Genomic DNA, 144179 nt, shown 5'->3' with positions numbered 1-144179 from the left:
CGAGCCCTCAGTTGGACAATTCTGAACAGTACATTTTTATAATATTTCCATCATATTCATTTTCTGGCTGGGCCAATCCATGCTAATTAATAAAATAAGGATTCATGCAGGATAGCAGGACGCTATTCTCTAACATCAGGTGGTATGTGTTTGTAATGTTTGACATTTTTATTTCTTATTTTTGTATTTATTATGGTCTTCTTGGATTGCCAGCAAATTCTATACTGAATGAATTATCAACTTTTTGTGAAAGCTGCGGCCTGCTACGTGGGACCTTACCTTACAGGAGTTATACAGTGACTCATATAGCGATTGGGAGACATATTCTCTGGTGCTAAGTTATATGTACAATTGATATATACTGTTACATACACTGTAACTATACACTATTTTTCATATGATTATCATGTAGTTACTAAAGGCTGAAGCGATGTTTGTAATTCTAGAATTCAGCCATAAAACACAATATACATACATATACGGAGCCACACGGTGGCTCAGTGGTTAGCACTGCAGCGCTGGTGTTCGAATCCCGCCAAGGGCAAAGAACCATCTGCAAGGAGTTTGTATGTTCTCCCCGTGTTTGCATGGATCTTCATCCCATATTCCAAAAAGACATACTGATAGGGGAAAAATGTACATTGTGAGCTCTATGTGGGGCTCACAATCTACATTTAAAGAAAAAAAAAAATAAAATTAAATAAATATATACATACATAACATGGGCTGCTATGTAACAATAAGCTTTTAAAAGATGTGAACTAAAGATATTATTTTAACCATAATTATTTTAACCATAATGGCGTTGGATTGATGAAGCTTCCGAATTATGCTAAATGCTTTTTTCCCATGTAAATTGCTTGTTCAGATCCTGATGCTACTTAATAGGATGGATTTGCAATTCATACTGGAGAATGAAAGAAAGTGTCTGATAGAAGGGGCTGATACCTTTTATGCCTTTATCTGAGCATAAAGATAAGTGACAGATAATTCTGGATCTGATATTTACAGGATAAAAATGCAAAGCAACTTTAGGGTGCATTCACACTGAGTAAACGCTAGCTTATTTTGTAGAGTAAAATTACACTTGTAAATTTTGCTATCCCATTGACTTCAATGACATTTTACAGGCGTATTTTTACAGGCGTATTTTTTACAGGCGTATTTTTACACTTGTAAAAAAATATCATTGAAGTCAATGGGATAGCAAAATTTACAAGTGTAATTTTACTCTACAAAATAAGCTAGCGTTTACTCAGTGTGAATGCACCCTTAGAATTTCCATTTTATGAATTGTTAACATATAAAATACATGATTGTTTACCGGTACATCTGTAAATGTTGATATGTGGTATGTTTTTCTCTAATTTGTGAAGGAGTGTAGAAAATCTTATTTTGCCCTCTAGATGCATAAGGATCCATTCACACCGAGTAAACACACGCTCATTTTGGCAAAATACACATGTAAAAAATACACGTGTAAAAATAAGACTCCCATTGACTTCGGGCCCGTGCACACGGAGTTAACGTGAGCGCATTTTAGCACAATACACTTGTATAGAATACACGTGTAAAAATAACATCCCCATTGACTTCAATGAAATTTTTTACACGTGTAAAAAAAACCGCCTCAAAATACGTTTTTTTTTTGGCGTGTATTTTGATGAGTTTTTTACACGTGTAAAAAATTTAATTGAGGGTCCATTCTCATTGAGTAAACGCACGCTCATTTTGGCACAATACACATGTAAAGGATATGTGTGTAAAAATAAGACTCCCTTTGACTTCAATTTTACACGTGTATTTTGATATGGTTTTTGACGTGTATTTTGAAGTGTTTTTTTTCAAGTGTAAAAAATGTTGAGGTCAATGGGAGTCTTATTTTTACATGTGTATTTTTTACACGTGTATTTTGCCAAAATCAGCACGCGTTTACTCCATATGAATGGACCCTAAAGTCAATGGGAGTGTTATTTTTACACGTGTATTCTATACACGTGTATTATGCTAAAATGCGCTTGCGTTAACTCCGTGTGCACGGGCACTTCAATCAAAAACACATCAAAAACACGTCAAAATACACGTGTAAAATGTCATTGAAGTCAATGGGAGTCTTATTTTTACACGTGTATTTTTTACACAATAAGCGCGCGTTTAGGGTGCATGCACACTACGTAACGCCGGGCGTGTATGAGAGCCGTACACGCCGGCATTACGGCAGACTGCCGAACACTTCCCATTCACTTCAATGGGAGCGCTCGTAACAGCGGCGTTTACGAGCACTCCCATTGAAGTGAATGGGAAGTGTTCGGCAGCCCTGCTGTAATGCCGGCGTGTACGGCTCTCATACACGCCCGGCGTTACGTAGTGTGCATGCACCCTTACTCCGTGTGATTGGACCCTAAGGTTGTAAGAAAGTCAGTAAAACTGGTCTCCCGCTGGTATCGCACACCTGAGTTACTCTACAACAAAGGCCTTAGCAACACAAATAGATGTTGGAGATGCTTCCAATCCTCAGGCAGCTACCTTCCTCTATGGTGGTCCTGCCCAATCATCCAACCATATTGGACAGAAGTACGAGATACCATCAGATCTCTAGGCTACCCGCAGTTTGAACTCACGCCAGCCATGATCTTCTTATCAACACCAACACGTACATACAATCGAAACACATTCTCATTTCACATCTGCTAGCAGCTGCCAAAACGCTTATCCCCTTTATTGGCTTCAGACGATCACCCCTTCAATTTCTTGCTGGAAGGAAAAAGTGAACCAATCAACAAGATTCGAAGAACTCCTAAGTTGGTCCACCAGGTCCCACGACAAGTATCTTAAGATATGGTCACCGTGGCTGAAACGCTTGAGATGAACCCATGAAAGCCTCTTACCTTCTGATTTCCACTCCAGGCACTTGACTCCCAAAACTCATCTTTTAGACTCTATCCATTTATTCTTGAACTCGCCATGGACAGATCTCATGTTCACTCTTCTACAATCTGTCACGACTCTCTTCATTTCTTTTCATTTCTTTCTCTCTTGCTACACCCCCCCCCCCCACGTTTCTTTCTTCCCACCTTAAACTTACCTTTACTAACAGCCACGGTTCCCCCCCCCCCAATGGTTTCCCACGGTGCCCCCAAAAGAATGCACAGCAATTCCTTTTTTGTATGGTTACTTAAAATGCCGTATTTACAAAAACTTCAATAAAACTTGTTGAATAAAAATATATATATATATTTTGGTTTTGGGACACAGATCCACAGATGGATGGATGCCAGACTGGAGTTTCAATATTTTTCTGTTTTCTATGGATTAACATTGTAGGATAACACACTGAACTGGATAGACATAGCCTTATATACTACGTTAGGCTAAGGCGCCACACAGTAAATCGCATCTAAAAAACACACTGGAAAAAAATGCAGTGAAAACACTTTTTTTAGCAAAATTTTTCATTGCGTTTCATTGCTAAATTTTTCTTCCATGTTTTTTTCTTGATTCATAGCATACTAAGTTTGTTTTAAATTTTCCAAAAATTTTGGAAATCCAGTGAGCACAAAATTTTTGAAGTTCACAACTGCAGTACTTGGTGTTCGTTCCTTGGCATTCACGGTGTCTTCCAGCTCTCTCCCTGATGTCATCAGACCCAGGTCCATGGGGGCAACCGGTGTTGGCATCATTATATTTTTACGCTGTATCATTAATGTGCTATGACATTGACATTCCTACATGTCAATCCTAATCACAGGCCTCAGAGGTGACCTGGGGCGATAACTTTAGAGAGAGAGCAGGAACACACTACGGGTGGCGGTAAGGTTACTATAAGTGTATTTTTTATTTTTTTGCATACTACATGGCCTCCAATTTTTATACTCTGGGGCTGAATGAGACCTTAGACTATAATCGTATCACTCCCAGTATGGATTGACTAAACAAATCCACCCAGGAATCCTCTAGAACAGTGGTTCTCAACCTTTCTAATGCCGTGACCCCGCAATACAGTTCCTCATGTTGCGGTGACCCCAAACCAAAAAATAATTTTGGTGGCTACTTCATAACTGTAAGGGCTAGTTCACACGGGGCGGTATAGCGGATCTATAGCGGATTTAGGCACTGAGAGTGACGCAGGGAGCCGCGTCACTCTCGGGTCAAAACACGCTTGCCACGACTGGTTGCTACCGCCAGGCGGACGCCACGGGTCACCGAGCTGTGGAATCCACCTGAAGAAAGGGCAGCCCACTTTTTTTTTCCGTGAGCGTCAGCATGCCGCTCACACAAAAATCAAGCCTGGCGGTCTAAATAGACCTCCATTGTGAGAGGGCGGATTATGACATGGATTTCGCACCATAATCTGCCCCCTCTGTGCATGTGTGAACGGGCCTTAATTTTGCTACAACCCATACCTCCCAACTTTTGAAAAGTAGAAAGAGGGATGAAATGTGCGGCGCGCAGAGCGCGCTGCGACAATTTGGCTCCGCCCACTTTTATGTTGACTCCGCCCATTCTCATTCATTTTTCCCGTTCTCCCACACAGTATAATCCTCCTACAGTCACCCGTAAATTATATGTCCCCCCTCTATCTCTCCCCCAGTTTCATATAACCTCTTCATCTGCCCCGTTTCATGTCCCCCCTCCATCTCTGCCCCCAGATTCATGTCCCCCATCTCTGCCCCCAGATTAATGTCCTCCATCTCTGCCCCCAGATTAATGTCCCCCCATCTCTGCCCCCAGATTCATGTCCCCCCATCTCTTCCCCCAGATTCATGTCCCCCATCTCTGCCCCCAGATTCATGTCCCCCCATCTCTGCCCCCAGATTAATGTCCCCCCCATCTCTGCCCCCAGATTCATGTCCCCCCCATCTCTGCCCCCAGATTCATGTCCCCCATCTCTGCCCTCAGAATCATGTCCCCCCATCTCTGCCCCCAGATTAATGTCCCCCCCATCTCTGCCCCCAGATTAATGTCCCCCCCATCTCTGTCCCCAGATTCATGTCCCCCATCTCTGCCCTCAGAATCATGTCCCCCCATCTCTGCCCTCAGAATCATGTCCCCCCATCTCTGCCCCCAGATTAATGTCCCCCCCATCTCTGCCCCCAGATTAATGTCCCCCCCATCTCTGTCCCCAGATTCATGTCCCCCATCTCTGCCCTCAGAATCATGTCCCCCCATCTCTGCCCCCAGATTAATGTCCCCCCCATCTCTGCCCCCAGATTAATGTCCCTCCATCTCTGCCCCCAGATTCATGTCCCTCATCTCTTCCCTCAGAATCATGTCCCCCCATCTCTGCCCCCAGATTCATGTCCCTCCATCTCTGCCCCCAGATTCATGTCCCCCCCATCTCTGCCCCCAGATTCATGTCCCCCCCATCTCTGCCCCCAGATTCATGTCCCCCCCATCTCTGCCCCCAGATTAATGTCCCCCCCATCTCTGCCCCCAGATTCATGTCCCCCCCATCTCTGCCCCCAGATTCATGTCCCCCCCATCTCTGCCCCCAGATTCATGTCCCCCATCTCTGCCCTCAGAATCATGTCCCCCCATCTCTGCCCCCAGATTAATGTCCCCCCATCTCTGCCCCCAGATTAATGTCCCCCCCATCTCTGCCCCCAGATTAATGTCCCCCCATTTCTGCCCCCAGATTCATGCCCCTCCATCTCTGCCCCCAGATTCATGTCCCCCATCTCTTCCCTCAGATTCATGTCCCCCATCTCTGCCCTCAGAATCATGTCCCCCCATCTCTGCCCCCAGATTAATGTCCCCCATCTCTTCCCTCAGATTCATGTCCCCCATCTCTGCCCTCAGAATCATGTCCCCCCATCTCTGCCCCCAGATTAATGTCCCCCCCATCTCTGTCCCCAGATTCATGTCCCCCATCTCTGCCCTCAGAATCATGTCCCCCCATCTCTGCCCCCAGATTAATGTCCCCCCCATCTCTGCCCCCAGATTAATGTCCCCCCATCTCTGCCCCCAGATTAATGTCCCCCCCATCACTGCCCCCAGATTCATGTCCCCCATCTTGCTGACACACAGCCTGAACCTCCTATCATGCTCACACACAGCCTGCATCCTCTCCTATCATACTCACACACTGCTTGCATCCACGTCCCACCCCTTGCTTACACTTGCTGTCTCCTCCCTCCATCTTACCTTCCAGTCTCCACTCACTGCAGCCTTCCCTTCCTGTGTAACTCGCACTGTACTGAATAGCTCCGCCCACACCAGAGTCCGATCACATGGTCATGACGTCATCACAGGTCCTTTACCCCACTAGGATCTACCCTGCTGCAAAGGCAGCGCGGCTTCTCAGCGGCTAAAGCCATCGGAAATATGTATTTTCCGATGGCTTTAGGCGACCCCTGTGTTTTGGTCGTTCAACCCCCGCTGGGGTCGCGACCCACAGGTTGAGAACCGCTGCTCTAGAATATTCACATATTCATCTCGTAAGGTTCTCTCACCACTGATGAACACCAAGTCAGAAACAAGGACTTCTTTCAGAGCCTAATCTGGACTATTGAATAATATAATTATTTGTCATAGTATTAGAAGTTATATTAGGTTAAAAACAAACACAACATTTTACAGTAGAGCATGGTGATAGGAATGCTATTATTCACTTACATATTCTTATTGCACTTGATCTTTATATCTATATCAGAGGGAAGGTAATAGCACAACTAGCTTTGCTTTTCAATATAAGTTTTATTTATTTTTTTCACAATAAATTTGTCAGCAAAATTTATCTAAAATGACATGCAATGAGGGGGCCACACGGTGGCTCAGTGGTTAGCACTGCAGCCTTGCAGCACTGGAGTCCTGATGTTCAAATCCCGCCAAGGGCAAAAGACCATCTGCAAGAGTTTGTATGTTCTCCCCGTGTTTGCATGGATTTCCATCCCATATTCCAAAAAAAAAAAAAAAAAAAAAAAGACATACTGATAGGGGAAAAAAAAAAAAAAAGTACATTGTGAGCTCTATGTGGGGCTCACAATCTACATTAAAAAAAAAAAAAAAATGACATGCGATGTACTTTTGGGTCATAAGACCATTGATTTTAATTTACAGCTATACTGTATAGCTTGTCGGCTATACTCATCCATTAGGAACAGCTGATATAGATGATGGTATCTACACTTGTACTAGGATCACGGGGCATCTGTCCTCCACAGCAAACTTTCCATTTCATATTTTATGTATTGCTAGCTTTAACTATTTGCTATATCTGTTCAGTAGAAGAAAAATCTGTAATTGTAATTGTTTTGTAACCTCCGTGTTTAATTCTTTACAGCTTCAGATAATGTTCCCACTTCTAACTGTCTACATCTATTTGGATTGAATTTACACAGGGCAAATTGCATTTAACAGATATCCCCTGCAGCAGTTATAAACCAGGTGGCAAAACATCTGCCTTCAGAGGTCAAGTGTAACTATTCATCATCTTTCTGCAAGCTGTACTAGACATACACATTATTAATGGGATTCATTATTACCTACATACAGTCTACATGGTTCATAGAGACACTGAACAACATGACATGTAGAGAAAATTAACCCCCCGCAGGCCTGGTATTTAGAGCCACTTATGTGGACATAGGTGATTAAAGATGCTGCATAGAACCATTGCAGATTGTTGTGTATGTTTTCTATGTAACCTGACAATTTCATGAAAACAAGAGTATAATATTTAAGGTTAAACAAAGAAATTGGAATTTGCATGTTATACATTTACAAGTATGAAAAATTTGAGATTTGGCAAAATGACTGCAGCTGTAAAATTTTCATTTGTAATGGCTGATTCTAGCCGGCTATGTAATAAGGCTTACAGATCAGAATTGCTGTGCTCAATTCTTTTCTTACATATTCAAAGCTCATTTGCACACTATGACAATGTAGGATACAGTCTTACAAAATCCATGCATAATAAATTGCATAGAACCTGAAATGATCCAAACTAGTAACTGCTATTATGTGATATTTTGGTTATGTAATTGCTAGAGATGAGCGAACACTGAAATGTTCGAGGTTCGAAATTCGATTCGAACAGCCGCTCACTGTTCGAATGGGTTTCGAACCCCATTATAGTCTATGGGGGAACATATACTCGTTAAGGGGGAAACCCAAATTCGTGTCTGGAGGGTCACCAAGTCCACTATGACACCCCAGGAAATGATACCAACACCCTGGAATGACACTGGGACAGCAGGGGAAGCATGTCTGGGGGCATAAAAGTCACTTTATTTCATGGAAATCCCTGTCAGCTTGCGATTTTCCCCATAGAAATGCATTGGCCAGTGCTGATTGGCCAGAGTACGGAACTCGACCAATCAAGGCTGGCTCTGCTGGAGGAGGCGGAGTCTAGGTCGCTCCACACCAGTCTCCATTCAGGTCCGACCTTAGACTCCGCCTCCTCCGGCAGAGCCAGCGCTGATTGGCCGAAGGCTGGCCAATGCATTCCTATGCGAATGCAGAGACTTAGCAGTGCTGAGCCAGTTCTGCTCAACTACACATCTGATGCACACTCGGCACTGCTACATCAGATGTAGCAATCTGATGTAGCAGAGCCGAGGGTGCACTAGAACCCCTGTGCAAACTCAGTTCACGCTAATAGAATGCATTGGCCAGCACTGATTGGCCAGAGTACGGAACTCGACCAATCAGCGCTGGCTCTGCTGGAGGAGGCGGAGTCTAAGATCGCTCCACACCAGTCTCCATTCAGGTCCGACCTTAGACTCCGCCTCCTCCAGCAGAGCCAGCGCTGATTGGCCGAATTCCGTACTCTGGCCAATCAGTGCTGGCCAATGCATTCTGTTGGCGTGATGAAGCAGTGCTGAATGTGTGTGTTTAGCTCAACTACACCGGTGGAGTAGTTGAGCTAAGCCCACAGATTCAGCTCTGCTTCAATCAGCGCTGGCCAATGCATTCTATTAGCTTGATGAAGCAGAGTGTGCACAAGGGTTCAAGCGCACCCTCGGCTCTGATGTAGCAGAGCCGAGGCTGCACAAGGGTTCAAGCGCACCCTCGGCTCTGATGTAGCAGAGCCGAGGCTGCACAAGGGTTCAAGCGCACCCTCGGCTCTGATGTAGCAGAGCCGAGGCTGCACAAGGGTTCAAGCGCACCCTCGGCTCTGATGTAGCAGAGCCGAGGCTGCACAAGGGTTCAAGCGCACCCTCGGCTCTGATGTAGCAGAGCCGAGGGTGCACAAGGGTTCAAGCGCACCCTCGGCTCTGATGTAGCAGAGCCGAGGCTGCACAAGGGTTCAAGCGCACCCTCGGCTCTGATGTAGCAGAGCCGAGGGTGCACAAGGGTTCAAGCGCACCCTCGGCTTTGATGTAGCAGAGCCGAGGCTGCACAAGGGTTCAAGCGCACCCTCGGCTCTGATGTAGCAGAGCCGAGGGTGCACAAGGGTTCAAGCGCACCCTCGGCTCTGATGTAGCAGAGCCGAGGCTGCACAAGGGTTCAAGCGCACCCTCGGCTCTGATGTAGCAGAGCCGAGGCTGCACAAGGGTTCAAGCGCACCCTCGGCTCTGATGTAGCAGAGCCGAGGCTGCACAAGGGTTCAAGCACACCCTCGGCTCTGATGTAGCAGAGCTGAGGGTGCACAAGGGTTCAAGTGCACCCTCGGCTCTGCTACATCAGAACCGAGGGTGCGCTTGAACCCTTGTGCAGCCTTGGCTCTGCTACATCAGAGCCGAGGGTGCGCTTGAACCCTTGTGCACACTCTGCTTCATCAAGCTAATAGAATGCATTGGCCAGCGCTGATTGAAGCAGAGCTGAATCTGTGTGCTTAGCTCAACTACTCCACCGGTGTAGTTGAGCTAAACACACACATTCAGCACTGCTTCATCACGCCAATAGAATGCATTGGCCAGCACTGATTGGCCAGAGTACGGAATTCGGCCAATCAGCGCTGGCCAATGCATCCCTATGGGAAAAAGTTTATCTCACAAAAATCACAATTACACACCCGATAGAGCCCCAAAAAGTTATTTTTAATAACTTTCCCCCCTAAATAAAGGTTATCCCTAGCTATCCCTGCCTGTACAGCTATCCCTGTCTCATAGTCACAAAGTTCACATTCTCATATGACCCGGATTTGAAATCCACTATTCGTCTAAAATGGAGGTCACCTGATTTCGGCAACCAATGACTTTTTCCAATTTTTTTCAATGCCCCCGGTGTCGTAGTTCCTGTCCCACCTCCCCTGCGCTGTTATTGGTGCAAAAAAGGCGCCAGGGAAGGTGGGAGGGGAATCGAATTTTGGCGCACTTTACCATGCGGTGTTCGATTCGATTCGAACATGGCGAACACCCTGATATCCGATCGAACATGTGTTCGATAGAACACTGTTCGCTCATCTCTAGTAATTGCATATACGACATATGGACAAAAGTATTGGGTCTCCTGGGGCAACATGGTGGTTCAGTGGTTACCATTTCAGCACTAGAGTCCTGGGTTCAAATCCCGCCAAGAACAACATCTGCAAGGAGTTTGTATGTTTTCCCTGTGTTTGCGTGGAATTCCTCCCATTCTACAAAGACATACATAAATGGAAAAAAAAAAAACTGTACATTGTGATCCCTATATGGGGCTCAGAATCTACATTTAAAAAAAAAGTATTATGTCACCTACACATTACACCAGAAGGAGCTTGTATGACATCCCATTCTCAATCCAACAGTTTCAACTAGGAAGGATTTCTACAAGATTTTATATTGTGTCTGGGGAAATATTTCCAAGTCACAGATGGGAAGTCATGCTTAAAAGTTATATGTTTTCAATTCACAAAATTAAAAATATACAATGGTACAAAATGTCTGGGGGCAGAGACTGACCATTGAATTGGATGGTGGTCTAAGCTGGAAACTCCAGCTAAAGAGACTCTAAGAGAGATTATAACTTTCCAGACTTAGTTTGCACTCCAAAATGATTAAGATCATTCCAGAGAACCCCCACAATGACCCCAAATCCTTCAATCAGTAATCAGATCTGCCAAAGTTTCAAGGATGGCACCGAATGGCGTGAGCACAGCGGAGTTCATTGCGGAATTTGATAAAGACAGCTTCACAGACAGCTGGACCCTTATAAGAATCCATCTCTAGAGGTTTTCTGTGGAAAATGCTTCTCCAGTCCTACAGCGAGCACCAGACACATTACATAGAATTGCTAGTGAGTTATTGACTAGAGATGAGCGAACAGTAAAATGTTCGAGATTCAATATTCGTTTCGAGTAGCCCCTCAATATTCAACTACTCGAATCGAATATCGAATCCTATTATAGTCTATGGGGGGAAAATGCTCGTTTCAGGGGTAGGCAACATTCGATCAAATTATACTTACCAAGTCCACGAGTGAGGGTCGGGCTGGATCCTCCGAGAAGTCTTCTCCGTGCAGCGTCCCCGCAGCATCTTCCGGCTCTTCATTCACTCTGCCAGGCATCGGGCCTGGACAGAGCCGACTGCTCATGTCCGCACTACAAGTGGGCATGCACAGTCGGCTCTGCCCAGGCCCGATGCCTGGCAGAGTGAATTCAGAGCCAAAGACGCCGCAGGGAAGCTGCACGGAGAAGACTTCTAAAGGTAGGAGAAGAACCAGCGTTGATTGGCCGACTGTATAGCATTCGGCCAATCAATGCTGGTTCTGCATCGAACTTTTCCATTCGAATAGCAAGTGGTACTTGATCGAGTACGAGTATTTCGAATACTGTAGTATTCGATCGAATACCTACTCGATCGAATACTACTCGCTCATCTCTATTATTTACCGCTCTTGTGGGACCCGATCATGCTGCCTCTGTGGTGAAAGAGTGTATTATTTGTACAAAACTTAAGTCTAACAATTATACAAGTTGTCTTACCCCTCATTCACATCTTTGTTGGTATTCTGTACAGGGAAGTCCGCATGGGGACCTCCAAACAGAATACCAAACGCAATTGGGATTCTGACCCCTGAGAACCCCACTGATCTTGAGACCCCAATTGTGAATACAGCCAAACTCCTGGAGGCAGACACATCCCCTTTTGTATTCACTTCAATGTGAGCTGTGGAAATAGCTGCTATTTATGGCATTCGCAGTGAAGGGAATGGGAGCAATGATGCATTTGCATTTTCCAGGGGATTGGCTGCATTCACCCAGCAGCTGCATTCACAATAGGGGTAAAGCACCCTCATTCTCAGAATTGTTGTGGGTCTCAGCAATCAGACCCTCTACTAAACGGCAATGTATCCTCTTTCTTATGGATAGAATATAATATTGTTTATGGCATAAGACATCTCTGCCTCATGTGATCCCGTCTTAGGATAACATGAAACATATACTGTATAGCATATACAGCTATAATATTCGATATTGATATTAAAACATCATTAAACAGTAAAAAATAGACTTAGGGGATAACAGGATATTGTCCTGTACAGAAACCTGTTTACATGACGCTATTATCCTTCTGCTCTGAAGCATTTGCGACAATAATTATGTAACAGAACAAGAAAGAAAGAACCATAAAAATGTCTTTCATCATTAACTAAACTGATCATTGATTCCTTGCAAGTTCTATAATCGCTCATTATACATGTAAGCTTGTGGTTATTGTAGTAACTTGGAAGAATAAAAACTTATAAAAGTGATATTTAATGTGCCTTACTGAATAATACAATGGTCCACCATCTTGACATAATCGTCAGTATGTACGCTGAGTATGGATGGTTATGGATTTGTTAGTCAAAAATGTTATTATTATATTACTTTTTTCCTTTTTGATTTGTTTTGCTATTTCAAAGGTGCAATAAAGCACCGAGTCTAAAATACCATGACTTAGCTATGGTGAAAATTGAGCTTCTCCGACGCAGAATAAAGCAATCTAACCAAGAAGCAGAGTCTGGCTATAAAAGACAGCAGATGTGTGGATGATTGTGCGTCTTTCTATGCATCTCTTTGGATAAGAAAACTAATTTGATTACAGTGGAAACAAGTGATATAATGGCAGAATGCTGTATATACTCCAAAGCTACGAGCTAATGAGCCTTCGTGAACACTGGATCAAAAAGTTCATTTTTTTGCCACACACCCAGCATGCAAAATAAATTTGAAAGCCTATTTTTAGAAATTGATTTTTACTTAATTAAATTACTTAATTAAATTAAATGTCATGCTTATTATTTTATTATTGAAAATGCTCTAGGAATTGTAAATGATGCACTTCAACTTTACTGAAGTCAGACTGAAATATGTAATGGATTGTTTTTTCATAGGATTAAAAATGAAACATTCTTGAACAGTTACAATATATTTAGTGTCATAGTTTGTATTCACCATTTCAGGACCAGAGACATTTTAGGGTTTTTGCGTACATGAGGTTTGAAGCACTATAACAGTTTTTCGTTCAGACTTTGTTTATGGTATATTTATTTATTAATTTTAATTAATTTTCACATATTCATGCTTTTTTATCCAAACTATCTCTCCAGACAGCTGGGAAATCTCTCTCCAAAAATCCTCTAATTTACAATGGAAAAGAGAGATGGATTTTACCAAATAGACCTTTAAGTGTGTGACACACTATGAGCTAACTACTAGAATCCTCCTTCACTGGTACCACATTTCATAGAAGCTCCATCGCATCTTCCCTCAATTCCTCAGCACTTTGTAGAGAGGTAGTATAGATAGCGGTTCCCTCTATAATCTCTGTTGCCCTCACCTGCATACCTACTGTTCTGATATCTTCCACTGGCTGTTAACCTTAGAGGGCCTCCCTATTCCTCCCTCTCTGGAATTAGTTCTACTGTTTCTAAATCTACATGTTTAAATGTTTGCCCTCTGGACATGTATTGGCTACTCTGTACTCTTAGCTACAATGGCTCTTCTCAGAAAGTGGAAATCTTCATCCATCCTGACAATTTGGGACTTATCCAATATGCTTCACCAAACTTTCCACTATGAAAAGACACTATCTCATGACATATTTGGAGATACTCAATTCAACAAGAACTGGTTGTCCTGGGTGTCCTACAGACAAACACTTTCATTGCCGCCATAGTTTTGACCACACTTGGAGATGGTCTGAGTTTAGATCTGGTTTCTTGACCTTCCCCCACTTTACCACCCACCATTCCAGAATAGAATGAGCCTCACTCAGGTATCACTTATGAGTTGTATCATTCTCAGATGTTATGTAACATTTTCTCTGTTTTACTGTTTTGATGCCCTTTCCCTTTCTTTTCTCTCTAGCATTATTAGTGACTATGTTCCTACTGACCACCATTCATGGCCATCCATGCTATTTATGAGCAATCCACACTATATTTGGACTCCCCATGATGCCTTATTTTATTTGTTTTATTTTATTGCTGCTTTCTCTTTTGTATGTTTGTCTGAAAAAATTAATAAACAATTATTGAATAGAAATTTTTTAGGGGACTATACCATACCAGATACATAAATGGTTATTTAAAATAAATTTCATTGAAAGACATTTACAACAATGTAGATTTATGGTTTTCTTTAAAATGCAGCTGAAACCATTGGTCTTTCACCCCAATACTTTTATCGGAATTGGTTATTATACATTTGGAAAGAATTTACCTGACAAAGCTTACCACTTGTAAGGTGTTGAATTTATTAAGCATGGCATGTTAGAATTTTGCTTCATCTTGTCTTGTTTAGCTCCTAGTCTACGAGGATACTGTGATTAGATGACAAATCAATAATGCAATCCCAGCTTCTATTTAAGCTAATGACTTTCAATAAGTTACTGATTAATTTTCTTACTTTGCTCTAGAAATAAAAGTACAAATTGAACGATTTTAAACTAAAACAATCATAAGAAGCCATATTCCTAGAATCTAGATAGATAACTCTATCTGAAACTGGGGCTATAGAAGAAGTAGATTTTATTCACTAGAAGAGTATTTTTTTCTGATTGCCCAAAGTGTTAAATTGCTACATCAATAATTATTCTTCCTTAGGTAACAGCTGAAGAAATAAAAGGTGTTTTCCAGGACTTACTTAGATAGGTCTTCAATATGTGATCAGCAGGGATCCAAAACCTGGGATTCCCACTGATCAGCTGGTTTAAGAAATAGCAGTGCTCATGGTTGCTGCAGTCTTTTTCTTCTGCTGATGACATCACATTCATCAGTCACATGGTACAGCAGCAACACGAAGTCCAGCTCCTACTATATGTACATCACTGTGCTTAGTAGTTATTGAAGAAGCTCCAGTGTTCACCTAAACACTGCAGGCTCCTTATCCAACTGATCTGTGGGAGTTTTTGGTGTCCCATATTTTATTAGAGATGAGCGAACAGCGTTCGATCGAGTACATGTTCGATCATATATCAGGCTGTTCAAGATGTTCAATTCCAGTCGAACACCAGGTGGCAAGCTCACAAAAAATTTGATTCCCCTCCCACCTTCCCTGGTGCTTTTTTTGCACCAATAACTACGCAGGGGAGGTGGGACAGAAACTACGACAACGGAGGCATCGAAAAAAGTAATTGGCTGGCTAAATCAGGTGACCTCCAAATTATACGAACAGTTGATTTAATATTCGGTTCATATGAGATGTGAACTATATGACTGTGAGACAGGGATAGATGTACTGGCAGGGTTAGCTAGGGATTACCTTTATTTAGGTTGGAATGTTAATCACACAGTTCTTTGGGCTCTATCTGGTTGGGATCCCTGTCAGCTTGCGATATGCGCGAGCTGACTTTTTCCCATAGGAATGCATTGACCAGCGTTGATTGGCCGAATGCCATAGAGAGTACAGCATTCGGCCAATCAATGTTGGTTCTGCCGGAGGTTCGTCTGTGAGGAGGCAGAGTCTAAGATCGGACCAGAATGGAGACTGCTGTGGACCGATCTTAGACTCTGCCTCCTCCGGCAGAACCAGCGTTGATTGGCCGAATGCTGTACTCTGTATGGCATTCAGCCAATCAACACTGGTCAGTGCATTCCTATGCCGAAATGTAGCAGTGCTGGCCGTGCGCTCAACTCGGCTACACCGGAAATGCAGCCAAGCTGAGCGCATGGCCAACACTGCTACAACGGAGATGAAGCAGAGCTGGCTGTGCACTGAGCTCTGCTACACTGGAGATGTAGCAGACCTGAGTGTGCGCTGAAGCCTGCTGCACACTTTGCTCTGCTGAGATGCAGCAGAGCTGAGTGTGCAGCAGGGTTCAGCGCATCTCTGATGCAGCAGAGCTGAGTGTGCAGCAGGGTTCAGCGCATCTCTGATGCAGCAGAGCTGAGTGTGCAGCAGGGTTCACATCACCGGTGTAGCAGTGCTGGCCGTGTGCTCAGCTCGGCTGCATCTCCGATGTTTCAAGCTGAGTGCACGGCCAGCACTGCTACAACTCGGCATAGGAATTCATTGACCAGCGTTGATTGGCCGAATGCCATACAGAGTACAGCATTCGGCCAATAAATGCTGGTTGTGCCGGAGGAGGCGGAGTCTAAGATCAGTCCACAGAAGTCTCCATTCTAGTCCGATCTTAGACTCCTCACAGACCAGTCTCCAGCAGAACCAGCGTTGATTGGCCGAATGCTGTACTCTGTATGGTCAATGCATTCCTATGTGAAAAAGACAACTCCCGCATATTGCAAGCTGACAGGGATCCTGACGTAATACAGTGACTTGGGCATGTTGGATGCCCCCAGGCATGCTTTCCCTGCTGTCCCAGTTGCATTCCAGGGTGTTGGCATCATTTCCTGGGGTGTCATAGTGGAGTTGGTGACTCTCCTGAGTCAAAGAGTGGGATCCCCCTGAAATGAGCATTTTTTCCCCATAGACTATAATGGGGTTCAATATTCGTGTGAATAGTCGAATATTGAGGGGCTATTCAAAATGAATATCAATTATTTTACTGTTCGCTCACCTCTAGACATAACATATGGAGAGTGGGGGCCCAATTACAGATTTTGTATTGGAGCCCAGGAGCCTCTAGTTATGCCTCTGAACCCACAATTGAACAACCAGTTTAATCACAGATGGTTTTATCTAATGTGTATGTCTCGACCGCACCTGAGCATTGTCTGGTCTGCGGGCCACATCTGGCCCTCAAACTGTCTCTGAAAGTGCCGCATAGGGTGTAGGATAAAGGTAGATGCTGAATGGCAAGTCAGCTGACATGACATGACATCATCAAAGGTTGTTTAGTTCACTAGGATATGAGAAGACTCGTTAGTGGGTGGAGCCACACAGGACAGTTTGATTATGTTACACAGAAAGAGCAAGTTGCCAAGAATGGAGACTGATGGAAGGTAAGGAGCAGAGAAGAGACAGTATCTTTGAGCAAGAGAAGGGAACTGCGGAAAGATGTAGGGAGCAGTTAAACTGAAGGCAGATGGAGGGTAACATTAAACTAGGGGGCAGATTGAGGGTGACATTAAACTGGGGCAGCTGGAGGGGGACATTAAACTGGGGTCAACTGGAGGAGGAATACTAAACCATGAGAGTAGCTGGAGGGGGACATATCTGCTTCTATTTGCCCCCAGTTTAATGTCCCCCTCCAACTACCCCCACTGTTTAATGTCCCCCTCCAGCTGCCCCATTTTAATGTCACCCTCCAGCTGCCCCTAGTTTCATGTCCCCCTCTAGTTTCTGACTGTTTAAACCGGGGCACAAGGAGAGGGACGTAATACTGTGGGACATTTGGAGAGGAACATTATAATGTTGGGGCATATAATGTTAGGGTGACTGTAGGAGCATTATACTTTGTGGGGGCACATGGAAAATGGATGAGAATGGGCGGAGTCAATGTAGAAGTGGGTGGAGCAAAAATTGCCATGGCACGCATGTCCCTCTAGAACCGTTTCTATTTTTCATGAGGCCCCAGGGGAAAATTAATTGCCCACCCCTGGTCTAGACTAAGAGTTTATTTATTGGCAGCCCACAATAACACATTGTGTATGTTCACAACTAGTAACCCAGTACAACAGATGTTACACATCTTGCATCTATGAAACACCTGAAAATCAGCTTTTGCTGCTAACAGACTATTGGCTGCTGAGATACTCAAAACATGAATTTTTAGTTATGCAATTGAACGCTAATGTAAAAAACTTCAGAAACAATACACATTTTCAAAACAATTATATCATAAGTGAATAGCTTTATAAAACAATTGTATTATCATTCTCATCATAGATTTATTGGTTTAATGCGCAGACTATAAAAAATAATGGAAATTTCCCTTTTGGGACTCAGCAGAAAACATTCAGGTTCCATTGTTTTATTGTGTTAAATTTCCTTTGTGGTCAGTTTAATAACTTCTTGAGAGCTGGGGCACAGGGAGTGATCATTTTCTAAGGAAAAAAACTGCTATCAAAGGGAAAGAAAAGATTGTATTTATTAACTTATTTTGTCCCTAGTTAAACTAAAACAAACGTAAGAAAACTATTACAGTGTATAACAGCAAGCATCAGTGATATAGGTGTCTTGTAATGGTGATTGCAATATTTAAGGCTGCATTCACACAGAGTAACGCCAGGCGTCATTTGTGTGTAATTTGTGTGTCTTTTACGGCCGTCATAAAACGTTTACATAGAGTTCTATAGGCCGTAATGACGGCCGTAAATGACGGCAGTAAATTACGGCCGTCTTTTCCTATAGAACTCTAGGTAAACGTTTTATGACGGCCGTAAAAGACACACAAATTACACACAAATGACGCCTGGCGTTACTCTGTGTGAATGCAGCCTTACTCTGTACAATAAAATAAATTGGTAAAATAGACTTTATTACACTCCAATTTATAAACACACCAACACTTATATTATATATAAACAACTGTGCATAAATTACATAGCTACATAGCAGATGAGGTTGGATAAAGACATCGGTCCATCAAGTCCAACCTATAACCTTACAATCCCTACAGTGTTGATCTAGGGGAAGGCAAAAAAAACCATGAGGCTCATGCCAATTGCCCCATTTCAGGGGAAAAAATTCCTTCCCGACTCCAAATTTGGCAGTCAGTATAAAAACCCTGGATCAACATGTCCTTAAAATCTAGAGTCCATAACCTGTTATATGTTTCTCTTCAAGAAAGGCATCCAGACCCTCTTTGAACTTGTTCAGTGAATCCGCCATCACCACTTCCTGGGGCAGAGAGTTCCAGAGCCTCGCTGTTCTTACTGTGAAGAATCCCCTTCTATGTTTCTGGTGAAACCTTCTCTCCTCCAGACGTAGAGGATGTCCTCTTGTCACTGTCACTTGCCTAGGAGTAAAAATATCCTTAGAAAGTTCTTTGTATTGTCCCTTCATGTATTTGTACATTGTTATTAGATCTCCCCATAGATGTCTTTTCTCTAAACCGAATAACCCCATTTTGTTACTCTATCGTTGTACTCCAGTCCACCCATTCCCCTAATCATTTTGGTTGCCCGTCTTTGCACTTTTTCAAGTTCACTTATGACTTTCTTGTATTTTGGGGCCCAAAATTGCGTCCAATTTTCTAAGTGTGGCCGTACCAGTGATTTGTATAGAGGCATAACTATGTCCTTGTCACGAGAATTTATACCTCTTTTGATGCATCCCATAATTTTATTTGCCTGAATAAATCATACATGTTAATATATGAAACTTCGTAATACATGTTATTAAAGAAATATGCTTCGTTCACTTTTCAGGTAGTTACTTTTTACATTTTAGTCTATGAAGAGAGGAGGGAAGAAAGGTGGCTGCTAGAAAAGACAATCAGACCCACAGATCAGAAACTGAAAAATCCTTTTGGAGCCAGAAAACCCCTTTAGGCTGGGGGCCCATGTGGCGTAAATGCCGCAATTTCCTGTGGGAAAAATCGCGGTGTTTTACAGCCAGGGCAAAGTGGATGGGATTCTAGTGAGTCCCATGCCCTCTTTGCAGTAAAAACGCAGTGCAGACACGCTGAAATTTCCAAAACTGGCACGGTTTTGGAAACTGCAGGATGTCAATTATACCCACAGAAATGCCGGTGGTTTCCCCATAGGTATAATTGAAACAGAAAGTCCGCAGAGGAAACTGCAAACTTTCCCTCTAAAGCACTGCAGGAAGAACCTCAATGCGTTGCCACCACGTTTTACCTGCAGTGCTTTTTTGCTGCGGCAAGCCCTTTATTTTTTTAAAATGTAGATTGTGAGCCCCATTCCCCCTACCCGTATGTCTTTGTAGTATGAGACGAAATCCACACAAACACGGGGAAAACATACAAACTCCTTGCAGATGTTGCTCCTGGTGAGATTTGAACCCAGGACTCCAGCACAGCAAGGCTGCAGTGCTAACCACTGAGCCACTATGTTGCCCCTTCTATGGGAAACCCTTTAGACTAAGGTCCTGTGTTGAAAAGTGACTGTGTAAAAAAGCCACTTTTTTGTTGTTGCAGATTTTGCTGATTTTTTTTTTTAATCAAAAGTTGATTAAAAAGCAAAAAGTAATTATAAAGGATGCAATTTTCCCTTCTGGTAAATCAATTCTTGGCTTTGACTGAAAAAACCTCAGCAAAATGATCAACAAAATAAAAAAATGAAAAAAAAAAAGTCCTGTCCTCTTCTGGTCTAATGTCATGGAACAAGATAAGACCTACCCTATAATCAATGGAATGGAGTATATGACTCCCAATCGGTGGAGCTTTGGCTTACACTCTCCGTTGTGTGCATAAGACCTTGATTACTGATATTTGTGAATATTCTCTATTATGTCCTCCTCGGGCTATAAGCACGACACAAGATATCAATGGGCATATCACATGCATCAATGTGCCTTGGGTGCCACAACACAAATGGGACTTACATACTAGATACACCTAACCAAAGGCAACTTCAAGAGACAAAAAAATGTAGACAAATAAGTATTCTAATAGTTATGCCCTTTTATGCAAATATGTATCTGGCGCTGTAGGGTGTTTGGTTTTTAAAGACACTGTTTTTATTTCTTTCTGTATTATTCTTTACTCTTAAACAACTAGTGATATGAGTTCATGGGGGAAAATGATAATATAGAGCTGAAGATTGCATTTTTCGTAGTCTCTTTAAAAGAACCACCTGGTACTGTTACTTTTCAGGGCTGTCAAAGCTGAATTACTGTAAATTCTTGATGCATCTTGCAACCCGTGTGAGAGATGAATTCTGAGAGATCTCAGATGCCATCTGTTTTGAAAACAATCACGATGCACTTTGAACTGTATTACAATATTATGATAATAAGCTTTTGATGGCAAAAATTTACAGTAGCTAAAGCAGCATTATTACTGCAAAATAAAATGTCTCCTGCTATATTATTTGCTAACCATTATGTAGCTCATAGCCTACAAACTCGGGGAAGCTTGAATGTGGATACTTATCTATCTGTCCCTGGCACCTCCATCTCTCTTTCCCTCCCCTGGGAGCGCTGCTGTGATATATGTGCACCTGGAGAAGGGGAAGACAGTGTGCTTTGGGGTAAGAGACATTTTAAAGAAATAGCAGCGATGAGTGAACAGTGAAATATTCGAGATTCAATATTCGTTTTGAGTAGAGCCTCAATATTCGACTACTCGATCGAATATAGAATCCCATTATAGTCTATGGAAAAAAAATGCTCGTTTCAGGGGAAACCACTATTCGACTAAAGGAGAGTCACCAAGTCCACGAGTAGCAGGAGAGTGTTTAGTAGGAGCGCTGTGCAGTTAAAGCGCATGGAGCCCATTATAGTCTATGGGGACCATGCACATTAACTCCACAGCGCTTGCTGTCAGTTAATGCTGTCAGTTAAAGTCAGCTCCCTCGTAACTGTAAGCTGCCAGCTCTCCTGACTAGCAAAGACAAGCCTGCAGCAAATCAATGCTGGTTCTGCAGCAGGCTCATCCTTGCTAGTCGGGAGAGCTGGCAGCTTGCTGTTATGAGAGAGCTGACTTTTTTGTGATAGGAATGCATTGACCAGCGTTGATTGGCCAGTGTACAGCATTCGGCCAATCAACGCTGGTTCTGCCGGAGGCTCATCTGTGAGGAGGCGGAGTCTAATCCCAGACCACAATGGAGACTGCTGTGGTCCGATCTTAGACTCCGCCTCCTCACAAATGAGCCTCCGGCAGAACCAGTGTTGATTGGCTTAATGCTGTACACTGGCCAATGAACGCTGGTCAATGTATTCCTATGAGAGCTGGGAGCTTGCGGTTACGTGGGAGCTTACTTTTTCTCATAGGAATGCATTGACCAGTGTTGATTGGCCAGTGTACAGCATTCGGCCAATCAATGCTGGCTCTGCCGGAGGATTGTCTGTGAGGAGGTGGAGTCTAAGATCGGACTACAATGGAGACTGCTGAAGGGGGCCCATGAAACTGGGGGCAAATGAAGGGGGGGGGGAGAACGGTATGACACTGGGGCAGATGAAGGGGGGGAGAGTGGCATGACACTGGAGCAGATGAAGGGGGGGAGAACAGCATGACACTGGGGCAGATGAAGGGGGGGAGAACAGCATGACACTGGGGAAGATGAAGGGGGGAGAACGGCATGACACTGGGGCAGATGAAGGGGGTAGAACGGCATGAGACTGGGGCAGATGAAGTGGGGGAGAATGGTATGAAACTGGGGACAGAGATGGAGGGGAGGACATGAAACTGGGGGCAGAGGAAGGGTGTATATGAAACTGGGGGAGAGATGGAGGGGGGCATATAATTTACGGGTGACTATAGGAGGATTATACTGTGTGGGAGCACATGAAAAATAAATGAGAATGGGTAGAGTCAACATAAAAGTGGGTGGAGCTTAAATTGCCACAGCACGCGGAAATGCACATTTTGTCCCTCTTTCTACTCTTCAAAAGTTGGGAGGTATGGTGTAGGTCATGCCGCACTCCTGTGTGACATCACTCGCTTCGTCCTGACTCCCGCATCCTCCACAAGGGGGCCCACTGAGGCTCTGTCGCCCAAGGGCCCATAAAAACCTGCCAGCCCTGCCCACACAAGTAGCTTAATAGAGCACACCTATTGCTGAAATACCTTGGAAGTTGAAACCTCAGGAGAAATTTAAGAGTCAAAGGTCTCCCAGAGTCATGGGTAGCAGACTCCTTGAGAAAAGTTTAGCCAAACTAATCTGGTGGGGAGGAGAGGGAAACCTCTATAGTTATAGAAAGAATTTATTGAGCCTAAACTAAAACCAAGGGTGATTGACCCTCCCCCCCTCTCTTCCCAGAGATGTGTCTGCAGCCTTCTAAATACTGTGGATGCAATGGCAGTACTTACTGTGGCCAGAGAAAGAACCAAGGTCACATACGACTGCAGATCTTTCAGAGTATAGCACCATCTATATTGCTTAAGAGAAGTACTTAAAAAACCACTGCTAGACATTCTTTTTGGGGAAATAACCTCATGTATGCCTGGCTCTTTCTGTTGAGATTTTTCATACTGAAAAATAGCAGGATAATTAATATCCTAAGGGATATCAGCATCAGCACGGCTACATCTCCGGATGGAGTGTGCGCTTGAACCCTTGTGCACACTCGGCTCTGCTACATCAGAGCCGAGGGTGCACTTGAATCCTTCTGCACCCTCGGCTCTGCTACACCACTGGAGCGCACGGCCAACTCTGCTCAATCTCCGGCATAGCAGAGCTGGCCGTGCACTGAACTCTCGGCTACGCCACTGGCGTAGTTGAGAGTTCAATCTCCGGCATAGCAGAGCTGGCTGTGCACTGAACTCTCGGCTACGCCACCGGCGTAGTTGAGCTCAGCACACACATTCAGCTCTGCTTCATCACGCCAATAGAATGCATTGGCCAGCGCTGATTGGCAAAGAATACATAATTCGGCCAATCAGCGCTGGCTCTGCTGGAGGAGGCGGAGTCTAAGGTCGGACCAGAATGGAGACTGGTGTGGAGCGATCTTAGACTCCACCTCCTCCAGCAGAGCCAGCACTTTATCTCACAAAAAACACAATTACACACCCGATAGAGCCCCAAAAAGTTATTTTTAATAACATTCCCACATAAATAAAGGTTATCCCTAGCTATCCCTGCCTGTACAGCTATCTCTGTCTCATAGTCACAAAGTTCACAGTCTCATATGACCCGGATCTGAAATCCACTATTCGTCTAAAATGGGGGTCACCTGATTTCGGCAGCCAATGACTTTTTTTCCGATTTTTTTCAATGCCTCCTGTCCCACCTCCCCTGCGCTATTATTGGTGCAAAAAAAGCACCAGGGAAGGTGGGAGGAGAATCAAATTTTTTTGGAATTTGCCACGTGATGTTCGATTCAAATCGAACACATTGAACAGCCTGATATCTGATCAAACATGTGTTCGATAGAACACTGTTCGCTCATCTCTAATCAGGACCGCTCCACTAAAAACAGAACATAGGATTATCCAAAGTTCACTACAATGCCAGTATGTTACTTTAGAGGGTACTTGAATTAGCCTATAAGATCCCATTAGTTATCATCAAGACCAGTTATTTGTTTGCTCATAGATCTATATAGCTCTACTGATAGTGTTCATGGATCGTAAAGTCCAGTTTATATGTTTAATTTATTTTTACTGGAACCTGTGTAAGTCAGTTTGTGCCCATTAGCTGATAGTGCCCCCCCCCCCCCACCTCCCCATCTGGCAGGTTTACTAGCTTATGCTAGGAGGCACTCTATACAGTTTATAATAATATTTGATAGTAGCAGCCTGTTACATGTTTTTTATGTATTATTACTACATGCAGGATTATAACCCATCTAACCAGGACTTACTCCTTACCCCACTCACCCTGCTTATTGCCTGTTTTCTCTATTGTATCAGTCTCACCTCTACTTGTTGGTTATACAGGTTTTACACACTAAATGTGCTATCTAGCAGTTTTTGCTAACTCTATCTCATCCTTTACTAACACTTTTATAATCTTTCCCATCCTGATCCTGATCCAGCTTTCTTCCTCCTCCCTCTCTATACCTCCAACAACTGTCTCCCTCTCTGTTCACTTTGTTTTTATGAGAAGAATATGCAAATCTGTTTTCCAAGATGTAAATAGGAAGACAGTGCCTCTGTTTGCTGCCCTCTAGAGGAAGCCCTCTTAACCACTTCCGGACCGCCCATAGACTATATACGTCCGGATAGTGGTTGTCTAGTTCTGCCAGGATGTACCTGTACGTCCAAGTCAGAACACAGCAGCTGCACAAGATCGTGCAGCTGCTTTCACTAGGAGCCGGCTGTAACTTCAGCCGTAGCTCCCAGAGAGATAGCAGGGCAGATTTATTACCTGCTCTGCTATCTCGATCGCGGTGTATGCAGCGCTCAATGAGCTCTGTATACACGGCTATGGACGCAGCCATAAATCAGCTGCCCTCTGACCCGGCAGACACGTGATCTGCCGGGAGCAGTGTCGTGCCAGAGCTGCTGGGTCCTACAGGACTCAGATCAGCTCTGCATACTGTGTATACAGTGTGCAGGAGTCTATATTTCTCCTGTAACTGAGGTTAAATGTAGCAGCCCCAGTTATAGGAGAAATCAGCCTCAAGTACAAAAAAAAAAGTGATCAGATGTCCCCAAAGGTCTCTTATCACCTTATGGGGACACAATCTGGGAAAAAAATAAAATAAAAATATAATAAAAAAGTTTTAAAAAAATGTAAATAAAATAATAATAAAAATAAATAAATAATACGCTAATAAAACGCCGTTATTAAAGGTTATAGCCCCACCCCCGACGACACCATACAAAATAAAAATTACCGTAACGGAGAGGAAAAAACTATATTATAAAGTTTTTCAGTGACACTTTGTGTTATTAAATAAAAAAAAAAAAATTATAAATTGAAAACCAGACACAATTTCCCTCCTATTTTGTCTATATTTTCCTGGATCTAAAAAAAATTAAAACACATTTGAAAATAAAAAATAACAAAAATAAAGCCCTATGTGTCCCCGAAAAAAGACGCAAAAATTAGTTGACTAAGACATACGAGAAAAATTTTACAGACCTCAAAACCGCACATACAAAATAAACCTAAAATGTGTCTGGTCCTGGACCACAAATTGGCCCGGTACTGAAGTGGTTAAACATCATGCATGGCTTTTTCAAGTCTATTGCATGATGCGAGGATATGCCAAACCAATTTACTCTTTTCCAAAAGGAACAGAATCCCAGCTATGGACAGCGCTGTTTCGATCTGGTTGGATCTCTCTCTTATGAGAGAGTAAGCATTGAAAACCATATTCCACTCTGTTCTTGAACCTACAGAGGGCATACATGTTAAAAATTATTTGCACATCCTTTAATGTGAAGAGACGAAATTACCCCTATAACAGACAGTATATCTTCCTTCTACTTTGTAAATTGAAAACAGGTGTTGCTTTCTTACAAGAAACCCATTTTAGGCTAAAGCCCCAGGTTGCAGAAACGCAGCTTTTTTGTTGTTGCAGATTTTGTTGCATTTTTTTGAGCCAAAGTCAGGAGTGGATTGAGCAAAAGAGAGAAGTATAAGAACTTTTTATAGAGTTACCATTCCTTTTGTAGCCACTCTTGGCTTTAGCTCAAAAAACTGCAACAAAATCTGCAACAAAAAAAGCTGCGTTTCCGCAACATGGGGCCTTAGCCTTAGGTGGGGTCTCACATAGTGTAAATGCCATGATTTCGTCGCAGTGGAAACACAGCAGAAAAAAAAAACACTACCTGCAAAGTGGATGGGATTCTGGATAATTCCATCCACTCTTTGCGTTTTGTAAATCCCACCATGTCAATTATACCTACAGAAACGATGGCATTTTCATATAGATATATGTGAAAAGTACTGAGGGAAAAACCATGATGCGGGTCCACCACAGTTTTTCCAATACCGCTTTTTGGCTGTGGCTACATGGGACGTTAGTCTCATTTGATCCAGAATACCCAAATTACCTCACAAACAGTTTTCCTGTGGTTTCACAACTCACATCCGACTTCTTCCTCCAAAGGAGTCTCCACTCTTTTTATAACTCTATCTCATTTCAGTGTCATCAACAATATTCACATCCTAGGTAGACCCCTTTTTCTTAAAAAATCAATTTTTCAAATATACCTTCACAAACATCTACTCCCCAACAGGTGCCAAAATGGTTGACTCATAGAAACATTGAAAGCCCTGAAATTCTTCACAGAAGGACATATTGACCTGGGTGGGAATTGTAATCTAGCCACTAATTCCTTCTTAGATTCTTTCTCATCAGTTACACCATTCTCTCAATGGTCTCTTAGCAGATTTCTAGGCATTATTCAAGATCTGGGGTTGTCTGATGTATGGAGGACTCAACACCAGACCTCTAGAGATTATTCCCTCTATTCTCTCATTGGGATATCACACCACAGATTAGATTATCTGTTCCTGTGAAACAAACTCTTGCAGTACTCCTCACCAGAGGTGAACCTGCTCCTTTTGCCGCCCGAGCGAAGTACAGAAAGCCGCCCCCCCCTGCCGGGGGGAGGGGGCAGAGCGGGGGCGTGGCTTAGCTGAGGGGGTGTGGTGCCTCGAAAGGGGGCGGGGCTTAGCGCCGTTCGCCGGCAGAGAGCAGGCCCGGAGACTGCCTGCGCTCTGCCTGAGCGTGAGGGGAGGGACAGTAGGGACAGTGTTCTTTTTAAGATATGCTTCATTTTGCGGTCTGTGAATATAGAGCTGATGTGCCTTGCCAAAAGTTGGATTTTTGTCTCATCTGCCTATAGTGTTACGTTTGCATCTATGACCAGACACAGAATACGGACTGCAGAATGCACCGCTAAGGGAACAGGGGTGGGAGACTTTCCCTGACGCTACGGCAGCTAGCTAGGCCCTGCCTGCGGGTAGCGGTCAGCTATTCCCAAGATAGCCTTGGCCCCGACAACTCCTGACTCTCTAACACGAAGACCTAGCCGAAAGATAGGTTAAGAGCTAAAGAGAGCTAGGGACTGGGGATGCTAAGGTGGTCACCCCTAAAGAAACCAAGGTGCAGCTGCAGACAAAACAAACAGGATGGGATGTGCTGGACAAAAGACACGCAGCACAACACAATACGCAACAAGAGAATGAGGAGAGGGATAGTGGAAGGGTGAGGAAAGGGTTAACAGGACTGGGGCAAAATAAACTGGAACCCAAACAACCTCACAAATACCAAGACTGTGTCAGGCAACCAGAGCTGAAGGACAGGGTAGAGTAGAAGTATGGAGGGGAAAAACCAAACTCACACACAAGGCAACACTCACACCACTTCCAAGACAGCTGAATCTTCCACAAACAATTCTCCTCCCTGAGCCACAAATTCTAGTTGGATACAACGAAAACCACCAACTAGTGGAGCCAGCCCTCTTCATTATAAAGGCCCCAGAACCGTCCGATAGGATGATGGTAATGACCAACACCTGTGGTTCAATCCAAAGAACCTCAAGTATATTTTGAAGGCCAAAACTCAATGCACAAACAGATGGCTCAACGACAAGGAAACCACCAAAGAACACCGGATCAAATCCCCACCAGAAACACACCCAAATTTTATACAAGTATTCAGGTCGTGACACACAGGACATTCTCCCAGAAGCTTTGTGGCTTGTCAACATGTAGTTTGGCAAATTCCAGTCTAGCTTTTTTATGATTTGTTTTCAACATTTGTGTCCTCCTTGGTTGTCTCACATGAAGTCCACTTTGGCTCAAATAACAACGGATGGTGCAATCTGACACTGATGTTCCTTGAGTTTGAAGTTCAATCTTAATCTCTTTAGAAGTTTCTCTGGGCTCTTTTGTTACCATTTGTATTATCCGTCTCTGATTTGTCATTAATTTTCCTCCTGCAGCCACGTCCAAGGAGGTTGGCTACAGTCCTATAGATCTTAAATTTCTGAATAATATGGGCAACTGTAGTCACAGGAACATCAAGCTGCTTGGAGATATGCTTATAAACTTTACCTTTGACATGCTTGTCTTTAATTTTCTTTCTAAGCTCCTGAGTAGGGTTGAGCGATCGTGTTCGGAAAAAATCGGATTCCGATCAGCGATCTAGAAAATTTTATGATCGCGATCGGAATTCCGAATACGATCTTTTTAGGTGGGATCAGGATCGGTAGTATTTCCCACAATGCCTTCACACTGAGTATATAGTGTATACTCAGTGTGAAGGCTCCGTTGCGGTTCCATAGGAATGAATGGAAGCAGCCGACACACAGCCTTAACCCCCTGCGCACCGGCTGCCTCCATTCATTCTAATGGGAGGCTAAAGTAACATGTCTCGTAGCTACTTACCTCTAGAGATGGCTGCTCCTCCTTCACGTCACGTCTCCCCTCCCAGTACCCGCCCACACTCTCCTAACCCGCCCACATTCTCCTAACCTGGCAGGGTGGGGGCCGCGAGGCGAAGAAGACTGCAGCTGGACCGGCAGCGAAGACATGAAGAAGGAGGAGCAGCCATCTCTAGAGGTGGGGATCGGAATTGGGATCAAGATCGGGTTCGAATGAAAAATGATCGAAAATCAGATTTTAAAATCGATCCTGAAAAGTCAGGATCGGCTCAACCCTACTCCTGAGACAACTCTATCCTTCGCTTCCTCTGGTCCATGTTGAGTGTGGTACTCACCATGTCACCAAACAGCACAGTGAGTATCTGTAGCCCTATATACAGGCCCACTGACTCATTACAAGATTGTAGAGACCTGTGGTGGACACATCTTGATCTAACATGTCCCTTTGGTCACATTATTTTCAGGGGTACCATCATTTCTGCCCAGGCTTGTTTCATGAGTTTTATTTTTTTTAATTCTGTTGAAGCATGGTTGAAAAGCAATGTGTCACTTTCATTTGTTCATTTTCATAGAATTTTATTTATTTTTACTTTTGCCAGATTCAATTTATTTCTTTGACCATTGTGGGTTTTTCTTTCATTAAACGAGAGGTACCAACAATTTTGGCCACGTGTATATACAGTCCTATGAAAAAGTTTGGGCACCCCTATTAATCTTAATCATTTTTAGTTCTAAATATTTTGGTATTTGCAACAGCCATTTCAGTTTGATATATCTAATAACTGATGGACACAGTAATATTTCAGGATTGAAATTAGGTTTATTGTACTAACAGAAAATGTGCAATATGCATTAAACCAAAATTTGACCGGTGCAAAAGTATGGGCACCTCAACAGAAAAGTGACATTAATATTTAGTAGATCCTCCTTTTGCAAAGATAACAGCCTCTAGTCGCTTCCTGTAGCTTTTAATCAGTTCCTGGATCCTGGATAAAGGTATTTTGGACAAACAATTCAAGTTCAGTTAAGTTAGATGGTCGCCGAGCATGGACAGCCCGCTTCAAATCATCCCATAGATGTTCAATGATATTCAGGTCTGGGGACTGGGATGGCCATTCCAGAACATTGTAATTGTTCCTCTGCATGAATGCCTGAGGATTTGGAGCGGTGTTTTGGATCATTGTCTTGCTGAAATATCCATCCCCGGCGTAACTTCAACTTCGTCACTGATTCTTGAACATTATTCTCAAGAATCTGCTGATACTGAGTGGAATCCATGCGACCCTCAACTTTAACAAGATTCCCGATGCCGGCATTGGCCACACAGCCCCAAAGCATGATGGAACCTCCACCAAATTTTACAGTGGGTAGCATGTGTTTTTCTTGGAATGCTGTTTCTTTTTGGACGCCATGCATAACGCCTTTTTTTATAACCAAACAACTCAATTTTTGTTTCCAAAATGAAGCTGCCTTGTCCAAATGTGCTTTTTCATACCTCAGGCAACTCTATTTGTGGCGTACGTGCAGAAACGGCTTCTTTCTCATCACTCTCCTATACAGCTTCTATTTGTGCAAAGTGCGCTGTATAGTTGACCGATGCACAGTGACACCATCTGCAGCAAGATGATGCTGCAGCTCTTTGGAGGTGGTCTGTGGATTGTCCTTGACTGTTCTCACCATTCTTCTTCTCTGCCTTTCTGATATTTTTCTTGGCCTGCCACTTCTGGGCTTAACAAGAACTGTCCCTGTGGTCTTCCATTTCCTTACTATGTTCCTCACAGTGGAAACTGACAGGTTAAATCTCTGAGACAACGTTTTGTATCCTTCCCCTGAACAACTATGTTGAACAATCTTTGTTTTCAGATCATTTGAGAGCGGGCTGTCCATGTTCGGCGACCATCAAACTTAACTGAACTTGAATTGTTTTGTAGAAAGAAATGGTCCAAAATACCTTCATCCAGGATCCAGGAACTGATTAAAAGCTACAGGAAGCGACTAGAGGCTGTTATCTTTGCAAAAGGAGGATGTACTAAATATCAATGTCACTTTTCTGTTGAGGTGCCCATATTTTTGCACCGGTCAAATTTTGGTTTAATGCATATTGCGCATTTTCTGTTAGTACAATAAACCTCATTTCAATCCTGAAATATTACTGTGTCCATCAGTTATTAGATATATCAAACTGAAATGGCTGTTGCAAACACCAAAATATTTAGAACTAAAAATGATTAAGATTAATAGGGGTGCCCAAACTTTTTCATAGGACTGTATTATGCTGTAAACTGCAATACCCAATCAAGATGATCTTTTCTATGGGTTTATATAAAACTGTGCATAGAGCCCCCTATTGGTATAAAGCCTAAGATTTCTGTCAAGATTTAAAAAAAACTCTCGCTATAAAAATCCAATAGATAATTGTCATAATATAAATCTGGAATGTGTATAAATCTAGGTTATAATCTGGTTGTGTAAATGAGAATTTATTGCACATCGCAAGGAGATTTGCAGAAAATATATAAAACATACATGCAATGAAATAGAAGATACTAGACTGTATGTAATATAAAGGACAGTTTATTGGATTGATGTAGTGAGGTTCAATGTACAATACAAATGGGAAATTTATAAGCGATGTACAGTAAAGTCAAGCATAAAATTGTACTTGCTGTCCATTCATGGTTCTGGCAACTATGCTGATTTTTAAGTATGTGTGCAGATTGCAGTGTGACATTTAGTAATAACTGGAAGATTAAGAAAATCTGTGCTGAACGCTCCCTGCTTTATAGTTTCATTTTATCAAACTCTGGGCTGGCTTAAAAAAACTATATGTGATTTCAGGTTGACACGCCACAGTGAATTACAGTAGGGACTGAAATATTTTTGCAAGATTGGTTATATAAAAGGTTATGAAGCCTATAACTAGCGATTAATCCTTTATAATATATGAGACAACAGTTGCTGAACTGTGCCTGAACTTCCAAATGCTGTCACCATGGGACCAGAACTAGAACCTTAGCTCATAATGAGATATAAGTAAATGCTTGCAGTTTGTACTAAAAAATATCAGCTTTATACTTATATCTGATTGTATAGGTTTGATTTTATCCAAGGTCAAATATATATACATTAAGCTATGTTCACACTACCTTTGTTAATGTCTGTTGCTGTCATCCTTCATAGCATGACAGCAATGGACATTAACTGTAGTAGAGTAAAGGACACACAGAGTCCCCGCTGTCTTCCTCGGTTGCTGTTGCCTCAAATGTGAACAACTGCACAGACGCTATTTTCATTCATTTTTGTTTACTTCTGTAACGGAAGAAAAAATCCTGCATTCAGGACATTATCCTCCATCAGAAAAGTTAAAAAAAAATATGATGAAAAAAAGTTTCTGATGTGTTTAAAATAAGAAACACTTATACTCACCTTACTTCTGTGTATCCGGCAGTCTGCAGCGTCCTCCTCGCTTCTCTTCTTCCTTGCGACTGAGGTCCTGCTCCCCAGACATCACTGCTGGGGCCTGTGATTAGGCCTCGGTGGTCAAGTGGGGAGCGATGACTCTACGCACTCTACGTAACCGCTGCGGAACAGGACCTCAGTCACTGGCTGGAAGTGCTCTGGAGTGGTTGCTGAGCCCAGAACAGGTGAGTATTAGAGATGAGCAAGTAGTATTCGATCGAGTAGGTATTCGATCAAATACTACGGTATTCAAAATACTCGTACTCGATCGAATACTACTAGCTGTTCGAAGTTAAGATTCGATGCAGAACCAGCGTTGATTGGCAGAATGCTATACATTGCCAATCAACGCTGATTCTTCTTTTACCTTTAGAAGTCTTCTCCCTGTGCAGCGTTCCAGCGTCCTCTTCCGGCTCTGAATTCACTCTGCCAGTCATCGGGCCTGGGCAGAGCCGACTACGCATGCCCGCGCTACATGAAAATGGCCGCTTACACTGTAAGCGGCCATTTTCTTGTAGCGCGGGCATGCGCAGTCGCCTCTGCCTAGGCCCGATGCCTAGCAGAGTGAATTCAAGGCCGGAAGAGGACGCGGGGACGCTGCGCAGGGAGAAGAATCCAGCCCGACCCTCACTCATGGATTTGGCAAGTAGAATTTGATTGAATGTTGCGCACCCCTGAACTGAGCATTTCCCCCATAGACTATAATGGGGTTCGTAACCCGTTCAAACAGTCGAACAGTGTGCGGCTGTTCGAAACGGATTTCGAACCTGGAGCATTTTAGTGTTCGCTCATCTCTAGTGAGTATCACAATTTTTTTTTTAATAATGACAGCACTCCCCAATCACGCCGCGGGGTTGCCAAAGGGTAGCATGGCTGAACTCCTTGGATGCCGCAGTTATGTTTGACCACAGCTTCCAAGGGGTTATTACCCCCAAACTGAGCTGTGCGATTCGTTACCCTGAAATGTGAAGAAATCTGGATTCAATATGAATAGAATATTTACTGAAATTCAGATCTAATACCACTTTATCAGCTTCAATTCACTCATCTTCTAGTAATGAGGCTATGATATGAAAAAATGGGCATAAATTTGGGCTATGAACTCCTGTTTTTGGCAAAGAGCCACACTCTCTGTTTTCTTAAAAGAAGTCTCTTAGGGTATGTATTTCTTTTTTCTTTTGCGTCATTATTTCCCCAATTTACTTATATGTATACAGAAACCTCCCATACAGCACAGCCTGCACATGTACTGTATACGTATAAGATGACTTTTTAACCTCGGAAAATTTTCTCCAAAGTCAGGGGTCATCTTATACGCTAGGTTTAGTCTCCAAGACAATCAGAGTGCATCACTCTGGCCCTTGTATCCTATTACGGGTACTCTAACCTCCTTTTCTGCCTCTCAGATCTTGCTGAGGAGTGCAGTGAGGAGGTGAGAGAGCGCCTCACTGGGAAAGTGTACCGGTAAGCTGCAGGTGCCCAGAATGCCCCGGGTATGGCAAAAAGAAAGCAGCGCTGTGCCAAGAAAAACATGCCTCCTTCATCCGTCTGGCCCCGCCCCTCCATCTCTGCCTCCAGGCCTTGCTCCTAAAGTGTAGTGGTGCAGGCAGAGAAGGAGGGGCGGGCCAGATGTGTTTTTCTCAGGATAATTAAAAACACACCTCCTTCACCCATTTGGCCCATCTCTCCCTCTCTGACAATACATTTTCCTACCTGCTCCCACCAGACCAGTGCACACTCACAATGAAAACAAGCTCGGCCCAGCAGAGGAAATGTATTTGCTATAGAGTGAAGGAAAATAAAGTGGAGTTTTAACTCTACAATTGCATTGATGGGAAAAGAGAAAGGTCAGACATCTGAGTGTGGTTTTTCTCGGCAAACTTAAAAAACATGCCTTCTTCATCTGTCTGACCCGCCCCTCCTTCTCTGCCTGTGCCGTTTCACTGCAGGAGCAAGATCTGAGAGGCAGAGGAGGAGGGGCGGGCCAGACAGATGAAGGAGGCATGTTTTTAAGTTTGCCAAGAAAAACACGCTCTGATTTGAAATCAAATCTTATGTTTGTTTTTTTTATATTTTTAATGTATGTGCGTTGGAAGTTGGGTATAGTCTTATACGGCGAGTATAACCCAAAGTCTATATTTTAACAGTAAAAGTTGGGGGGTCGTCATATACGCCCAGTCGTCTTATACCCCGGAAAATACGGTACATGCATCCTCTGATCTCCTTTAAGTCTTTAATAATCCTTTAATCCTTTAATAGTCCCATCATGGGGAAATTCCAGTCGATGGGCCTCCAGATGGGTTTCAGAAATGTCCAAGTGCGGTGGCTCAGTGTACGGGTCATGAAGTGGGAACAAGTCTTGCCAGAAGTCATCAATGCCAGCAGAACCAGCCAGGCCCCGGTGGTGTTAGTAATCCATGCAGGCAGTAATGACATGGCCTCTGTTCAGCAGCCAGAGCTGATTACCAGGATATCATAGGATTTCGACAGGTTTCCAACATTTTTTCCAGCCTTTTTTCACAGTGGCATGGCGCGCGTGATTGACCCGCACTCGAGAGAACAAGAAAAGCACTCAACAGAGTGGTGTCGTGCCACATACAAACGCTAGGCAGAGTAGCGGTCAGGCACTACCAGCTAGAGAGGGACAATCAGATGCTGCTGCGAAAGGATGGTGTACACCTAAATTATATTGGGCTGGACATTTTTCTAGCTGGGATCCAAGATGGAATAGAAAGGGCTCTGTTCCGGCTTAGGATAGGGGGCTCGGACCTTGTTGTAGGCTTACACCAAGATCCAGGGACGTATAGCAGGACCTTGGCCCCCTTTGTCAGCGATGAAGAGGACCAATGACATGCCCCACCGGAGACAAATCCAATGCGTGCCCACCAGGAGGTGGGGCACTCGGGGGGCACACACCATAACGTTCTTTGCGGATGAGGGTAACAGGGTTACTGCATATGTGTTAGATATATATGTGCTATATATGTAATAAAGCTGTGGTCGACCCCACCCACTCAAAGGTAACCTTTGTCTGTAATTATGTTAAAGGTCACAAACAAAGGGGTTTTTGGTGTAGTGGAAGGGGTTTTGGTCCAGGGGAGAATGTTCAATACGGCCGGTCTGCAAGCCGGCTGGCTGCATAAGCTAGCTGGATATTGAGCGACCGTGTGTGTATGGGAATCCCTTCCCTCTTCGCCTCTGCTGGCTTACCATTCATTGGTTGACTCGGGGAGGGGTGGGGCCTCCCACAGGCTTATACAGTGCAGCGCTGGGCGGGGAAGTCCTCTTGGATCCCTGCCAGTGCCAATGAAGCAACTCACAATTTCTACAGCTTCAAGCGCAAACTAAAGGCACATCTTTTCAGACAGGCCTATCACAATTCCTAATGTCAACCCTTCCGTACCGTAATTCGAATCTCTAAAATGTAACCCTCCTCTCTTCACACTCCCACATTTCCCCACCCGATATGATGCAGTTTCAGGCTAACTTAATATGTCCAAGCACCATCCACATGTTAAAGGACACGACTGGTGACGGCTCATAAAGTTTTATGTTTGTGTAATGACAGTCACCTCTATTACAAAATTGTCTGACCACTGTATAAGCAATGCCGCCCCTGCTACCTCTTGTGTCACCCCTTCTACCTCATAGATTGTAAGCTCTTGTGAGCAGGGCCCTCAGTCCCATTGTGTGAAATGACTATTTCTTTGTAATGTATCTTTCTGTCTGTACTTGAACCCTACTATTTGTATAGTACTGCGGAATATGTTGGTGCTATATAAATAAAAGTTGTTGTTGTTATTATTATTATTATTATTATTATTATTATTATTACTTTGGAAGCTACTTTTTGTATTTTATAGAGTTCTCCTATATTTAAGTAACAAAGCAATTGGAGAATTGAAAGACTATGTAAGACAAAATGACAAGATAATCTATCCTCTAAGAAGTGTTTTATAAAAATGTCTGCTTAAGTATATTATTCAATCCATTACACATAATATTAGGTATTGAGACCATGAAGGTAAAAGATGACTTAGCTGAAATTTATCCTAGTATGCAAACTGCACAGCGAAAGAAGCATTCATCCATGTAACACAGTATGTACTATTTTAAACATTCATGATTCATTACCACAGTGGGTATTTAATGATATCCATACAATATGTATCTCATTCAAGTGTTCCTCTGTGCGGTATATTATTACTGCTGTATAGAGGGTAGAACAACTGCTGCGGATTATCATTTTTCACACAACAGAGCATCAATTTTACTAACCAAAGACATAATGCCAGAAATATGTAACATATATTTTATCAGTCATTGTCACACTATGTATATTATATATATATATATATATATATATTACTGTATATTTTTTCTTTTTTAAAACTATGGTTTTAATGTGCCCAGTATTTTCTGCAATTTTCATGAAATGGTAGGGTGTCATAGTAAAAGTATTCATTGTTATCTAAAGGGGTGGACTGGTCACCGGGGTATACTGTATAGGCAGTGTCTGAGGGCTTGGCATGGTAGAGGCCTTCCTCTCCTCTTATAGTGAATAGGATGACTTAAAGGGCTCGTCCATGCTTATTTTACTTACATAAATATATGATCAATAGGGAGTCAACAACAAGCCCACAGACCAATCATCTGTAGAAAACTCCATCTGCTGTCTAGCAGCCTTCTCTGCAGCTCTGATTCCATTTATTTACAGTTTAAATGATAGCATAATGTTTGTTTAATCATTGGGAAAAGTCATTTTTAACTAAGCACATACTTGCATAGCCTTTAGAAATGCTATTCCACATCTACCTTTTGTATGTAGATTGCTTCAGTGGTTTTTGAATGAGCCCGTTTTTATTCATATGCTAATTAGTCTCATGGTACACCCCTGAAGTCTCATCGTGCACCTTCTGTACTATTCTTTCCTATGTATGTCCTTGTAAGCAAATGCTGAGTCTGCCAGGAGCTCCCACAGACAACCAGATTCACTCAAAACACTGCTAAAGGTATATGGGTGTACTTATTAACCCATTACTAGCACTAAGACTTTTTTTTAAAAAAAAGATGTTTTGCCTGGAAAACCTCCTTAATGTCGGAGACTGGTAAGTGCTATGCTATATATCAGCCCAAAGGTAGAACATGGTACTAGTGACAGACTGTTCAGAATGCACACCCCCACTGATGGTCCCTGTAGTTCAGCACGATAACTATGGGACTGACATTCATTTAGTTGCTCTCTGTCACCTCACCTCAAAAATCCCAAGTGTGTATAATGACCAGCGCTGTTTCCTATGATTTACAGCAACACTTTCACTGAGGGCACAGCTTCTCATAATAGTCTGGCGCTGTGCATGTACTTTCACCTGCTAGAGCTGTACAATTGCCAGAGTGGTACAGATACAATATACCGGATATAAAGCTGCCAACTACATCTGCTGTTTGCTTCTGTAAATCAGCAGAATGCAGGTTTATAAGAGCAAAAACTGTAATGAAGAATTGTACCTGGAATTACAGTACAAAGGACATGAATGAGTACCTTGGTCTGTTACAGAAGAAAACATAGCACTAGTATATTACTGCTTATAGGAGAACCAATCTACTTTAACCCCTTAAGGACCAGGCCATTTTTTGGTTTCGCATTTTCGTTTTTCCCTCCTCACATTTCAAGAGCCATAACTTTTTCATTTTTCAGTTCACAGAGTCACATGATAGCTTATTGTTTGCGGGACAAATTGTACTTTGTAATGGCACCATTCAATATGCTGTGCAATGTACTGGGAAGCTGGAAAAAAATTCAGAATGAGGCGCAATTGGAGAAAAAATGCATTTGCGCCATTTTCTTATGGGTTTAATTTTTACAGCATTCACTGTTTGGTACAAATGACATGTTACCTGTGTTCTACGTGTCAGTACAAACGCGGTGATACCAAATTTATATAGTATTTGAAATTTTCTGATACTTTTAAAAAAATGATAAACTTTGCAAAATAGAAAAAAAAATTTGTGTCATCATGTTCTAACACCTGTAACTTTTTCATATTTCCATGTATGGAGCTGGTTGTGGTGTCTTTTTATGCGGGACAAGATGACGTTTCTATTGATACCATTTGGAGAAAGATCCGATGGTTTGATCACTTTTTATTAAATTTTTTATAGGAGGCAAAGTGTTGAAAAAAACGCTTTTTGGCTGTTTTTATTTTTTTTGCCGCTACGCCGTTCGCAGTACGGGATAAATGTTTTAATATTCTAATAGTTCAGGCATTTTGGAGCGCAGGGATACCTAATATGTTTATGTTTAATGTTCTTTAATTACTTTTATAGCTGATCTAGGGAAAGGGGGGTGATTTGAACTTTTATATTTTTTTTATTTTTTTAATACTTTTAAAAACTTTTTTTTTTCTTCTGTTACATTTATGATCAGACCCCTTAGGTACCTTGAAACCTAGGGAGTCTGATCGCTCATACTATTCACTGCAATACTACAGTATTGCAGTGAATAGGAAAATCGCAGCACTTCTATTAGACGATGCCTCTGGCATCGTCTAATAGATCTAGTGCAGAGACAAGCCTGGAAGCCTTCAATAGGCTTCCGGCTGTCATAGCAACCGATCACCGCCCTCATGTGACGTTCAGGAGGGCGGCGATTGGGGAAACATGGCGGCGCCCGTGCCGCCGGCGCCGTTTACACACTGCGGTCACGTTTGACCGCAGTGTGTAAAGGGTTAACAGCAGCGATCGGCTCGGGCACCGACCGCTGCTGTTAGTGGCAGGTCCTGGCTGTATTATACAGACGGCATCTGCCGTGTATGGAGCGAGCTCAGCGTGTGAGCTCGCTCCATACATCCCCATGCGACCCATGACGTACAGTTACGTCAAGGGTCGCTAAGGGGTTAAGAAATATACTGTATATATTATTATGCTTTGAATACAAAAATAATTTGGGCACAGTAAATATGTGGTAACCCAGCAGGAATTTGGCTTTTTTTTTAAACAATATAAAGCAGTCTTATACCATTCATATGTTATGGTCCATGTGGCAAAAAAACAAATGTGTTTATTTATATTATGTTTTATGATTCATTTAGACTCCCTAAGTGCTGAAAAGATTGTAGAGCTGCCTACATTTATATAATTCAAAACATAAAAAATATGAGTTTCGAGTACAATTCAATTCTTCAAAACAAATCTTACTGTAAAATGTAAAATAATGTTTATTTTTGTACCCTGGTGGCCCATGGCTCAGCTTCATCATTTCCAGCGTTACACCAAACTAAATACACAATGGCAATTTTCTACGTTGCCCCCCTTCTCTTGGTGCCCCAAGAGCATGGTTATTTTACTTAATGGTTACTCCAAAACTTATAGATGCCAATTTTAAGTAAACTTCTATAAAGTCTAGAAGATACGCTTATTGAAAATGAGTAATAAATACCAGTGCAGGGACAATACAGGCTATATTTTCTGTATGTTATATTAAAGAGATTGTTCAGGATAAATCTATATTTTAAACGTAAACCCCTATATCATCTTCTACTTTCTAAGTAATATTTATTTATTAATACTTTTTCTTAGTTTTACTTAAATACACAAAGGTAATGTGACCTACTTATATTACGTTTTTTGGCTTTTCGCTGATGTTCCCGATGTCTTGGTCTATTCGATATCCACACCCTAGAACAACAGTGGAAAGAAGTACAACCCCCAACCCCATTATACTCACCATGTCTCCTGTGGATATCTGGACCCTGGGACATCATCACCGGAAAGTCGGCTCTTCATTGCCTGAGCTGGCCGTTCATGCGTGCGCAATGGGCGGCTAACACACGTCACAAAAAGAAAGTGCTGGTCAGCGATGATGTCCTAGGTCTAGAGCTGAAAGGAAACAAAGGTAAGTGTAATGGGGTTGGGGGGCTGGTACATGTGACAAAGAGGATGTGCCAGCTGCTCTCTGTTGGGGGAACACCCCTGGGAGCACATGCTGTCGGTTCCAAATTAAAAACAAAATGGTTGCCCGTACGGGGAGAACACAAAGCGACACATAGCCAGATGTATATCTAAGTGCTCTAAAGTTTATTACATGTTACTTAGCTTTTATAGAGGAATAATGGCTGTATGCTAATTTAGGCATAACAAACTACATCACATAGAAATATGACTTATCATTGGTCAGAGTACAAAATGGGCGTTTACAAATGATTAATACGTGCATAAGCAATACATGAGTTAACACATGCTTTTCTGTGTCATCTATTTTAGTTTGTAATCAGACTAGCACAGTCTGCCAAAATGGATGCTATGACCTTCCAGGTTTCATGCTAGTGGATGCTACACAAAACAAGAGATTAAAACTGACTTCATATCTTGTGAACATGATGCGTCTTGTTATGGAACATGATATACTTAGGAACATTCCAACCTTTTCTTCTAAATATGATAAGAAAGCACAATTGTAAGTCTCTCACAGTATCTGTGTGACATACACAAGACGTTAGTAAAAGCAATCTGAAATATACGCAGACAAGATGGCAGAAAAACTAATCTCTCTCTATACACAGATATTTTTCCCCTCACACCTCTATAGAGTGGAATCCTGCTGGCATGTTTTTCCATGTACTGTGGACTACACAATCCATCAATCCATATTATACTGTGCAGGGGTCATTGTGGAACATTACACAGTGCAAGGGCCACTATAGAGCATATTATATCATGCAAAATGCACTGTGGAACATATTATTGTGTGCAGTGTCAACTATGAAGCATTATACCATGCAGCTGCCATTGTGGAGCATATTATATTGTGAAGGGACCACTGTGTAGCATATTATACTGTGCAGGGACTACGGTGAAGCATTATACTGTTTATGTATGTACTATATACCAAATGTCAAAAAAGCATTAAGAATTCATTGTTGTCCTGAAGCTTTCTCTGTGTGACTGCAATGATGATATACAAGATGATTACAGTATTGCATTCAAAGGAGCAGCACTTAGTGGCATAAGTACTGCAATAGCAGCTGTAGAGGCCTTAGTCCCCCTGCTACTTAGGCCCTATTTACTTACCAAACCCCGTTCCTGCTCACTGCCACCTCCACTTCCCCTTCTGCCCTGCAAGAGAGGCATCCCATATTACGTTGCTGGAGCCCCAGGGAGTTAAGAAGCAGAAGCAGTGGTGGCCATGAGGAGGAGCGGGGATCGGTAAGTAACCCTGCCGGGTATTTATTGGTCAAGCTCCATATTGCTATTATTAAAAAATACTGCTATCATTATATGCTGGGGCTTCAGACCACAGAGTATAATGATCGGAGGCTAAGGGGAGTTGAGCGAGCATAAAAGCCAGACTCTGTCTCCGGGCCTCCTTAGTGACATCACAGATGAAATGTGGTCAGGCTGGAATTGCAACATTCGTGACGTCATTAAGAAGGCCGAAAACATCAGAGTGTCTCACTGAAGCACAGCAGAGGTGAGTACCACTGGTTTTTCTGTTTTCCACCTCCCTTGGGCCTCTGATATACTATGGGGTCTGAAAAGACCTCAAAGTATAAAAATAGTTCATTGGTGGTGTACCCCATTAGCGCTCCACTGAACGCAAAATGGCTGCAGTATTTGCAATAACAATAGGGCTGTTATACTGTCTGAGGGCTAGGAAAAGGGGCCTTATGCTATGGGGGGTCCCAAGTCAAAAGTTTGCTATGGAGCCCAGTCTTTGCGAGTTACCCCCCCTGCAGAATGTTATTGAGTGAGTGAGAACTAGGAGTCTAAAGATGACTGCTGATGGTGTAGTGGGTGGCCTTAAGTAGGGCAACATGAAGGGGGAGTGAGTGAGAGTGGGGAGTAAGTCAGAAAGGGAGAGGGAGTGCAGACCAAGGAATCATGGGAGTTGTAGGAAAAGCCCAGAACAAATGCCAATGTAAACAAATGCAGAGGATGCCAGGAGCTCCTAGAGAACCAAGAAATTACTCTAAAACAGTGCTAAAGGTATTTGGGTGTACTTATTAATCTATTAATAGCAATAACAGACATTTTATTGAAAATTCATTTTTTTGCCCGAAAAACTCCTTTAATGCAGAATAGTGTCATTACATGCCTGAGTACCCAAAGTGACGATTAAGAAGAGGAGGATGCCTTCATATTAAGGGGCATGTAAGAAAGCAGGATGAGGCAGAATATTGGGGATGACGGTGCTTGTGCTCAGAGCAAAGGGGAAAGGTCCCCTATGCTCCATTCACAAAATTTACATATAAGAATAAAGTGTCTTATTAAAAAATGGCATTGAACAGTTGAAGAAAGGTAGGGCTAGAATAGCCTTTCTAACAGCTATTGCAACTCGTCGTTAGGGAAATTTCCCTAAATCTAACGATAGACACCCTTTATGAGGGTTGTTCAAGAGTAAATAAAAACTGTGGAAACTGTGTCCAAGAAGGGAATGTAAAAAAAAAAAACCCTGAAATTATATTCACCTTATAAATCCCTTGCAACCCGAGTGTTGTAGCTCTGGATTACTCACCAGTATTAATCTACTGACCAAGCTCATGCGACTGCTGCAGACTATCCTTAATGGTCTAATTCTGTATATGTACTGTAGGTATCATCACTAAGCACAATGTCTGACTGCAAAAGGCACATACACATGGTTGTCATCTTATCACATCTGGATAGTTAACAAAGACTTTTTGGACCACTGAAGCCATTGCATGTTTTATAGATATTACTTGAAGCTTCAGGGCCCCACAGAAGAATCTGTAGTAGGTTCCTTATCCACCTTTACAATACCACATTTAGAATAGTGGTATAATTTATATGGCACAGGAATCTCAGGGTTCAGGATTCTGTAATGACTGCTACCAATGAACCCCCTACAGCTACAAATCTGTGTAGATATTTCAATATTATGCAATTGATGTCTATGGTGAGATAATCTCTTTGAGTTATTTAATAAGGAAAATATAGTGACAGATCCACTATGATCGCTTTATTAAGTCGACTTGAAAATGAATGTGTATGTGCGTGTAGTGTGAGAACACAATTAAGTCTTCATGAAGATTTATATATAAAACACAACTGTACAGCCATTAATAACAAGCAACTCCTGCCAAGAACACCAATATGAATGCTAGCGTTTGATAGATAATGTAATATTGTTTAATTACTTGTGCTTGAAAAACTACTTTTATTTGAGTGTAATTCCATAATCAGATTTAAAACAAAGGCGCATTGGATTTTTTTATTTTATTTTTTTATTAAATTCTATCTATTTTTTTTTTCACTCTTCCGACAAAATCCTGAGTTGTTAAATAGAGAACTGCATATAAAACCTTTGTTATAATAAATTCACAGCTAATTATTTAATTCAGTAAGTTCAGACAAAGCTAATGTGCTGCTTGACATATGTAAATGAACAGAGTTTATTCTGCTGTCATTTATTTGTTGCTTTTAGATCCAATGGAACATTGTTTATCTTGGCTCTTAACAATAATCTTGTCACATCGTACTTCTCATACACAGACTTTATATTAAAAATGCACTAAACAGTGTTGGCTAAGTCATTAGGAATTCTGGCTGTGGCTCCTTCCAAAACTTTGCTGTATGACGCTGTGGTTTAGAGCTCCAGAGGTTTCTCCGTGTTTATGTACGGAAATACAAAGTAGGGTTCAGCTAGCACATTTGCATATTATTTTCACAAGGTTACCTGAAAAGTAACCAGTATTTGACATGAAAGCACAAACACTACTATTGAGAATACATTTCTCATTATGGGGATATTTCCAACTCAGTTACTATTCGTACTAGCACTATTAGTTCTGTTTACAAACAGTCATAACAACTATGCAGTAAAATACCGAATCCTTACAGAGGCCATCAAAAACAGGAATTTTCACAGAACTCCAGTCCTATTAACTCTATCAGGACCAAGGGTCATTGATGCCCAAATGCACAGGCCAAATTTAGCCCCTTTAGCAAGCATTATTGCTTTACATACCAATATCTTTTTGGAACATTCTTTTATTAGGGATTTTAAAAATTAAAGAGATATAAAAGAAAAACAATGAAATACAAATATCTCAATATCAGAATCATAATAAGGTCTGTCGCAGAAGGACGTGGAGGCACCAAAATTCTACTGTAATTCAGCAATTAGAAAATAAGACATTAAGAGAGTCCTACTGTAGGTCCCTAGGGGATTAGCAGGTTGTCTAGAGCAGAGGTCTCTAATGACCAGGCCTTCGACCAATACCAAGCCATGGATCACTTGATACCAGGCCGACTTGGTTATCATGGACCTCTGTAGGCTACTAGGTTTTGGCTGATTCTCTTATCTTGCATGTATTCCATGTAATCCATAGCATATGAACATAGGCACACACCTGGTACAGGACCTGTTTTAGAGAGTGATCTGTTGGCGTCACCTACACCAGCAGATCACTTTCCGCTGAACTGATTACTAATGCAGCTCCTGGGATCTCTTCTGACTAGGGTTGAGCGATTGGGATCGGGAAAGATTGGATCCCGATTGGCGATCAAGCAAATTTCACGATAGCAATCGGGATCGGCTGGAAAATGATCGAAAATCGGATTTTAAAAACGATCCTGAAATCTCAAAATCGGCTCAACCTTACTTCTGACATACAGGATATGTGCATCTTCTATTCTCCCACTGGAACCTTTGCTATGGTGCTGCTGGGGTGGGGGAGCAGAATAAAAGATGCACAGATCTTATGTTCAAGAACAGGTCCTAGCAGCAGCATTAGTGACCAGGTAAGTATAATGCAATGTAATTGTAGTTACAGTGTGTGGGGGCATGGGGGACTATTACATTTATTAACTGGGGGGGGGGGGCAATAATAGTGTCCTATTACAGCTATAGTGCCCCTTCCCCTAGCTAATAGCAGTCCTTCTACACACAAGTAATGTTATGAACTGAGGGAGCACCTTAACTGTAGTATTACCCTCCCACACACAAGTAATACTTGTACTACTAGCGTACTATTACAATAATAGTGCCTCCCCAAATTAATTATTATTATTATTATTATTATTATTAATTGTGAGGAACGGGCACTATTAGGACACTATTACAGTTATAGTGCCTCCCTACAGTTAATAACAGTCCACCTACACACAGGTAATGTTATTTACTGGGGCGCAGTATTACTATAATAGCGCCCTATTAGTGGCCCCCCCACAGGTAATAGTCCCCCACACAGGTAATATTAAACTCCAGTGCCTCACAGCACAGTCCAGTCCTTCCAGTCCATACTTGCATATTCAGAAGAAGGGATCCAGGAAGTCACACTTTGAGAAGACAGCCCAGGAGATTGATCGGACTATGCTGGGAAGGTTATGGAGCCATGGGGACAGTTGAGTATGATTTTTTTTTCCTCCTCCCTTGTGCTACAAATGTAAATATAGTCATTAAATATGTACTTCATTGTGTTTTTTTTTATGAGCCACCCTATCGCCCCAACCCACACCGTTGAAAATGTCTCACATGGGAGGAGTTTGTCTTGAGAAAGAAACTGCGAAAAGCGGTGTGGCACATTCTTAGGATGAGCCATCAAAAACAAGGGAGACAAACCTGGAGAAAGACTGAGTTATATGAGAGTGCAACCAATGGACCTCGTGTGTATGAGGTAACTTTTACATGACACTTATTACCCAGTTAACCATGTATGGGAGTTTAGACAAATCCTCAGGGGTCCACTAGCGGTGTGAGAGCCAAGGAAGGGCAATTAATCTTGATTCCATGCAGGCCCAGAGCTTGGAGTCACCACTGAGGAACTAGTCCAGTATTCTGAAGGAGGTCTCTGACATATAAAAGAAGAGGGCTTGAGGGATCTGTATCATAGGATTTTTCCTAATGGTAACTAAGACATGTTCCATAACTATAGCATATAATGTGGGGAAAAGGGGGCATCCCTCGTGTATATCATTTTCTATTGTTAAAGGAGAGAATATGGTATCATTGACCCTGATTTGGGCCTGAGGATGATCATAAAGAGAGCATAATGGGGCTTATGACAATTTGTGAAAGAATGGCCTCCAGGAAGTTCCAGTCCACCCAATTGAGGAGCATGAGAGACGTCTGATGCTAGCAAGCTTAATGTAGTATGGAATAGGTTTCCAAGGTATTATCATGCGACCCTCAGAATGGGATAAAGCCCGCCTGATAAAGGTGAACCAGATCCCCCAGAAGAACGCTCAATCGCTTATTTGCTATCAGTTTTGCATATAGCTTCATGTAAGTGTTAATGAGCAATTTAGGATTTTAGCTGGGGCATAAATGTGGGTCCTTGCCCTCTTTAGGGATTACAGTTATATAGACCTGAGGAAGGAGGGAGGAAAGTGTAATCCATCAGAAATGGAATTAAAAGTTATAAAAAGCAGGGGTGTGATATCCTCGCTTAGCACTTTATCGAATCTAGCCATATAATCATCAGGGCCCAGACTCTTGCCTGTGGGAAATGCACCTATAGCTCGGGTAATTGGAGTGTTGGAAACGTAGTATCCCTTATGTATTGCATCAGGGAGATCTATGGGAAGGTTACCAGGATGGAAATGTTTGACGGCGGAAGATTATAGAATGATATAATGAATATGTTTTTTTTCTTTTATCTAGCACATAATTGTTTTATATATAATATTGCACATAAACATTTTAAAATATGCATTTCTATTGATTATAAGGGCTATACATTAATACAGTTCTTAACAAAAAAAATGATATTATATGGTTTTATAATCAACATGGCTTATTTTATGGCTCCATAGTTTCTTTGCAAATTGACCAGTAGCTTAGCATAAGGAGGACTATAAACTGGAAAGACTCCCTGCTGGCAGATCACAGTTCTAAGATGAAGGTGAAGGGAGGAACTGGCAGGGGGAGCAGCTTCTGATAGCACAATGTCATACAGAAGTTACTTTCACTTTACTGTGTAGCTAAATTTTGTTAATTACAGTGATGATAAAAGCTTCCCTTATCAAAGAAGAATTCCTGACTGTAATGCAAGCAAGGAGAAAGCGGCTCTTATGAGGAGTTATCACACTTGTTCCAAGGCCGTTTTAACACATTGGAAGGCCCTGTGACAAGGTTTCATAATTGGGCCCCCCATCACCGCAACTTACTTGACCTGAATAAATTATAATGCCCCCTCAATGATGCCCACATAGTGTAATGCCCCTTAGTGGCTCTCACTATGCCTCTCTTGTGGCCCCATATAATATAATGCCCCTCATAATGTCCCCTTCCGTGTTGCCCCCACATTTTCATGTCCTCCTCCAAGTTACCCACCAGATTCATGACCCCAACCCCCTGGTTGCCTCCACAGTGTCATGTGCCCCCCAAGTTGCCGCCACACTGTTCCCCTCAGGTTGCCCCCACAGTATCATGCCCCGCACCCCTCAGGTTGCCCCCACATTATTATGTCTTACCACACTGTCATGTCCACTTCAAGTTGCCCCCACAGTTTTAATGTCCCCAACTGTATATATCAAAGAGAAAAACAAACCTTAATACTCACCTTTCCTTGTTCCCATGTTCACTCCTTTCTGGTCCCGGAGTCTTTAAGGAGTAACAGGCAGAGATGAGCGAACACTGTTCGGATCAGCCGATCTGAACAGCACGCTCCCATAGAAATGAATGGAAGCACCTGTGACGCTGACTTTGCCGGCGGCCAGCCGGCTTCACAGGTGCTTTCATTCATTTCTATGGGAGCGTGCTGTTCGGATCGGCTGATCTGAACAGTGTTCGCTCATCTCTAGTAACAGGCTGCAGCAAAGACAGTGGCCAGATGGTGAAGAAGGGAGTGGACGGCTCCCTACTTCATCACTGGCTTCAATTCATCCTCTAGATGCCGATGAGATGGTGTAGCAAGGATCCACTGCACTGGACAGCACTGCAGAACTGTGCCACTGACCAAAAGGGGCTCCCTGCTCCCATAGGGCCCAGTGCAAGTGCATTGTTGACCCTATAGTTAAAGAGGCACTGACTTGTTTGCAGCATGAGATATTAGCTAGACTGACGAAAATAGCCATATTAGTGATGTCTAGGGGTTAAAGTCATTGAAGTCTGTTGGGAGCTTATTTGGAGTTCCTGCATTTGGGCATGAACAGCACAGTATGCTGTCCTATGATAATTTAAAAAAAAAAAAAAAATCACCTTTACGATCACAAATGTAGAAGCAGGCATAATTTGTTACTGAAAAGTAGTTAATATGAATTTTACAAACACCTCTCCCCCATTTATGAATGACTGTTTCATGCACTGTCTATCAATGTGCCATTATATACCAGTTCCTATAAGCTTACTTTTAGTGTTTTAACGCATGAAAATATTTTAACCGGAATTAGAAGAATACATTTTTAGAAGGTCCAGTGAGATTTTAGGTTTTCAAATTCAAAAACAAAAATGACAAGTCAGCAACCCTTTTCCCTTTCTATTTCTACATGTAAATGGTGTACATCAATTTATATATATATATATATATATATATATATATATATATATATATATATATATATAAAATACCTCCTAGTCTACATTTTTCATCAGTCTGGTAAATATAAGATTAGGACTATGGCGACTTGCATTTTCTTATCTTATAGCTTCAGAACTTATACTGCTGTTAGTTATCATGTATGGAGCAATACAGCACAAAAAAAGATTCAGTGCAGGTGAAATCATCGGAGAAGTTGATGGCTACGGCTTGGTAAGTGACTTGTTAATTAAACTGAGAATATGCCGGGCTGCCAGGACAGGAAGTTATGCTCAAATAAAGCTCCTTAATCACCAAGAAAATTTTAATTATTGCAGTTTCCTAATATGCGAGAACAAAAGTTCTAATTCAGCCGTAGTAATGAAGTTGTTAATCACTTTCAGCGCGGATTACACATTCAGTGAAAGTTGGAGAAAAATGGAGAACACTTTACTGCAAGTCATTACCTTAAATGTGAGCATGTTTCCAGTTCACGCAGACCTTTACCCGAACGATGATCTCTTTTATATGAAGACATTGAATGGCAGGAGGGCAAACTATACAGTTGTCACATCAGATATGCAGCTGTCATTCTGTGCTTCAGGGCAGTGCTTGACCTGCATTGTATAGGTGAGGCATTATTCTTCACAGAAAATACAAGTACAAGTACAAGTACCCAGTGTACCCAGTGTACAGTAATATTACAGTATATAAAGGCCATATCACACTCGGCAAGCGAACTCTACTGACTACCGACTCTAAAGATATATCAACATTAACATTTAGTCAAGTTTTAGGATCAAACACATTTTCGAGTTTTTTTTTTTGTGGTTTTGAGGTCTATAACAGTTTATTAATTTGGATTATTCAAATCATTTTTGCATCTTTTTCGGTGTTGAATAGGACATATTTGTACGTTGTTTTTATTCATGCATGCTTTTTTTTTTCAAGAAAAAATGGAAACAACAAAGTAGAGAAAACTTTGTCTTCCTTATGGTACTTTTTACATGGGTGACACATACACTGTTTACCAATAAGTATTTGGACATCCATACAAATAAAGATATCTGTAGCCGTGATGTACGCCACGCCTTCTGCCATTTAATAGGAAACAGCATTGGCATTAGTAGCGTGCAAGATGCCATGAAGTGCAGGGTTGTCCAATTTTGAGAAAGAGGTAATTGTGGGGTACCACAGAAATGGTCGATCCTTAAGGAACATAGAAAGTGAACTGAATTACCCAAAATCAACAGTGGCCTATGTGAACGGTGATTGTCGAAATGTGCTCCAAGTCAGCAGACCCCTGAAACTGGGAGATAGAGACCGACGAGTGCTGGCCAGAGAAACCGCACCCAACCGATGGCTCAAATACACCAGGAGTTTCTACAGGCATCCGGGAGTATTGTGTTGACCAATACCATCCGTAAGGAAGCATCTGCTGGGTTCTACCAACTATTGAGTATGAAAAAATGTTGTTTTACTATTCTATCACAGGTGTCCAAATACTTATTGGAAGACAGTGTATTGTTGTGTCGCCTTGGAGAAGGGTATGGCAATGACAATTTTTTTTGGTTTATTTTTTATATATTTTTTTCTCCTTAAACATTACGCACCCCCATAACTTTTAAGAGGCATTTTAACATGACCTTTTTGCTGCTGATTTTAACTGTATTTGGAGCTAATACATTAGCACCAGTTACAAGACAAATGCATCCTCCTGTACTACAATTGAGAGCTGATATGGGTCCTTTAGGCATAAGCTCATACAGTTCCCAAACACTGACAATCATGTGACTGCTAGGCTGGAATGGGATCTGCATCATGGCAGCCCCTATAATTGTGTACACAGTGTTCATTGAAGGCTCTATGGGAGCACTACCAACTCATCATTCTTGGTTTGGTCTGCCTTGCAAGTTGTGGTGATTAGAGATGAGCGAGTACTGTTCGGATCAGCCGATCCGAACAGCACGCTCGCATAGAAATGAATGGACGTAGCCGGCACGCGGGGAGTTAAGCGGCCGGCCGCCGTCAAAGCGGAAGTACCAGGTGCATCCATTCATTTCTATGGAGCGTGCTGTTCAGCTTATCTGAACAGTACTCACTCATCTCTAGTGGCGATAATTTAGGCATCAAATTCAGCACAAGCCTATCTGGGTTCACAGTTGGTGAAGGTGTTTGGGTGCCTTGGGGCTATCTCTCAGCACTGTATGAGATTTCAACAGCTATTTTCACTGTTCTCTGTTGTCAGCCAGTTCCTGCAATTTCTGATCTATGCTCCAGGGACAATATCACAGCAATAGGGCCACGAAAAAATAAACAGCTAATAACATAAATATATAAAGTGTGTCAGTTCTGTCAGTCCATAGACTTAAATTGCAATATACAAATAGTGTAGAGTGCTATGAAAATAACTGTACATTGTATTAAGCAGCACAGTGGCTCAGTGGTTAGCACTGCAGCGCTGGAGTCCTGGGTTCAAATCCTGCCGAGGATAACATCTGCAAGGAGTTTGTATGTTCTCCCCGTGTTTGCGTGGGTTTCCTCCGGGTGCTCCGGTTTCCTCCTGGTGCTCCGGTTTACTCCCACACTCCAAAAGACATACTGACAGGGAATGTAGATTGTGAGCCCTATATGGGACAGTGACTGTCAATATCTGTAAAGCGCTGTGGAATATGATGGAGCTATATAAGTAAGCATAATAAATAAATAAATAATAAATGTTCATTTGGCACTTGATCCATTTGTATATGATTATTCTTCACTCACTAGTCAACTATAGGGTTCATTCAGATCACATTTTTTAAGTCTGATTAATGAATGCATAATTTGGATGAAAATAGATGACCAATCAGTAATAATAATAATAATAATAATAATAATAATAATAATTATTATTATTATTATTATTATTATTATTATTATTATTATTATTATTATTATTATTAAGATCCTTTTCTGTCCATTCTTTCAGTAGGTACAAAACCATAATATTCCAAAAAAAAAAATTGTCTTTTAAAAAAATTAATAACATAAACTGAAATTTTTTAAACATTAATTTCTATGTTTATGGAGCACTATACATTTGTTATCATTTGTATCCTTTTGCTTGGCATCTATTAAATGGATCTGTTAAATTGATTTAAAACATGTGATTTGACATCCAGTACATGGGGATAGATATAACAACATTTGTCATAGACTTATATTAATAGAAGAAGATGCCACTTTTGCAGTCTATACAAAAAGAAGCCCAGTAATTCAAATAATTTGGAATCTCCTGGATGTTCAGGATCGCAACCTTCAAAATGCTTCTATATTTAAAAATCTTATACTACTTATATTAGGTTATTGCCAGTTAAGCAATTCCAAAGTAACTGCTGCTGGAACCTGGGAGGAAGGGAAACGACAGAGACAGTGAATCCTCATGCTTGACCGACCTGCAGTCCCTATCTATTTACCTCAACTACCCTAGGCAGTTAACGGGGCGACAGTCCCTTCCTATAATACAAGTGAATACACAAAACACAGGCAAGGCAGACAAACATACATAAGTAATCAAGAGAGCCAAAGGGTCAGAACCAGTGGGCCAGTACAAAATCAGAACCAGAAAAATAGTCAAAGGGAAAGCGAAGGTCAGAAATAGGTAATCAAAGGAAAAGTAGCAACCGAGAGTGTTGGAAAACTATATAAGGATATCAAAAATCCACCCCAGGCTTGTCATGGAAGGATGTCAATCAAAGTGCAACTAACATTAACTCTTTAGTAACCAGAGGAACTCAGAGTACTGGTTGGATTGGTACACTACGACAAATACTCAGCGGTCCATGGAAACCTTTTATTGTTGGCTATAAGCACGCTTAGTTAAGTTATACACACTTTACTTTCTTAAGCATATTGAAAAAATATGTCATGAAAACGAATTAAACTTAAAAATATGATCTGAGTGGAGCCTTAGGGCTATAAAATCCTGACATTTATATCTGCCTCCATTGTTTTCCTAAATAATGTAAGATACCATAAGTATACAAACAGAAGAGCTACACTGTTATTTCCGTTATTATAACTGAGTTACACTTCTGTATTTTGATAATGCGGACAGAATTCCACCCTGCTTATTTGTAGGTCATGTGCTGTCTGTGGTTGATCATATGCATGAAAAACAGGCCAACTTTTTTAACATATCCTGTACTTTGTAATAAAATTAATGCATAATAGAATAAAAAAAATGACCATTATGTCAATATAACTTTCTGAATAAAAGGACACAATGTATTTTGAACGTTCTGGCAATAAAACAGAGCTGCTATTAAAAAAAATTAAAAAAAAGAAAAGAATGAGCACAGCATTAAATGATGTTCATAGTCAAACATTCACTTTACTTTATGAAGATTAAAATTTACCTTTTTCCTGTTGCAACACAATAATTTAGTCCCATTCATATTTTGCCAACTGATTTTTTTAGCAGGTAGAAAACATTAAGTTCACAAACCACGTTTGTATCCTTCAATTCTTATTTTAGTAAAGAAAACAAAATTACATGTTATGTCGAACAATAATCCCAACAAGGACAGACATAGCCTTAAAAGTTATTACAGTATTTCAGGATTATTATGTATTTCACTAAAAAATGTGACAAAATAAACTATGAATGAAAAATAAACAAACTCTTATGGTTCCAAAAACGATAAATTATTGGAATCTATCTGCGATACTAAATTGAAAAAATATTCAAGACGAACCGCGCTTCTTATAGATCTTTGTAGGAGTCAGATGGTGTTTTCGTCATAAGAGTATATACACTCTAATTTGTATGCCGAGTTTCTTGGCAGCGTATCAGCTATTCTGACCAACCATCGGTGGGATGTACAGGAAGATTTTTTTGCATTATACCAAACAATTGCTGATCGCGCTCACTCAGGAAGGACACTAGTGGTTTCATATAAGGTGAGTATTTATTAGAATAATGACGCGTTTCGGGGTATCGGAACTATACAATTATTCCACCCCTTCTTCAGATCTAAAAATATATACAAAAATCATTTTCACTAAAAACTATATTTTTGATATAATTTTTGAAACGATATAAAAATTCTAATTCAAATTAATAAATATATATGCATATTTGTTAAATATATCTATAAATTGGCACAAATTGTATCTTTCATTTTTTTAAAAAAACAAATAAAACAACCATGGGTGTAATGTAATAACCTCCTATTTTGTTAAAAGGAAGAAGGATACATTTTATACTAAAATCATATCCAAACATTCATCTGTCTACACGATAAATACAATCCATCTAAAGATGATAAAAAGTGGTTATTACCTTAATTTCTTAGCTGAGCAGCATGCAGTGATGACTGCACGCTGCAAAGCATCTTTTTAAATGTTAAAAACCCCGCAAAATTACCGTGGGCTTCGTGCTGGCCCTCGCTTCCATTGCGAGGCCGGCAGTTAGCGCATGCGTTCTTTGTTGGTGAGTAAAGAGCAGCGTGAGGATAATAGTTAGCCATCACAATGTAATTTCCGTACCCAAAGAAACGTCCATCGGTGTTCCGAATGGTTTACGGAACTTCCCGATGTGGCTTCTTGGCTGAGCGCTGTTATTTGAAACTTCTCGCACCCGTCATGCGTCTCCTGCGCACGCGCACCTGTGTTTTTAAACGTGCATGCACTTCAGGAGCACAGGGCGCCCTTGCGATGCGCTTCGGAGACCCGACAGACTCCCAGAGCTGCCGGAAACCTCTGAAGACATCGCAGCTCTATTTAGTGGGCTCTGCTAAGAAGCATGTTACATTGCTGTTACATTGCGATGCGCTTCGGGGATCCAACAAACTCCAAGAGTTGCCGAAAACAACTGAAGACATCGCACCTCTATTTAGTTGACAATGCTGGAATTTATCTGCAGTACCTATTCATTACATATACTAGAACTAAAATTAAAATATAAAAGTCTAAAATAAAATAAAATAAAGCTCTAATTATAGTGCTGTTCATGTTAAGTGGTTCAAAATATGAGATGGCACGTTCCTGGAGACATTGATGGATTTATTGTAGGATTGATTTAGCATAGAAAACACAGCTTTCAGCTTTACATCAAAGTCTACCTTTTTACCTCTAAATCTGTTTCTGAGCTGCAAGTGCAGATTTAAAATCTAGTATTTAACAGTTATGTAGTCAAATCTATGAAATAATGTGATCTTAGGCATGTGATTCTGAAAATCAAAGCAACATCAAAGTTTTTGTACTGCCTGAAAATAATAGCAGGTTATTAAAAAGTTGACCACTTTGAAACATTGCTATCCACACTTTGCGGGAAAATACGCTTGCGGTTTTGGAAATTGTAACATGTCAATTATACCTGCAGAAATTTTCCCTATAGGTATAATTGAAGCAGAAAGTCCGCAGTCGAAACCCCTGTGAACTCTCTGTAAAAAAGCACTGGGATGTGTTTCTGCTGCGGTTTTTCCACAGTACTTTTTTGCATCAGGACACTACGTGATGCCTTAGCCTAAATAAGACACAGGCTATGAATTTTGCAGTATTTGAAAAATATATTAAATATATATTATTTAAAAATAGCTCCCCTCCAAAAAAAAAACAAAAAAAACAAATAAAATCAATAGTGAGTTCTAGTTATTTCCTTAATACTTCAGTTATTAGTGTGAAGTAATTTCCCAATAGCTGCTGCTGGATTCTGGGAGGAAGGGGAACGACAGAGACAGTGAGTCCTAATGCTTGACCCACCCCCAGTCCCTACCTACTTGTCTCACCTACCCTAGGCAGTAGAGGACAAATGGGCAACAGCCCCTTCCTATAATACAAGTGAATACACAAAATGCGGAAAAGACAAACAAACAGACGCAGGTAATCAAGATAGCCAGGGGTCAGAACCAGCAAAGGGCAGCAAAGTACAGAATCAGAACAAGCAAAATAGTCAAAGGAAAAAAAATGAGGTCAGAAATAGATAATAAGCAAACAGAATTCCACTAGTATACTTTAATAGACTAATAGCAAGCAACCAAGAGAGGGTTGGAAAACTATATTAAGGGTATGAAGAATCCACCCCAACTCTTTAGAAACTAGAGGAACTCAGAGACCTGGCTGGGCTGGTACACTGCAATAAATACTCAGTTGTGCTAAAATAGCAGGAGGAGCAGGAGCAGAGGATCACAAGTGGACAAGTGTCCTGCACCGTAGCAAGTGACCAGAAGATGACGCAGAAGTCCGAACCGGGCAAGGATGCTAATATATATATATATATATATATATATATATATATATATGAGCAAAAGGGTAACAAAGCTTTGAGCTTTTGGCTCATGCTCCATATTTTGCCATCCACTAAAGTTCTGAACGTGAGACTACCATCATTTTACATCATCTTGGCTATCTCATATATAAATTTGACTTGCAACTATATAGCATATGATTGGTTATGCAGATTCTTGTCATGTACCTGCATTGTTACTGTTTTGCTCCTGGTGGTGAAAAAAACCTTTTTCTTCTTGTCTACTACAAATTGCAATGTGTTCTCACATTCCCTAATTAGCTAAGTGTGATATTAGGTCAATTCCCAAGTGCCAAACTGCATCATGAGAGCTGTGACATTTGGAAGCGTGAAAAATGAAGTCCGTCCATTCAATACCAAGAAGTGGACGTCCAGGCAAAATATCGGAGTCAACAAGTCGACTCATCACAAGGTCTATCTGTTCTGAAGTGAAAAACATAGTAGTGGAGGTTGCTCGTATGCTTTGTGTAGTTAGATAACAAATGTCCATTTGTACACAAGTGAGTCAACCAGTATGCATCAACAGTAGGATCATGCAGAAGAGGACTGGGATCAGATTTCAGTTGAGAAATGCTTGACTCTGATCAAGAGTATGCCCAGAAGGATTCAAACAGTGTTAACAGTTAAAAGAGGATTAATAAAAATTTAAATTTAGATTTTGAGTATCAAAACAGTAACAATGCAGTTACATGACAAGAATCTGCAGAACTAATCAAATGCTAAATGCTAAATGATTGTCTATAAAATGTCGGTAGTCTCACAACAATGCTTGCTATAGAGGGCAGCATAACAGAGGCACTGTCTCCCTGTTTACATCTTGGGAGACAGATTTGCATATTCTTCCCATGTTCCTTTGCAGTGGAGCAACTATGGCTGTATAAGTCTCCACACACCTGAGAAGGTGGTCTCTCCCTAAGGATAGACGTTATCCCCATAATCTGGTCTCTCAGCCTCTCACTTAAACCAAATCAATTCTCTCTAGGCTGCGCTGATGAAGTCCAAAGAGACAGAAACGGTGCAGTCCGTAGCTGAGAAATTGATTTGGTTATAACCTTGCATCATGCAGTAAAGACTTCTGGGAAGTCGGGCATGATGTTCAGGGTGCTTGCTATAGAGGGCAGCATAACAGAGGCACTGTCTCCCTGTTTACATTTTGAGAGACAGATTTGCATATTCTTCCAACAATCATATACTAAATAATTGCAAGTCAAATTTACGTATGAGATAGCCAAGATGATTGTCTATAAAATAATGGTAGTTTCATGTTCAAAGCTGTAATGGATGGTGATAGTTTATATGAACCCCTTACTGTCATCCACTGTACATATAAAGAATGTTGGGTCTTTAAACATGATGCACTCACTCAAGATCTGAGCTGGCACCATAACTGAGGGGTCTTTGCTGTTTTACACTGTGTAGACCTGGCGGTAAGAACCACAGTGACACATTTTGCTCTTTAAATACCTCTGTCAGTCACCATATTTACTGGGATCACTAATCCTCCTCCCATGAATGTAATCTAGGAGCATTGATCTATTATCATGACAGCTGGGGCTTATTGAAGGCTCCCAGGCCTGTCATTATTGAGCTTGTATTACATGCAGTAATAGATGTGAATTGATTTTTCCATATCTTTTACAATATAGTAAAGAACTAAATATACTTTATATATATACTAAATTTCAACCCACCCTCTGTAAGGATAAAGGTAGAAGATTTCATCATACTAATTTAACTAGTTCTGAGAATGAAGCCAAATATGAATTGGTCAAATACTATGACTTCCCCTTAAAGTGGCTGATAAAGGGGCTGGGGTCATGCACACTAAATTATTAAATATATGAGGGAAACTTATATACAATTGTGTAGCAAAACATGTATATAAAGCAAGTAATGGGAAATTGAGAATGAACTGAAAATGGTATCACATTATGCTCATGATCAGGGTTTCATTGATTAGTATTTACTGGCGTTCCTGGTTGTGAGGCATCCAGTAACACCAATGGTAAACCTGTTGCCTCAAATCAAAATCTAGGAATTTCAATTGTTTTGGAAAAGGACTGATATTGAGTTATGTTTCTACGTTTGTTGATAGGACGATATGAAACACAATTTTATGCATATATAGGATACTTTCATAGAGATCTTTGGCTGTACAGCATGTTTGGAAACAATCACTTTATACATTACTATGTTGGGAATTGCTTTTGGCTTTCTTACAGGTGATAATTACTTTTTGTTTTACGATGGATTTTACATACAATGCTAAGGGATCTATTTAGATATGAGCGAGTAGTGAAATATTCGATATTCGTTTTGAGTAGCCCTCAATATTCGACTATTCGACAGAATATCGAATCCCATTATAGTCTATGGGGAAAAATACTTGTTTCAGGGGAAACCACAAATCAACTGAGGAGAGTCACCAAGTCCACAATGACACCCCAGGAAAAGATTCCAACACCTCTGGAATGCAACTGGGACATCAGGGGAAGCATGTCTGGGGGTATCTAACACGTCCAAGTCCCAGGATTACCCCACTATCACAGCCTATCAAATACACACATTCCACACTCAATAGAACCTCTATGAAAGTCGAAACCTTCTTTCCTCCACAATAGTATGGACAGAAACACAAATTTAAAGCTAAAGAAACATTAGCATGCACCCCTTTAAATCACGTTGCCCATGACAACCACAGATGGAATAGGCAATGGGAAATCCAACAGTACCCACCCTTAACTGTCATTGTGTGTGTATGTGTGTATGTGTGAGGAGTTTATCACAAGGCTGACAGACCCAACTCCAAATGCTGCAGCACAAGCAACCAGCAGTCAGACTAAGATTGTCTCTTCTTCAAGTAAGACACAAAATTCTTTGGAACCAGAACAGGAAAAGCCATTGCCATTGCAGCAGTGCCTAGGCCATCTGTCAGAGCAGTTCATTCAGAGATTGAATTGGAGAAAAATAAGAACATTTACTGTGATCGAGTCTTCATGCATATTAGTGGGCATGGACAACCTAACGTACAAGATCCTCATGCTGAGCCGGCTTCATTACTGAACAAGATCAACCAGGATAATCAGGGCGGGAAACAGCCATCAGATCTTATCGAAAGGAATCACCCTCGGTTTGGAAAGAAGCCATCTAAGCGTTGCACCTTTAATTGAGTTGAGCATTGCACCAGCAGAATGTTAGGCCCTTTGGGTGGATTGAGCCTCTACCAGCATAGTTTTTGACCCTTTGGGTGAGTTGAGTCTCTAACCAGCTTAGTTTTTGGCCCTTTGGGTGGACTGAGCATCTAACCAGCTTAGTTTTGGCCCTTTGGATGCATTAAGCCTCTAACCAGCATATTTTTTGGCCCTTGGGTGGACTAAGCCTCTAACCAGCATAGTTTTTGGCCCTTTGGGTGAGTTGAGCCTTTAACCAGCAGAGTTTTTGGCCCGTTGGGTGAGTTGAGCCTTTAACCAGCAGAGATTTAATTTTTGGCCCGTTGGGTGAATTGAGTCTTGCACCAGCAGCGTTTTTGGCATTTGAGGTGAGTTGAGCCATTAATCAGCAGATATTTCGTTTTTGGCCTTTTGGGTGAGTTAAGCCTTGCACCAGCAGAGTTTTTGGCCCTTTGGGTGAGTTGAGCCTTGCACCAGCAGTGCTTTTGGCCCTTGGGGTGAGTTGAGCCTTGCACCTGCAGAGTTTTTGGCCCTTTGGGTGAGTTGAGCCTTTTAAACACTAGTGTTTTTGGCCCTTGAGGTGAGTTGAGCTTTTTACCAGCTGAGTTTTAGTTTTTGGCCCTTTGGGTGAGTTGAGCCTTTAACCAGCAGATTTTTTTGTCCCTTTGGGTGAGCTGAGCCTTGCACCAGCAGTGTTTTTGGCCCTTGGGGTGAGCTGAGCCTTGCACCAGCAGTGGATTTGGCCCTTGGGGTGGGATTAGCCCTTAACCAACAGTTTTAGTTTTTGGCCCTTTGGGTGAGTTGAGCCTTGCACCAGCAGAGTTTTTGGCCCTTGGGGTGAGTTGAACCTTGCACCAGCAGTGTTTTTGGCCCTTGGGGTGGGATTAGCCCTTAACCAGCAGAGATTTAGTTTTTGGCCCTTTGGGTGAGTTGAGCCTTTAACCAGCAGAGATTTAGTTTTTGGCCCTTTGGGTGATTTGATCCTTGCACCAGCAGTGTTTTTGGTCCTTGGGGTAAGTTGAGCCTTTAACCAGCAGAGAGTTAGTTTTTGGCCCTTTGGGTGAGTTGAGCCTTTATCCAGCAGAGTTTTTCCTTTCGGTTAGTTCAGCCTATAACCAGCAGAGATTTTGGTTTTGGCCCTTTGGGTGAGTTGAGCCTTGTACCAGCAGAGTTTTTGGCCCTTTGGGTGAGTTGAGCCTTGCACCAGCAGTGTTTTTGGCCTTTGGGGTGAGTTGAGCCTTGCACCAGCAGTGTTTTTGGCCCTTTGGTTGGATTGAGCCTCTAACCAGCATAGTTTTTGGCCCTTTGGGTGAGTAGAGCCTTTAACCAACAGAGATTTAGTTTTTGGCCCTTTGGTTGAGTTGAGCCTTGCACCAGCAGTGTTTTTGGCCCTTGGGGTGAGTTGAGCCTTTTACCAGCAGAGTTTTAGTTTTTGGCCCTTTAGGTGAATTGAAGCTTTAAACAGCAGAGTTTTAGTTTTTGGCCCTTTGGGTGAATTGATCCTTTAAACAGCAGAGTTTTAGTTTTTGGCTCTTGGGATAAATTGAGCCTTTCAGGAGCATAATACTATGCTCTTAGTATGAATTGAGCCTTGTAGGAGCCTAATATTAAGATCTATGGATGAATAGAGCCTTGTCATAGTTACATAGTTACAGAGCCTCGCTGTTCTTCCTGTGAAGAATCCCCTTCTATGTTTCTGGTGAAACTTTTTCTCCTCCAGCTGTAGAGGATGTCCTCTTGTCACTGTCACTGGCCTAGGAGTAAAAAGATCCTTAGAAAGTTGTTGGAGCATAATATTAGGCCCTTAAGGTGAGCCTTAATGGTGTGATTTTGAATTTTGTTTTTCAACTCTGATGGTGGAGGAGGAGGAGGAACTGAAGAGCTGGAGTACATACATGCAACTTCATGTTTGGGTGCTTGACACTGGTGGACATGCAAATGATGGGTCAAGAGAGCAAGAGAGCAGCACCATGTATACCTGGATGGTCTCTGACTTCCTTGGGGCAGTAGAACACTGTGGTAAGGAGGAGGAGGAGGGCTTGTGATGAAGGACATTTGGGGCATTTTTTGTGGTTAAAAGGACAATAGTGCTGATGCAAGATACCGAACTATCAGCTGTGAGTAGGAGATCTCACCACCTACCAAAGGAACTGCCACATGTTATCATGATAGCTGCATATGTCCCCCACCTCTGCAAAAATTTCTGCTTGTTATATCCACATGCTGTGACCCCCCTCCTCGTGTCCTACAACCAAGTTGGCTGTATTATTATTATTATTATTATAATTATTATTATTAACATCAATCTGCACAGAGAACTAAATGATCCTGCAGTATGTCTGTGTTTCTTTCTTTTTTAGTTGCTATGATTCCTAGGATTTCTCTATCTGCCATGAGCTTCTATGTGTTTCTCTCTTGTTATATACTACTGTACCATCTATGAAACTGTATCACTGAAATTTCCCCATTGTGGGACTATTAAAGGAATATCTTATCTTATTCCAGTGGCAGTTCATTTTGATCAGCATCAGCCGGTCAGCACTGTCAGCTGACAGACGGCTGCGCTTATCTGTGATGATGCCACCAGCTGTGCTGAAGACCCTTTCTGATAGAACGCTGGCGGCAGGGCAGGACAGCACCACCAAGGCGTAAAGCGCAAGTTCCAGTCACAAGTCCAACTATGACACCCGATAAGTGTAGGGCTCAGAGGGATCGGAGAGGACAGGGCTGTGGTCGGCCAGGTATTCCCGCAATGGTGGTAGTTTGGCAAGGGGGTGCCATTAAGGTATCCCAGACCTTGGAGAGTGTGCCCTTGCTGGGTGTGGACCGGTTAGTCTCTTGGAGGAACTGTCCTCTCTGCCGCTAATGAGAGTTGATGAAAACATTTCCATCATATTTTGCACAAGTTGCTTGTGGCAATCATGAATGCGATTGGCTCTCCCCTCTACCAGAATGAAAGACGATATATTATTGCAAAAATCCAGTATTGGTTGCTCTCCAGGATTTTGACAATGCATTTGTCACTGGAAAAGCAGCCCAACATGAAGTCAGCCATGTGTGCCAGAGTGTTAATCGACATGACTTCGCTGTCCCCACCGGAAGGGTCACTCTCCATTTCCTCCACTTCCTCCTCTCCTTTGCCCCATCTGCGCTGAAGCAATGGGACGCACTGAACTTCACCGCTAGCCTCGTGTGTGACAATGATCTCATCTGCCACTTCATCCTTCTTTTCCTCTTCCTCTTCCTCCATCATTACAGGCTGAGAAGCTGACAGGAGTGTGCACTGACTATTCTGCTGGGACGGGTCTGCTCCTATCCCCGACTCCTCAGCGTGCATTGCGTTATCCCTGATGGCGATGAGGGATTCTCGCATCACACACAGGAGCGGGATGGTTACACTCACCAGTGCATCATCACAGCTGACTCTCTTGGTGGACTCCTCAAAGACACGTAGTATTTCTCATAAGTCTGCCATACATGGCCACTCATGGTACAGAAACTGCAGGAGTTGACTTTGAGGAACCCTTGGGTTTTGGAGATGGTACTCCATCAAGGTATTGGAATCAAATATGTCAAATAGACTGATATTCGATCGAATACCTACTCGATCGAACGGTATTCGCTCATCTCGAGATCTATTGTGGCATCCATATATGAGATTATATATGTTGACATATGATGATGCAGAGCAGTGAGGAATGCCCCCCTGTACTAGTCTATGGACGAGTACTGTCAGGGGGGGGGGGCGTTCTTCACCGCTGGGTGGTAAGGAATGCACCCTCTGACAGTATAACGCTATGGACTCTACTGTTAAGAAGGGTGTTCATCACAAACTGTCAGAAATGCCCTTCTGACAGTGAAGAGTTAAGATAATGGCACCGATAGCTCTTCACCAGGGGCATATAATGGGAAGTGCATTGAATTCAGCACCCTGTTGGCTTTCTAGCCAGACACTTGACGGATGCCATTACAGACAATGGGACCATCGGGCACTCTTGTTGTCCACTGTTTTAGCGGTCTGTGTCTCCATTTTTTTTTTTGTCCTTTGACAGACTAGAACAACAAGCACCCAGGCTCAGATATGAACATTTTTTAAAGCATTCTTACTTTGCAGCATATATATAGACACAGGTGAATCTGCCAACATGTTGCTAACTCATTGACAACGAATGTCAATGAATGTAACTGAAAAAGGTCAAGTTAAAGCGGACTGTAGGTGTGAACTGTGTAGGGGTGGTGGTCTCCAAGAGGTGGTCTTTAGGAGAGGTTTCAGACACACACAGACACACACATACACACACACACACACACACACACACACACACACACACACACACAGATATATCTAAAGAGAGAGAGAGAAACACATAAGCCTTTTAAAATAGCTGTGTTTTTACGGGGTTGTGTAGTGCTGAACCTTTAAGCATTTCCATGCCACTTTTGTACCTGAGCTGCCCAGGCACTTCACCTATTTGCTCTCTGAAGTTGGCAGTGAACTGATCCAGCGTAATTGTTACATCTGTGCCATATTCTGATTTGCTTCCAAACCTGTACAGACATAATGTACTTTATAGCAACATATAATTAGGTATTCAGAGATGCTTATGGGGTAAAGCAGATAGATTAGAGCCTTAAAGACTTGATGTTACCGGAATGAATAGAAGCAATAATCCATCATACTCCCTGGGGACTGTGACATCAAAGCTACCTTCATATTTTATATTGACATTTGCTTTCTTAAATCAGTGCTAGTTGTTCATAATGTATTTGGATTGTACTACAGACAAATACACCGTAAAACATCTACATTTCCAATAACACAGCTATAGTGAACAATGGAGAGTGAACCAATAACTCAGAAGGCATCCAGTTATAAAAGTATTTAAATGAGCATTTAATTTGCACCCCCCTCCCTAGATATAAGTGTGGCAATTATTCCAAATTTATTGAAATACATATTAACCTGGATAAAAAGCTTCTATTGACACACAGGACATGACTGTTCAGCCAAGCACTGACTGCAGTAATAATCCACTTTAGCTAGCCATTTTTTTTTCTTCATAAGATGGTTCTGCTGCTTCTGGCAGTAGATAACGTTGGATGAAGACACAGGCCCATCACAGGCCCTATAATCTTACAGTGTTGATCCAGAGAAAGGCAAAAAAAAAAAACACCATAAGACTGATGCTAGTTGCTCTATTTCTAGTGAAAAATACATTCTATTGGGCCTCTTTGTGGCATCTCCACCTCCTTGTAACATCAGCAGTGATATAGGCATGTGAACGTCATGGCAGTATTATGTTGTGGTCACTATGACCCAGGTGAGTTCCGACATCCACTTTTGATATTGTGTTTGGTCTTCTGTCTGGTTAAAATTATGGCTAGAAGTGCCCCTTCTTGTGTTGGATCCTGCACTAGTTGGGAAAGGTAATTGTCTTTAATTATTGCCAAAAACCTTGTTCAACTATCTGCCCCTATTATACCTATATGGAAAATGCTAGCGTTTCCGCATGTATAATTGACATGCTATAATTGTCAAAAACGCAGAAATTTTTGAAAATGCAGTTTTTCCACTGCAGATTTGTTTATGCAATGGATGGATGGGATAAGCCAGAATACTCACCTTTCCCTGCTGCTCCAATGCCTCCCAGCCCGGTTTGGTCTATCTGTGTTCCCATCACACGTGACGTCACTGAGGTCACTGAAACAACAAAAAAATATCACCACTGATATAGTTAAGGGCTTTTAACTAGATAGCCACAACTAATCTGTTAACACAGCTGAGCAAACCTCTCAGGATTCATTATGTTTTGGGTGCACTCAACTCCAAGATTCATTTTGGAGTCGAACAAGTTCGGAATGAGCCACACCTTAAAGTGTCTTAAAACATAGTGTAAAACACTCTCAAGACTACTATAATGCTATCCAATGTCTAGCTCTCCAAGGCTCTCTTGCCTGTGCCAATTGAGCTACACCATAGCTCTTCTTGTGTTTTCTTTTCTGTCCTACAACCATGTCAAGATCACAGTTTGGATTCATTTGTATCATTTTACCTTCTTATAGATGCAATGAGGACAGACTTTCCTATGTTCAGAGTTTGGTTCTCAAATGCAAAATGGGATTGATCATAAGACGTCCGCTCAGAGTGTCCACATTTACTAGAATAAATCTTTGCTAATGCTAACGCTGTGTTCTGGATCTTAATTAATGTAGTAAATATTCTGTTCACAACTTTAATGCTTTCAACACGTTGTACAAAGAGTAATGTAAAGCCCTTTTGGCTGTAAAGTGATAAATGTGAAATTTATGAATTGTAAATCTTAAGTCTAAATTTATGTAGCGTGTTCATTGCTCCCAGCAACTGTGAACTAAACTATACAACTGCAATTATATGGAAGAACATCCAGTTTATGAACATGAAGATAACTAACATTATGTAGTTTGGGTGGCCTCTAAATATATTTTATTAAAAGGAAGTCTGTCATCAGAATCCAACCCAGCCAATAGTTAGGTTAGGGTATCCATTAGTTCGTCCGTTGATGAAATATCACAGTTTTTTCAATATGCCAATGCAATAAGGGTATCTCGGCTTACCATTTTGTATGAAAAGCAATAACCTTGTTGCTCCAAATGGATAATTTGCATATTGACAAAACAAGGTTAATTCTAAGCAATGGAGGAACAGATTTCCAAAGGAAAAAAGTTTGATTTAAGAACTGTGACAGACTCCCTTTACCCCCTCCAGCCGCAGCCATTTTCCTATTTTCATTTTTTTACTCTTTGCCTTCCAAAATAATTATTAAAAAATTTTCTGTTCGGAGAACCGCATGAGGGCTTAATTTTTGCAAAACACTTTGTATTTCGTAGTGGTATCATTTAATATTCCATGCAATGTAATGGGCAGATGGAAAAAAATCAGACGAGGGTGGAACTGTGGTGTGATTAGAATGTTAGGTTTTTGGATTTTTTTTTTTTTACTGTTTTATTAGCCCCCCGTGGGGCTTGCACCTGAAATCACTAGAACACTTGTTCCATAGACTACAATATATCTGTTTGCAGAACTTGCACAATGCCATGAATTTTTATTTGGTAAGAGTCTTGGACTGGCCCACAGGTGAACAAGTGAATCTCATGATGGGCCCCCTGCCTACCTTGTCATGGTACAAGTACACGCATTGTACTTCATGCAGTTGCTTATAGTACAGCATTTCAACCAGCCTGTGCTTTAGTGTAATATCTTGAGTAGATTATTTAATAAACTACCTAGTTTTATATACTGTGGACACATGGGACAGCTCAGATGACATCTAGGTACATACTCAGCCCAACCAGTATACTTCCACCCTGGACCCATCCACACATTCCAGGAATCTAAATCATTTCAATTAGTCTTGGTGCTAAGGCCTGCTGTGCGGGCACATATGCCAGCTCACAGAGCTAAGAGGGCAGGTGTTCAAGACAAGATCCAGGCAGAAGTCTATTGGCAGAATCCAAGGATAGATACAATGGCTAAGCAGCAAGGTACTACTGAAAGAAAAATACTACAAGATATGATTAAATGCATCATTGCTGTTTGATACATTTGTTAATATATATGGTTTAAAACTGGTGCTATACCAAGGGATCTAGTACAGAATGGGCGGCACTGTGGGCACTGAGGGCAGGTAAGGGAGGACACATCTATATAAGAAAAATGAGTGTTTAAAATAAAATCTTGAAATAAAAAGTCAAAACGCTTGCAAAAATTGTTTGGATTGTAAAATGCAAACAAGCATACATACTGTAACTGAGTAGTGCAATTGAATAAAATACATTTAATACATCTTATTTTTTAAAAAGTGCCACGATCTTCACTTATTAAGCTATCACTATAAAGTACTCCAACTTTAAGCTATCCCAAGATAGACTGTCAGCTTAAAGAACTATTAAAGGGATTCTACCATTAAAACACATTTTTTTCTTGTTGACACATAGGAATAGCCTTAAGAAAGGCTATTCTTCTCCTACCTTTAGATGTCTTCTCTGTTTTCATCAGTATGTAAACAAGTTCTCTTGCAGCAATGGGGACGGGCCCCAGCGCTCAAACAGCAATGGGGGCTTCCCCAATGCTTCCAGAGAACTCTCCAGCGCCACCTCTATCTTCTTCAGGAACGTCGTCTTCATGCGTCTTCTTCCAGCACAGGTGGTCAAACTTGTAGGCCTCGGACAGAGCCGACTGCCACAAGAAAAATGGCCACTTGCACAGTAAGTAAGCAGACATTTTCTTGTGGCCTGTTCTGACAGTCAGTCAGGAATGCCCTTCCTCACAGTAGTGTCTATTGCGCTATATTGTGAGAGGGGGCGTTCCTTACCGTCCAGTGATAATACTGAGCGGTGAGGAATGCTCCCTCTCCCTGTACTTGTTTATGGACAAGTACTATCAGCAGGGGAGGGAGGTGCTCCTCACTGGTCAAACAGTACAGCACAATAGATGCTACTGTGAGGAAGGGCGTTCCTGACTGACTGTCAGAAACGCCTTTCTGACAGTAAAGAGCTATGGTACCAGCACCGATAGCTCTTCACCAGGGCCAATACTGTCGGCTTTCTAGCAGTGTATTACATGGCATGTGACCCAGGAGGTGAAAGGTCCTCTTTAATACAATGCTCCCAAACTACTGAATAGATACAGTATTGAACTGTTTTATGTCAGTTCAGTACCGTAGTTACTAGAGATGAGTGAGTAGTATTCGATCGAGTAGGTATTTGATTGAATACTACGGTATTCGAAATATTCGTACTTGATCGAATACTACTAGCTATTTGTAGTAAATATTCAATACAGTGTATAGCATTCGGCAAATCAACGCTGGTTCTGCAGCAGGCTCGTCCTTGCTAGTTGGGAGAGCTGGCAGCTTGCTGTTACGAGGGAGCTGACTTTTTCTCACAGGAATGCATTGACCAGCATTGATTGGCCAGTGTACAGCATTCGGCCAATCAACGCTGGTTCTGCCGGAGGCTCGTCTGTGAGGAGGTGGAGTCCAAGATCAGACCACAGCAGTCTCCATTGTGGTCCGATACTAGACTCCGCCTTCTCACAGACGAGCCTCCAGCAGAAAAAGTGTTGATTGGCCGAATGCTGTACACTGGCCAATCAACGCTGGTCAATGCATGCCTATAAAAAAAGTCAGCTCCCTCGTAACAGCAAGCTGCCAGCTCTCCCACCTAGCAAGGATGAGCCTGCTGCAGAACCAGCGTTAATTTTCCGCAGGCTTGTCTTTGCTAGTTGGGAGAGCTGGCAGATTGCGGTTACGAGGGAGCTTACTTTTTATCAGCGCAACTGCAAGCGCTGTGCAGTTAAAGTGCACGGACCCGGGGGGCGGAGCTTGACTGCCGAGCGTAGCGGACGCATGAGCCTGTAGCTCCGCTACATTTAGGTGCTTTGCCGGTTCCCACTTAGCTGAACCACGACCGAAATGGTGAAGATCGGGAGAGACAGAGGGGGTGACCCGCCTAGTACCCCCAAACTGGCCCGCCAGCAATCAGACCTTCAGAAATTCCTCCGAAAACGGAGTCCACATAGCCGCGGCCTGCTTTCCAAGATGGCGCCGGGAGGCGCGAACAAGACGATTCCCACTCCAGACGCTGATGAGGGAGGTGAGAGTGGACGGGAGGAGGAGGATAGCGGAGGTGCAGGAGTGTCGGCCACGGTGTCTGAACGATTATTTAGGAATGTCATCATGCAGGCCCTGGAACCGGTAAGGGCTGACTTAGCTGATATTAAGGCCAAGCTGACGTCCCTGAGCCAGAAAGTGGAGGTGGTAGAAGACACTTGTGTCGCATTAACTGATCATGCCACCATTGTGGCGGCCACGCTGGCGTCTCAGAAAGCCCAGATAGATAGAGCACTGATTCTCCTGGAGGACCAGGAGAACCGGTCCAGACGCAAAAACATAAGGATTAAGGGGATTAGTGAAGACTGTGCCCCAGGAGACCTGAAGGACAGAGCCTCTGCCATATTTGCTTTACTGCTGGGCCCTGATAGAGCTTCGTCTGTTGTGATTGAACGTGTGCACAGGGCCCTGAGGCCTAAACCTAGAGAGGGAGATCCACCTCGTGATGTCATTTGCGGCTTATTATCCTTCCTAGACACGCAAGATATTTTGTCGGCTGCTCGGGCTAAGAAGGACCTTACTTATGATTCTGACACCTTGTCCTTATACCAGGACCTCGCCCCTTCCACTCTTTTTAAACGGCGACAACTCAAACCTCTGCTAGAGACGCTTAGAGAACTAAATGTGGCCTACTCCTGGCTTTATCCATTTGGCCTCTCCATACAGCATAAAGGAAAACGTATTATTGTTCAGACCCCTTCTGATTTGCCCAACGTCTGGAACCAGCTTAACATTACTCCTCTGGACATACCTTCATGGCTCCCCACGCCAGACTTGGCATCTCTACCTGATTTATCCTCCTGCCTGGCAGGGTCCAGAATACACCGTGCTAAATCTCCTAAAGCCCGGCGTTCACTTCAACAATCTCGTTTGCTGACACCATGATTTTATGTTTCTAATGGCGGTATTGGGACTTTTTGGACCCCCTCCATTCTTGGGTCTCTCTATGTGCTTAACCCGCCAATTACTGGTTCATGTGATTTTTCCTTTTCAGGACTTATTTGATTTCTTTTTATTGATGGTACCTGCTATAGCCGGGGAGCGGATACAACTATCTGCAGTATATTTCTTTCATGTTTTCCTTGTAGGTTTACAACTGTTGGAGGGTTATTGTCATATGGGGGCTTACATTACATTACGTTATGTTATGTGGATTTCCTGTACCCAGCTTGTGGCATTCTCACTTGTTATGTGCTCTCATACTGGAAATCTTTAGCTTTCCTCCCCTCTTCTCTCCCCCATTCTTGTTGTATATGTATTAACGATTGTTTTTGACCGTTGGCACTTGGTTCTTTATTGCTGTTCATACTTATTCTACTGTGGGCCGGCAGGGTGCCGGTTGCACCAAGCTCTATATACTCCCTATACAGACTTTCCCGGAAGTCAGTGGCCTCCCGGAACGTCTGCACCTCCATAGAGTTGGGGGTAATATCCTCATAGCTGTGCTCTTCAGGCTAGAGCACCCTTAGCAATTAGCTGCCTATTATAAGAGAGGTTTTTCAGCTCACTTTTGTAGTTTTCTTGTTTTATTGTCTGTGTTTGTCTACTGTCTACCCCTCTCCTCTTTATCTTTGTCTTCCCTTTTGGCTCTTCCTTTTGTTTTCCTCCTCTAACCCACCCTTCCACCCCTTCCCTTTCCCTTAGTAGTGGTATTCCGGTGCTCCTTTTGCTTGTCTTCCCACCAGGTCATGGCTCAGGTGACAGTCACGTCGCTTAATGCACATGGGTTGAATTCTCTGGCTAAGAGACACGGGGTCCTGCTCCTTCTGCGGAAGTTGCAGACTAAGATTCTTTTCCTGCAGGAGACTCACTTCAGGAGGGGTAGGATACCTAAGCTTCCGATTAATTATTTTTCCCAATGGTTTCATAATGGTAGCGACTCAGGGGCTTCGAGAGGGGTGTCTATAGCCGTGCATCACTCTGTTCCCTTCACGTGTCTTAAGCAATATACTGACCTAGATGGTAGAGCCCTCTTTGTGAAGGGGAAAATCGCATCGGACACCTACACACTGGTGAACCTATATGTCCCTACATGGGGTCAGGTAGATTGGCTGGTTAAGACGTTTGAAACACTCCACTTGTTTGCTGAAGGCGAGATTATCTTGGGGGCTGATCTTAACTTGACGCAAAACCCTCTGTTAGATTCGTCCTCTGGTAGATCTCAGCTGTCACAAAGGGCTTTGAGCAGGGTCTGTAAACTCTTCCAGGATTTGTCTTTGGTAGATATCTGGCGAACTCATCATCCCACCACCAAGGACTTCACCTTTTATTCTATTCCATGTTCCTCCTATCAAAGGTTGGATTACCTATTACTTTCTAAGAATCTTTTGCACTGTTCCAGGAAGTCGCGTATTGGCCAGATTTCAATTTCAGATCACGCCCCGATTACCTGTGACATTAAATTAGACCCTATCCCTAAACCAGAACTCACGTGGAAACTTAATAAGAGCCTGCTTGACTCCCCGGATACGGTGGAGCACGTTTCCAAGCACATTAAAGAGTTCTTTGAAATTAATACTACTCCTGACACTAGTCCCACTATTGTTTGGGAAACTCATAAGCATTATATCCGTGGGATATTGATCTCCCAGGGTGCTAGGTGGAAGAAGCTGCAACAGCAGCAAATAGACTCCCTACTTACCCGTATTTCTGCTCTGGAGAGAGCACATAAACTCAAGTCAATTCTGGATCTGGACAAGCTAAGTGCGCTCAGAACTGAGCTCAGAGATCTACTTTCTGCTAAAGCTACCAAACATTTCCTCAATTACAAACAAAATTTGTATGCACACGGAAACAAAGGTGGTCGGATGATGAGTTCGTTGATTAAGAAGGCTCAATCTAGGACCTACATCACCTCTATCAAACCTGACTTAGGCCCACTTCTTACATCCACCCCTGATATAGCTGAAGCTTTTAGACACTACTATTTAAATCTGTACAACTTGGAGACCCCTGACTCGCCCCCGGTGATTGACAGGACAGATGCGATCTCTGCTTTCCTCGCACCCCTCAATCTCCCTAGACTAAGTGAAGAACAGGCAGAGACTTTGCTGGATCCTATTTCTGAAGACGAGGTCTGCACAGTGGTAAATTCCTTCCCTGCCCATAAGAGTCCGGGCCCAGACGGATATTCCCTGATTTATTACAAAACTTTCCTGAATTTGTTGTTATCTCCTCTTACCAAGTCCCTAAATGCAGCTTTGTCTGGGACACGTTTACCCAGCCAGGCATTGGAGGCACATATTACACTAATTGCGAAGGAGGGCAGAGATCCGCAGTTGTGCTCTAATTATCGCCCCATATCCTTGCTAAATTTAGATCTCAAATTTTGGGCGAAACTATTGGCCCTGCGGCTTCGGCCGCTTCTCCCACATCTACTTAGTGATGAGCAGGTTGGCTTCATTAAGAACCGAGAGGGGAGACTTAACACTCTCCGCCTTCTTCATGTCCTGAACCTGTCTAAGTCTTACCCAGATCCCCTTGTCCTTCTCGGTCTAGATGCCGAGAAGGCTTTCGATAGGGTCAGTTGGCTATTTATGCGTCTCTCCCTGGAGAAATTTGGCATTCCCCTGCCCTTCATTACAGCAGTTATGTCTCTATACAATGGTCCATCGGCTAGGCTAAAGGTGAATAGCACACTGTCCAAGTCGTTCCCAATAAGTAACGGGACGAGACAGGGGTGTCCATTATCCCCCTCCCTGTTTATTTTATCCTTGGAACCTTTCTTGCAGAAGGTTAGGGAGCACCCGGGTATTGGAGGGGTGAACTTTAACGGGGGTTCTCTCCAATCCTTGGCCTTTGCGGATGACGTCCTCTTTTTGGTGTCAAACCCCGACACGGGCTTACAGGTGCTTCTGGACACTATTGAGGAGTTTGGCAGGTTTTCAAACTATAAAATAAACTTAGATAAATGTGACGTCTTGAATATTTCATTACCCTCTTCTAGACAGGCGCTTTTGGCTAGATCTCTTCCCCTCCGGTGGGCGAGCTCCTCGATCAAGTATTTGGGAGTGAGGATCCCCCGCTCTGTATCTGAGTTGTATAGCTTAAATTTTGCTGCACTGTTACAGGATATCCAGTCCCAACTGAAGTCCTATGATATCCCTCTCATATCCTGGCTGGGTAGACGTAACTTGTTGCAAACATATATTACTCCTAAAATTTCATATGTTCTCAGAATGCTGCCTATTTTACTGCCCTCGTCCTTTTTTGTAACTTTACGCTCTTTCTTTACGAAATTCTTATGGAAAGGTAAAAGACCCCGGTTGTCTTATTCTGCTCTATGTAGGCGCAAACAGGAAGGAGGCTTAAATGTCCCAGATTTACAACACACCTACGAAGCCATTCAATTGCACTTCTGGACTGAACTTGCTACAACCCCGCCTGAGTCCTCTCTGGGTAGACTCTTGACGACTACGTATGGTCCCTATTTCCTGGCAGACTTGTGGTCTTCGACTTCTTCTAAGCGGAAAAGTAGAAAAGTTTCTGTGCGTGATGCTGTTCTGGGAGGTGCTTTACAGACATGGGAAAAGTTTAGACACAGGATTGCTCCAGCTCCTTCCCTTTGTCTCCCGGCAGCACTGATACCTGAATGCCTTCCGGAGATTGCTCGACCCTTGGAGGATTTTTGGATGCAGCTTCTTAAGGTTCCTCTAGCGTCCTTTTGTGAGCTGGGAGGCTTGCCTCCTCCGGAAGAACTCCCACAAACGCCTGCTTTTGCTGACAGACGGAAAGTCCTCACCTTTCTTCATGTCTCTCATTACGCCACCTGCAAACGTCTCTTTGATTCAATTCCGGACTGGAAGAGAGGCCCCACGCCTTTTGAGCAGATGTACTTTTTAGCGAGCACTAAGAAGTTTAAGGTCGCTACCTTTTTCCATAAAATAATTAGGCCTCCGACTACTACTAAACCCTTCTTTATCAATAGCTGGGAATTGGACTTAGGTGTTACGCTTACAGATGACTTGGTGAAATTGGTTCTTGCCAGATCTCACGGGATCTCCACATGTGTTAGGCTCCAAGAAAACCACTATAAATTGCTATCACGGTGGTATCGCTCTCCCTCCTGGTTGCACTCTCATGGCCTAGTAGACTCGGATCTCTGTTGGCGGTGCGGCGGGGCTAGTGGAACTTTGTTACATATCTGGTGGACTTGCCCGTCCATTCGGCAGTATTGGTCTGCTGTGGAGTCGAAGATCAAGTCGCTTGGATTCGACACCTTTGAACTTACTCCTTCCATGCTTATTTTGTTTACGCCAGTGCCACGACTCCAGCCACATGCTCAAACTCTGGTATACCACTTACTTTCAGCCGCAAAACTGCAAATCCCATTACTATGGAAATCTTCGCAGGTGCCTGTTTTTGCCCACTGGCTTGCAAAAGCCAATCAAATTGCGAGATTTGAGGAAATGATGAGTAGGACCAAGAGAAATCATAAGGTCTTTGTGAAGGTTTGGTCTCCCTGGTTAGAAAATCGTTAATACATCACAAGCAATAGATGTGGCGGTCCTTCCTGTTTGTGCCTATTACAATCTGGGGTATTATATTATATTATGGTCTGGTATAATGTAAAATGTGAAATTTTCGGTTTATCGCTACCATTTCCATTTCCCCCCTCCTCCCCTCTTCCTTTTGTCTCTCCCTCTTGTCTCTTTCCTCCCTCCTTTTCTCTTCTTCTCTTTCTTCTTGTCGATATGTGTCTGTTGTTGTTCAAAAATTTTTATAAATGTTTATTGAACTCCAGATTCCTTTGCTACTTGCTGCTCGGGATGTTGGTGTGAACTGCGCCTCCACCCCTCCCCCCAGTTTGATTTCAATATTATCTGTTGTTATCTTTGCTCTTGTTCAATAAACTTTGAATTTAAAAAAAAGTGCACGGACCCCATAGACTATAATGGAGTCTGTGCGCTTTAACTGTACAGCGCTCCTCCTAAACACTCTCCTCCTGCTACTCGTGTACTTGGTGACTTTCCTTTAGTCGAATAGTGGTTATCCCCGAAATAAGCATTTTTCCCTTAGACTATAATGGGATTCGATATTTGATCGAGTAATCAAATATTGAGGCTCTACTCAAAACAAATATTGAATCTCGAATATTTCACTGTTTGCTCATCTCTAGTAGTTACCCAACCATTTGGGAATTCACTAAAATGCAGTGAGTACCATTCACAGAACCATGTTCAGTCCGATGAGTCTGGCACAGACCAAGTTTTGCAGGCAGAACATGTTCAAAATTGGAGACCTTATTGGTTTACAAGGTGATAGTAGGCCTCAAAAGTTAGATGAAACGCACTCAGTTACCGTGAATGCTTTACTGTTTTTGCATAATATCGTACTAATTAGTTGGTGTATTGTCTCTTGTCATATCTTTCTTTACACAATAAGTAAGTAGAAGTAAAATGTAAGAAGGGAATCTTTATTATTTTACTAAAAACTATTCATGACAGAAAGAAAACAAACTCTAAGTCCCCCCATGTATTGTATCACTATACAGTTTCCACTGAGTGCTAATCCCCATAGCTACTTCCCAAGAACTCCCACAAAAGTAAGCAATCTGCTTGTATTAGTGGCTGTGTGCTTTCAGATTACCAGTGACAGCTTGGTGACCCAAGAGATGGATAGTGAAGAACATACCGGCTCATATTCTGTGTAGCCTGGGGCTTAGCGAACAAGTGATTTTCTCAAGAAAGGAAATTTAAAGTTAGCTAAAATATAAGAACTTTCTTTTTATAAGTAATCATTCTGAATGGGTAGGAAATAATTCTGAGATTGTAAATATATATATATATATATGAGAAATCTTACCAGTTAATGACCTGCAGTCATCCTTGTGGACCTACTGTATGTAGCAATCTGCCTTTAGAAGAGAATGTGCTTTACTGTTACAGCATGGGGATAGGAAAATGGCTGGATCACTAGAATTAGCTGTTGCTTCTAGGATTTTACAAAATAGTGCATTTGCAGCAACCCAATAGAATGTGTTGTGGTTGGGAGTTACCGCAGATAGCATTCACTTCTTTCAAACCTTTGCTCAATTTCCAGAGCTGGCACAGTGATGACGGGTTGCCCTAGGGATGGTGATGGCCAGATTTGGATTGACCTACAGGTGAACAAGTGAATCCTCGGATGGTCCCATGAGCTATGTGAGCCCCAGCTCACGTTGTTATGGCACAGTGCACTCACCGTACTTCATACAGATGCACATTGTACAGCATTTCAACAAGATTATGTCAATATAATATCCTGGGTAGATTATTTAACAAACAAACTACCTAGTATTTTTAAATACTATACATACATCGGAAGGTGCAGAGTTAGGCCAACCAGTATCCTTCCTCCTTGGGCCCCATCTTCTCAATCACACTGCAGGGGCCCCAATTACCAATAATCTAAAAGGGACATAGTTAGCCAGTCAGCAGGGATAGGACCCCAGGACAGAAATTTGCGAGTGAATGCCTGGCAATATTTGCATGTAGCTGTATAAGGAAATCCCAGAATAAATCTTACTGGTGGGCCCTTACTGGTGAGCCTTCATAAGGGTCACAGTTGTCATAGGAAGAGGTTGACTCCCACTATCTTTTCAAAGGTACGGGAACAGTGAACTCTGATCACGCCATTAGCTCCAAGTCTCCGCTGTACATTACAGCGGAGACCCAGTAACTATGGCGAATGCTCTGCAGCAGAGCGACTACCATCTTTAAAGACCCGGCATCTGTCGTACTATTATGGGAAGGGGTTAATTGCTTTATTGCGTAGCAAATTTTACTATGCATCCCAACTGAATAGCAAATTTTTACTATGTCAGCTAGATGCAGAGTAACCTGTGTTACTCATTGATACAGTTTTAAAAAGTATGTGTAACATCTCTGCCTGTTTGGGTTACTGCACTACCCTCTGCTCGTGTGCTGCGGCGCAGGAGGTGGGTGCAGTTAGGGTCTTGGCTTAAAGTTTTTGGTCGCACTGTGTGAACTCTGCTCTAGTTCTGTGATTGCACCACACCCGTCTTCTGCCCTTGTTGCCTCTGTCCATTAAGTGGTTAATTTTGTCTTGCCAGTGATTGACAGCCTGCCTTCCTGTCAACTCTATGGGCGGGTTCTTCCTCCCTATATAGCCTTGGTTCCCATTCACACCAGTGCTTGCTATTGCCGTGCGCATACCTGCTCTTACTGTCCCTGTTTTGCTTATACTATTATCCTTGACCTTTGGCTTTCCTCATTGACTATTCTCTTGACTCCAATTCGGCACTTCATCGCTCTACTGTTACTGACCCCTGGCTAGCTGACCTTCCATTGTTGTTGTTCGTCTTGTCTGCGTTTTGTGTTTCACATATTCAGGGAGGGACTGTCTTCGTGGTTGTTGCCTATTATGTAGGATAGGGCCTGGCAATAGGAAAGGAAAGTGGGGGGCTTCAGCTTAGGGCTCACTGTCTCTTGTACCCCTCCCAGGGTTTAACAGTTCTGGGAATTGCTGTCTTAGCAATTCCCTTACATAATAGCAAGCCCAAAAACCTACATCCATTGCTTCCCTACAGACAGCATGGATCCTATTCAGTGCTTTGCAGCCAAGTTGGAGGGATTGACAGGCCTGGTAGCTGAGCTAGCTAAACAGGTTCAGACCCTAACTGACGCTGCTGCATCATCCCCAGCTGTTTTGGCACCTTATAAGGTCAAGATGTTACTCCCGGATCGTTTCTCAGGGGACCGTGAAAAATTTGAGACTTTCAGGGAGTCTTGTCGCTTGTATTTTTGGATTAATCCATATGTGACTCAGGCCCAAATGGTGGGAGTGGTTATATCTCTTTTACAGGGGGACCCACAAGCTTGGGCCCTTAAACTCCCTCCTGATGCTGATGAGTGGTCTGATGTGGAAAAAATTTTTAAGTCCCTGGGCTCTATCTATGCTGAGCCAGACCACATTGTGCTTGCGGAATCGCAACTCCTCACCATGTGGCAGGGAAAACGCTCTGCAGAGGAGTATTGCTCTGAGTTCCATAAGTACAGTGTAACTGCAAGTTGGTGTGAGTCAGCTCTAAAGGCTCATTTTAAGCAAGGCTTGTGTGACCGTGTTAAGGAGCTCTGGGTTGGTCACCCAGATCCCCCTACTCTTCAGCAGGCCATGACTTTGGCAGTCCGTATTGACCGTAAAACCCGAGAAAATTTGAAAGAGAGAGTAGGACTTGTTTCCTCCAAATTTTCTGTCTCTTCCTCTCTCTCTCCTGAAAAACTCAACTTCCCTCCCATCACTTCGGGTGAAGGACCCATGCAACTGGGAGCTGTGGACACCAAGACACGACGAGAGCATCGTCTTAGGAATAACCTGTGCCTGTACTGTGGTTCTCCAGATCATATCATCCGAGACTGCTCGATCAGACCCCTGACACCAGTGAAAAAACTTCAGTGCCTGAGTGGTAATCAGAAGAACCACTCAGGCAACCAGGTATTTGGGGGGAATAAGATGATGTTATCTGTGTCTCTGTCCTCTGGGGACAGGTCTGTTTCTGGCCAGGTGTTAGTTGATTCTGGGTCTGCAGCTAACTTTATTAAATATTCAGTTGTTGAATCTTTGGGCATTGAGCTTTTGCCACTTGATACACCTATGTCTGTTACTGGAGCGGATTTTACTCCACTGGCCAGGGGTAAAGTCCGTTTTAAAACCCCCTTAATCTCTTTGCAAGTGGGATCGACTAATTCAGAGGTCATAAGCCTTTTTGTTATGGAGCATCTGTCTGCTGATGTTATGTTGGGGTTCCCCTGGCTGAACCTCCATAACCCTATTTTTGATTGGGGTAAAAAGGAGTTGGTAAAGTGGGGAGATCAGTGTTCATCTCACTGTATTGAGTTGCATTCCTTAGATTGTATCAGTGAGGAGAAGGTCTCAGCTACTAAAAGTTGGGAACGCCCCTCCGGTATAAAAAATGTCAGGTTAATAAACATTTGCCTGGTCCGCAAGTGTCCGTTGTTCAAACAGATGTTAAATACAAGGCAGAGAAAATGCTGAATTCCTCCAGAACTGGGTTATCTAGTGAGGGTCCGGTGGCCCCATATAAAAGGGGGGGTACTTTAACATCTCTGCCTGTTCGGGTCACTGCACTACCCTCTGCTCGTGTGCTGCGGCGCAGGAGGCGGGTGCAGTTTGGGTCTTGGCTTAAAGTTTTTGGTCGCACTGTGTGAACTCTGCTCTAGTTCTGTGATTGCACCACACCCGTCTTCTGCCCTTGTTGCCTCTGTCCATTAAGTGGTTAATTTTGTCTTGCCAGCGATTGACAGCCTGCCTTCCTGTCAACTCTATGGGCGATTTCTTCCTCCCTATATAGCCTTGGTTCCCATTCACACCAGTGCTTGCTATTGCCGTGTGCATACCTGCTCTTACTGTCCCTGTTTTGCTTATACTATTATCCTTGACCTTTGGCTTTCCTCATTGACTATTCTCTTGACTCCGATTCGGCACTTCATCGCTCTACTGTTACTGACCCCTGGCTAGCTGACCTTCCGTTGTTGTTGTTCGTCTTGTCTGCGTTTTGTGTGTCACATATTCAGGGAGGGACTGTCTTCGTGGTTGTCGCCTATTACCTAGGATAGGGTCTGGCAATAGGAAGAGAAAGTGGGGGGCTTCAGCTTAGGGCTCACTGTCTCTTGTGCCCCTCCCAGGGTTTAACAGTTCTGGGAATTGCTGTCATTGTGTGAACCTAGAAACCTACAAATATTTACTCAAAGATGGCTTGTTCCAAAAAGCTCACTGAATTTCAGCATGGTACTGCAATAGAACGTCACTGTTGCATTAAAGCAATTCATGAAATATCTTCCCTTTTCGATTTTTCCACACTCAACAACAATGAGTGATTTTATTGAAAAGTGAAAGCATCTAGAGACAGGTCACCAAGTCCTGAAGTTCACTGTGGATAAAAGCTGTCAAAAGTTGTTCTTGCTAACTACTGAATTCCAAATCTGCTCAGCATTAATATCAGCACAAAAACGTATTCCTGGGAGCTACTCGGCATTGGTTCTCATGACCAGTAGCTGTATACAACCCTTACATCACCAAGCCCCATGCAAAGCAGTGGATTGTGCAGTGTAAAGCATGGCACCACTGGGCCCTGCAACAGGGGAAAGGTGTTTTGCACCAAAGTTGAATCGTAACCACTATAGTAAATCTGCCCTATTGTGCTTGTGTTACTAGCTGGTAGACCGTGCCAGTAATTGAGGGGAACTGTACATTTTACCCTTTGTTCACATATGCATTCGGTATTCCGTTCGGTGAGACCGCATGGGGACCCCCTGAACGGAATACTGAACACAACTGCAAGTGTTATGCAGTAAAAGCACACGGATCCCATAGCCTATAATGGGATTCATGTGCTTGATGCGTGCTGCCCGCATAAATCAGAAAGCAGATTGTGAACTACTTTCCTGTCCGCATGATCCTTGCGGAGATCTGGTGGCAAGCACACAGACCCCATTATAGTCTATGGGGATCCTTGTGCTTTTATTGCACAGCGCTTGCAATTGCGTTTGGCATTCCGTTCGTGGGGGTCCCCATGCGGACTTCCCCATATGGAATACCAGATGTGAATGAGGCCTTAGTTAGTGGACAGGCAGCCCTATATATTCAGGCTTGACAGCCGCTTTATATGCCAACACTCCAGGCTGTGCCTACTAGTCCGTATCCATTTCATATTTCCCACATGAGGCTTCACCCATACAAGTTTCAAATAGATCGTTTCTGAGGAAGGTCTAAGGACCGAAACGTCAAAAGATTTATTTATGGATCTAGTTTATTGTCAATACTACTTTGCAATGTGTCAATGGCGCTAACATTCATGTTAAAATAAAATCACAAAAAATTTTTTTCACTTTAACCCCTAAGTGTGTGCAGCAAAATTACTTCTTGTATAGGAGGCAAGTGTAACAGAGAGGAATGTAGGATTTGGGGGTAAATGATAATAAATTTGTTGGACCTTGGTGACCCACCCAAGACCCAAGACCCAACCTCTGGTTAGAAAATCACTGTTAGCAAAATTTAGTTTGTAAACCAGCTAAAAAAAATACAAGAAGCTACTTTGCGCATCACAGATACAAAGAACAGCAAAGTGAAATGTGTTTTCTTTCTGTTACATCAAGCTTAGAATTCACTAGTACAGTATTTGCACAGGAATCATATAAAGAATAGAGATGAGCGAGTAGTGTTCGATCGAGTAGGTGTTCGATCGAATACTACGGTATTCGAAATACTCGTACTCGATCGAACATTACTAGCTATTCGAAGTTTAATGTTCGATGCTATACATTCTGCCAATCAACGCTGGTTCTTCTCATACCTTTCCGAAGTCTTCTCCGTGCTGCGTCCCCACGTCTTCTTCCGGGTGGAATTCACTCTGCCTAGGCATCCAGCCTAGGCAGAGCCGACTGCGCATGCGCGGGCATGCACGCGCATACACGCGCATGCGCAGTCGGCTCTGCCTAGGCCGGATGCCTAGGCAGAGTGAATTCCACCCGGAAGAGGACGCGGGGACCCTGCGACGGGAGAAGACTTCAAGGGTAATGCAGACCGACCCTCACTCATGGACACATGAACAGTGTGTGGCTGTTCAAATCGGATTTCGAACCTCGGACACTTTAGTGTTCGCTCATCTCTAATAAAGAAATAACTATCCAATGTAAGTGCTGCTAAAGCTTTGGTATATAGTGAACACAATAGTCACCAGCTCTTATGCATCACCAGCGCTGTATAACAGAGTAATGTCTTAACTTTAATTGGCTGTAAAAGAAAATTATTAGCACTCAATGCTACAACAATGCTTTAAAGTGATGTAACATAGCAATTAAAATTTTTATGTGCTTAACTTGATAAAGTAATAACAATAGCAGTAACACTGGAGCTTGGGTAAAGGATGAGATGTAGAAAACACTTTACATTTGATGAACACTTGAAGAATTCAGTTCAGTTAGCTGGATGTAATGAAAATGAGTTTGAATGAAACTGGGTAAATTTTCATAATTGACAGAATGAATTACTAGTCTTATATGATATTCCATGGCCATTCATTCCTTCTCTCTGGTCAACTGCAAGTTTCCAAGATCTGTACATCAAAGGTTTTCAGAACCACAGGAGTTGCCAAAAGTCTAACCTGTTCTTTTACCTCACTTCCTCCTCAGCAGAGGATAATCGTACACATCAGGGAGAGTGTGTGCCTACATAGGCAGTACGGAGACTTACAAATCATTCCTGCCCCGCTAGGGATTCTGGGTAAAAAATATGCAAATCTATTCTCCAGGATGTAATTAGGAGAACAGTGCACTCTGTATGCTGCCCTCTAGAGGGCAGCATCCTTAGCATCATGCATGACTCAGTTAAAAAGTCTACTGTCATGATGCAGATTTCCTCCTCTGCAGTCATTGTCTGAAGCTGTACTACATGGACATTCTGACATATATTCACTCTGCACTAGTAATACTGAGAACTCTTGAATAATTTTCTCTGCTACAAAAGCTCTCAGTATTACAGGTATTACTTGAAATGTGCCTGCTGAGCGTAAATAGAGCCGGAAGGCTACTTTATAGCTGGTGTTAATAGATATGTGACAATAGGCATCACTAAGTTTCCTCCATAGTAGTACACTCTATGATTCAAACAAGAGTGGAGGAGACTAAGTAATATGTATGGTCACATTCCCCTCCATCACCAATGCATCTTATGGATGGAAGTGCCATCTAGACATAACCTACAACTGTCCGAACTAAGGTTTGTGACTTCATTAATGGAGCAGAATGGCACACAACTTTAATAAAGACTTAATTAGATAATAAATGTACTTAATTAGTAAGTTGAATATATATACCGTTTACACACATTGCTTAATAGTAGCTGGAAAATAGATAAACCCAGTAAGGATTAGAGATGAGCGAGTAGTATTCAATTGAGTAGGTATTTGAACGAATACTACGGTATTCGAAATACTCGTACTTGTTCGAATACTATCGCTATTCGCAGTAAAGATTAGATTCAGAACCAGCATTGATTTGCTGAATGCTATACTCTGTATAGCATTTAGCAAATCAACGCTGGTTCTGCAGCAGGTTCATACTTGCTAGTTGGGAGAGCTGGCAGCTTGCGTTTATGCGTGAGCCGACTTTTTCTCATAGGAATACATTGAAAAGCGTTGATTGGCCAGTGTACAGCATTCGGCCAATCAACGCTGATTCTGCCGGAGGCTCGTATATGAGGAGGCAGAGTCTAAGATCGGACCACAGCAGTCTCCATTGTAGTCCGATCTTAGACTCTGCCTCCTCACAAACGAGCCTCCGGCAGAACCAGCATTGATTGGCTAAATGCTGTACACTGTATAGCATTCGGCCAATCAATGCTGGTCAATGCCTTCCTATGAGAAAAAGTCAGGTCCGGCACAGGTGTGAACCTACTTTTTTTGCCGCCAGAGGTGGACAACAGGAGGAGGGGGCGGAGGGGGCGTGGTGGAGCAAAGGGGGGCGTGGCGGAGCAGCGTTAGCAGGCAGAGAGCAGGCAGGGAGCGGACCTGCTCTCTGCCTGAGCATGAGGGGAGGCCGCTGGAGCAGCGCTGCATCCACAGAGCCTCCCCAATCCACAGCTTGCTTCCCGTGCCGGGCTGCTGAGACTGTGACACTAAGCCAGTCCATGACAGCTTGTCCTGGACTGGCTTAGGTAAGCAAAAATCCCGCCTCCCCCCCCCCCCCCGGGGCCCTGGCATAGCGCCGCCATAGCGGTCGCTTCAGGTCGCCTCATGGGAGCTGCCAGCTCTCCCAACTAGCAAGGACGAACACTGTATAGCATTCGGCAAATAAACACTGGTTCTGCAGCAGGCTTGTCCTTGCTAGTCGGGAGAGCTGGCAGCTTGTGTTTATGTTGGAGCTGACTTTTTCTCATAGGAATGCATTGACCAGTGTTGATTGTGTACAGCATTCGGTCAATCAACGCTGGTTCTGCTAGAGGCTCGTCTGTGATGAGGCAGAGTCTAAGATCGGACCACAATGGAGACTGCTTGCCTCCTGTCTGGAAGGAGTCCGCAGGAGGACCCCCCGAATGGAATATCAGCGCAACTGCAAGCGCTGTGCAGTTAATGCGGATGGACCCCATAGACTATAATGGGGTCCATGCACTTTAACTGCACAGCACTCCTCCTAAACACTCTCCTCCTGCTACTCGTGGACTTGGTGACTCTCCTTTATTCGAATAGTGGTTTCCCCTGAAATGAGCATTTTTTTTCCCATAGACTATAATGGGATTCGATATTCGATCGAGTAGTCAAATATTGAGGCTCTACTTGAAACGAATATCGAATCTCGAATATTTCACTACTTGCTCATCTCTAGTAAGGATGTATATTTAAAGGGGTATTCCCTCGTCGCATACTCACCAGTCTTTGTTGCTGTAAAATCTTCTGTCTTCCTGCTTTGTTGTGTCATTGGTGGGCGGGGTTACATATGCAAAGCCAGCGGCGAGATGCCGCTGGCCCTGCGCGCACGCTCATAGATGGTGAGGCCCTTTCTGTGCAGCGCCTCCAGGTGATCAGCCCAGTCTAGTTTATTATTGAGGAGCACACCCAGATACTTATAGGTCCTGACTATCTCAATACATGTTCCTTGGATCTCCACCGGGGTCGGAGCACTCCTCCGTTTCCCAAAGTCCACCACCATCTCCTTGGTCTTCCCAGCATTAATCCTGAGCTGGTTCCGCTGGCACCATTCAACAAAATCTCGGTTTAAGTCTCTGTATTCCCTATTGTTGCCAACAGTGATAAGGCTGACTATAGCAGAGTCATCAGAGTACTTCTGTAAGTAACAGCTGGAGGAGTTGTGCCTAAAGTCAGCAGTGTACAGTGTGAAGAGAAATGGGGCAAGAACTGTACCTTGTGGTGCCCCCGTACTACAGATCACAGTGTCAGACACACAGTCCCGGGCTCTCACATACTGAGGACGGTTTGTCAGGTAGTCTAGGATCCAGTTGGACAGGTGATGGTCCACTCCACCAAGGTTCAGCTTCTCCCTCAGTAGCTCTGGCTGAATGGTGTTGAACGCACTGGAGAAATCAAAGAACATTATTCTCACAGTGTTCCCGGGTTTCTCCAGGTGAGAGAGAGCTCTATGAAGAAGGTGGATGATGGCGTCATCTACCCCAATGCCCGGCCGGTAGGCAAACTGGAGGGGGTCCAGAGCGGAGCTCACTAGGGGGCGTAAGTGTGTCAGGACCAGTCTCTCTAGGACCTTCATCAGGTGGGATGTCAGTGCTACAGGTCGGTAGTCATTGTAGTCCATCGGGTTGGGTTTCTTTGGGACTGGTACTACATAAGATGTTTTCCACAGTTGAGGTACCACTCCCAGCTTTAGACTCATATTGTACATGTGCGTAATAATACCACGCAGCTGGTCACTGCACATTTTAAGAACTCTTGCGCTTATCCCATCGGGCCCTCCAGCCTTGTCTGCCTTAATCGTCTTGATTTCCCGAAACACCAGAGACTCTTTGAGGATCAGACATTCGGATTGCAATTTACTGCCAGTCGGTGGGGGTTGGGTCTTGGTGTGTGAGGGGAGGGGGGTTGCTTGTGAGGGGGGAGTTGGTTTGGAGTCGAATCTATTGAAGAATAGATTAAGCTCATTAAGCCACTTCCTGTCACCTTCTATCTGATGAGCTGCCATTTGTTTATGTCCGGATATCACCTTCAGACTGTCCCAGACCTTTGAGACTCTACCCTCCCCCATCTGTAGTTCCATCTTCCGCCTGTAGATGGCTTTCCCTTCTCTGATCAGTTGTCTTAGCTGTTTCTGCACCGCCCCCAGGCCATTTTTGTCCCCAGACCTAAAAATTCGCTTTTTCTCCTTAAGAAGAGTTTTAATCTCAGAGTTGATCCATGGTTTGTTATTGGAGAAAAACCTCACCTTTCTAGTTGGTACCATGCTGTCCACGCAGAAATTAATGTAGTCCGTTATGCAGTGTGTGAGTCCTTCAATGTCCTCTGGAAATGAGTCTTGAAATACTTCCCATAGAGTTATATTAAAACAGTCCTTTAGAGACTAGACACTTCCCTGTGACCAAATCTTCACTGTACGGGTAACCGCCGGTTCTCTGCGCACCAGTGGAGTGTAAGTGGGTCACAGATGTACCAGGTTGTGATCTGATCTGCCTAGGGGTGGTAGGGCAGATGAGTTATATGCATCCCTTACATTGGCAAAGAGCAAGTCCAGCGTTTTGCTGTCTCTTGTATGGCAGGTTACATACTGGGTGAAGCCTGGTAGAGTGGATGCTGGGGAGACGTGGTTGAAGTCTCCAGACACTAGGAGCAGGGCATGGGGGTGAGATGATTGCAGCTCGCTCACAGCAGCATGGAGGACCTCACAGGCAGTGTTGGCTTTAGCAGAGGGGGGGGGACATATGCAGCTAGTACGATAACATGTGATAGTTCCCTTGGCAGGTAATAAGGTGTAATGCTCACGGCTAGCAGTTCAATATCCTTTCCACACATTTGTTTCTTAACTACAACAATAGAGAGGCGGATGCCGGGGAGGGTTAGACGCCGGCACAGATGCCTGCAACATCGCTATGTGCCTGCCCTGCATGAAGCCAGCAGCGGCAGGAGCTCCTGTTATTCCGCTACTCTGCCCCCTCCCCTCTGGAATAGCAGCATCGCTCCTGCCGCTGCTGGCTTCATGCAGGGCAGGCACATAGCGATGTTGCAGGCATCTGTGCCGGCGTCTACACTCCCTGGCATCCGCTGTAATAGAGAGGTGGATGCCGGGGAGTGTAGACGCCGGCACAGTCTGTATTGGCGGTCCCTTCCCCCCAAAGTGTAAACTACCCCCCTCCAGGCTTGCACTTAGCCCCTCCTCCCTCCCCCCTCAGAGCAGCAGATAAGTCAAGGGTTGTGTCAAAAAAATAAAAATAAAGTAAGATAGTGGACAAACAAAGCAGTTTTGCTGAAGCAATATATTTAGGAAAAGTCTTACATTCACATTAACAAGCAGTATAGATAGGATCCTTGTGATGGGACAACCCCTTTAACAGAACATCTTGAAAGTTGCATTTGGTGGACTGTAATTAAAGAATGAATGGCCCCAGCATACTCAAATTTACTCAGATTTATAAAAATCATCCTCATTTTAAGGAGAAGAATGTTTTCATTTTACTTTTTTTATTGTACTAAATAATTATAAATACATTCTCCCCATAAGTCAATGACATTTCTATAGACGTGTACTTCCAACAGGAGCAAGTCCAGATCTCACAATGTGACACTCCCCAATTTCTACATACAGAGGATCCCCTTTGTGTTCTCTTTAGAAAAACTCTGTGCGGATATTTCTTATTCATGCCTTTGATAATCTAAACAGAAGGGCTACTTACAGTTTCCAAGATTGCTGCTGCTGATTGAATGCAGTTAGTAGACAATATAGAAGGCAGAAATTAATTGGAATATAACTGAAATTGCTCTTCTAATTTCCTCAGCATGCAATTCACATATTTCAAATGCATTCAAAGTTAATTGAACTTGTATATTAATACATTTTCAATAGCAGCTCGCAGCATGTCCACTGTGGTGAGAAATTTAGCTGCAGGGATTCACGGATGTAAATGCCAACTACCTACACAAGTATATTTATGTATGAAAGAAAAGTCCTAAAAGTAGATATTGCCAAGATTAGGAAAATATTAGCAGGACATTGTAACAGTCAGTCTACTTTCTACATTCTATTTCTGGACAAAAAGAAATTAGTGACAAGTAAGAAGGTGATGGCCAGATCCTGTTCAATCGCTGAAAGGTTTTTAGCACATATTCTTCTGCAAATGCAATTTTTCTCCTAAATAAACATATTTATTTGTAAAAGACAGATGTAACATCCTCTTTGCCGAAAATCAAATTGTGTTTTTATACCTAGTCACAGACTTGAGTGTTCTTCTGTCCTTATGGGTGTATCTCCTGGAATCAGGAGACAGATATAGGTATATGGGTCTGTTCATATGTACAGGCTTCCTTCCAGCCAGAGCCACTATAAATCATGCACTATAACACCCGCCCACATTTATTAATAGTTAGACAGGCAGTGTGAAAATGTGTCTGATTTACCACATTGGATTATATTAGATGATAATCCTGCATCTTTTCATACCACCTATAAATTGACGCAGCCTGAGCCAGAATTTGATGCAAAAATTTTGCATTTTGATGCCTTTTACACTGCACTCTCCTTTTTGAGAAACCACATGCACCAATGCCAGAGTGTAGTAGTGACCAAGTATATTGATAAAGCACTTTGCCTTCAAAGAAAAACTGTTGTTTTACTAATGATATAGGGGGCGTTCACACTTGCGCCTGTGTCTGACCGCCGGGTCTCCTTCCTATTCCCTGTGGAAGGCTGCATATGGACACCTGTGGTTTGCTTTTAAAACCCATTCAAAATAAAGAAATTTTCTACCTTGATTTTAACATTACAGAGAATGGTGATGGATGCAGATAGAGTGCGCTCTGTCTGCATTTGTCACTCTATTACTGCTCAGTAGAGATGAGCGAACAGCGTTCGATCGAGTACATTTTCGATCTGATATCAGGCTGTTCGAGATGATCGATTCGAATCGAACACCAGGTGGCAAACTCACTAAAAATTTGATTCCCCTCCCACCTTCCCTGGCACTTTTTTTGCACCAATAACTGTGCAAGGGAGGTGGGACAGGAGCTACGACAACGGAGGCATTGGAAAAAAATCGGAAAAAGTAATTGGCTGGCTAATTCAGGTCAATTTATACGAACAGTGGATTTAATATCCGGTTTATATGAGACTGTGAACTATGTGACTGTGAGACAGGGACAGATGTACTGGCAGGGTTAGCTAGGGATTACCTTTATTTAGGTGGGAATGTCACTCACACAGCTCTTTGGGGCTCTATCTGGTCGGGATCCCTGACAACTTGCGATATGCGTGGGCTGACTTTTTCCAATAGGAATGCACTGACCAGCGTTGATTGGCCGAATGCTATACAGAGTACAACATTTGGCCAATCAACGCTGGTTCTGCCAGAGGCTTGTCTGTGAGGAAGCAGAGTCTAATATCGGACCAGAATGGAGACTGCTGTGGACCGATCTTAGACTCCGCCTCCTCCGGCAGAAACAGCGTTGATTGGCCGAATGCTGTACTCTGTATGGCATTCGGCCAATCAACGTTGGTCAATGCATTCCTATGCTGAGATGTAGCAGTGCTGGCCGTGCGCTCAGCACTGCTACACCAGAGATGAAGCAGAGCTGAATGTGCACTGAACCCTGCTGCACACTCAGCTCTGCTGAGATGCAACAGAGCTGAATGTGCAGTAGGGTTCAGCGCACAATCAGCTCTGCTACATCTCCGGTGTAGCAGTGCTAAGCACACAGCCAGCACTGCTACATCTCGGCATAGGAATGCATTGACCAGCGTTGATTGGTCGAATGCCATACAGAGTACAGCATTCGGCCAATCAACGCTGGTTCTGCCGGAGGAGGCAGAGTCCAAGATTGGTCCATAGCAGTCTCCATTCTGGTCTGATATTAGACTCCACCTCCTGACAGACAAGCCTCCAGCAGACCCAGAGTTAATTGGACGAATGCTGTACTCTGTATGGCATTCGGCCAATCAACACTGGTAAATGAATTCCTATGGGAAAAAGTCAGCTTGCACATATCGCAAGCTGATAGGGATCCCGACATAATACAGTGACTTGGACATGTTAGATGCCCCCAGGCATGCTTCCCCTGCTGTCCCAGTTGCTTTCCAGGGTGTTGGCATCATTTTCTGGGGTTTCATAGTGGACTTGGTGACCCTCCTGAGTCGAATAGTGGTTTCCCCCTAAACGAGTATTTATTTCCCATAGACCATAATGGCTATCGATGTTTAATCGAACAGTCGAGTATTGAGCGGCTACTCGAATTGAAGTTCTAACTTCGAACATTTCACTGTTCGCTCATCTCTACTGTTCAGTATATGATACAGTGTGAAAGTAGCCTTAGTATATTTTATAGGTCTAAAGACACATGGTATACTTATAATAATATAGTTTCTAAAGTATTTTTCATACATTTTCCCCCTGCCCGTATTACTGTAAACCTATTTGTTTTGCCCTGTAAGTTTAAATTAAGAAACATAACATACATTATGATGTGTACCACTGATTTAATGATTGGAGAAATATTAAAAATAATTATAATTTTTTTTTTAATTAATCTGGGCACAACCATGACAAATTGAATTATTTGAACCAATTGCATTTGCATTTTCTATTATATTTCTGAGCTCTTCTACTATTGGCAACAATAACTAAACCTACACAAGTTATGTTTAACATGTAATGACAGTAGTCAGAGACAAAATGAATATGTCAAACAATACCTGAGAGAGAGAGAAAGCAGACATGCGGAACAGAAAAGACAAGTAAACCTATGTCTTCATCTGTACCCCAGTTTAATGAGAAGTATCACATTATTCTAGATTCATTGTACTTGGTGTGATACCAATGTGCAAGTGTAAAATAGAAATTACAAGTCACCCAGAGTAAAAAAGTTAATTTGTTTTAAGACTAAGATTAAACCAATTATGGAACGGAGGTAAATCAGAGCCTTTAATTTTATACATTCACAATGGGATCTGACTAGAAATTAATTGCTACATGAATAACAAAGCAATGACGATGTGCGGTTTACAGTCCTTTGTTATATACTATATTTACGATTAGCCGTTTAATTAACCAAATTAAATTAATTAATTCACCACTTCAAAGAAACCTGATTCTGCTTTCCTTCGGAATCACAAAATTAATGTGAGCCCCAACTTGGAGTCTGATGTATTCCGTGCAGGCTTTCTCCTCCTGATGCAGGTTATGATCCATAGTTTCTTTGCTACAGTTTATAGTTGGATTGTAAGAAAGGGAAGCCTGCATTAAATATATCTGACATATTCTCACTTTGTTTTAAGTTCCTTTAACCCCTTCCCAACAAAAGCCATACTATTGATGCTGGGTCTATAAAGATAGTTCTGCTGCAGAGCGCCGCTATAGCTACTGGGTCTCCACTATAAAGTACAGCTGAGACTTGGAGCTAATGGCCGTGATCAAAGTCCACTCAGATTGTGGTCATTCCAAATGTGACACCCCCGCCCAAAGTCTGAAAATTGCCCCAGTCTGGTTTTAATCTGCCCCATACTTTTTCCGTTATATGTTGGTTCGCGAGCAGCAAGATCACGTGAGCTGTTGTGTACCTATGACAGTCGAAAGCCTTATAAAGGCTTCCAGGCTTCTCATAGGAATATTACTATTGAGGCTGGTCTATGATAAGTAGTGATAAGTTCAAGTCACCCCTCATTCCCTAGAATAAATATAAAACTAAAAAATTACTGTGAAACTCATATATATTAGGTATCCCTGTGTCCAAAACTGCCTGATCTACAAATTCATAAAACTATTTTTCCCGTAGGATGAATGCTATAGCGGAAGAATAATCAAAAGTGCTGAACCTCCGTTTTTTCACAGTTTCACCTCTGATAAAAATTTGAATAAACAGTGATTAAAGGAGGCTTTGCAATATTTAGGTATCCAGGTAACTTCTTCTCCAAAGTCGCTCTTCCAGTGTAACTATTTACCTATGCTTAGAACACTGCAGAAAGACTATGAACAAATGTAGCATGTTGTGGATTGGGTGAGTTGCAGCATTTAAAATGCTGTACTCTACTGATATCTCTCCCTCTCTCTTATTTTGAGTCTCTACAAAGAATATCCTAGTATGTATTGAGTGAGAAATGGCCGAGAATTAACAGAGGATCATTACTCAAACACAGACTAGCCACACTAGCAGCTCAGTGTGCTGGTTGGTGGTCAGCAGATGTCACAATCCCCTGGTACATATTGAGAATTCCTACATTACTCCTTGTAAACTCAAAGACATGCTACTGCTACCCTTTTGGAATATAGCTGATCCGCCTCAAAATCCTCCTACCAAAAATGCCTCACCATACAGTCCTATGTAATCCACTTGTAATTGTTGTCCGCTAGCAGTATTTTCCATTCTCTGGGTGCATTGTATGGCGTAGGTGGTGTTTGTTTGTTTTTTTTCTTGTTCTGTTCTTTATATCATTTGCTTTGTAGGAAGGGACTTTTTCCCAGTTGTCCTCTACCGCCTAGGGTAGTTAAGGCATGTAAGTAGGGACAGGGGCTGGTCGAGTTTAGGACTCTTTGTCTCTGTCATTTCCTTCCTCCCAGTTTTCATCAGCAGCTCCTGGGGAATTGCTCAGCAGGCAATTCCCTAACACATGCAGCTCAATTTCATCCTTCTATACCATGCCCAAATGTGTGTATTCACATGGCTGTTTTTTGACTGCCTGTCAAATTGGACAAGAAAAAAAGTGTCATGCTTTATCTTTGTCGATCAAAATTGACATGGATAGAACCATGTGACTAGAGATGAGCGAGTACTGTTCGGATCAGCCGATCCAAACAGCACGCTCACATAGAAATGAATGGACGTAGCCGGCACGCGGGGGGTTAAGCGGCCGGCCGCCATCAAAACGGAAGTACCAGGAGCATCCATTCATTTCTATGGAGCGTGCTGTTCGGATCGGCTGATCCGAACAGTACTCGCTCATCTCTACATGTGACTAGACCTATTCACATGTATAGATTCTATAATGGCCATGTGAATGTCATTTAAAAAATAGCTGTTGCATGGCAAACATTCACTGCCAGGTGAATAAGTCCCATCTGTGGACTTACATACAATGACATGGTCACGCTTTACAGACTAGTATGCTTTATCATCCAGTATCAGCCAGTTTGATAAATCTGAGCCAATTTTAGATTGTCCAGTCTAAGTTTACAATGTCAATGTATAACAGGATTGGTATGCCTGTCCAAATGGTTATTTCTTGTTTTAGGCTACAAATATACACTGGGCTCTTTGCTGGGGTTTGTTGCAGATGTGAACTTAGCCTTACCAATAAAAAATAGTTATCAATACTAAGAGGCTGAAATCTCAGTAACTTAAAGAGAACCTTTCAAAACCTCAACCAATTCAGCATCCTTGTTTTTGTTAATATGTGCCACACATTTTTTTTTTAGCCTCCACCCTTCCTGAGCAACAAGTAAAGTTAGTTTTGATGTTTGATGTGCTATTTAAGCTCTGTAATGTCAATAGGTCAGTGTGAGGCAGAGGGTGTGACAGCATTGATTGCTCAGGACCAGTGGGGTCTAGAGAAAAAAAAATCCAACTGTGCTAGATTCAAGGGAGCAGCAACTATTCATTGATGGAAAGAGCTGGACCTGTTGGAGGTGATGAAAGGTCCTCATTAATTGACATAGAACAACTATCCATGAGGAAATGCAATGTTTTCACTAGGCAATTTTTCAAATGTGTTATAACTAGAGATGAGGGAACAGTAAAATGTTCGAGGTTCGATATTCATTTCGGGTAGCCCCTCAATATTCGACTACTCAAATCGAATATCGAACCCTATTATAGTCTATGAGGGGAAAATACTCGTTTCAGGGGTAGGCAACGTTCGATCAAATTATACTTACAAAGTCCATGAGTGAAGGTCGGGCTGGATCCTCCGAGCAGTCTTCTCCTTGCAGCGTCCCCGTGGCCTCTTCCGGCTCTTCATTCACTCTGCCAGGCATTGAGCCTGGGCAGAGCCGACTGCGCATGCCCACACTACAAGCGGACATGCGTAGTCGGCTCTGCCCAGGCCCGATGCCTGGCAGAGTGAATGAAGAGCCAGAAGACGCTGCAGGGAAGCTGCACGGAGAAGACTTCTAAAGGTAGAAGAAGAACCAGCGTTGATTGGCCGACCGTATAGCATTTGGCCAATCAATGCTGGTTCTGCATCGAACTTTTACATTCGAACAGTGAGTGGTACTCAATCGAGTACGAGTATTTAGAATACCGTTATATTCAATAGAATACCTACTCGATCGAGTACTACTCGCTCATCTCTGGTTATAACCTGTCACGGTGCAAAGGAGCAATACAACACCAATAGTTATATATAGGACTCTTTTTAAAAAGACTACTCCAAACACTACTGCTAACTGATCTTCTAAATTGGTGGTCTTCGCAAAACAGGGGCACATATAGAGGAAATAAAACAAATGAGAAACCACCACAGCCAGATGTCTGGACAAATATGAACCCTAACATGTGAAAGATTCTAAGGTTAGCCGGATGCAATGGTAATGTTAGCTTCAAATTGGTCCTACTTTTCTCCTCATCAAATATGCATCTTCTAATACTGTCTATACAGAAGTGTATTCATGAAAAGTAATTTTAAATATAACATACACAATGAATTTCATATTTTTGCTTGCCAATGTTTACAAGATTACTTACAGAAATGTGAGGCAGTGGCAGCTAGAGATATGCTGAGACTAGGAGACTGGAAAATTTCTGTAGAAATGTTAATGTTTTTTCATTGTCTCCTGACATTATCAGGAAAATAGAAGATGCAAACCACTCATGACCAGAATAGCTTCCTTGTAAATACCCTGGGTGCAAGAACAGTCAAGGAAGTTTTCGAAAGGATTTAGAATTTGCTGACAGCAAAATGTTTAGCATTTGTTAGAAACTGTGTCTATACCAGCTGCGACTCTGATATTACAACTGAAAATATTGTGAATCTGAAAAGTAGTAAATGAAATAAAAACATGCATTTCAAACATATCTGCATATTGAAATGTTCTACAAGAAGTATGGGATTATTTACATGTAAAGATGTTTTCCAGCTTCATAAAAGAAAAAAAAAATATATTATTGTTCAATGAAACATCAAAACATCTTACAAGTAAAGCATCTTATATTTTAATTTCTTTTTCATCTTTACATGTCCATTTTGCTGTTAGTATATTGAAACATTCTTATTTACATCTACAAACCTCAATAAAAACTGAATTAAATATATATTCTTATTCACATCTATTATCTGAAAATCTTGCATTTAATGGGATTGTCTGGTGAGATACATTTTTATAGAAATATGGCAAAATGCTTTTAAAAAAATACATTACTCACTGATTACTGTTTCTCAGGTCCCAGTGTGTTACAGCAGCATAGATAATACAGTAATAGTACAAGAAAAAACTCATACAAAGGTCAGAATAGAAGATAAAAAAGATAGTAGGAGTCATTACAAACAAGAAAGAAAAACTTCAGGATCATTTAGTTCTCTGGACGGAGTGATCTACGCTTAGCCTGATGTTGATTTTACAGCCTAAAGGTCCATACACATGGAGTAACGTGCCGCGTGATCTGGCACGTATACGGCGTGTGAGACTTTGTGCGCCGTAAAAGCTCCCATTGATTTCAATGGGAGCCTGGATCGTATACGCCACGTTATTTTGCGGCCATGATTAACAAAATAACACGGCATATACAATCCAGGCTCCCATTGAATCCGTGTGAATCGACCCTTACCACGGTTGGGAGGAATGATCTCTGCTAGCGTTCCTTGGGGATCTTCTGAAGAAGATGGCTGAAGCTACCACAGAGTTGAAAAAGGCCCTAAGAAGTGACCCCTGGACTCCAAAGGCCCTCAGCCTCCTGAGCAGGTAGAGCCTGCTGTGACCCTTTCTGTGCAGTGCCTCCAGGTGATCAGCCCAGTCCAGCTTATTATTGAGGAGCCCACCCAGGTACTTTTCAGTTATACCATTATAGGAAATGTATAATGAAGAAAGAAATACGTATCCACAGCCCGGCTTCTAAAATTTAACTTTTAATCCATGGTTTTTTTAAAAAATTTATAAAGTGAAAAAGATAAGAAAAAACATACAGAGTGAAAAAATAAAGAATAAAGATAAAATAAATAAAGTTTTTTCTTATCTTTTTCACTTTATAAATTAAAAAAAAAAACATGGATTAAAAGTTAAATTTTAGAAGCCGGGCTGTGGATACGTATTTCTTTCTTCATTATACATTACCCAGCTCCGTTGAGTCCCGGAGCACTAATCGCACACCCCGAAGTCTTCCCAGGTGTATATGGTGAGTGGCAACTGATTTTTTTTCTTTTTGAAGCATTATAGGAAATGTCTGATGTTTTGATCACTTTTTATTAATTTTTTTTAAAACAAATATTTTATAAAATATTTCAAGTATAAATTATACATCTTCAGTTCAATAATGTACCGTCGCATCAGAAAGAAAAACAGAGCATAAGAATATATATATGGTATAATGAGCAAAATGACAGGAATGACAGCATAAGTATTGCGAATGCACCTTTAACCCTTTCATGACTGAGACAATTTTTGTTTTTCATTTCTGTTTTTCCCTCACCACATTGCAAGAGCCATCATTTTTTCATTTTTCAGTTCACAAAGTCACATGATGGATTACACTATGTAACAGAGTTTTTGTCCTTGTTCATGTTATTTCCTAACAGTGGTTGGCATTACAGAAAATATTAATTATTATTAATCAACTTTGTTTTTATGACTAGGGCATCTAAAACTACAAATGTCTGATATTAGTAAAAGTAACGACTATATTCAGCTGTCTGGCTTCATATACCATAACATATCATGGAACATGTAATAGAAAAATGTCATTATACAGTACTGTAAGAGTCAAGATATTAAGCTTAAAAATGTGTTTGCTTTCTAGATTTACAATTATAGTGTAAGTTACTTTCTCGAACAAGTCCCCAAATGTAATCTCCCATCATGTTTTCGTTGTACTGTCCTTGGTAGCAACGTTCAAAATCCAGTATATCTTGATGAAAGCATTCTCCTTGCTCCTCAAAGAATGCCCCCATATTCTCCTTAAACTTGTCGATGTGGGCATCAAGAATATGAACTTTAAGAGACATCCTGCAGCCCATTTCATGGTATTTGCGCACAATCTGATGTGCCACTTTCTTCTGATGATAGCTGATTTCTTTCAGGAGGTGCATGTATGGGGAGATCAGAGCAGCGCCGCAACTCCCATGAGGCGACCTGAAGCGACCGCTTCAGGCGGCGCTATGCCAGGGCCCCAGGGAGGGCGGCATTTTTGATTACCTAAGCCAGTCCAGGACAAGCTGTCCTGGACTGGCTTAGCACTGAGCGGTGGCTTGGAGCAGCGCTGCTACAGCAGTCTCCCCTCACGCTCAGGCAGAGAGCAGGTCCTCTCCGTGCCTGCTCTCTGCCTGCGAACGGCGCTAAGCCCCGTCCCCTTTTGCTTCGCCATGCCCCTTCGCGGCGCCACACCCGCTCCGCCCCCTCCTCCGGGGGGGGGGGGGGGGCGGCTTTCTGTAGTTCGCCTCGGGCAGCGAAAGGGGTAGGTTCACCCCTGGATCAGAGGAGTGTGGTACTGGAGCAATTGATGATGGGATATCAGAATACGCCACTGGAGGAGCATTCTTGTCACTTCGACACTTGGAAGGATCGACCGTGCAAAAGTAGCAGTTGTTTGAGTGATCGGAAGGCTCTTGCCAAATTCTTGGAATATCAAACTTCATGGCTCTTCCTCCCCCTCGGAACCATCCCTCAATTTTTGTTATGCAGTTTTCACAACTGTTGTGAGGTGCCCAGGGATTGTCCTGGGCCCCAACCTGTACTCCGAAGTATACCTTATAGACTTCACACTCCCTGACCGATGTTCTCACTGAATATTTCTTGGTTCCCATCTTGATGAATTTGCCACATATGTAGCAAAACGAATTAGCAGAATGCTTACATCCTCCTGATGCTATCTCTGTATCTAACTACACACTATACTTCTCAGTCCTATTCAGTTGCTGCACTTGCTCTCACACTATATCACTATCCACTACTACTGTCCAGCAGACGTGCTTAAATAGTAAACTAATTAAAATAAATGTAAAACCCGGGATATTGGTAGAGCACTACTATCGAAAAGTAAAATAAGCCAAATGCATGCAGAAATAAAATTAATTGGGATTCTCATGCTCTGACAGTTCAAGACTTCTTGGCCTGAGGAAGACGCCGGGACGGTGTAGAAATTCGTAGCTGATTTTTTTTTTTACTGTCTATTGGAATCAATAAAGACACAATCGATTTTATTTCTGCATGCATGTGGCTTATTTTACTTTCCACAGTAGCGCTCTAACAATACCCTGGGTTTTACTTTTATTTCAATTTATTTTGATTCACCATCTTCATTAAGTTGGTGTCCAGGTAAGAGCTGCAACTGATCACCTCAAGTCCCTTCTTGTGGTTTTTTCTGCACGGGCGCTAGGTGATTTTCTTATTGTGGACTATATAGTAAACAGGCAGACATCTAGAATATTCTAACGAAGTCTAGACATGGCTAAAATGATGTAGACATTAGAAGTTTTCAGAACAGTCTAGAATATTTCACCAACATCTAGACATATGATATGCTTGTTAATTAAAATATAGGATTTTAAAATATCAATGTCCTGGTACCAAAAGCAAAGTTTATGAATTGAAATTAGTGTTTAATATTTTTTTCTGATCTAAATAATCAGAAAATAACATTATTAAAACAAAGACAGACAAAAATAAAAAAAAAATGTTACATAGTGTTATTTTTGCAAAATAAATTGTACATTTTAATGGCACCACTACCTGTGCAATCTACTCAGAAGCTGAGGAAAAAAAAACACATTTGCTCCAATAAGTTTATGCACTAGCCTTCAAAAACAAGCAGATTCAAATGTGTAAATGAGAATTGAGTCATTGGTCTTCGCTAATACAAAATAGATACAACTGCAAGAACAGCATAACCTCCTTGACTGACCTCAAAACCCATACCCAACACACAAAAAATAAAATAACTGTTAAAGAATTGATAGATGAGCAATTTCTAAGTAACTGCTGCTGGAGCCTGGAAGGAAGGGGAATGAAAGAGACAGTGAGTCCAATTACTGAATCCAGCCCCAGTCCCTGCCTATTTGCCTAAACTACTCTAGACGGTAGAAGACAACTGGATGACAGTCCTTTCTTATGATGTGTGTGAGAACCCAGAATGCAGACAAGACAAACAACAAATGGGTGATCAGGCTAGCGAAGGGGGTCGGAACCAGTCTAGCAGCAAAGTACAAAATCAGAATCCAAGAGAGTAGTAACAAGAAAAAGTAAAGAGTCAGAAATATAAACATAGAGATGAGCGAGTAGTATTCGATCGAGTAGGTATTCGATTGAATACTATGGTATTCGAAATACTCGTACTTGAATACTACTCGCTATTCGAATGGAAAAATTCGATGCAGAACCAGCGTTGATTGGCCGAATGCTATACAGTCCGCCAATCAACGCTGGTTCTTCTCCTACCTTTAGAAGTCTTCTCCGCGCAGCGTCCCCGTGGCATTTTCCAGCTCTGAATTCACTCTGCCAGGCATCAGGCCTGGGCAGAGCCGACTGCGCATGCCCACGCTACAAGAAAATGGCCGCTTTGACTGTAAGCGGCCATTTTCTTGTAGTGCGGGCATGCACAGTCGGCTCTGCCCAGGCCAGATGCCTGGCAGAGTGAATTCAGAGCCAGAAGACACCACGGGGACGCTGCACGGAGAAGACTTCTCGGAGAATCCAGCCCAACCCTCACTCGTGGACTTGGTAAGTTCAATTTGATCGAATGTTGCCTACCCCTGAAACGAGCATTTTTCCCCCATAGAGTATAATAGGATTCGATATTCGATTAGAGTAGTCGAATATTGAGGGGCTACTCGAAACGAATATCGAATATCGAGTATTTAACTACTCGCTCATCTCTAATAAACAACAGTATACAGCCAGCACACACAGAAAGGCAATAGCAAGCTTTAGGGAGTCGGCTAGAAAAGTATATATCGGAATCTTCCCTAGACTTGATTGTCCTTCAGAATCTACTAAATTAACTGCAAATTGACTAAAGGAATTAGAGCACTGGCTAGACTGACACACAGCAATGAATCTTCAGCTGTACTAAAACAAGTGGAAAAGATAAAAAATGAACACGCCTCCTGCAGATGTTACAATAACTAGCAATATATTCATTAATGTGGAATGGTCAGAATTTTCTGCAAAATGATGATCCCATTGAATAAATATCACACATAACCAAATAATGACAGTCTTATGCTACAATTAGCCATTAAAATGTGTAACAGTGTTTCATATATTAAGTTGCCTGCAATGCGATGCGATGCAGCAACCATATTTTTGTTCCTTCAAAGGGCAAAGGAGGGGGGAGAAAATCTTCTTATAATCAAGCATTTATTTTTCATCATTCCCTAAATATTACATCGCTGATGATTCTGAAATGTTGTACAAAGGAAAAATAAATCTTTTTGCCCATAGTGACTAGTCAAACTATTATTTTCTAGCGCTTTTTAAAACAGGAAAGCAAACATCCTAATAGTTGTTTTGTGAGGTATCAGGGGAAAGGGATTTTAATAGATATACCCTACTGTATTGTGTACAATGCTTTAAACTATCTAGATTTCCGAGCTTCTTGTAGATTTACAGTCTGCACATTTTTTTGCATGTAGTCAGCTACTCCCTCTTGTATGTGATTTTGAGACCAAGTTATAGAAATGATTTCTTAAGCTGCTGCACAACATTTCTCTTGTGGTTAAAATGTGATTTTATGTTATTTTTTTTCTTTACCTACTGCAAGCACCCTAGCATTAAACAGTTCTCTTTCTCTAAAGTTTTGAAGCATGTAATGAGAAAAGACAAAATGTACAAGACTATTTAATAATATATTTACCAGATGACAATATTTTCACCTTGTTTCCTGACTGAGAAAAAACATTCATTCAATATGTACTACTACACAATAAATGAAAAGTTGTTTACTTAGAGTTGTATTCTTCAGGCGGTTTTCCAAGGAAATATGCCATGGTCAGATGTTTAAGCCCTTAAGGACTGGCCCATTTGGGGATTATAAAATCAAGAAATGTTGAACATTTTCATTGACGTATTCCAAAAGACATATTGTATTCTTTTTTTTTGCAACAAAACGATATAATGTCTTATTTTTGATGGACTATGTCTAGTTTTAATAAACTTTTCTATGGCGGGTGTAATCCTATTATTATTATTTATTTATTTTCAATTCAATTTTATAACAATGCAAGGTCTGAAACAGACCAATAGTGCAAAAAGAAAAAAAAAAACACAAAAAGGAACAGCAGTTTTGATACACATTGATACACTTGCATTAGTACCAAACAGTATATCGATTTTTTTACATTTTTATAATATTTTAAATATTTTGTATTACATTTCATTGGACACAATTTTAATTTTCAGTTTTTTTCTCTCTAGACAATTACATGCTGTGATTGTTAGGCTCCGTTCACATGGAGTTAATGTGCGCGCGTATCACATTGAAAGCAATAGGGAAAAAAGCCTCCCATTGATTTCAATGTGTAGCGCCCGTAAGCCGACACATTGAAGTGAATGGGATCTGTTTTGAGCACTCACACTCTGACACGTGTATACTAGAGATGAGCGAGTAGTACTCGATCGAGTAGGTATTCGATCAAATACTACAGTATTCGAAATACTCGTACTCGATCGAGTACCACTCGCTATTCGAATGTAACAGTTCGCTACAGAACCAGCATTGATTAGCCGAATACTATACAGTCGGCCAATCAACGCTGGTTCTTCTCCTACCTTTAGAAGTCTTCTCTGTGCAGCGTCCCCGCGGCGTCTTCCGGGGACGCTGCACGGAGAAGACTTCTCGGAGGATCCAGCCCGACCCTCACGCGTGTGTAAGTGTCTGAATACGCGTGTGTTAACTCCGTGTGAACGGAGCCTAAGATTACTTAATTTGTAATACTTAGTAGTCCAAAATGTTATTGCCTGGCAGTGTAACACAGATAGGCAAACTATTATTATGCCCGATTAAGTAGTTATCTCTGGCAGACCAGAAGGCGTTTGGCCCCTAACTGCCATGGAAACCCAATTGCATCCCTCAACCACCTAATGGGATGATAATGGACTGACCGAGGGGGTACGCTTCCTTTATCAAAGTAATTTTCTGTTGCCTATTGTATTTGACTGCAGCAATTTTCCCTCAAAGCACACACAACAAATATGGTAGGAAACATGCAGCAAAAAAATGTATTTGTCCATAAAACTTTGAGTGAGAAATTACGTTGACAAATTTAGAAAACTATTTCAGAGTCGGTTTGTGCTGAAATTTTAAATGCAAAAAAACCCCAAACATGTCAATCTGAAGCCAAAGGAAAATGGTTTTCATTTACTATTATCTTGTTACAATTTATTTGTTGTAATGTTCTACATTAGTAATAAGCAAATGTGGGTCTCAGGGCATGTTCACACGATGGAAATCTTTTCCGACAGGTAAATTCTCCGCATAGCTAGTCGTGACGGGGTGCCGATGCAGTGCACTGGCATCTCGTTGCGGCATTGCGCTCCTGATTAGGTCCTAATGAATGGACTTAATCGGGAGTGAGTCCGCCCCGCGGAATCTGCAGAAAGAAAGGGCATGTTGATTCTTTTTCCCGCTAGCTGAAAAAAATCACTAGCATAAAATGAATGGGAGTCATTTTGCAGGCAAATTTTGAGGCGGATTCTGAGTCAAAATCTGCCTGCAAAAAAATCTGTGTGAACTAGCCCTTACAGCAACATAAAAAAAAAAAACTTTGGGAGGAAGAAAAAAAATGTGGCTCTGATTTGTTCTCATGAATAATAACCCAAAGCTATTTTGCACAGATAATCTCAGACCATACAATGCCATTTATATTCTGCACTTTCTCATTTTTACTGTTCCCCATACTTTTTGTGTCTTTGATTTGGACATTACATACTTGGAACCAGTGGTGTAACTACTACCGTAGCATCAGTAGCTTTTTTCAGACCCCAGAGTATAATGATTGGAGGTGACAAACATAAAAAACAATATTTTCCCAAATATAAATGCTTAAAGATGTTTTTTTTTGAGCGCTGGGTGTAAGAGGACAAAAAACAATAGAATTTACACACAGTTTCCTGGTTACCTTTGCTACATTCTGTTCATTTCTTGCCTCACCAAATTGGTTGAGAGAGAAACAGTGTTTCCACAACACACTGCTCTTGACAGTTTGCTCAGGCTCTAGACTCGGCTATCCAAGACTGTCTTGCAAATTCTGAATGATGCTCTAAGTAACCTGATAGAATGCCAAGCTGATGTAAGTCAATATGATTACTCATGGTCTGCACAACATATGCTGATGTCAATGCAGAGAAGGTTTGGAACTATGAGTTAGAGGATTGTCATCTTTTATGGACTATACGCGTCAGCACTTGGCGACCTCAATCTGTATGTTTAAGTGATCTGCTGCTTCATAGATGAGTTGCTGTAGCTCTAATGATGACCATGCGATAATAAATTAGCTACAAGTTGCTACATCAGGAAATATGTTTGACCAGCTGCAGCAGTCCCTGGCAAAAGGACCGTGTCTTTCCAACCAGCTACATAAACACTCTTTTTAAAGACTCTCAAAGGGCAATTTTCAACCCTAATCTCAAACCTTTCTAATTAAGTTTTCAAATATGATTAACTTCATAATGATTCATTCCTGAGGTCGTCAGAATCCTAAGTGATATTTAAACTTTTAATAATAAATTCATCTTTTTCATTATTACAGGTTTTGTCATTTGTAGAGATTTCTGTTGTAAGTACAAAATAAATATCCTTTTGCAGACCTTTGGATTTCTCTCTCATTCTTTATTTTAGATGGCTGACATTTCCCCAATGTTCCCTTAAATGTTTGCACACAAATAATTTATTCTCTGTCCCCTTAAATTTCCATCAAAAGCGAGACATTACTTTATGTGTCAGAAACAATTTTATATATTTTATAACCAGAAGACACTTGTACGAGGAGGTCAATTGTGGGCACAATGATGCATAAGAAAAACAGGAACCTAGAATACAGAAGAAATTGAATTATTGACATTATATTAACACTATGTAAAACAAAAAATAATAAACTAATGCATAATGAACAATTACCTGCATTAATGTTTGACATAATTATCCTATTAACTGATTATTGTTACGTTTTACACAAGGAATTAGCAAATGGCCTATGGAAAGAGAAAAATGTAATTCTAATGGGTTCTCATGAATATTGAATATATGAATATTTCTAATTGCGGTTATCCTCAGACTATAGGCTAAATCTTTTGCACTTTTGCATTTTTACTACTCTGAATCTTAATGTGTTTTGTCTCTTTGATTCAGACACTACACTCTTAGTACCATTTGTGTGTTGTAACCAATTAACTTGCATCATTATGTGGGATGCATAGTTGGTTTTGGAACAGTGTTCCATTGATAGGTCCATTTTCATAATTTTCTAACAGTTTTATGGACTTGACAGGGTTACTATAGCTGAGGTTTTTAGGATGCACTATAGTAGTATTTCAGGGATATGCTATCAAAACTCTTTTACAGGTTTTAAAAAAAACAAAAACACTGGGTGCCCATACATAGAAACATAAATGAAGTCACTTTGTGAGTCAGTATTGCTAAGTAATATTGTCTTGAAAAATGAATCATCTTGTGACAAACATATCTACACATGTACAGCAAAGAACAAAGGTAAAAAAGGACACATTTTGATAACTGACCACAAGTGACGTTTTTGCTAGAGATGAGCGGACAGTAAAATGTTCGAGGTTCGATATTCATTTTGAGTAGCCCCTCAATATTCGACTACTCGATTCGAATATCGAACCCTATTATAGTCTATGGGGGGAAAATGCTCATTTCAGGGGTAGGCAACGTTCGATCAAATTATACTTATCAAGTCCACGGTGAGGGTCGGGCTGGATCCTACGTGCAGTCTTCTCCTTGCAGCGTCCCTGCGGCGTCTTCCGGCTCTTCATTCACTCTGCCAGGCATCGGGCCTGGGCAGAGCCGACTGCGCATGCCCACACTACAAGTGGACATGCGCAGTCAGCTCTGCCCAGGCCCGATGCCTGGCAGAGTGAATGAAGAGCCGGAAGACGCCGCAGGGAGCCGGAAGACGCTGCGGGGAAGCTGCACGGAAAAGACTTCTAAAGGTAAGATAAGAACCAGCATTGACTGGCCGACTGTATAGCATTCGGCCAATCAATGCTGGTTCTGCATCAAACTTTTATATTCCAACAGCGAGTGATACTCGATCGAGTACAAGTATTTCGAATACCGTAGTATTCAATCGAATACCTACTCGATCGAGTACTACTTGCTCATCTCTAGTTTTTGCCTTAGACTAGGGTTCGGTGCTTACATAGGATTGCCCAGGTGTAGCAGAAATCATAGCATTTCTCACACTTGCAAGAGACTTTAGCTTTACTGTTGCATGTCAAAGAAAACATTAATGTTGTCCACATTAATGCCATTAATGTTATATTCCCATAGGGAAACAAGAGTTTTGTGCAATTCCATAATTTTTCTTTGACTTATGGGTAGCCATTTTGCCTTCAAGCCCTGGCCATAATGTTTTTCTTCAATAGTATATCATGAAATCAAACATCAAAAAGAAAAATTAGCCTGAACACCTTGACTCACATGAGCTAATATTAAAGAAAATAATAATAATAATAATAATAATAATAATAATAATAATTATTATTATTATTATTATTATTCACCAATAAAGTATAATCTAGTAAAGGGAAAATAAGACACAGATGTATTTTTTGTGAATGTGCTTGAAGCATACCAATACAAAACTATGGCCAGGTATAAAAAGTAGCTCTTGATGGATCTTCAGTGTTTTATGATGAAAAACTTATTTCAAATTGATAACATTATGTGTTACATCTGCATTTTTTACAGTATACATATAATATAACAGCAAATTATTCCACAATCTCACAGCATCCCATAAGGCCCTTCCTCATGTGAATATTGAACTGCAGAGACCGCAACTTTAATACAGGGGGGTTATTTGTCTGTAGTTTTGTGCTCATGAACAAAGCAGAGTGATGTTTATTACACCATAAATGGACAGCTACATTAGTGCCGCCACATGAAGAAAAGGGATTTGATTTATTATAATAAAGCTAGAAGTCTTCTGGCACCTATGTTCAATTTAATGCCATTTTTTTGTACAAAACTTTAGAAATATATTGATAGCCCATGACACATTTTGCAGCTTTGATATACAACAGTATTCAAGACAAAAGCTTGGACATATCAATCTTCTAAACAACTAAATGCCTGCTTTTCCTAGCAGGCAGGAGGAGACCATTTCCTAGCTGTCATTTGCTGACAATATGGTACATGTATAGTAGGAAAACAGAAATAACTCTATCAAAAAGGATATGACAAGCAGGTTAATATGAGGAAATGAAAACAAAGAAATGTGAGGAAATGAACAAAGAACTGGAAATGTTAACCATTCTATGCCAGCTGTTTCAACAGAGATTTTAAAGAAAAACTCTGGTTCAAATATTTTTCAGAGATACCTCTGTGTGTGGAGTCAGATGATGAATGAGTATAAGAGAAAAATTGTAGGTCATTGTTTTGGGAATACCGTAGCTCAGGTACAGTACTTCCTAGAGACCTCAGCTACGATCTAAAACCTTCCCGGACACCTGAAGTATCTGTGTGCCAAATTTGATGAAGATCAGTCCAGTCGTTTGGTTGCACAAAAAGAACAGACAGACAGAAACTCATTTTTATATGTATAAGACATTGCAACAAATTAACACTACAGACACAGCTTGGCGTGCTTGACTGAGACTCTGTCTTCCTAATTACAGCATGGAAGACAGACTTGCACATTCTCAGTCAGCGCCCTCTATTGGTGTGCATACTTGAGGCACTGGCATCCTAATTACATCATGGAAGTCAGATTTGCATATTCTTCCCAAAACAAACCAGTAAGACTAGGTTCACATCTGTAATAGAATCTCCAAATGGAGACTCTGCTGCAGATTCCGCCTAAAATCGCCAGAGAGAATAGTCCTCCATGTGGGTAACAACTTTTTTAGCTGACAGACTCGCCATCATTCAGGTCCCCATGAGGACCCAAATGACATAGAGACCAACACTAGCGTAAGAGATCATGATGGAGTACCACTTTAGTGTAACTCATAGCTGAACTTCCAAAGCAACAATAAGGTTCCATGATAACTCCATCCTTAGCTATTCGCATTCAAAAAAGTGTCTATTTCTGTGGTTTGAGACGCATTAAAACACATAGTGAAAAAAAAGCATGAAAACATACAAAAGAAAAACTGTGAATAGTGAATGCAATGGTAACTTTTTCAAGCTAGGGCATGACCAAATAAGTGCCTCTATTTTTCAATGTAACATTTAAGACTAAAATTAATCAGTGACAACCCACAGGGGCAATACGGGCAATGGCACAGTTGAGGTTACTTATACTAATACACCTAGTTGTGACTCTCCTCCCGCCTGCATGGCAAAGAGTTATAAGGTGGACATAGAGTCTAACAAACTGCATACAGTCTGGGATCAGGATCAGTCATACCTGTTTCTTCAATTTTAATATTACCATGCCAACAAAGGAAGCTTTTGCCGTTTAAGAGACTTCCTGGCTAGGTCCAGTAGGCATCAATAGTCAGCACTGTACAGTATCTGGAACACAATGAACCAGAAATGTTTCACTTTTGAACCCCAATCAGACACATAGAAAGTAACTGATGTCCAAAAGATGCACAACCAGTTATAGTTATACCTAGAATATTCCTACATTCCAGCAGATAACTTTCAACCAATGGAATTCTGGACTCAGCTAGTTGCACCGAAATGTGTGTACTATGGGCTCATTGTATATTGTATGATTTTTTTTTTTACTATCTATTTTGCTTAAAGGGATTTTCCCATCTTACTGTTTCAGCTCTCCCTCTAATTATCTTCATCTCACTTCCTGAATTTCTCCTCCCTCCCCTCCCTCTTGCTAAACAGGCTGGAGAAGTCTCACAATACAGATCAGATAATTTGCAGATGTCTGTACAGAATGGACTCTGTGTTATCTGTGTGTTTACATAGAGAGATAACAGACCTGCACTTTATCAGCAAACTAAAATTAGCAGAAGGGATTGTCCTGACGTCATTGAGTAAGTGATGTCACTTGTCCTATCTCCCAGGTCTGTGGTTATAGAAACACTGTGTAAACAGTGGGAGGTATAAGGTCACATAGCACCAGAACAAAGCAGCATTTCTAAAGCAATATACTTAGGGAAATTCTTCAATTTACATAAGCTACCAGTATAGATAGGATCCTTGAGATGGGACAACCCCTTTAAGCTGTAATTTCTACATGCTTGTCTCCATTGGTTTATGAACTTTGCTTAATGCTGATTATATATCATTGTAGTATTTAACTTCACAGTTGCTATAGATTTGTATTTGACCTCCAACTTTTATCCTATTGTCCAATACTTAGCTCCATGATGCATTATTGATGTGGGTTTCCCAGCCCCCCTCCTTTTTGTGATGTAGGTGTATATTTATTTCTTTTATATATGTGTTTAAAGGGGCTCTACAAAATCATGCTGCTAGAGCCCCACATACGCGTGAATAGCCTTTAAAAAGGCTATTCAGGCACCATAAATGTTATATTAAACTACCCCCCGTTTTAAAATAATAACCTAAAAAAGAATGTGATCTACATACGCATTGTGCACTGTGGGCGGGCATTCAGGGTGTGTCTTCATCTTCCTCCACGCCTCTTCTTCCTCCGATGTCCTCCGGTCCTGTCCTCCTCCGGCGCTCGCGGACACTGAAAAAAAAAAAATGGCCTGGGCCGCATGCGCAGTAGCTGTAGTAGAAGCCACATCATTGTAGTATTTAACTTCACAGTTGCTATAGATTTGTATTTGACCTCCAACTTTTATCCTATTGTCCAATACTTAGCTCCATGATGCATTATTGATGTGGGTTTCCCAGCCCCCCTCCTTTTTGTGATGTAGGTGTATATTTATTTCTTTTATATATGTGTTTAAAGGGGCTCTACAAAATCATGCTGCTAGAGCCCCACATACGCGTGAATAGCCTTTAAAAAGGCTATTCAGGCACCATAAATGTTATATTAAACTACCCCCCGTTTTAAAATAATAACCTAAAAAAGAATGTGATCTACATACGCATTGTGCACTGTGGGCGGGCATTCAGGGTATGTCTTCATCTTCCTCCACGCCTCTTCTTCCTCCGATGTCCTCCGGTCCTGTCCTCCTCCGGCGCTCGCGGACACTGAAAAAAAAAAAATGGCCTGGGCCGCATGCGCAGTAGCATGTGGCTTCTACTACAGCTACTGCGCATGCGCCCAGGCTATCACTGTCCGTTCGTGAGCGCTGGAGGAAGACAGGACCGGAGGACATCGGAGGAAGAAGAGGCGTGGAGGAAGATGAAGACACACCCTGAATGCCCGCCCAGCGTGCACGATCCGTAAGTAGAGCACATTCTTTTTTAGGTTATTATTTTAAAACGGGGGGGGTAGTTTAATATAACTTTTATGGTGCCTGAATAGCCTTTTTAAAGGCTATTCACGCATATGTGGGGCTCTAGCAGCATGATTTTGCTGATAGAGCCCGTTTAATAAATGCCTTTTTTTCAAATGGAAAGCACACTGACATATTTTTTTAAAGGTCAATTTTACCCTTTTCAGCTGGCGGGCAATCCAAGAATGCTGATAGTCTGATACATTTTTTTCTTCAAATTCTATGGCTGCCTCTTGCTGCTACCACACTCTTTGCATAGTAACAATAAAATAAAGCAAACACAATTGCTTCTTCCAGCACTGCCATGTTGGTGCTGCTTTCTGCTCCAATAATAGGATAACTTTTGGTGGCTTTTTAACTAGGCCCACTGCCTCAATTTATTTTCAAGATAACAAGTCTTGTTGCATTTAAAAGTCCCCAAAATGGGCAAAATTTTGTATGAAACCAGTGCTTTTTTCTAAAATAAAACCTGCTGTATGTGTATGAATAGAAAACTGTTACCGAAAAACATTTTCCTTCAATACAGAAAATTTTTATGCATTTTAAATGTTAAAATAAATAAAAGAAAGTGGCAGTTCAGTGTATGGTTAAACTAGCAGCTTGTATCCACTGCTTGCCATCCATTTTCCAGTAGACATACATTACGGTCACTTGAGCATTACTTCGGCTTGTTTGCCTTAGAGAACTAGAAATGGACTAAATAGAGTCCTGAGATTCATGATGAACTCACTTGACCAATGACTTGTATCAGACTTGACACAGAATAGACATATCTGACAAGGTGGCTCAAGGCAAGATCCACTAGATCGATGGGTAGATAGAACAAAATTAGGATTTACTCTGTGAACTGTACACCGACAGTCAAACAAATGAACGAGGGATATGACTGTCACCCAATATTGATTACCTAATAAGAAACAGCTACATGGGAGGCAAGAGTGGTCATGTACAGTGGAGACAAAACACAACGATAAATCAGAACAACAAATAAAGGGTCAATATGCCATTAGGATCAAATGATATTCTGGCAACAGGGGAAATGTAACAGTGCTAGAAAAGCTGTTAAAGTCACTACTCCCCTTCATGGCCTCTCTCAATTTTTCTGGGTATAGAAGTCCTGGAACTACAGTTAAGCAAATTCCTTATCAGAAGAAGGTCACAAGTATCACTTTCAAGACAGGAAAAACATGAAATGGCTCTCTGGGAACATCAAGAAGAAGAGGCTATAGTGAACAAATATATTTGTAGGGAAAAAAATGAGATAGATATTCACCTTTGGAAGGAACTTCCAAGCAGGAATCTGTTATATCAGAGAGGTTGGATAAGACATTGCATTCATGATACTCATTAGCAATAGGTAGTGCCACAGGATAGGCAAGGATAGGCAAGGATGTGCAGTCAAGTGTTAGAGCTAGAGCAACCCTGATGAAATTCTGAATAGTAAACTAATCATTTTTTGTATTAGGCAGAGCCATTATGAACAGGTGAGAGGCTGATGGTAAGGCCTCGTTCACATCTGTGTTGGTAATCCGTTGAGGGGAGTCTGCATGGGGACCCCCCCAAACGGAATACCAAACACACTTGGCAAGTGGTGTGCCAGTGAATGCTCATGGACCCCATAGACTAAAATGGGGTCCATGTGCTTGCTGCAAGATCTACGCAGGGAACATGCGGACAGGAAAGTGCTTCACGATCTACTTTCATGTCCGCATGATTCGTGCGGAGATCTCGCGGCAAGCAGAAGGACCCCATTATAGTCTATAAGGTCCGTGTGCTTTCACTGCACACCACTTCCCAGTGTATTTGGTATTCCGTTCAGGGGAGTCTCCATGCGGACTCCCCTGAACAGACTACCAAACGCAGATGTGAATGAAGGGTAAGATCAGGAAGATATCCTCTTATCCTTTTAGGTTGTGAAAATCTGATCTCACCATGGTTTTACTGAATTGAACTTAAGAATGGGGCAGAAAAAGAATTAAAATTGTGAGCAGGTGCCCTCTAAATCATTATACTACCTTTACACTGAATTATATTAACTTAAATCACAGTAACTAGATTCTATGAAATACTAAATTTGTATTGTAATCCATACTTTTATAAATAAACATACCTTTGTAGATAAGACATACTTATATATAAAGTGGCACTAAATTTAAGATCCCAGTAAAAAAAATAAAAAAAATTCAAAAGCATTTTGTAAATATAAAACTGATAAAATCAACTTTCTATGCGGGTTCGTGGAGAATATTACCACATTATCGTTTGAAATCACATTACAGTCACGCTTTGTATGCAGCATTTATTAAAAACAGAATATATACATACAGAAATATCGATAAGAATAAACCAAGAAGGAAATACCAAGGAGAGATTCTAAGTATAGCTCAAAGAACAGAAAAATATCAAAATGATGGAATATTCTTGTGAAAAGTGTGTATAAAGATGGAGAGTACATAAATAAATACCAATTAAATGTCTCAAAATTTCAAATGATATAACTTCAAGGGTCCCCCAAATAGAGAAAGGGTTAAAACAAAAATTGATGTTTTCTAGGATTATAAAATATGTCTGTTTTCTTTCTGAGAGAGAGAGGTATGTTTTTCTTCTTAGGCATTGACATCATGTTCGTTGGACAAATGGCCATGCTGCATCTCAGTGTCATTTTTACTTTTTCACCAGATTCATAAATCTCCTCTGCCTGGAATAAATAATAAAGCTCACAAAACATCACCAATGTTAGCACAATCTTAGACCTCATACACATAGCAGTGATGCAAGGGTTTCTAACCTCAATTCCTAAAAAAATGTAACGCTATGTAAAATGTAAAGAAACCAAGAAGGCAATAGTTTGGTAACCTAATATAACCATATCAGAAAAACATAGAACAGAATTTTAAATTTAGACATATTTCCATTTTATTCAAATAAAAAAACTAATTTAGAAATTGATAGCAGCAGTATATCCCAAGAAAGTTGTGAGAGGGTTAAAATGCTGGGAAAGTGACAGGTGAAACTCATGGAAAACAACTGGAGGGTTTCAACTAATTCACATGGCTGTGTATAAAAAGAATATAGTAGGCTATGGCCCCATGTTGCAGAAACGCAGCTTTTTTAGTTGCAGATTTTGTTGCGTTTTTTTTGTGCCAAAGCAAAGAATGAAGAATGGCTATGAAAAGAATGGGAAATATATATGAAGCGCTTATATTTCTACCTTTAGCTAAATCCATTCCTGGCTTTGGGTCAAAAAACCACAATAAAATCTGGAGCATAAAATAAGCCTTAACTTGGTATTTTGGGGGTAAAGATGATCAGAGATTCACCAATCTGTGAAAAACTGTGTCTAAAAAGTGTAGAACAATTTCAGAAAAAATGTTCCTCCATATAAAATTGCAAAGACTGAATATTCCACCATCTACAGTATGTTATATCATCCAAAGAGGGTTATTTATCCGTAAATACAAAAGAAATAAACGTGCGTATAACAAAACATGTGTAAGACTTCAAACACAGTATATATATATATTAGCAGAAAGACCCTGGATTTACATGGGTATATTTAATTTTTTGTGTAGTGGCCCATAAGTATAGGTTAGTTGCTATGGAAACCTGGTATAAAGCTGTGTGTATATGAAGACTGAAGAAACTGTGAGTTTCCAGTGGTCCATAAGCGTCATGTGATCATGTGCATCTCAGTTTGGATATCAGTGAAAAATCTGTGATTGGTTGTTAAGGAAACCTGGAGTAAAGCTGTATGTATGTAACCTTGTGTAACTGTGTTATCCACAGTGCTTTGCCCCTTTAAGGGTATGTTAATTCCTCTTCATTTTCCTTCTATCACTGGCATTTTTGCCGCAGTGTAGCCACGATGGGATGCCAATGCATGAATGGGCCTAATAAGGAAGGAGTCTCAAGCCGTGGACCCCATGGCTGGATCAGCTACGGAATCCGTGGCAAGATCAAGCAGGACACTTTTTTTTCCCACGTACTACTTCAATCTCTGTCTCCAATTGAAAACAATGGGAAGCAGATTCTGGGATGAAACCACTCTGGATTCAAGGGTGAAACCCACCCCCAAATCTGTGGCAAATTCCTCCATGTGAACACAGCCTAAAACTGACCTACAGCAGTGAAGAAAAATAGCTGAGTTGTTATGGAAACCTGCAATAAAACTCTGTGTACTGTATGTGACTGTGTGTAACAGTGTCATCCATAGCGCCTTGCCCCTTTAAAGGGATTCTATCAATGGCTCTGACAAGTTCCTCTTCCAGAATGTGCTGCCACTGCTGTAAGTAATGCTTCCTTCCACCGCACAGTCCAACACCTCCTATGATACTACACATCCTTCTATAACTACATACTCTCACATTTTAAAGTGAATATGTTTCACTCCACGCAACCACAGCGCACAATAACATTTTACTCTCTTATCAGCTGAAAATTTTTATATTACTATACTTTCATGACTTTCACATTTACCAAACCAATTGAAAAATTGAATGTATGCATTACAATTCAGTGAGACTGAAAGAACAATTGCAGATCAGAGTACAAAGCAATTTCTGCAAGACACTTTGTATGAATCATTTAAGATTGACATTGCTTTCTGTGCGACCATGAGCTTTCATTTCTGAATTACAGTGCTCAATTGCAAAATTATTTGTGCTATTCCTTGCCGTCACAAAATTTGTAATAAGTATTGAAAAGAAATGTCCAAGATGTACCGAGGATCGTATTTCTAAAACTAAAATTAAAAAGTCTTATGGAAAGTATAAAATAATATATGAATTTAAAATCCATCTATGATCTATGTTTATCATGTTTTAGAAAAAAAACTTTAAGCCTATTTTAATGTAAAGCCGAACTTATAATGGTTTTTCAGGACAATAATAATAATAAAAATAATAATAATAATAGTAATAATAATAATAATAATAATAATAATAATAATAATAATAATAATATGAGCTTACTGTACAGTAATGTGCAAAAATTACAAGAATGTGGGGAAAAATTCAGCAAAGTTAGTTAACACGCCTTGTGTTAGTAATAGCTGTGTAAATAGTTTATTGTTTTCAATTAACAAAATTAACCAGATGATGACCACTAGAGATGAGCGAGTAGTATTCGATCGAGTAGGTATTCGATCGAATACTACGGTATTCAAAATATTCGTACTCGATCGAATACTACTAGCTATTCACAGTAAATATTCAATTCAGAACCAGCGTTGATTGGCCGAATGCTATACAGTGTATAGCATTCGGCAAATCAACGCTGGTTCTGCAGCAGGCTCATCCTTGCTAGTGGGAGAGTTGGCAGCTTGCTGTTACGAGGGAGCTGACTTTTTCTCATAGGAATGAATTAACCAGCGTTGATTGGCCAGTGTACAGCATTCGGCCAATCAACGCTGGTTCTGCTGGAGGCTTATCTGTAAGGAGGCGGAGTCTAAGATTGGACCACAGTCTCCATTGTGGTCCGATTTTAGACTCCGCCTCCTCACAGACGAGCCTCCAGCAGAACCAGCGTTGATTGGCTGAATGCTGTACACTGGCCAATCAACACTGGTCAATGCATTCCTATGACATAAAAGTCAGCTGCCTTGTAACAGCAAGCTTCCAGCTCTCCTTACTAGCAAGGACGAGCCTGCTGCAGAACCAGCGTTGATTTGCCGCAGGTTCGTCTTTGCTAGTTGGGAGAGCTGGCAGCTTGTGGTTACGAGGGAGCTTACTTATTATCAGCGCAACTGCAAGTGCTGTGGAGTTAAAGCGTATGGACCCCATAGACTATAATGGGGTCCGTGCGCTTTAATTGCACAGCGCTCCTCCTAAACACGCTCCTCCTGCTACTCGTGGACTTGGTGACTCTCCTTTAGTCGAATATTGGTTTCCCCTGAAATTAGCATTTTTTCCAATAGACTATAATGGGATTCGATATTCAATCGAGTAGTCTAATATTGAGGCTCTACTCGAAACGAATATCGAATCTCAAATATTTCACTGTTCGCTCATCTCTAATGACCACCCATTAACTATATATATCCAGGCAGCCAGCATCTGATTGCGCAAGGATGTACATTCTTGACATTGTGCAGTTGCAAAAACAGGGGGCAGGCTGTTACAACAGTCACACAACTCAGAGTGAAGGGACGATGTCTGTATTTATAATCACTGTATACACAGAGCTCAATGAGCAATGTTTACAAAGTCATGGGAGCCACTATGATTCTGCCCCTCTTCCTGCCCAGTGGTCATGTTAATTGCTGGAGGCCAGGAACTGTATAAGCTGCTGTGTCCTTGAGGGTGAGGGTCTATATCGGTTCTTCAGTTAACTATAGGAGGTTGCATTCCTCCTATTTCAGGACAAATCAGCAAAAAAAAATAAAAAAATGTTACAAGTAACATGACACCAAAAGGTCTATTATGACCATATAGGACAGAAAATATAAAAAAAAAAAAAAAAATGAAATTATTATAAATAGAATTTATATATAAATATGTTATATATAAATATAATATTTTCATAATTAAATATATATTATTCCCATCATTGCCTCATGTGAATATGTCCACCTGCTCCTTTGCCAGCAGGTCACATCTTTTGTTAGTGGAAGACTTGACAAGGTACATTCATTCTCCCTCCACTGGGTGGTCACACTTAGACACAAGTAACATAGTATATCACTGTGATAAACTGGCCAGTGGGATACCATGCAGCTTTCACTGTATTCTTAATGAAAGAGCAGGAATCATGGATATCTTTTAGAGGGGACATAGGCTAGCCCCTGCTTCTCATCGAGAAAGACTATCATGGGCAGCCAAATTTACAGTACTTAAGGCTCACTAGCATGACATGCACTGGTTTATACATATTAAACTCCTGGAGTGCACATCAATGTAATATTTCTGTAGTAACAATATTTTACAAAGTTGCTCTAAAATGCATATTCACTTTACTTAATGCCATTTTTTATTGATGGCACAACCCCTTTAAATGTCCGTTAAACATTGCTGCATATTATCTACAAGTGCATCTCATATTACTATAAAAATGATTGTGGCTTAATACACATGTTGTAACTAATAGCTATCAGTCAATTTCTTGCAATGTATCATTTTTGCTTTGCAAAATATGTGACATCCATTGATACATGGTGATATTAAAGTTAGTGATGCTTTTCCAAATCATTAAAGTGCTTAAGGAGGAGATGTAGACTACGATTGCGGCACAAGATATGCTCCATAGCACTATGCCTGTGGCAGGGTTGTGATTGAGTGGAGAATAATAGACAGGAATCACCTTTTAATTTAATAAAAAGGCAGATTGTACGGAGCTACTTTGTAACTGCTCTAGTAATTTTAAAATTACCAATTAAAGTAAATTCTGACTAAGCTGAAAATCTGGTTCTCTGAGTATAGGACCTTAGCCTTATAATAACCAGATTTTAAAGGCAAAGATTGATGTAGAGGCAGATAGAGTGTGCAGATCTGGAAATACACTATATCATAGAGATACAATATACTTGGCAATAACCTATCATTCTCAGATTTATGATGTTTGAATGTTTGATTGTCTGTATGGCTTCCTTTACTTTTTCTACATATAACATACAAATGACACAACTCAACAAGGCTCTGATCATACTTCAGTAAGAACTACCAGCCTCCAATAAATTCCATTATACCAGACCTAAAATCTGTCCACCCTGATTTTGGTCCATACCCTGAATACCTTGCACATTAGTGTCTCTTAACCCACCTGGGCCTGCTGTCACCTACACCAAGACTACTCTTAAAGGTAGTGACCTTCTAGATCACTCTCTTTACAAGAGTCAGAGGGTGAATACCAGGAAACCACTTAGGCAACACCCTCTGGAATAGCCCAAGGCCAAACCAGTTAGGTAAAACAGTGGGTTCTCTGCTCTTGTGCATTACAGTTGATTTCAAGAAGAATCCTTAACCAAACTGAAGATCAGTTAAGTGTGGACACCTTCCTACATATACAAATTGTCTTGCTCCTCCTTACACTGGGTTCACACCAGCGTTCGGTCTCCGTTTCCAGGTTTCCGTCTTCTGCCGACAGAAGATGGAAACCTGGCAGGCCGTGACCAGTCGTGAGCAGCGGTGAGCGTTTTGTGCTCTCTGCGGCAAAACTTTTTTTTTTTTTTTTAACTGGACACAAAGTCCTGCATGTCCGACTTTGTGTCCAGTTAAAAAAAAAAACAGTTTCGCCACGGAGAGCACAGAACGTTCACCGGCGCTCACGGCTGGACACTTTCCGAACACACTCAAATGCATGGGTTTGAAAAATGACTGCAGGTTTCCGCCTCCTGTCCAGTTTTGGGCAGAAGACGGAAACCTGCAAAACAGAGAACGGGGCACAGATGTGAACGAGCCCTTATTTGAATTTCCCCGTGGTGGGACTATTAAAGGGTTATCATATCTTATTTTATCTGAAGAAGCACCTTAGAAATTTATAGTTTTACAGCTAACATGCCTCTGCTTCTTTATTTCCACCATCAGCTCCAACTGTTTTTATTTGGGATGAAGTCAAGCTGACAGGTTTTCTTTAAAGGGGCTCTATCAGCAAAACCTAAAAAAGAATCATCTACTTACGCATCGTTCACGCTGGGCGGGCATTCAGGGTGTGTCTTCTTCTTCCATGCCTTCTGTTCCTCCAACGTCCTCAGGTCCCATCCTCCTCCGGCGCTCTCTAACTGACATTGATTTTAAAAAATGGCCTGGGCACATGCGCAGTAGCCGTAGTAGAAGCCACATGCTACTGCGCATGCGCCCAGGCCATTTTTTTATTACCAAGGTCAGTTCGCGAGCGCCGGAGGAGGATGGGACCCGAGGACATCGGAGGAAGAGGAGGCGTAGATGAAGAAGACGGTGTACCCTGAATGCCCGCCCAGCATGCACGATGCGTAAGTAGAGCACATTCTTTTTTAGGGTATTATTTTAAAACGGGGGGGGTAGTTTAATATAACATTTACGGTGCCTGAATAGCCTTTTTAAAGGCTATTCACGCATATGTGGGGCTCTATCAGCATGATTTTGCTGATAGAGCCCCTTTAAGCTCAAACTTAAACCCAAATTATTTACATTATTTTATGATTTATATTGTCATAATGAATTGGGAGGGTAGAAAACACTTCCACATCTCATAACATTGTTTTTGCTTGTTTCCTTAGTGCATTATTTTACACTTTAGAATTTTTTTATTTTTTTTTAAATCCTTTGGCGACATTGGATTTAATAGTTCTTCTCAGCTGTCAATGACTTATGGTAACTGGGCGTACTATTATGTCCGATGCCAGCCATCCACTTAGTATGTGACTTCCGGAATGGATATTAGTGCGTGCCTGTGTCATCATCAACTCCAACTTTTCCACCTCTGCAATCAAGTCTCCATCCAGGCATCCAGAGTGGCAAGTGCTGAGCCCACGTCATTCCTCCATTGCTTAAGTATACCACAGACTGGTGGTTTATTTGAGCATATTCTGTGTACTTCATTTATGCATTATTGTTCCTCGGCTTGGTCCATTTTGTTGCTGTAGCAGTGCAATTTTCCCACTACTTCAGACCAACTTTGGCCTTCTCAGGTTTATGTGTTACTTTTTTTTTTTTTTTTCATTACGTTTCATTAGTTACCAGTCCAGTAGGACTGTCCTATTCATTACTGTTTCGACCTCCAGTGGTTCCCATTCTCTCAGAAAGGCCATATCCCCTTCTACCATGGTAATCTCTGTTATGTCAAAGGGCTTAATTGCCTGTACAAATGTTCCCTGGTGTGGCAAGAGGCTAAATGTCTAAAATCAGCTATTTTTTTTGCATACAGGACACGCATCTTAATGAACCTGATTTATTTCTTTTAACACATAAGCTATTCCCACATGTAATTATGGCCTCAGCTATAGCCAAGGAAAGAGGAGTTGCTATAGCTATTTTGTTTCAGCAAGGCCACTGAAAATATATTATTTTGCTTTGCCTTATTAACAATTTCCAATATACTTTGATGAATATCTATGCACCAAAAATCCATCAGTCCAGTTTTATGCCTGAAATCTTTCAGTTGGTAGCCCAGCATGAAATAAGGGTTTATAATCCTCAACGGAGACTTTAACAAAGTTATGTGTCAGTCTTTAGATTCTACAGCTTTAGGCACTGTTAATGCACCACTAATCTTTTCAGATGGTCAATGGGGAGGGGCTGGTGGATGTGTGAAGATATCAACATGTAACAAATAGAGATTTCGTCCAGCAGTTCTACGCTCAAAATGATATGCTCTTTGCAGATAAGTTCTTATACGACAAAATATTATCATCCTGCATAGAATGTATTGAATGGTACAATCACGCCCCTATACGTATTTTCATCTTTGAACACTTTAAAAAAACATTCTCCTTGCCTTGTCAAATTAACCATTTTATCCTGCATTCCTCTAAAGATCAATCAGCACACTGAAACCCTTGGAAAGTGCTTTTCTATTTATGAATCCCCAGACATCTCCTCTGCAACACTACACATTTACTACATAAGTGGCCAGTTGAACTTTTTTCCATAACTATAATAAAATTACAAAAGTTGTATAGAAACTTTATGCAACTATTTCTGTTTACCCTAATGAATACGTTAAAGGATTTCCATCTTTCCACTGATACCTCAATCTGGTGAGACCCTTTTACCCTATCCACAAGGCTTTCAAAATCTGTTTTGCACCTGAAGATTTCTAGGAAACTGTTATACAGATGGTACATGACTCCACAGAGGATGGCATCTATCCGACATCACCAACCTTATGCTGGAGATACCAAACCTCTGTGGGATCAATCTTTCATATTTTTAGAGGTTGTCTTATTATTTGTCTTATTATTGGGCCAAAATATGTAAAGTCCGTTCCAAGGTATCCCAAAACCCATTCTCTCTAACCCCATTGTTGAATATTGTTTTTTCTAAATTCTATCCGCATTATCGGACTATACTCTGTCATTGCTTAACAGCTGCTAGGACCTCGATTGCCTCCTACTGTAAGAAGCCAATAGCCCTTCCTACTTTTAATTCAAATTTGTACACAAGGTTAACTTTAACTAGATTATAGAAAATATGATCACTAGCCCCAACTCGATTCATATTGGGAAAAATTGTAATTTTTAAATAAATATTTTATCCTCCTAATATGGTGTGGTTCTACCTCTCCTGCATCCACCTACCCTTTCTGCTCAACCCCACTCTACCCTGCTCTGATTTGAATTAGGACCCTCCTCTATTTTTCTCTTTTACTGTTTCTTGATCTATCTACAACTTCTATATCATACAAAATAGGGTCACTTTTGTAGGGTTTCCATTTTATTGGTATTGGCATTTAGGCTCTAGAAATGAGACATGATACCTGGAAACTATTTCAGCAAAATCTGCTGTTCAAATGCCCAATTGTGCTCCTTCCCTTCTGCGCACTGTAGTATGCCAAAACATCCATTTACATCTACATGTGTATTATGATATCTCAAAGCAGCATCCACAATTGTGTATGATTCAGAGTTATATTTTAATATAGGGTATAAGTGTCTATTCTTTTAAATGAAAGAGTTCATATTAAATTCATACTTCATCATAATGTATAATGCTACACTTATCAAGGATGCAGAATGAAAGTTAATGGCTGTAAGTCCTAGAGATGTGACAGTTTGAGCATTTACAACAAGAAACTTCAGAAAGTACTGTTGATCATTTTTTCTTCATACTTTCCATTAAGATGAAGATAACAGCTATCTAACTTTTTGAAGACATTGTATTTCCAATTTCTCACATCAATCTTGCTTTCTCATTTTGAATCAAGTGTAATTTCCATCTGATCAATTGTAGATTGACAGCACATAGAGGACTGTGGTACCTAACAAAAAGAATCCTGCCTAATGAACAGTGTAGCAGGAATATTCTAAAAAAGCTTAACACTAATTTAATACATAAAATATATAATATATATGGTATATAACAGGCTCAGTCTATATGGTATGATATAAATACATTTATATAAGTATTTAAAATTATGTAATACCATAATACTGTACATTGCTATATTGCTACTCTATATAGGGAGGGAGAGAGAGAGAGAGAGAGAGAGAGAGAGAGAGAGAGAGAGAGAGAGAGAGAGAGAGAGAGAGAGAGAGTAAAAAATAGGCAGTAATCCACTGGAAAAAGTGAGGGTAGTTTATTGCCCCATACAGCAGCATGAACCTTTCTCAAGCAGTATAAAAAGATCTATAGTATACAGATAATTAGAGATGAGCGAAGCGAACAGTAAAATATTCGATATTCGTTTCGAATAGCCGCTCAATATTCGACTATTTGAACAAATATCGAACCCCATTATAGTCTATGATTTGCTTTGTTTCAGGGGATCCCACCATTCGACTCAGGAGAGTCACTAAGTCCACTATCACACCCCAGGAAATAATGCCAACACCCTGGAATGCAACTGGGACAGCAGGGGAAGCATGTCTGGGGGTATCTAACATGCCAAAGTCACTTATGTCGGGATCCCTGTCAACTTGCGATATGTGGGAGCCAGGGGTGAACCTGCCCCTCTCGCCGCCCGATGCGAACGACAGAAAGCCGCCCCCCCAGGAGGGGAGGGGCTTCGCGGAGGGGACGGGGCTTAGCGAAGGGTGTGAGGGGAGGCCTGAGTGTGAGGGGGTGGGGCTTAGCGCCGTTCGCAGGCAGAGAGCAGGCCTGCTCTCTGCCTGAGTGTGAGGGGAGGCTGCCGGAGCAGCGCTGCTTCAGCGGCCTCCCCAATCCACCTCTCCGTGCTAAGCCAGTCCAGGACAGCTTGTCCTGGACTGGCTTAGGTAAGAAAAAATGCCGCCCTCCCTGAGGCCCTGCCATAGCGCTGCCTGAAGCGCTCGCTTCAGGTCGCCTCATGGGAGGTGCGGCGCTGGTGGGAGCTGATTTTTCCCATAGGAATGCCTTGACCAGCGTTGATTGGCCAATGTACAGCATTCAGCCAATCAACGCTGGTTCTGCCAGAGGCTCGTCTGTGAGGAAACGGAGTTTAAAATCGGACCAGAATGGAGACTGCTCCGAAGATGCAGCCAAGCTCAGCGCACGGCCAGCACTGCTACATCAGAGATGAAGCAGAGCTGGCCGTGTGCTGAGCTCGGCTACTCCGGAGATGCAGCCAAGCTCAGCACATGGCCAGCACTGCTACATCGGAGATGAAGCAGAGCTGGCCATGCGCTGAGCTCATCTACTCCGGAGATGCAGCTGAGCTCAGCGCACGGCCAGCACTGCTACATCGGAGATGAAGCAGAGCTGGCTGTGCGCTGAGCTCGTGTACTCCAGACATGCAACCGAGCTTAGTGCACGGCCAGCACTGCTACATCGGAGAAGAAGCAGAGCTGGCCATGCACTCAGCTCTGTACACCGGAGATGTAGCAGAGCTGAATGTGCGCTGAGCTCTGCTACACCCGAGATGCAGCAGAGCTGAGTGTGCATCAGGGTTTAATGCACACACAGCACTGCTACATCTCAGATGCAGCTGAGCTGAGTGTGCAGCAGGGTTCAATGCACACTCAGCACTGCTATATCTCAGATGTAGCAGTGCTGAGTGTGCGTTGAACCCTGCTGCACATTCAGCTCTGCTGCATCTCAGATGTAGCAGTGCTGAGTATGCGCTGAACCCTGATGCACACTCAGCTCTGTGACATCTCTGTGTAGCAGGGCTGTGTCAGCACTGCTACATCTGAGATCGGACCACAATGGAAACTGCTGTGGACAGATTTTAGACTCCGCCTCCTCCGGCAGAACCAGCGTTAATTGGCCGAATGCTGTACTCTGTATGGCATTCGGCCAATCAACGCTGGTCAATGCATTCCTATGGGAAAAAGTCAGCTCGCGCATATCGCAAGCTGACAGGGATCCCGACCAGAAAGAGCACCAAAGAGCTGGGTGAGTAACATTCCCCCCTAAATAAAGGTAATCCCTAGCTAACCTTGCCTGTACATCTGTCCCTGTCTCACAGTCACGTAGTTCACAGTCTCAAATTAATCGAATGTTAAATTCACCATTCGTCTAAAGTGGAGGTCACCTGATTTTGGCCGCCAATTCCTTTTTCCAATTTTTTTTCGATGCCTCCGTTGTCTTAGTTCCTGTCCCACCTCCCCTGCGCAGTTATTGGTGCAAAAAATGTGCCAGGGAAGGTGGGAGGGGAATCAAATTTTTACTGCGTTTGCCTCGTGGTATTCGATTGGAATCGAATACCTCAAACGGCCTGATATTCGATTGAATATCTATTCAATTGAACAGTGTTCGCTCATCTCAGATAATCATTCCAAATAAACAGTAATTACAGAATTATCACACATACAATCCACATAAGTCATAATACATTGTGCATTCATACATCATATTATTCAGTATACACTCAAATGAATATTGTATACAGTACGAAGGGGGCCACACGGTGGCTCAGTGGTTAGCACTGCAGCCTTGCAGCGCTGGAGTCCTGATGTTCAAATCCCGCCAAGGGCAAAAAACCATCTGCAAGGAGTTTGTAGGTTCTCCTCATGTTTGCATGGATTTCCATTCCATATTACAAAAAGACATACTGATAGGGGAAGAAATGTATATTGTGAGCTTTATGTGGAGGGCTAACAATGTACATAAAAAAAAAAAAATAACAAGCTCTTATATGGCCACGTCACCAGAAAATAAAGAAAATATAGCTTGTACAATGTGATGACAAAACCTCCAAAAATCGCCAAATCATTAAAACACAACTGGCTGCAGCAGGAAGGGAATGTATAAGCAGTGCTAGCGTATATAATGGGACACCCCAGATTTAGAGCTTATGAGGGAAAACATACCAGAAGTGACCCCCAAAGTGACCCCCCCCCCCCAATAATAGGAGCTACTGGGAAATAGTAAGGAATTTGGTGTTTGCAATGCAGCCTGCACAGCTTACATATTCACTTTTTACCATCCACTGTGGATTCATGTTCATGTCTGGGGAACTAAAATTCACTACACCCCCTGATAAATTCTTTGAGGGGTGCACTTTTGAAAACTTGGTCATTCCTTTCGGGCGTCCACATTTCTGGCACCTTACAGGCTCTACAAACATGACATGGCATCCAGATACCAAACATCTGAATCTGTACTGCAAAAGCCGCATCACACTCCTTCTTCCCTTCTGTGCCCTCCTGTGCCCAACTGCAGTTAATGTAACATGTATGACACTGTTGTGCCCAAGATAACGTACATAATGTCATATGTAGGTATAAACCGCCGTTTGAGCGCACTCAGACACGTAAGGGAAAGAGCGCTATTTGGTTTTTGCAGCACAGACTTGGATGGTTCGGTTTTTGGATGCCATGACTCTTTTGCAGATGTTGTGAAGGAGAGCTATGTGCTTTTGGAGCGCATATTTATATTGTTGGTTTTTTAACACCATGCCATATTTTGAGAGACCCTCAAATTGTCTCTACAAAATGGGGTCACCTCTTGGGGAAATCCAGTTCACTGGCACTTCCAGGGCTCTGCATAAAATACATGGAGACTAGAAAGTCCCTCTAAATCTGTACCCCAAAAGCTAAAAAGCACAGAACTCCTTCCCTTCTGAGCCCTGCTGTGTGCCCACATACGTAATTTTTTGACCCCCAGGAAGTCCACTTAATAGTTTTAGGAGTGCATGTCTCTGATGCCACAAAGTCACCACAACGTTTTAGTCACTGAAATGACTTATTTCTTTAAAAATTTAAATTTTCCATTTGTACATTAATTTTTGTGAAGCATTTTAGGGTCAGACTGCTGTGACTCCACTCTCCTCTTAAATTAACCGCCCCGGTGTAAGACACCTCAACAAATCCACACGAAACCAAGTATGGTTTTAAGTGGGTTGGCCACAGCTTTATTTACAAATGTATTAACATAAATAAACTAAATTAAAACCAATCTTCATCTGTGACGGACTCCCGAACCGCCCGCTGGTGGACAGCGGGCCCCCTCATGACATCTCAACTCGCCACAGAATGTGGCGCACTCCCGCCTGGCTGTGACGACAAAGAAAAGTTAGAAAACACAGAACTAGAAAATTAACCAAATATCGCGAGGGCAAGGGTGGGCGGGCATTTCCTCACTTCGGACTGGATGAAAGGTAAGAGACCTGAACCCCACGTGCCCCCAATTTTTATAAAGTTTATTAACCATAACAAGTGACATCATATCACAAACACGGGGCGGGTTATATTTCAAAAAACTCCATCTCCATAGCAACCCCAGCACAGCAGTCCTAGCCCTTTTGCTTAGGCAGTGCAAGGGCTGCTAAAATGATAATACCCCTTGATACATTCCTTGATGGGTGTAGTTTCTAAAATGTGGTCACTTTTGAGGATTTTCCACTGTATTGGTACTTTAGGGGCTCTGTAAATGGGACATGGCACCTGAAAACTATTCCAGCCACATCTGTCCTACAAAAACCAAATAGCACTTTTCCATTCTGAGCCCCATCATGTACCTATACGGCAGATTATGACCACATATGAGGCATTGCCATGTTCAGGAGAAATTGTGCAGCAAAGTGTGGTGTGTTTTTCTCACTATATCCCTAGATAAATTCTATGAAGGGTGAAATTTCCAAAATGGGGTCACTTTTTGGGGGTTTCTATTGTACTGGTACTTTAGGGGCTCTGCAAATGCGTCATGGCACCCAAAAACTATTCCAGCAAAATCTGTTCTCCAAAAGTGAAATAGTGCTCTTTCCATTCTGAGCCCCACCCTGTACCTATACAGTAGTTTACAACCACACATGGGGCATTTCTTTATCGTCTTATGAAAACTTTGGGGCTAAAGTAATGGTTTATTTGAAAAAAAGTAATTTTTTATTTTTATGTCCCAATGTTAATAAAATCAGTGAAACAGCTTTTGGGTCAATATGCTCACTATACCCCTTGATATGTACTGTGAGGGGTGTTTTTTCCCAAAATGGGGTTACTTTTAGGGGATTTCCACTGTATTGGTACTCTAGGGGCTCTGAAAATGCGACATGGCACCTAAAAACTATTCCAGCAAAATCTGCCCTTCAAAAGCAAAATAGAGCTCTTTGCATTTTGAGCCCCACCATATACCCATACAGCAGATTATGACCACATATGGGGTATTGCCGTGTTCAGGAGAAATTGTTTAACCAACTATTGGGGGCTTCTCTCCTTTAACACTTTGTAAAAATTAAAACTTTGGGGATAAAGTGACATTTTAATAATTTTTATTTACACATACCAATGTTAGTAAAATCTGTGAAATGGCTGTGGGGTCAAAATGCTCATTATACCCCTTAATGAATTTTGTGAGGGATGTAGTTTCCAAAATGGGTTCACTTTTCTGGGGTTTCCATTGTATTGGTAACTATTCGAGCAAAATCTGCTTTTCAAACACCCTGTGTCGCTCCTTCACTCCCATGTGCTACCGTGTGCCAAAAATCAGTTTACACCAATATATGGGGAATTTCTGTGCACAGGAGAAATTGCATAACAAACTGTCAGATGCATTTTCTTCCTTAATTCTTTGTGAGTATGTTAATTTTAGGTCTAAATGAAGGTATTAGTGAAAAGAAATGAAATGTCTAAATTTCACCTCCATATTAGTTTTATTCTTATGAAATGTGTAAAGGGTTAACAAAGATCTCAAATTCTGTTTTGAATTATTTGAGGGGTGCAGTTTTGAAAATGGGGTGAAAGCCTAATATATAGGCTTTTATAATCACCTTCAGAAAATAAAAAATAATTTTGGGAAATTTTCTTGTAAAACTGGAAAATCACTGTTACACTTCAAAGCCTTCTAACGTCCAAAGTAAATTAAAAAGACAAACAAAACATAATGCCAATGTAAAGCAGAGATATGCCTGTTTATCTGCCTGAAAAGCAGAGAATTTCACATTTTGAAAATTACAATTGTATCCAAAGTTCCATCAAGTTTCCTATTTTTTTTATTAATAAAAACAAAAATGTTGATTAGTGTTTACCACTATCATGAAGTACAAAGTGTCACGAAAAAACTATCTCAAAATCACTTGTGTAAGTTAAAGTGTCTCAATGTTCGTGCCATTTAAAAAGACACATGTCAGTTTTGAAAAACAAGGCCATGGTTCTTAAGGCACTTTTGGGCTGTGCCCTTAAGGGGTTAAGCAGTTAAAGAATTTAATTATTGGACGAGTTGTATTAAGTGAAAGTGAATTGTAAAAATATACTAAGACAGTGTCTGAAGCACCACAGTGTACCGCCTCAGGCGCTGGGCTAGTAATCACCAGTCTGGAGTTCAAAGTGAATTACGTGCAAGAGAATTTGAGAATGTAATGAGTTTTATCTCTCTTCATCTAACACCTTACACCAGAGTAAAAAAGAAATGAAATAAACCAGGATTTATGGATTAAGCTCTGGTCAGCTTTTCAATTTTACACCTAAAGCAAGTAACGAAAGTTATAAATTGAAGGGGAATAACATGTTTTAACTTGTCGGATAACAGAATGACTGAAGGTTGTAGATAAACAGCAAAAAACATATTTGTAAAAACCTTATTTTCAAATGTAAGGGAAGGATAGATTTAGGTTTACTTACACTAGTTTTCTTCTGCTGAGACTTCATTTTTGAAGTGATTGTTGTAATAAGGGATGAAATATAAGTTTGCTGATTAACTGTACATGGGCAATAAAATTGTTTGATCGCTGGATAAAATTCACTACATGGCTCATACATGTTTTCTAGAGATTACCGTTATCGAAATAAACAGGCACTTAACCTTAAATTCAGGGGAGGAAGCCTAAACCCTGCTGTGTTTCTCACAATCATTTAGACTGTAGGTAAAAAAGAACAATAGAAGTTATATAGTGTAATATGGCGAGGCACGTTTTATGGCAAGATTGATGTTGAGCATTAACACTTCCTTACAAATCCCCTTTCCAGAACATGTTCAGATATGTGTGAATATATTAGATGGACATGCAGCACACCCTGGCTTCACAGGAGGATGCAATTTCCCAAAAGGATTGGCCAGACTCCTTGATAGTAAAGTAATTAAGAAGAAGAGGGATAGCATTCCGATACCTTGCATTTACTTTATTCAATTAATGTATAATTATATGGATCCAAGGATACAAAGCTGCTCAAGAGAAGACATATATTATTTATTCAGTCTCCTAGGTATAATATAGTGCAACATTTGGGGTCCAAAGCCCTTCATCCAACAAAGGTGTTCAAGAGATCTATAATGAAAAAAAAAAGGCTGGATCCTTAATATAAGAAAGTGACTGGTGGTTTGCAGCACATGTTCAACTGACTGCATCAGATGCTTGAGAATATCAAGGTGTGGTGAAACATATCAGGAAGGCAAAGAATTCTCAAGACTTCTCCATACAAAAAATTCAATAACTACCCAACAGTTAGTATTTGGCACTGGGCGTCATATCCTCACCGATCTAAAATTTATGGCCTATGCTGTGCATAGAACATCAATATTAGAATGTGGATGCATATTAGAAAGTGAAACTTTGTTTCTGGAAACTAAGTTAATGCAACAGTCAAGGCGTTAAAATGCTATGAAATGCCCCTGTATAAATTCTTTGAAGGAAGTAATTTACAAAATTTGGTCACTTCTTAGAGGATTTCATTTTCTGGTACCTATAGGGCTTTGCAAAAGCAATGTGGCATTCAAAAACCAATCCCTCTAAGTCCACACTCCAAAAGACAAAAAGCAAAGCACTCTTTTGGTTGAGCCCAAACAGCAGTATACACCCCCAAATACATAAATAATGTACCTGGGTAGCCTCCTATAAAGTTTTAGGAGTTCATGTCACTATTAGTGCAAAGAGGGAACAATATATTGGCCATTGAAATAGCAAATTTATTATAAAACTAGCAGTTACCCACGACTTCGTCTGCAGTTGGCGGTGCCCCCAGTATCTTGTCCCCCCATCTCTGCCCCTACGCACACACTATTATGTCCCTCAGTGGCCCCTGCACACAGTATTATCCTCCATAGTGGCCCTTGCACACAGTATTATCCCCCATAGTGGCCCCTGCACACAGTATTATGTCCCTCAGTGGCCCCTGCACACACTATTATGTCCCTCAGTGGCCCCTGCACACAGTATTATCCCCCATAGTGGCCCCTGCACACAGTATTATGTCCCTCAGTGGCCCCTGCACACAGTATTATGTCCCATAGTGGCCCCTGCATACAGTATTATGTCCCATAGTGGCCCCTGCACACAGTATTATGTCCCTTAGTGGCCCCCCCATCTGTACCCCTCAGTTTCCCCCACCTCTGCCCCCCAGTCTCATGTCCCCCCATGTCTGCCCCCCACATCTCTGCCCCCCAGTCTCATGTCCCCCCATCTCTGCCCCCTCTCTCCCCTACAGCAACCCCCGTGGAGTAGCACTCACCTTTGTGTCTCTCTCTCTCTTCTGCTCGTGTGTTCTGGCTGGCTGCCTGCATAGATGTCCTGTTTCCTGTGTCGGGTATGTAGCACACAGTGTGTCCTATATGTGGAAGAGCAAACTGCGGCGTCATAGCAACCAGACGCTGGAGCTTGCTTTCCTTCGTACAGCACAGACAGGCAGCCGGCCGTGAAGTCTATGCAGTCAGCGCGCAGAGAGAGGAGCGGAGGAGAGCAAGGTGAGTGTTACTACACGGGGTTGGCTGTATGGGGGAAACTGAAGCTGAGGACCTGGGAACACCACCGCCCCCCCGACCCCACCCCCTCCCGCCGCCGCTCAGGACACCCTCTCCCCGCCGGTCACCCCCCCCTTCCCCGGGACACCCCCGACCTGTATCTGATGGGTCGGGTGCAGCAGCCTCCTCCTCCTCAGCGATGTGTGTGGCAGCCTGCCATAGCTGCGGCTCCGGGACCCTGTGGGCGGCCGCCATGTTGCTCTCTATGTGACTGCTGAATTGGCACACCCACATGGAGGCCTCAACCTATGGTGCCCCAGCCCTGGCTCTATAGCCCGCCCACAGCTGCCATGCACCAATAGGAGAATGCCAGCTTCTATAGCCGAGGCCGGAGGGGTGTTTGGAGGGTGATGGCGGCGATTTGGGGTGAGTGACCCACTTTTAAAGTAGCCTATCATTCCTTCCTGGGAAATATCTAGGTGTGTGCGTGAAATTTCACCCAAATCCATTCAGCCGTTTGGCTGTGATTCAACATCCAAACACACAAACCCACAAACATCCAAACACACAAACATTCACCTTTATAATATTAGTAGGATTTTCATTTTGTTTTTTTCATTATTCTTCTTAGAGAACTTGGATTTCAGATAATATGGGAAAAATCCCATAATAGACATAGAATTGCAAGTCCTTTTAATTCCTCAAGGGAAAATTAAAAGAAAAATCCAAACTGCAGTTAAAGTTCTAGTCAAATCCCCACTTTCTATGATTCATCAAATCATGAAGACCTTGGGTGTGTTAGTAGCCTTGATAGATGTAGTACCTAGGGCTATGGCACACAGCCAGAGTCTTCAGCACAATATTGTCCATCGTCAGAATGGAAATATGAAGAGCATGCATACAAAAAAAAAAGTCTACATCAAGCTACAAGAGAAGACTTGAAATGGTGGCTCAATCTACACAATTTGGAGAAGGGAAAATGTTTCCAGTACATAGAGTCATTCATCTTAACCACAGATGCCTCCCTGAGATGTTGGAAGGGCTCATCTGCAACCTTCTTGGGAAGAAGGTCTATGGGGCTAATTGTACAAGCTCTGTTCTTCAAATTTTTGATAGATAAAAGCTGTCTCATTGGCACTTCTGCATTTTAAACCATTGATTCAAATCTCTCCTAATTCAGACAGATAGCAAAGTAGTGGCCTATTATTTGAACAAGCAAGGTGGACTCCAAAGCAGGCTACTAGTGTTGAACAAACTCCATTTTTCAGCTAGGTTTGTTAAAAGTCAATACTGAAGAATACAGGGTTCTCTTCATCAGTAATTAATACTATATTGGCAGACCATAAGGACTCTACAAATAAGACTTATAAAATTTGGCCTGAATTTACTTCCTGGTTTAACAATTCAGATTTTCATTAATTAGAATCCTCTAAAACACATTGGCCAGGTGGAGGAGGATTCACTGGAAATCATCAAAGGACCGCGCTCCCACAGGTTTGTAGAATCAGTGGAAAAACATTTATTCAGGTCACAAAACACGACGTACGTTTCGGGGTCTGCACCCCTTTATCAAATGTTGAAGGACAAGCACTAACATGACTAAGAGAGAAGAATTCATGTATAATTCCATGCACACCAACATTCACAAAAAATAATAAAAAAAAAATAACAAAAAACAGAAATAGCCAAAGGGTCTGCTATACGATCACGGCTGACTGACATATGTATATGTACACCAATGAGAACACATTTATCAAAGAAAACAAAAACAAACAAGAATTCATTAAATGGGGTCAATATATCAACTCAATACAAATATATCATTTATCAAACTATACATACTGTAAGAGGTAAATATAAAGATCCATTAAAAAATAAATAAATAGCACAATACCCATATGAAGCCCCCAAAAGCCCCAGACATAAGGTGACCGGCAGCAAAAGAGAGGTACTCTTGATTATTTTTGTGACTCATGTATTTTTCATATATATATATATATATAGAGAGAGAGAGAGAGAGAGAGAGAGAGAGAGAGAGAGAGAGAGAGAGAGAGAGAAATATTATTATATTGAAATAATAATAAGTTAAAATAATTAAGGCTAGGTTTACAACTGCACCTCATTTACATCCAGGGTTTCCATTCCTGGAATCACTTAAAAAATGCAGAGAAAAAAGTCCTGCAAGCACAGGTTTCCACGGGTAACCACGTTTTTAAGCAGATCAGGTTTCCCAAAGCGGACCCCCCAAACGGAAACCCGAACACAGGTGTGAACATAGCGTAAGACCCACCTCTTTGTTTAAGCCATGCCATTCAGTCATTTACTACCCAACAATGAATGAAATGTATCCCTGTATGTAAAATTTCCTCTGCAGACCTTCTACTTCAATTATACCTATATGCAGGGGCATAACTACCGTAGAGGCAGTGGAGGCAGCTGCCACAGGGCCCGGGCCATTAGGGGGCCCGGTGACAGCCGCTACCGCTGCGTTTTTTGTTTTGTTTTTATACGCCGTTAGGGGCCCTATTCACTTGCTGATCCTGGCTGGGCCGGGATCGGCAAGTGACACTGCGGGCCCACCATATACTATCATTATACTCGGGGGTCTTTGCAGAACCCCGAGTATAATGATCGGCAGACCAGGAGAGGTAATAAACATAAAAAACACTGTTACTTACCTCTCCATGAGCCTGCCAGGCCTCCGTCCTGACGTCCTTTCTGACGTCTCTGACGTCACATGAACCTGGCCTGCGTCCCGGGTCATGTGACGTCTGACGTCATTTCAGAAGGACGCCAGTAGAGAAGACAGCGTAGGAGCCGGGGACAGGTAAGAAACAGTAATTTTTTATGTTTTTATTCCCCCGGGTCTCCGATTATTATACTCTGGGGTCATAATAGGGACATAATTATGTCTGGGGACATAATAGTGTGTGCAGGGGCCACTAAGGGACATAATACTGTTTGCAGGGGGCACTAAGGGACATAATAGAGTGCGGAGGAGGGGGCCGGTCGAGGTCTTCGACGTCGGTTTCAGTTGGGGGGGGGGGCATGTCAAAAGTTCGCCACGGGGCCCCACCATAGCTAGTTACGCCACTGCCTATATGGAAAATGCCAGCGTTTCTGTGTAATTTACATGCTGCGAATTACAAAAACGCAACCGTTTTTGAGATCACAGCATGTCTGTTACAGATGTTTTTCCAAGGCATTTACACTACTTTGAGACTCAGCCTAATAGAAAATTGTGCAGACTGACAACACTGACAATGTTATTGTTCTTTTAAGATAAGACAGATCTCTCCAGTTTATTAGTTGCAGATGATGTTCCTGCTTGTCCCCATTTTATATACTGTCAAAAACACCTGCTGTCTCACCTAAGAATATATGATGTGAGCTTCACTTTAAAGAATTAGGTAGGGTCAATATTATAAAAATCAATGTAATGAACAAGCATTATTAGGAGATTATTACTAAGAACATGGGCCTGTAAAGAAACAAGAGAGGTTAAGAACATATTACAGCTACAGAATATAACAGTAACTTATATTTCATTCTAAATTTTGCTTGAAACTGTAGGTAGTGCAATGTATGTACAAAAACAACTCACATTACACTGTTCTGCTGAAATCCACAGTAACTAGATCCTAGTTCTGAAGAAGAAGAATATAGGCAAATATAATGTAATATCTTTACAAAAGTAATCCATTGTAATACCCTGGATGTACAGTTTCGCTCCAGATAATACCGCCCTGCTGTACCGCACTAAAAACAACACAAAATGGCTATGACAGTTGTTTTATTACAGCACGCAGTCATAGAGGAAATGATCCAGAAACAAAATTGCTCATATTTCAGCGCTGACTTCTGCCTCCTTGCTATTTATCTTAGAATGAGCTGCTAACAACTGTATTCACTGTGCAGAGTTATGGCCATGTCAAACACAAGTCCTTTATAGGTGACCTTGAACATTATATCTAGACATGAGGTCTCCAGCCTACTGTAATATACAGCATATGACAGAAGTATAAAGTGGTATAGGACAAGAGGAACATTAGATTCTGCTATTTGCTCTTCATTTTCTGCTTTTTTACTGTTTGTTTTTCAAAATGTACATACAAAATGTTAATATTTTGAGGCAGTTCATAGAATACATCATTATGTTATATTATTTTATTAGAAGGGGCCACTTCCATTTACCATACTAGTCAGTTTTAGATGGACCTACCATGTGTAAAAGTTACCGTATGTTTGCACTCTTGCAACTAGCACATCTATAGATCTAACATAGTAATAAGGCAATTTTACAAATAGTCTTGGTTAAACTATTTTGTGTATAGAGCTCCAATGTACACCTTTCCTGTACCTTGTCCAAGATAATATAGTTACTAGACATTGTGTTTACCGAAAGAGGACCTGATCCTTCATCCTATATTTATCTATCCACGTAATTTCTTGTTTGCTAATCCTCAATTGTTATTCTTGACTATGTGATAATGTCCTCTGCATTCTGTTCTCTCTGTATAGACTTATGCTTTTGTTGTGTGTTGGTACAATGTGTAAGCACAAGGGTAGTGTATGATTGTTAGGGGGCCTGTCATCTTGAAGATCAAGATACACTATGTACAGTTGCAAAAAAGTGAATACTTTTGAAATTATACAAATTTCTGCATTTATTACTGACAAAAAAATTGTACGATTGTTACCCAAGACAGACACAATGTAACTAATCTAATAATTCAGTAATACTTGTATGTAATGCATGTTGATAACAAAAAATAATCATTATAGCATTTACTAATGATTAATTGCTATTATATTGTAATCCCATGGTATGTCCAAATGTGTCCGGCCAAATATAATGGCTTCCCCGCGGAGAGGCTGCATACAGACCTTGGCGGTTTGCTTCTTAAACCCATTCAAATGAATGGTGGGCGGACATGGATGCAAGTGTAAACGCCACCTGAATGGGTTTTACCGGGAAGCCATCCCCTAAGCAGTTTCTCTGGGGAATAGGAGGGTGACCCGGCGGACAGACACGGGCACAAGTGTGAACGCCCCCTAAAGGCCGCGTTTAACAAGACAACTCTGATGCTTAGGCAACATAATGTTCTTTAGAGTTAGCCTTAAGTTAACCAAAAGTCACATGTATAATTATGGTAATTCTCTTATGAGAGTGATGTTGATTGTCGCAACTTAGACCATACCCATTTTTGAAGTCAATGGGAGGCTTCTTTTTCAGTGCTGAGTCTGACGCGGATTCCACACCAAATTCAGCGCCATTTTCCTCTGTGTGAATGCACCCTAAGAAGGTTTTTGCTATAAGCGTTGGCACGTTGATGATTAAAAAATAGTGATGAGCCAAGTAGTTCACAGCCTAGAGAAAAATACTATATGCCATTTCAATATAAAATAGACCGTATATATTACTTATATATTATAATAAAGTAACATTCCAGTGGCACATCTAGTATAACCCGATACAAATGTAACTTTAAGATGTAGTTTCCTTATATATCATTTAAGAAGAATTTCAAAGCCGATTCAAATGAAATGTTATAGTATAAGTTCCCATCTCACATGCTTTCTACTGACATTTTATTGATACTTTAATAGCTAAGCCTTGATAAGAGTTAATGACTAACTATGCAAGAAAATTGCTCTTAGAATATTGTATGACCGTTTTATTCTTGTAAAGCATATCCAGTCATAATTATTGTATTTATGCTGCCAATATGCAGGGGAGCGGATACAGCCAGGGGTTACAATTATATTCACACATTGTTCAGATATAAATGCTTAAATATGGAGTTTCCTAAGATATTGAACATTTTAACCATTCAAATGATGAGATGATAATGAGATCATGTTCTTCATCCTACATACCACTTCTCGCCTGAAACAGGGGAATACACAAGTGGCAGCATGTATCATCTGAGGCTGAATTGATGCTTCTTTAGGTTCCCTGCATAAAGGAACTGCAGTTGCTAGTGCTGCCTAAAAAATAATCTCTGCTGCCTGGAACCTCACACTCCTTTTCCTTGCACACTTTTTAGTTTTGGTGGAGAATGTGGGAATGTCTTTTGTCACATTAAAGCTTTATTTAAATGTTTGTGATGGATGTGATGTAAAAAATGGATGTACACGTCCATTTTAATGGTTGTTTTACATCTGTTCCATTTTTGGTTTTGATGACCAAGTGTTTTTAACAAGCAGTGAAGAAAAATGGTGAGTTAGATTGATCTTTATTTTTGGATCCAACCCACTGATTCATTTATAACGGACAAAAAATGGACATAAATCCTTTTTACATGTATTTAAAATTGTATAAAATATTCAAAGTGTTTACTGTGAAGACTTCACATCATGGGAAAAAGGGGACCTTTGAACTTTTGCGCTACCTCAAGATACATAAATTGTAGTGTTGAGTGAATAGTATGCATCGAATACCTCGCTGGCATAGGAATGTGTGTAATCAGCCAAACATCAAGGGAGGGATTAAATGCATCGAATCTTCAAAGCGTTTAATCCCTTGGTCTTCGGCCGATTACACGCATTCCTATGCCGGAGAGGTATTCGCCAAATACTATTCGCTCAACACTATTAAACTGGTGCCTGGACAACATCCATTTTGCGCTTACCTTGCATATTGGAAACAGAGAAAGAACTGGTAAGCATGAAATGTTCGTTGTCTGGACGCTAATTTATGCACCTCTCTCTCATCACTGTGGTTTTTTACTATGGGAACGGAATAAAGGACATGTTTTTATGAATGTTGGGTGAGTGCCCTTTCTCTTGCCTTCTATTGTGAATATATATATATATATATGTATATATATTAGGGTTGAGCGATTAGGATCGGATCCCGATCGGCGATCAAGTATATTTCACGATCGTGATCGGGTTCTGATCCCACCTAAAAAAAAATCGGGAACAGAATTCCGAACCCGATTGCTCAACTTACATGCACAGATCCACTGCCGCTACCACTCCCTGTTCTTCTCAGCCCGGTCCTCTCTCATTCACATGCCTTCAGAGCCTCGTGCGTGCCCCCACCTCCCTAGGCTAGTGTTAGAGATGATGGGAGTAGGCGGGGCTTGTGGTTTAGAAGAGTGTGGGCGAGTACTGGGAGGGGAGACGTGAGTGATGCACTCATGTCTCCCTGCCCACACTCTCCTAAGCCACAATAATCCCCGCCTACTCCCTTAATCTCTAACACTAGCCTAGGGAGGTGGGGGTGCGCACGGGACTCTGAAAGCATGTGAATGAGAGAGTAACGTACCGAGAAGAACGGGGAGCGGCACCGGATCTGTGCAACTTTTGGACTCCATGCTGTGTAGTGAATAGGATCATTTTTAAAATCTGATCTTCGATCATTAAAAAAAATCTCATTGACTTGCATTAGGATCGGATTGAAAATCGGATTGTAAAATCGATCCTGAAATTTCAAGATTGGCTCAACCTTAATATATATATATATATATATATATATATATAGAGAGAGAGAGAGAGAGAGAGAGAGAGAGTAAAATATACTGTAAGTATTGATTTTTAATTGGTGACTAAAATAAAAGTCAGTCATTTAGATCTAATATGGTTACAATAGTTGCAGATATTGCAGTGGATTGTGCATTCTATTTTACTCTATGGATTGAAAGAGTACAAGGCTGTACTCACATGACTGTTTTAAAAATGGGCTGTTAAAAACAGACACAAGCGCAGGGCCCCATGGTGGAGCACAGTGGAGCTGCCTCATTTATGAAATGGTGTGCGCCTACTCATAAATGAGTTTGCTCTTCTGCTACGTGATATGAAAATTGGTGTTAAATATGTAAGTCTACAAAAATAGAAGCAATGGCTTTTTCCAGTAATAGACATAGAACTTCTTAATGCTCATTTGGGACATTAGTGATTGACCAAGCAGTTGTCTAACTGATCACCTGAGCTAGTAGTGGATACTGAAGCTGCATACTGTTATTGCTGTATACTGTATGTAACAGGCTTCAACTTTTGTGGTCTGCTTCTGCCAGGATTCAGAAGTGATGGATGGGAGACATAGCATTAGATGACCAGGAAGCTGCTGCCTACCAGAAGCATTAATCATAGAGACCCAAAGGAAACTGGTTATGTGCAGGGTCAAGTGCCAGAAGAGTTCCTTTATGAGTGAATACCTGTCCAGCGCTCCATGTAATTTACCATTCCAATGATGTGACCAGACCCCCTCCTAATGCAACTACCCCTTTCAGTGTGCTGTAGCTATTGTAGCACCATGGCTACCACAGCAGTAGTGCAGTTGTCATAACTGCCCCCATGGACCTTTTAAGTCTCTTCCTTATATGAAGTTTAAGCTTACCAGTCGTAGCCTATCGCATAAACACCATTATAGTATGCATGTTTTTCCACTGGACTCCTGTACTTTATGTGGGGGTAGTGGCTGTGCTACTGCCTCCTCCTGCTGCTTCAAAAATACACATGCGGTGGGCCACCTCTAGGATATGACCATCAGGTTTACTCCATGTACAATATTCGCATTTGGGCATATCTGTGCATTAGCCAGTAGAAGATGGGCGGAGAGTGGAGTGTGAGATCTCTCTGCCACAGAAATTAACTACACATACATGATTGATTTCAATGGGAGCCGGTCGTTTCTTTTTTCCGGAAGCCGTTTGTTCCAGCTCCCGGAAAAAAGAATGGACATGCTCATTCTTCAGGTGGAGTCGCCTCGCAACATCCGCCTGAAGACACTCCCGACTAGGCCTATTCACTTGGGCCTAATCCGGATCGCAGTGCCGTGACTGGGTGCCGCCTCAGATTGGACCGGAATCTGAGTTGGCCTCCACGTCAAATTCTGATCCAAAATACTCCGTCTGAACTCAGCCTTACTTTCACATAGTTGATTTTGAAATCCAGATGAAATATGTTCAAAATATACAACATTCCAGGAGAGCTAAAAGTTACAACTCTGTATAATTAAAAGCAAGGAAGATTGGGAAGGAGAAGCAGGAAAAGCTGTGGTTGAAAATGGTGTATGCTGACATTAGTACTGTAAGACGTAGATATTGCTGCTAAATGTCCCAGTTTGGGACATTCAATAATGTTACATTCAATAATGTTACATTCAATAATGTTACATTCATTTTAGGCATCTGAGCAGTTTTTTAGACACAATTTTTGAAGACCGATGTTTTCCAGAAATCTAGACCAGCTCCTTGCTCCTTTGAGTAAAGTGGTGTGTATGGTGCAAAATTTACAAAGTCCGAATTTTGCACAAAAATTCTGATTTGCACAAAAAAATTGCCACGCCATTTATGGATTGTATTCCCAATTTGCTGGTGAACAAGCCATGATAACAAAGTCCCTATGCATCCAGAGGCTGAAAACTGCGGCTGATTTAGTTCTACTGTCAAAAGTGAATACAATTGTATCCAGTTTAGTCAATGCTCTGCGAGCTGAATAAATCAGCAATAATCTCTCAAGTTCTTTGCTAAAATGTATCAATGTGTAGTCCAGTCTGTTCAGTTTGCAGAGGATTATCTAGGTTAGATACAACTGTATCCACTTCTCTTTTGTAATAAGTATTACATTTTTCATAGGTTTCCAGCCTCTGACAGTGTTTTCATAGACTAATAGAGAAAAAAAAAAGATCTTATGAAAGGCAAGGAATGTGAAAAAAAAGTATATTAGAAAGCTGCATATAAATCACTAAAATGCAACCAATTATAAAAATATAAATATGTACATCATCTCTAAAAAATACTCTTACCTAACTAATATCCCAACCGCATAATCTGTCCTTTTCAGATATACAGCGATATAGTCAACAATCTGGATTATCTAAACCTTATGGACTATATCTCAACATGAGCTACTTACATTCATTCACTACACTATGTTCAGCCCAAGCCCAATGTATTTCGCTCGCAGAGAACTGGAGTTCCTCAGGGGCCCAATACATCATACCTTCCAACACTGTAGTTATATATAAGTAAGCATGTAATAAATCATGCCTTCAAACATACAAGCTATATCAAGCTAAATCCAATAACACCGCACAATGTAGCAATAACAAGATGCATATAGATTAAAATTCAGCAATCAACATGTGTACTGACACTGTATAGCATAATAAACCTGGGTATGACAACGAAAATATATGTATAAATGAGTCCAAACACCAATAGGATGGAATACATAACCTTCATATAAATACATTATCTTCACTGGAGCTGTACAGACAGGTGAAAAAAATCTCAGCAGGTAAAAATCCCATTACACACATCTACTGAGAATAAAAGGAGAGACATGACAGCGACAGATTATCATGCCCTTGGGGTGTAAGAGCTTTTTTTTAAGAGATTTTTATACATTTATATTTGTATAATCGGCACCAAAAAAGTTATGCTTTAAAGTGATTTCTGTGATTTCCTTTAACCTAGAAAGCAATAGAGTCATTATACTATGGTTAAACGGAATATGACTGATTTTTTATATTTAAAAAAAATGTAAGAATAAAAATTATGTGTACCGAGTACCAGTCAATGCAAAGAGACTACACCATGGCCATCTACCTGGAGAGAATACGCCACCCCAAACACAGACAGACCCTGAGCCGGTACAGACTGAGCGCCCACAACCTGGAGATGGAGACGGGGTGACTCAGGCAGATGTACAAGCCACGGGAGAACAGACTGTGCCAGCACTGTGACCAGGGGTCCCTAGAAGACGAGACCCACTTCCTGCTACACTGCACCAAATACTCAGCTGTGAGGGCCATCTACTACCAAAGACTCTCTGCCCACATCCCAGACTTCATATCTGCAGATGAGAAGAGGAAACTCTACATCCTACTGGGAGAAGAAGAGGCCACTGTGGAGATCGCTGCCCAATACGTGTCCAGCTGTCACCAAACAAGAGGAAGATGAGACACATAGACTGTTATAACCCAAACCACCCGCCCCACCTCACCCCACCTCCCCATATAGCGGTCACCAACTAAGAGGAAGATGAGACTCCACGGACTGTTATACCCCAAACCACATGCCCCACCCCACCCCACCTCCCCATATAGCGGTCACCAACTAAGAGGAAGTTGAGACTCCATGTATTGTTATACCCCAAATCATATATATATATATATATATATATATATATATATATATACAGTATATGATCCATTAGTACTTCAGCAATTGAATTTTTGTTACACTATGTTTGACTGGTTCTTATAATAAATTACTGTTATGATCCACCCTATAAACTTTCACTTTTATTTTGAGCTTTGTTCCTATTCTTGCACACACTGAACATATCATCAATAAGATCTCACATTGTATGTTATTTGTGAGTCAGCCCATAAGAAATAGTCTCAGTCACGTTGCTGTATATTCAGCTTCAAATGGGTTATTCTCTGCTGACATAGTGGCACGCTTATCAGAGCACGGGCCACCAGAGCATTCTCTGTTACTTTGGTGGGCCAGCCTGGCTCGCGTTCAGCCTTATAATCCTGATGCCAACAAGAACATTAATATTAGACGACCATAAATTAGAATAATTGAATACAATCATAGCCTCTGATGCAGGTGACAGGTTCCCTTTAGGGTCTCTTCCTTCATCTTTTTAACTTTGTCAATGCAACACCGGTGAGAAAATATTCAGATTACATAGCCTTTCAGGAATACAGATTTGTTAGAATCTTTTTCTAAAACTTTAAATGATTAAACTAAAAAAACGAACCTTAAACATGTCAAGCCATTTCTAATATATCACAGCATCAATATTCATATATTTATTTATACAAGAAAATACTGGAGAAAAAAATCTCAGTCTGCACATAACATTTAGATATAATCCAGAAATCCTTTACTTGGACTAATTTATATGTTCTTTCTGAAAATGATTTCTCTGCTACAGAAAGAATGAAAGATTTCACAATGTTATGATTTTCTTTTCAGATGAAGCCTATAACTCAACGGAACCGGTCCTTGCTCTGCTGAACGCATGTGTGCTCTGCATCTAAATTCAGTATCACAACCACAGAAAGCTCAGTGATAAAATATGAAGTATAAGGAAGTAGATGTTATGAATTACAATCATGTTACAGTACATACAAATATGCATGAAAAGTGATTCTGCCATTACGCTACATACAGCATTAACAATATCAAAGGATATAGCTGTGTATAGATAGTGGGCTAGTTACAATATTTTTCATGTACAGTGGTCTTTAATGAGCCATGGTAGCTTAAGACCACAATCACCTGCAGGGTTGACACATTTGACTGAAAGATACCACCAGTTTGCCCAGACTTTTTATTGGAAAAATTCCTACGACCTAGCACATGCCATTTGGGAAAAGTAGACATTGTCATTGTAATGTTAAAGTGTATATATTGATTGTCTCTCTAGTAAAGTGTTTCTGTGGTACAGTGATGCATATACTATCCTGACCTTCAACCATGCTACATGTTTTCGATTTTTGGTTAACTTTTTTTGGTCTTTGAACTCTACTACTGGTTTTCAATAGGGTTACATACTCGAGTGACAATATCTTACAATTACAATCTTCTTGCAACCAATTTTTTAGAGATCAGTTCTAAGTTTATGTAACAAAAGGCTAAGAAGCAAGGTTGTAGGAGATAAAGGAAATCACTGTCCAAAAAATTGTTGCGCCATTCTATGAATAGCCACTAAGTTCTATGAATAGCCAGGTAACAGGCATGAGGGGAAGACCGCCAGATATGGAGGAAGTGCCAAAGGTGTTACAGCCTCTGAAACAGAAGGATGAGACTGCAGGGTAAAAGCTATGTGGTGATGAGGGACCAAGTAGGACCTATGCAGAGGGTTCCATTAGGGTGACCTGCCAACTGCCTTTACTAATAGATTTACAACAGTCAGTCCATTGAGTGGGAGTTAGAAGGGAATCAAGGTCGCGTTCCCAGCCCCCTATAAAGTGTAGCTTGGAGTCAGAGGATGGGGAGTTCAGGTTAATATAAATGAGAGAGAACCTCTATCCACTGATATAAACAAGCAGAGTCCCTCAAAACTAGTGGGGAAATTACTGGGTTGTGTAGGGCAAGGGAATGGAGGAAGTGAAAGACCTAAAATCTGCTGAGGGCTATCTGTTGGGTATATGTGTTGACAAAGTATTCCCTGATGTTTTGCCAAGTTTTATCAATGCAGGTTCTCGATAAGGCCCGTTAATTAGGATATAATGCAAATTTATTTAAAATAGTATAATGACAATTAATTATTGCAAAATGATAGTTTATAAGTGATATACAAAACTGATTGCAATTGATGACAATTGATGACAAGAAATAACGTGATATTGCATTACCATCATCTGCCCAGAAAAACATCAACCATGGAAGCAACCAGCGAAGGCAGAGAACCCTTGGGAAACAACACCCTGAAGAGTGTCCTCTAGACATGGGTACAGAGCTTTTGTCTTCATCAGCGCACCCCTAAACTTTTTATACCCATTATACAAAATGGCCGTTGCAACCCATTGTTGCATAAGCATGAAATGCGCAGGTGTTTGTCTACCTCATCCTGTACCATGCAGTGGCCTGTTGCAAAGCGCCAGGTAAGGTAACCAGAACAAGTACCAATTAAAATCATAATAGGCTCCTGTTAGAATAATCTGGATGAAAAAGATCTTATATATTTGTTCAGGTATGTAAGCCTGTGCAATTTTATTGAATAACAGAGTTCATACAGCAATGAGAAATTCTGCTTAAGACACAAAATGGAGTCTATAATACAAAATGAAAACTATAATATACTTCAAATAGCCTTCCAGTCTTACGGGCACTGCAGCCAGTCACAGAGGAAATCTGTGAGATATCGAAACCAAGCTTGTCTCCACCAAACAAATATGGCAGGTGATAGGCCAAGAGGGAAGAGGGGAATAAGAAAAAACGGGTATTA

This window comes from Leptodactylus fuscus, chromosome 3 (assembly GCF_031893055.1).
Source record: "Leptodactylus fuscus isolate aLepFus1 chromosome 3, aLepFus1.hap2, whole genome shotgun sequence".
NCBI lineage: Eukaryota > Metazoa > Chordata > Amphibia > Anura > Leptodactylidae > Leptodactylus > Leptodactylus fuscus.
Note: the sequence above shows the minus strand (reverse complement) of the source record.